The following is a 144,179-nucleotide window of genomic DNA, read 5'->3' as shown; positions in this document are numbered from 1 at the left end:
CCACTTAGCCAGTTGTGCGCTTGATGGGGCGGCAGGTGGCGTTGAGTGTACTAGACCGCAGTGATGATCCTAGAGATGTATGGTACTGATGTGTAGATTTATTGAGCAAGAGTTGCATACTCAGAATTTTACTCATTCATTCATTCATTCACTATCCACTCGGGCTAGTGGTGTGCAAGTAATTATTGTGTACCTTCGCAATTGCCAGGTTTTCGGTTAGAGCGCATGACTGACCTAAGATCAGGAGTTTACCACATTAAGTCTAGCTATCCAAATTTAGGTATGAGACTAGTTTAGATAGAAGTCTCTTGTGATGAACCCCACAGTTTATGATACTACGTACTATCATCCTGACTTCACACTCTAGCTTGGTCATTTCATTTGCACCACATATTATATTACATCCACGGCATATGGCATTTTGGGTTGCTATGCTTTTGCATTTATATGGCCTAGATGAGGTTGACAATATTCGTGGACTCATCAGGATTTACATATTGCATTGAATCCTCAGTATACGATGTTTGACTTAGTATGCCTCTGCATTGCATAGATGATCTACATTGCTTCCTTAGTATATGTTATTGGCCTATTATGTTTTTGCATCGTATAGCCTAGATAAGGCTGATGGTATTTATGGACTTACCAGCATGTTTTCGCATTGCTCTGATATTGCATACTTGACACTTACCTTACGCACACACTTACACCACCTTCTAACTTTTTATAAGCTTATGCACGATAGATGTGTGCAGGTGGCGTTAGGATGTAGCAGCGTTGAGCTTGGAGCGTGCAGCGATCTTCTGGAGCTTTGATTTTCAATATATGTATATTTTCCCTTTCAGCACTATATTCAACTGTTTATATTAGTGGATTTGTGATGATGATGTTGCTTTTGTGATTTGGGTAAACTTGTGGTTATGCTTCTTACGAGATAAATGTATATTAGAAAATCCTCCTTGCAGGATCCCATGATCGAGATCTGGCGTATGGGCGCTGGGAGCTGAGAATGGGGTACTACGAAGGCTGTCAGGACTGGATTTGGCAATCGAAAATTTTATGAGCCCGATTTTCGAGTTTGGAGTGTGACACAGGGCCACCTGCTATCATTTTTGGGCTAGCTTGGATGGTGGGGATAACACACATAACGACTAGATTTTCAGCCGTATGGACCCCCTTCTGTGGGCCCCACCATGGATGTATTGTATCTGCCCCGTCCATCCAGCTGGCACGATCCAACAGGGGCCAGATGGGCCAGGGCCCTGCTGGACGTCTGCTGTCCAGACCGTCCAGCAAGCCTGGACGTAGATAAAACACAAATATCAATTTGATCCAAAATAGGTGGGCCACGCTAACATGGACCCCACCTTGATGCATGATGCAACCTTGCCGTCCATCTGTGGGGGCCACCGTGATATATGTATTTTATCCCACCGTTCATCTGGACGGTGGGGACCACCAGCTATTTGGTTGTTGTATTGACGTTAGTAAGCTCTGTGGGTCTGATCATGAGGTATGTGTTATATCCAAACCGTACATTTGCATGGGACCCACGTGATGCAAGTTTTTTACCCACACATGTGGGTCCCACCTTGATGTGTTGTATATCCACACCATCCATGTGTATGGGACGATGGGCCCTGATGTATGTGGCCTGTCATGATGTCCATCCATTTGCTGGACATGGGACCCACCCTATACGTGCTGCATGTGTGAGGGTGGGGCGCACCTTGAGATATGTGTTGTATTTACACCGTCCATCCCTAGACTATGCAACGCACCTTGATATATGTGTTGTATATCCACACTATCCACATGTGGATGGTGGGCCCACCTATTGTATGAGCTGGGCCCACCTAAACTGTTCAGGCCCACCTTGATGTGTGTTGTAAGCACACTGTCCATCTATTTTTCCTAGACTATAGGGCTGGTCTGTGGAGCCCACCTTAATGTGTATGTTGTGCATGCTGCCCATCCATTTTTTATTGAATTATGAGCTACCCTATAAGGCCCATTATGATGTATGTATTACACACTATCCATCCCTTGTGCCTAGCTCATGGGCCCTCGTGTGAGGCCCAATATGATGTATATGAGGCCCATGTGGTGAGGCCCAATATGATGTATGTGAGGCCCTTGTATGAGGCCCATTGTAATGAGTATGAGGCCCTTATGATGAGGCCCAAAGTAATGTATATGAGGCCCAATGTGATATATGAGAGGCTCATGTGGTGAGACCATTACGATATGTGGGCCCACCATTACGTCTATGATGCCCATCCATTTCTTAGCTAGTATAAGGTCATGGGCCCCCATTATAAGATAGGCTCTAGGTGGGCCATACCTTGGGAGCAATGATGGTTAAATGTCCACATTATAGGCCTCCCGAAGGCCCGTTGCTAAGCCCATTACCTTAGGAGCAATGATGGTTAAAGGTCCACATTGTAACCTCCCTAGGCCCATCCTTAGGCCCATTCTCATCTTTCCCTAGTGGGCTAACCCAAACCTTTGGGCCCCATTGATATTAGCATAACCCATCTCATCTTATTGGGCTAAACGCAAATTATTGGGCCCCCATTGATGCTAGTAGAAGTACCCAAACCTGGAAGCCGACTCTTTGTTCTTAGGCCCATTCTAGATATGAGTAGGCCATCTAGGCCCACCCTTATTATGAGGAGGATGCATCATCACCTCTTTCCATAAATGGAAGAATATGCGGTATTAGATTTGGTATATCCACTGTTGAGGACCAATCTTCATGTTATAGATCAAATCCACTATCCTTCTATGAACCTCGCCTTATATATAAGTCAATTATTGATTATGACTAAGAGTATGCTTAGTATAATACCATGATTCATACCCATACACATCATATGTATGCTTGATGAGGAGTGATTGATTATAGCATACGCCATTGGACGAATTATTATGAGACTCCCTAATAGGAGTTGCCCACATGAGCGCGTGATACGCGCAGGATTGCTGTATGACTGATTAGTGTGACTCATGCATCTCGTATTTGCGTGACATGATTACTTTACACCCTAGCAATATCAGGGCCATAGCCTCCATAGGCATATCATGGATGGCAGGATTGGACATCGAAAATCTTTTTCTATACATGAGGGGCGATAGATGTCCATAGGTGAAATTCTCTAAACTCTTATGGTACTAGGAGGTTACTCTAACACCTAAACAAGTGGATGCATAAGCGCTAAGTACGGAATACCAGGAGGCCGCGCTTCCAACTGTGTCGTGGTCAGTTGAAAGGGGGTACGGCCTTACCCGCCCGAGAGGAGGGAGCAAAGCTAGGCTGAGTTTGACCAGCTCGAGGAATGGGTCCGCTATCGACTTGTTGGGTAGATATTGGCAGACTACTAGTGATGTGGGTAGTGAGGTCTCTTCTACTCATCTTGTTGAACGCGATGGGGCAACAATCTTGTTTGGAGTGTACTAGATCCCGGTGATATTCCAGAGATGAGTTGTATTGTTATGTGGATTCATATGAAGATTAGTGTGCTTGAGTTGCATCTCGCATATGACATTGGCCATGTAGGCCTTGCATCACATAGCCTTGGTATGGCCGATAGCATTCATGCCTTGCATCCCATAGCCTTAGTATGGCCGATAGCATTTATGCCTTACATCGCATAGCCTTGGTACGGTTAATAGTATTCATAGACTTACCAGCATATTTTCGCATTACTCTGATATTGCATACTTGGCACTTGCCTTATGCACACACTTACACCACCCTCTAAGATTTTCGTAAGCTTATACACGACCGTTGCATGCAAGTGATGTTAGATCACAGTAGCGCTAAGGCAAGAGTGCGTGACAGATCATCTTCGAGCTTTTGACTATCTTTGTATTTCCCTTTCCGCATTATATTCAAATGATTTATTATAATGGATATGTGGTGATGTTGTTTTGTGACTTGGTTATGCTTGTGGTTATGCTCCATTACAAAAAAAAAATCATATTAAAAATCCTTCTTTTTCGGTCTCAAGATCGGAATCTGGCATATGGGTGCCGAGAGTAGAGAATGGGCACTGTGGAGGCTGTCGGCGTTGGATTCAGCGATCGAGAATTCTGTAAGCCCAATTTCCAAGTTTGGGCATGACAAATATGATGTATGTAAGGCCCATGTGATGAGGCCCAATGTGATGTATGTGAGGCCCATGTGATGAGGCCCAATGTGATGTATATGAGGCCCTTAAGTGAAGCCCAATGTGATGTATGTAAGGCCCTTGTGTGAGGCCCACTATGATGGATATGAGGCCCTTGAGCGAGGTCCATTATGATGTTTATGAGGCCTATGTGATGAGGCCCAATTGCGATGTGTGATTCCACCATGATGTATGTGATGATGTTTATGATATCCATCCATTTTCATAATTAGTACAAAGACCATGGACCCCATGATAGGATAGGTTCTAAATGGGCCATGCCTCGGGAGCAATAATGGTTAAATGTCCAAATTGTAAGGGCAATGGTGGTTACATGTCCACATTGTAATCTCTCTAAGGCCCATTGTTAGGCCCATTCTCATCTCCTCTTCTTGGGCTTACCCTAAACTGCTGGGCCGCCATTATGGACTATGCTTCCACCATACCTTATAAAGCCCACCTTGTGCTTATTGGGCCCTTGGGAAACCCAGTTTGTGAAATGGCCAAGCTATATGTCCTAGAGGGGGGGTGAATAGGACTGCCAAATTAAAAATAAATACAGCGGAATATGAAACAATGAATAGATAACACTATACACCAATCACATAATAGGAATGGAAAGCAACTTAAAATAGAGAAATTTAAACAAAAATTGTTCTAAGGACAACCTTACACCAAAAACCAAAGTTTATGGTAGGACAACCTTATTTCTAGAACAAATAGAGAAACTGAAGCTCAACGTAATAAAGAGATAGCATAATATAATGCTGAAATGTAAATCTAAATTATTACAACATTCCCCACTGAGCTTGAAATGAAATGATTACAACATTCACATTCACACATACATTCCACAATTCTGAATGATAAAAGATAGGAAATATAAATCACACATCCACAACACAAAGAATTATAGTGGTTCGCTGTGTGTTCACCAAATGTTAAACAACAGCCACACACAATGCTACTCCAATCCTAATATCCTCACATACGGGATATTAGCGTTCACTATCAAATAGGTTTTCATAGGTTCACCCAAAACCTTCATAATTGTGTCTTTTTCAAAGGGCTTACACAATTCAAAAACCCTCACTTCTGAGTTTTCTAGCTCTCCTCAGATAACCAACAACTTTGAGATTTTTCTGGCTTAACCTCAAATAAAACCAAACAATGTAAATTACACAAATTGTAAAATACCTGATTTTCTCCTTCGTTGTAGTAGCCCAGAAGAACCAAGTCGGAGTAGAGATTTGAATGTCAAAGTTCAATGTCCAATACTCACTTTATAATGGTTCTAGGTTCTAATAGATTTTAAATTAAAACAAAAGGGCTAGCTCTAATTGATTTTGATTCTAGAAAAAGGAAAACAACAATTCCTCTTTTGAGATTAGATTGGAATACAAGAAATAAAATCAATTAAAAAAGCTAAAGAAAGAGAATATTAAATATGCACACTTAGCTTAAATGGAGCACCGACTTATCTCTCAGAAGACTGAATTAAATTAACTTGAGTTGCCTTTTTTTTTCAATGAAATAATTCTGAGATTCGTGTTCTATTTATAGGTGAGCAAATCATGTCTTCGACTGGTCTAAGGACCTCTACAACTGGTCGTAGAACCAACAGATATTTGAAAAATTCGGGCGTGATAAGATTTGGCAGTTTTACGACTGGTCGTAGGTAGTCTACGACTGGTCGTGGGTCTCCTACGATTGGTTGTAGGTTCACACGATTAGTCGAAACAAGTCGAATTTCAGCACTGTACATTAACTCGTAGCTCTACGACAGGTCGAAGATGTAGTCGACACTGTACCTACGACTGGTCGAACAGTCCCTAGAACTAGTCGAAGCCTAACACAAAATTTTCAATTTTTATAACAAACTTACGACTGATCCAGGAATTTCTTAAACAAATCGAAGCAGTGCTAGGACTAGTCAAACAAAGTCCAAGACTAGTCTTAGAACAGACCAAACTCACTTATAGAAAACATATGAATTATGTATCCAAAATGGCATACTCTAAAGGTCCACCTAAGGTCAGCCATACCTCAGGAGTGAAGTAAGGACATTGAACATAGGAAACAAGTGACCTTTGAAAGTAGTGAAGCTTGAAGTCTTGATGGAGCTCAAACTTGAAAGCTTCTTGAGATCTTGAGGTAGAACTTAAAAGCTTCTTGAGATTCTTGACTTGTGAACAGTGCTTGTCAACCTAAGTTGATCTTGCGTAGAGCATTTTTTCACAGATGCAAGCTTCATAACAGTGTCTTTGGCACCACAAATTTGACAACACAAAGGGCTATAAATTATGGCACTTATAATCTCCCCCTTTGTCAAATTAGTGACAAAACACACTTTCAAGATATGTTACATGACATAGAATATCTGATTAAAGAATCATGCACTAGTTATCATCAACCAGCATCCTACAAACTTGTAAATCAATATTCAGTCCACTCTACACATACTCCCCCTGAGTAACATACTCATGAAACACTGTACAATACAATGCTACTCCTTCCTCATGACAACATCCATATCCATATACATATCCATAACATATCCATACTCCCCCCTTTTGATACAATAGGACAAAGGAAGCACAGAACAGATGGCTGAGGAGAAATAATCAATGAGAAATATGAGAGGTAACTAGTCAAGATATGAGAACATAGCATAAGAAACACACATAATTCATAGACTGAGCTAAGTTAAAGAGAGTGACAAACTCAAAACAAGTTAGGAGTAATAAAGTTATTACAAACCAGTAAACTTAAAAATACTAATCTGACCCAAATGAAGGAGCAGGAATGGGAGGATCAAGTTGATGCATGCCTTTGTTCAATCGCCTAAGATATTTACGCATATATTTGAACTATAAATCATGGGCAACAGACATGTTTTCCATTTTAACATTTAGACCCTCAACTTTATCTTCCAATGCACTCAGACGTGCATCAAATGAAGAAGGTTCATAATCTGGATCATTTGTAGAATCATACTCAAGCTCTTCAAAAATATCATCCATGTTAATATCATCAGGAGGAAGATTACCAGCTTCTTCCTCATATACAGCTTCAGCACCGCCAACACCATCACCTTGGCCAGGAAGGTAATCCAGTTTCATCTTATTGATATTGAAATTGTTAAATATCAGATGATGGATAGGGGCCTCTCCAACCGGCATGTCGACTGGCATATGTGTAGCCAACACAGTCATCAAATATCCAAAAGGAATGTCACTATGACCAGGATAGAGAGAAAACTTAATGATGAAATGACAAATCAAGGATGGTAAATAAATGTTAACACCTCTAACAACAGAATGAAGAATATGAACTATGAAGGATGTCAATTCAGATCTGTTACCCGACTGAGGATACAAATTAGACACAAAAATTTTGTGAAGAATTCTGTATTTGGGTAACAAATACCTTGAGGGAAGCGCATTCCCTTTATGCGTCCATTGTACATCCAAATTACATAAGTCATTAGTCAGCATATGTTTTTCAGCGACAGAGGGTTTATCATATAAAGTATGGATAGGAATACCCTCATCATTCACTGGAATATCCATAAGGGCTGAAATTAAATGTCAATCAACTTCAAAAGGCCCTTCTCTTATGGAGATAGAAAAAGTTAAATTTTCTAGTGAGAAAGCACATATGCATGTAAACATGGATTGGACAATGGACCGGTATGCTGGTCCACCCCAAAGCAATAAGTTATTCCAACCTACAGATTGAAGCATAGGAAAAATATCAAAAGGAGCAACATGATTAATATCAACTAGATGCTCAACAATAACATTAGGTAATCGGATGTCCCGAACATAAGATGGATCGTCCTCATGAGCCCTAAGATGACGCTTAGTGATAGGGGCTGATCTGGAAGAAGAAGACAGACCACAGGACGTTGATTTTCTTCCTCTAGAAGCCATATGCAACAATGATTTCAAGAATATAAAGAGTTGTAATGGATTGAGAAATGGGTTTTCTCAAATTAGATTTTTCAAAAAAAAAATCCCCAAATCTCAACTAAATTCAAAATAGACAACTCCAAGAGAGAAATAAAAGCAATCTAGACACAAATCTACAAGAAAAATGTAAATGGAGCACTAACCTTGAAGATTTTGGAAGATGGGTTCGACTAGTCGTGTGTCGGCTCGTTGAAGAGAGAAGTTGAAATGAAGAAGAAAGTGATTTCCCCTAAATTTTAAGTGACTCCACGCGATTCATGACTGGTCGTGGATATACACGACCGGTCGTAGTTAGAAGTAATAAAGTTATTATAGACCAGTAAAAAATACTAATCTGATTTTTGCATATTTTTCAATATTTGAAAACTAAACTAGCAAATATATACAATATGATACAAACAGGCATAATTAATCATTTTAAAATGCACATGCTGAGATCAAATTTCATTTTGTTAAACCTACTTTTGTCGAGCGGTTTAGTGAAAATATCAACATGTTGATTCTCGATAGGGATAATTCCAAAGATATAACCTTTTCTTCAACTAATTTCTGAATATAATGAAATCTAATATCAATGTGCTTAGTACGAGAATGCTGAATTGGATTTTTCAAAATATTTATGACACTGGAATTATCACAATACAATAACATAGAATCCTATTTAATTCCATAATCACTTAGCATACGTTTCATCCAAACAAGCTGTGTACATGCATTACCAGCTGCGATATATTCAGCTTCAGCTGTTGAAAGTAATATAGAACTTTGTTTCTTGCTAAACCAAGAAACTAAATAGTTTCCGATATAAAAACAACCACCACTGGTTGATTTTTGATCATCAAGATTACCAGCCCAGTCAGCATCTGAGTACCCAGCTAATTGAACACTAGTCTCATAAGGATACCAGAGACCGAGATTAACAGTACTTGCGACATATCGTATAATCCGCTTGACAGCAGTCAAGTGCGACTCTTTAGGTTCAGACTGATATCTAGCGCAAATACCAACACTTAAAGCGATATCGGATCTACTAGCAGTTAAATACAATAGACTACCAATCATACTCCGATATAATTTCGGATTCACATTTTTACCTGCAAAATCTTTTGAGAGTTTCAAGGTTGTACTCATAGGAGTATCAAAGTTTTTACCATTCTCAAATTCAAATCTCTTAATTATGTTCATAGCATATTTAGATTGAGAAATGAACATTCCATCAGGTTTTTGTTTTACTTGCAACCAAGGAAATAATTCAATTCCCCAACTAAGCCCATTTCAAACTGAGATTTCATCAAATCTGCAAACTCAATAGTCATGTCAGTACAGGTAGATCCATAAATGATATCATCAACATATATTTGTACTAATAATATGTGATCGTTATGTTTTTAACAAACAGAGTTTTATCAACACATCCCATTTGAAAATTATGGCTTAATAGAAACTTTGTTAGTTTCTCATACCATGCCCTAGGAGCTTGTTTTAAACCATAAAGTGCCTTTTTAAGACGATACACATGATCAACATTTTTGGGGTCTTTAAAACCCATTGGTTGTTCAACATAAACTTCCTCATGCAGATCGCCATTCAAAAAAGCACTATTCACATCCATTTGGTAAATCTTAAACTTTCTAAAACACGCAATGGATATAAAGAGTGTGAATGATTCAAGACGTGCTACTGGTATAAAGGTTTCATCATAGTCAATACCTTCAATTTGAGTGTAACCTTGTATCACTAGCCTAGCCTTATTTCTAATTATATTGCCAAGTTCGTTAGACTTATTTTTTAAAATCCATTTGGTTCCAATGATGTGTTTATCTTTAGGTCTAGGTACGAGATACCAAACATCATTTCTCACAAATTGGTTAAGTTCTTCTTGCATCGCAACAATCCAGTTTTCATCAACAAGAGCTTCTTTTACGTTAGATGGTTCTATCTGGGATGTAAAACATACGTAATTGCATATATCCTCAAGTTGCCTACGGGTACGAACACCAGTGAGGGGGTATCCAAGGATCTGTGTGGTTGGATGATCTTTAACAGTCCTCAGTTCAGAATCAGTCTGATTAGATGAAGTATCGGATTTATCAATTACTAGTATTTCATCATTATCTAAACTTGGGACTGGTGTATTTAAGTGATCATCAATAACTACATTGATGGACTCTTGAATCACACCGGTCCTTTTGTTCAGAACCCTATAAGCTTGACTGTTTAAAGAGTATCCTAAAAAGATCCTTTCATCACTCTTCTTAACAAACTTTTTCAGATTTTCATGATCTCGTAAAATATAGCACTTACTACCAAAAACTTGAAAGTATTTGACAGTAGGCTTTTTATCGAACCACATTTCGTAAGCCGTTTTATTATTACCTTTACTAGTGTAAACCCGGTTAATAATATAGTAAGCTATATTGACTGCTTCAGCCCAAAGATTCTTAGAGAGCTTCATACTATTCAACATGATATTAGACATTTCTTGAAGCACTCTATTTTTCCTTTCAACTATACCATTTTATTGTTGAGTTTTGGGTGCTGAGAATTCATGTAATATTCCTTGGTCGCTAAAGAACTTCTTAAAACCACTATTCTCAAATTCAGATTCATGATCACTACGAATCTTAGTGACTTGAGAACCTTTTTCAGTTTGAATCCTTTTGAGAACTTTTTTTTACTTCTTCAAGGGTTTCTGATTTGTCCCTTAAGAAGACAACCCATGTATATCTGGTAAAGTCATCTACTATTACTAAAATATATCTTTTGCCACCTCGACTTTCCATCCTGGTAGGTCCTACTAGATCCATATGGAGAAGCTCGAGTGGTCTTGATGTGGTATTGGAATTCACCTTTTTGTGTGAGTTCCTTGTTTGTTTTCTAATCTGGCATTCATCACATATTTTATCTAATTTTTATAGTTTGGGTAGACCTCTTATAAGTTCCCATTTGCTCAATCTATATAGATTTCGGTAGTGTACATGTCCAAGACGTTTGTGCCATAAGTCAGTCTCGTCTGTATGGACCGTGTAACATGATTGATTAGATGAGCTGGATTCACTAACAATATAGCAGTTTTTAGACGTTCTACGTCCAGTTAGTATTACTGAACCCTTGTTGTTTAGAATCTCATAGCTTTAATTAGAAAACCGTACACTATGGTTATTGTCGCATATTTGAGATATGTTAAGCAAGTTATGTTTTAGACCTTCAACATATAAAACATTTTTAAACAAAGGAAGGTTATAAAGTTGAACAGTACCTTGGCCTATAATCTTGCAGTTGCTGCCATCACCAAATGTGACTGAACCATCAGTCATGTCTTTGAGATCGGTGAATAAACCCTTTTCACTAGTCATATGCCTTGAGCATCCACTATCTAGGTACCACTTTGAATGACTTGTTGCTTTGAAAGCGGTGTGAGCAACCAAGCAGGCAACTTTAGGAACCCATTTCAGAACTGTTTTGGGTTTAGGAGTATAGTTGGTCTTCTTCTGACTGATGTTGCAAGAATGACCTACTGAGTTAGATTTTAAGAGCTCCTTGAGTAAATCTACTCTCTTTTCAGCAAGAGGGTTTCGGTTCTGATTTTTAAAGTTGACATGGCTGCTTTTAGTTTTTTGAAAAGTTCTTATATTTTTAGAAAAACTTTGATAAGTACTTTTCCCTTTTGAGTTTGAGGACTCCCCTTTCACAAACTTGGGAGGAGTATACTTTTGATTAAGAGTTGTATTCTTATCATAGCCCAATCCGGATCGATCGCCACTTTTTCTTGATCCGGATAATAGTTTTTCTAACTTTGGATCTCCTTAGGCATACCTCTATGTATCCTTTAACCTCAGAAGAGAAGATACTTCATTTTTAAGTATCTCATTTTCAGATTTCAGATTTTCAATCAGCGAGGTTTTGAATTCTAAATCACATTTTGATTTTTCAAAACAATCTGAAATTTGGGATTTTTCTAAAACAAGTGATTCAAAACATTCTTTGAGTTTAAAAAACTTTTCTTTTTGAAGTTTAAGTTTGACAGCAATTTTACAACTTTCCTTGTATAGAGCATTGTAAGCATCTTGAAGATCATCTTCATTTTCATAATCACTATTCAGATTTTCTTCGCTAGTCGAATCATCATGATCTAAAAAAGTGAATTTGGCTAAAGTCATAAGGGCTTTAACTTCACTGCCCGACTCGGTTTCAGAATCTTCTGATTCAGAAGAAGCTTCAGAATCAGATGATTCATCCCAAGTAGCCAACATACCCTTTCTTTTTGTTTTGTCCTTTTTAGGACATTTGTTTGCTAAGTGCCCATACTCTTGGCAGTTGTAACATTGACTATCTTTCAAAGATTTCCAACTTTTAGATTTAGGTTTAGATCTTTTCTTATCATTTGATTTTTAAAAATCTACCCTTTTCTTGCTTTTAAAAATCTTGTAAAATTTCTTCGCTAAAAGAGCCATATCGTCTTCAGAATTTTCTAAATCTGAGTTTTCTTGAGAATAACTTTACAAGATTTGAGAGCAATAGATTTACTTTTAAGAGCTTTAAAGTTTAACTCATAGGTTTGTAAAGAACCAACTAGTTCTTCTACTCTCATATTATTCGTATCACGAAGTTCCTGGATTGCGGTTACCTTAGAGTTGAACCGTTCAGGAAGTGAGCGTAGTATCTTTGCACACACTTTACTTTCTGGGATTTTATCGCCAAGACCCCACATTGAGTTCAGAATGTCATTTAATCTAGTGTAAAAGTTCATAAACATTTCATTTTCCTCCATATGAATTTCTTCAAATTTAGTTGTGAGGAGTTGGACTTTAGATTTTTTGACAATTGTAGTACCCTCTTGTGTCATTTTTAATATATCCCAGGCTTGCTTTGCAGTATTACAGGATATGATTCTTTTGAACTCATTTGGTGATAGTGCACAAGTAATTGCATTTAGTGCTTTTGCATTGGCACTACTTTCATTTTTCTGAAGGGTGGTCCATGAGAAATATGGTGTTACTCTCATTGATTTTGAACCATCAATACCAGTCACTTCAATGGTAGGTGGGTTCTATTCAATCACTATGGCTTGCCACACACTCTCATCCATTGATTTGAGGAAGATCCTCATCCTGGCTTTCCAGTAGGCATAATTGGAGCCATCGAAGGGTGGAGGCCTAGTGACTGATAGGCTATCAAAATTTGACATCTTATATATATATCTTAGATTGTTAGCTCATGAATTAAATCCAAATAAAAAGCAATAAGAGTGAGCTATTAGGCTCTGATACCACTTGAAATGGCCAAGCTATATGTCTTAGAGGAGGGGTGAATAGGACTATGCCAACTTAAAAATAAATACAGCGGAATATGAAACAAGGAATAGATAACACTATACACTAATCACAGAATAGGAATGGAAAGCAACTTAAAATAGAGAAATTTAAACAAAATTTGTTCTAAGGACAGCCTTATACCAAAAACCAAAATTTATGGTAGGACAACCTTATTTCTAGAACAAATAGAGAAACTGAAGCTCAACGTAATAAAGAGATAGTAAAAATATAATGCTGAAATGTAAATCTAAATTATTACAACATTCCCCACTGAGCTTGAAATGAAATGATTACAACATTCACATTCACACATACATTCCACAATTCTAAATGATAAAAGATAAGAAATATAAATCACACATCCACAACACAAAGAATTATAGTGGTTCGCCTGTGTGTTCACCAACAGTTAAACAACAGCCACACAGAATGCTACTCCACTCCTAATATCCTCACACAGGGGATATTAGCATTCACTATCAAATACGTTTTCACAGGTTCACTAAAAACCTTCACAATTGTGTCTTTTTTAAAGGGCTTACACAATTCAAAAACCCTCACTTCTGAGTTTTCTAGCTCTCCTCAAATAACCAATAACTTTGAGATTTTTCTGGCTTAACCTCAAATAAAACCAAAAAATGTAAATTACACAAATTATAAAGTACTTGATTTTCTCCTTTGTTGTAGTAGCCCAGAAGAACCAAGTCGGAGTAGAGATTTGAATGTCAAAGTTCAATGTCCAATACTCACCTTATAATGGTTCTAGGTTCTAATAGATTTTAAATTAAAACAAAAGGGCTAGCTCTAATTGATTTTGATTCCAAAAAAAGGAAAACAACAATTTCTCTTTTCAGATTATATTAGACCAAATTAAATTAACTTGAATTGCCTTTTTTTTTTCAATGAAATAATTCTGAGATTCGTGCTCTATTTATAGGTGAGCAAATCATGTCTTCGACTGGTCTAAGGACCTCTACGACTGGTCGTAGAACCAACAGATATTTGAAAAATTCGGGCGCGATAAGATTTGGCAGTTTTACGACTGGTCGTAGGTGGTCTACGACTGGTCGTGGGTCTCCTATGATTGGTCGTAGGTTCACACGACTAATCGAAGCAAGTCAAATTTCAGCGCTGTACATTGAGTCGTAGCTCTACAATAAGTCAAAGATGCAGTTGACACTGTACCTATGACTGGTCGAATAGTCCCCAGGACTAGTCGAAGCCTAACAGAAAATTTTCAATTTTTGTAACAAACTTACGACTGATTCAGGAATTTCTTAGACAGGTCGAAGCAGTGCTAGGACTAGTCGAACAAAGTCCAAACTAGTCTTAGAACAGACCAAACTCACTTATAGAAAACATATGAATTATGTATCCAAATTAACCTGCTCTAAAGGTCAACCTAAGGTCAGTCATACCTCAGGAGTGAAGTAAGGACATTGAACATAGGAAACAAGTGACCTTTGAAAGTAGTGAAGCTTGAAGTCTTGATGGAGCTCAAACTTGAAAGCTTCTTGAGATCTTGAGGTAGAACTTGAAAGCTTCTTGAGATTATTGACTTGTGAGTAGTGCTTGTTAACCTAAGCTAATCTTGCGTAGAGCATTTTTTCACAGATGCAAGCTTCATAATAGTGTCTTTTGCACCACAAATTTGACAACACAAAGGGCTATAAATTATGGCACTTACAGTTTGCTACATGATGGAGCGAGTGAGGAAGCCCACTCCTCGATCTTAGGCCCATTCTTGATATGAGTAGGCCATCTAGGCCCACCCTTGATATGAGGAGAGTACATCATCACCGTAGATGGAAGGATCCATGACATTAGCTTTGGTATATCCACAGTTAAGGACTGATTGTGATATTTTGGTCTATATACACCGTCCTTCTATGGGCCCCGTCATGTATTGGGATGATTAATGTGCTTGTTTACTTAAGTTAGTAGGACACACTGAGTATGTGCTAGCATAGCATCATGATATATGCCCATATGCATCATTTGTATGCTTATTATGAGGAGTGATTGATCATAGCGTATGACATTGGGCAGACTAGTTATGGGACTCCCTGATAGACGGAGTTGCCCCACATGAGCGCATGGTACGCGCGGGATTGATGCATGACTGGATAGTATGACTCATGCATCTTGTATTTGTGTGACATGATTACTGTAGACCCTAGCAACATCAGGGCCATACCCTCCACAGGTATAGCGTGGAAGGAAGGATTGGATACCGGAAATACTTGTTCTATCATGGGGGAGCCATATATATCCTAAGGTGAAAGTCTCCAAACCCTTATGGTACCAGGAGGATGCTCCAATGTCTAGACTGAGTGGATGCATGAGCCAAATACTAGCTGTCCGCGTCTCTCACTGTGTCGTGGTTGGTTGGAAGGGGGTGTGGCCTTACCCGCCCAAGTAAGGGGGCAATGACTAGGCTAAATCTGACCCAGCTTGAGGAATGGGTCCGCTATCGACGAGTCGAACCCGATATTGGCAGGCAGATAGTGAGGTCTCTTCCACTTACCCATTTGTGCGCTTAGATGGGGCGACAAGCTGGTATTGAGTGTATTAGACCCTAGTGATTGTCCAAAGAGTAACTCTACTGATATGTGGATCCAGCTGAAGACTGGCGTGCTTGTGATTGCACATTGCATATGACATTGGGCATGTAGGCCTTGCATCACATAGCCTCGTTATGGCCGACAGCATTCATGCCTTGCATCGCATGGCCTTGTTATGGCCGATAACATTCATGCCTTGCATTGCATAGCTTTGGTATGACTGATGGCATTCATGGACTTATCAGCATGTTCCTGCATTACTCTGATATTGCATACTTGGTACATACTTAGTACACACTTACACCACCCTCTAAGCTTTTTATAAGCTTATGCACGATCGTTGCCTGCAAGTGATGCTAGGACGCCACAATAGCACTGAGTCAGTAGTGTGCCGCTGAGTTTTTGGAGCCTTTGATATCGTCATTGTATTTCCCTTATGCATTGTACTCAAAGTTTTTTATTATAGTAGATATGTGGTGATGTTGTGGTTATTGTTTGTGGGTTATGCTTGTGGTTATGCTTCTTATGAAACAAATTTATGTTAAAAATCCTCCTTGTAGGATCTGAGGATCGAAACCTTGTATATGGGTGCCAGGAACCGAGAATGGGGTACTACGGTGGCTGTCAGCGCTGGATTCGGCGATTGAGAATTTTGTGTGCCCGGTTTCCGAGTTTGGGGCATGACAAATGTAACGCCCTGAAATTCGGGGGTCGAGCACAACTCAGCTCCCGAGTTTCAAAACATCACTTATGCAACATATGCAATGATGGATATATGTTGTCTGTGTTAGTGCATAACACATGAAGTAGATTAAGCCAAATCTGCAAACATAATCCAGGGATAAGTGAAAGACGCAAGCGGAAGACTAAAGAAATATATGTGTACTTGCATAAGTCCCTGAGATATGTATGCTCTGCCAGGTTATAATTATAAGTATGTGTGTCTCAAAATATAAGTATCAAAATTACATAAACCATTTCAATATAAACCCTGAATCCCCGTAGATCAGGACACGGCTCACATGAACCTGTTTGAGAACTGCATAGAGGAGAACACCTCCTCGTCATCCTCGAACTCCTGCTCTGCCTTGGGGGTCGCATCATCATCTACATCTAAGATAGAGTCTGGTTGGTGTTGAAACACCGTCCCAGAACGTGGGAGTGAGTGATCAACTCAGTAGAACTATACAGTAAAAGTTAACATATTTCAATTCAATCAAGCAGTAATGATAAAGCAATATAATCAAACATATCCTAATTACTCTTGTTAATGCAATGATGTATGTAGAAATGATGCATGCCCTCGCCTGTACTCCCTCAGCGTCTTCATCTTATGGTACGCATGACAATCTCCCGCAGTGCTCCACAGCGCCAAGGCACATACAATGCGGTGTATGAATATGATTACCGAGTTGTTATTAGTCTTTTTCATACAGCAGGATTGGGAAGCTAAGGTACCTTCCCTATATTAATTCCCAAACAGTAATCCATTCTAGGGTCATCAGTCCTAGACAATCTCATACGATCATATGGTTCTAGGTCGCTGCAAAGGGCTCGTCACCAATCAATGTATGCCTATCATACCTTAGTTACTACCCTAAGGCTCGTCGCCTCAACGCAGTATCAAGGTATGCTCGAGGTCACTACAAAGGGCTCGTCACCTATCAATGGAGGCCGACAGCACGAATATAGTGTCTCATGCCACCATAATCGGCTCACGAGTCTGAATTGCTCACTGGTCACTACGGGGAGGCTCGTCACTCCAGCGTAGGCCGATAGCTCGACCACGGTGTCCCATACCACCATGCCCGGCTCATGAGTCTTATCAGATCGAGGTACCATAGTTAACGGGATTTGCATTGATAAGTTTGGTACCCTAGATTCAAACAATAACGTCCATACATGGTGCACATCCACCGGGACAATCGGGTTACTTGACGAGCTCGACTAGCACGAGCACACGTTGAGTTGAACGACATGAAGTACGCAAACACTCTGTGTGGCCAAACCACTGCCGACAACCCTAATATGACTCGGGTTCGTTAAACACGTCCTACGTGGCGAAAACAAGCTCGGCCATGAACTCAAGGTTTGTTACCGATTCCTTCGACTATTTCATAGTCCCAAATACATTCAAGTATAACAGATATTCATACCAGCAATTCAGAATAGTAATGGATCAACAATTCCAATCATACAAGCATGTGAGCATTTTTTGAATATCCACTTAACATGGATTCATGAGTAAGTAACATCTAAGTTACACAGACAAAGAATGTAGATTACATGGAGGAAATCATACACATCATTAAAATAGTTGAGAATCTCTTTTCAACGCCCATAAAAGTACAATATATGACACACATATTCATTCAGACATTTCTACAAATACTTAGGCTACATATTCCAACATACATGACGTATGTTGGTGATAGCTCACCTAAAGACAATTCCTCTTACCAAGGAGTTGTTACACATACAACTAGCATAAACATGCAACAATTAATCATGGCAACCACATGCTCATATTGCATACGTATACGATACTTTCTATATATATACATGGAATACACAAATCTCAATATAGTTCATATATATCAAAAACATAATATGAACATCGCATTTAGCATGTGAAATTACACCCACAACAATAATAAACCATTAACCGACATTGAAAGCCTTGAAAACCATAACCTATACGAATATAGTCCGTACCTTAAACTAGAAAGTGCGCAACAGATCTGATTCAGACGATAAGTCTTCGTCAACGGCAACTAGATAACCTAAGACAGGATCGAAATGAGTTACATCAACACTTAGACCATTTTTGAGCTCTAAAATAGGTAAGGGTTTGATTGACTTACCCAAGAACGAACTGAGAATCGCCGGAATAACGATTCAGATGCGAAGGTTTAGGTACGCAGAGTAATAGGGAAGAATCTCAAGATGATTCACCAACTTCTCTCTCACTTTCTCTCTCTTTTCCTCTCTCTCTCTTAGCTAGGGTTTAGCAAATTCGTATGGAGTTAAGAGTGAGGGTTTTAAGGTCTTTATATAGGCCTAAACTTGATGAAAATAGCCCCAGGGCCAAGGTATACTTAGGTTATAACCAAATTGGGTCTATTTCGATCCAAAAGAGCATTTCTGGAGGTCCTTTTTCTGAGTGTGGTCGGACTTAAAGCTCACTAATCTTGGATCTTAAGCAAGTTAAATTTTCAGTCCGATCAGGTTTTCAGATCGTCCATGGCGGACCAATTTCAATTCAACGGTCACCGAAACTCGATCCGGTCCACCGACACTTTGACATGTATGGGCCATCTTTCCTGATCCGAGGGTGAATTTGGGTCAAATTCTGACGGTCAGAATGCTTAAATCGGCCCGCAAACGACACGACTCAGATTTCTTAAATTCATATTTAATTTCTCACATTTCTCTCACTCTCTACTCCGGACTCAAGCAAATCCTCTCAGGACATCATCTGGACTTGATCTTTGAGGTGATTGTCAAGCCCAACAAGGTGATCATAATGGTCTAAGATCATCGTTTAGGACTTTCAACGCGCGGTCCAGGTTTAATACAAAGTTTCCAAGTACTCTCGAGAGCAACTGGATTTAGCGTTGAATCCAAGATTTCAAGGTAACGTAGTGCTAATGATTCTACAGGTTTTGGGTCCTGCAGATCAAATTTAAAGTGATCGGTGCTAATTTCACAGGCAATCGAGTTTAACGCTAGTTATCTAAAGAATTTGAGGTAGTACTTGGGTCTTTGCACGAAATTTTCTGGGTCATTACAACAAATCTCCCATCATACAGACTTTAAGATAGAAGTTGTCATGCCCCAAACTCAGAAACCAGCCTCCGTAAAACCCCATTCTCGGCTCCCGGCACCCATACACCAGATTCCGATCCTAGGATGCTACAAGGAGGATTTATAATCATCAGTCTGATTCATAATGAACATAACTATAAGCATAACCCACGAACAATAACCACAAGAACACCATCACAAAATCCACTATGGTCAAAGACTTTTGAGTACAATGCGTCTGAAGGGAAATACAAGATAATGCAAATAACAAAAACTCCAAAAGCTCGACTGTACGCTCCTACTGCTACTATGCTACGGCTACGTCCTGGCGTCACCTGCATGCATCAATTGTGCATAAGCTTATAGAAAGCTTAGAGGATGGTGTAAGTGTGTGCATAGTATAAGCGTGCTCAGAATGCAAGGTCAGAGTAATGTGGAATCATGACGAAAAGTACTTAGATGCAATCAGCCGTACCAAGGCTATGCGATGCAAGATATGAATGCTATCGGTCATGTCAAGACCATACGATGCAAGATGCAGCTCAAGCATGCTAATTCTCATCGTATATCAGTACAATTCTCATTCATGATAATCACCGGGGCTTAGTACACTACAAGTGGCACTGCCGCTCTCCTAGCCACACAGTCCAAGTGAGCGTAAGAAACCTCATTATCCGCCTGACCAATGGTCTGCCAATACCTATCCGGCATGTCGATAGCAAACCCATTCATGAGCTGGTCAAACTCATCCTAGTATTGCCCCTACCCTCGGGCGAGTAAGGCCACACCCCTTTCCAACCGACCACGACACAGTGAGAGATGCGGCCTCCTGGTATCCGGCCCTCGTGCGCTCATATATCCACTCGGTCTCGACGTTGGAGTCATCCTCTGGTACCATCGGGTTTAGGAATTTTCACCCAGAGACATCTATGGCGCCCCAATGCTTAGTAACAATATTTTCGGTATCCAATCCAGCCACCCACGATGTGCCTATAGAGACTACGACCCTGGTGTCACTAGGGCATATAATGATCACAATCACACAAATGCAAGTGCATGAATCATACTATCAGACATGTAAAAATCCTGCACGTATCGAGCGCTCATGTGGGGCAACTCCGCCTGTCAGGGAGCCCATAAACATCTGCCCGAAGGCATATGCTATGATCAGTCACTTCTCATATCAGGCATATATGTGATGCGTATGATCATGAATCATGGATCTATACTATACATGTTATGTGGTGATCGGCTCTGATCAAAACGAAGATGGGCCTAGATAGCCTATATGCTACAGGTATGGGCCTGCCAATGGGCCTTAGGGAGAGTGACAATGCAGGCATTTAACCGACATCATCCTTACAATGTGGGCATCTAACCATCATTGCTCCCAAAGCATAGCTGGCTATAATGGTCATCACATATACCGTGGTGGAATCACACTATAATGGGCCTCATGTACGTCCTAATGGGCTTCGACCCATGGGCCTCTAATACATCAAATGGCCTCATAACATGGGCCTTGTATATATATATATATATATCAAGGTGGGCCTCAATAATGCCACACAAATAGGCCTCAGGTATATCGAATGGGTCACACCCAAATTATAAGTGGTGATAACGATTTCCACCATTAAAATTCCCAAGGCCCGCCATAACCTTTATTTCCCATCCAATCTAATCATAAGGTCCTAAGGGATTTCAATGGTAGCCGTTTAATTCCCACAGTACAGTGTGGTCCACATGATAAATAGATTTGTCTTGTTTTTGTTTTTTCAATGGTAGCCATTTAATCCCCACAGTACAGTGTGGTCCACATGATAATTAGATTTGTCTTATTTTTACCTTAAGCCTTAAATTTATCTTTTAAAAAAATGAATGGACAGTTTGGATACGACACATGCATCATGGTGGGTCCGATAGGGATGGATAACATAGATAATACACATACCTCATGTTGGGGACCACGTTGATGGGAAGTGTGGTGCACACACCTAAGTGGTCCCGCGTGGGGCCTACCATAATATTTATTTTCCACCCAATCCTGTTGATAAGGCCATGCAGACCTGGGCCCACCAAAATGTTTATTTTTTTCCACCCAACTTGTGGGTAAGGTCACACGGACCTGGGCCCACCGAAATGTTTATTTGCATCCAATCTGTCCATAAATTCACGAGGACATGGGGCCCACTATACTGTTTATTTGCATCCAACCTGTTGATAGGGACACGTGGACCAGGGGGCCCACTGTAATATTTATTTGCCATCCAAACAGATGGGCCCATGGTGATGTTTATTGCCATCTAAACTTTTCATAAGGTCACGGTCAGGGGCCCACCGTGATATGGTTCACAAATCTAGTCCACCCATTATGTGTGTCCTACTTGACTGAGGGTTCAGACCAACTTTCAGCCGCATCCAAATTTCAGGTAGGCCTCACCAAGTGTTTTTATATGTTTAGGCATGTCTTTACATGATTTTAAATGGTGTGGCCCACCTGAGTTCCATATACAGCTGATTTTTGGGGCAACCTACTGGTCCGAGGGGACCCATCAAATGCATGGACTTGATGTTCGAAACGCATCACGATGGGGCCCACAGCTGGGGCCGTGAGGCCTAGCCCGTCCGCCCATCCGCCAGCGCCTGGGCAGTGCCTGGGCATGCTCTGATAGCAGCTGCTGCTGCTGTCTGTTGTTTTTTTTATGTTTTTATATTTTTTTGCGGTTTTTAGTAAATGGGGCCCGCATCAGCAAGATCCACTCTAGCCATTGGTCCCTGTGGCTCGATACAAACCTATCGAGTCTAATATTGGATGGTTTTTTATGTACAGGAGCGTCAGGGAGTGTATCAATGGTAGGAACACTGTTTCTTATACCATGGCCTGCCAGGAAACCAGATTAAGTTCATTTTTCGGCTCAACGCCTAAAATGATCTGAGGAAGAGGATGGACGGCTTGGATTAAGTACCTGCATCAAGGTGGGGCCTACATGTGTAGCCCACCTCAAAAGCAAATATTTTATTTTATTTTTTTGTTAGTACACACTCCATATAGCCATGTCAAGCGTCGAGCGTCCAGAGACGCTGGACAAACGGATGACGGTGGGCCTCACATGCATGGATGGTTTGATGAAACACAGGCATCATGCGGTGGGGCCCACATGGTGCACACACCAGCTAGCCGCCCTTGCTAGGGATCGACACCAAGACCTCAAGTGCTGAAACGAGGTATCTCCACTCAGTCTGCCAGTTAAGCTATGAATTTGGGTGTGTGTACTACACGGTGGAGTCCCACCGTCCACGATGGACGGTGCAGATAGAACATGAATTAGTGGGGTCCACTGCATCAAAATGGATAGAGAGAGAGAGATACGGTGATAGAGAGGAGGGACCTCGCCACTATAGGCCCTCCATTGATACAACACATACATCAAGTGGGTCCCACAACAAGTGGCCCTTAAAATTGAAAACAACGGTAGATCACCCACCTCTAGGCCTCCTCTTTGCTCCCTTAGCCTTCTATGCTCCTTGCCTTCATTTTTGATGGTGGTTGATGGGATTTTGATGGTGTGGATGAAAGATGAGAGGGTGGGCCACACTTGTGGTTTTTGGGAAAACTTGGGAATGCTTGGACGTGTGAAATTCTGTTGCTTGGGAGAGTTTCTAAGAAATAAGAGAAATGAAGAATTAATGGATGAAGGGATGGGTGGAGTGGTGGTTGTAAGGAGAGGTATGGGTTGGGTTGAAATTTTAGTAAAGGAGGAATGGTGAGGGGAGAGAGAGGGTTGACTTATGAAAAAGGAGGGATGGGTGTTGTACTTGGGGTATGGTTGTACTTGACATTGATTGATTGATTGATTGATGGGACATATCGTAGAGATTCCCTCGATATTCGTAACACGCGACGTTTCTTCGAAGCAAACGCTGGCCTACATCTCTTAGCCTGGGTATCCATTTGGTGCGCGAGTCATGGCGTTAGAACCGCGGCGACGACATGGTCGCTAAGATACAAGTTTCGGATCAAGCCGTCTTCGGTATGCAGGAATCGGCTTAGGATTACGCGCAATCATTGGATACGGTGCGAAGGTTCCCGATATTGACCGAAAGGACCGCGGAATCCAACGGAACGGTACGGACTAGGACATGGGTCTTACAGAAGCCATTTCAAAATGATGGACATAGGGTTAAGCTACCACGTCCATTGGTTAGATCTAGGGATTTTAGATAGAAATTATGAAAAAATAAGGTAAAATTAGAAAATCAAAAAAGAAAAATACTACATTAATGTCAGGAGTCAACCTAGGTACCTCTACTGACTAGTCCAAGTGCTTGATTTTTGTTAATGATGATAAAATCAATTTATTAATTTGGTTAGTTTGGTTCTCATATAGGTATAAAAAAAATGGATCGTTACAGTCTTAACTGTCCATGTCATGGACTAAAATACGCATAATGAGTTAGCTCATCCTATTCAACTTACGGACATTGCCATGGATTGGTTTTATTTAAAAAAAATACCTAGTAGGTGATGAAAACACCTCTCATGGCTTTGATACTAATATTAGATTTGACGATTGGCAAATCATCGTTCCACCCACAACGGAAGGGGGTGGTAGTTCTACCAGATCTTACTGGATGCGTCTCATGTCGTTGGAAAAATAGATTTAATTACTTCATAGGTGATGGATGAGTTTACTAGAAACTCTCCCCTTTGGCTAGAATTCCATACAACAAATCATGTGGATTATGATATTGTAACACCCCGTACTTTTGCGTACTCGGGTGTTACCATTATAAACTATAATTGCATATCTATATGAGGGTACACAAAACCTGAGTTATTAACCATTATTTAATAAGTCATAATACTCACAACCCATCCCTAAAACTCGATAGTTAGAATATCAAATTCACAAATTCAATTGTTAATTTAAAATAAATCGATAACCATAAGTTGAGACCCTTGTATTGTGACCCACATAAACAATTAGAGAAAGGTACAAGAAATTGCAAATACTATTACCACTAATAATAATAATAATAATAATAATAATAATGGTAATAAAATTATTAAAAATATCGTAATAATGGTAATTAATATTATAAATATGTATTGAGTCATCTAATCCCTAATCCAGCAGTTGATTACTAGTTAAGTGTTCCCTTAGACCCTCTTTAACAATTGATATATGAATTGGGTATGATCTGACCATCAGATCAGCGAGAATCCATGATTAAAGTTCAAGATTTTAAAGTATGGCCCACCTGAGTTTAGGATCTGCCTCATTCCTTGGGTCGTGCTCAAATATGGGTTGATGAAACAAATGGTCAGAGTGGATTTGTCAAAACCATTTTAGTGGGCCCCACATTCATCACGTGTGCACAACATGCACGTGCACCCGTAGTGCACCTAACCCCTGATGCAGTTGGACGAGCGCTGACGAGCGCTCGTCCGGAAAAGGATCTTTTCTCCTTCCTTTTTGCCAGGCAGAATCTGAAATATCACGTCCGTTCTCACCATTTATGGCCCACCATCTAAGGACGAATCGACGATTTGATCTGTCCATCTTGTAGAGAAATAGAAACCTACTAGAACCATCCTCAGACCGCTTGTTGGATCACACACGTGCACCCACAAACATAGGTGTAAGAGAGTTGTGCACAATCACATTTCCAAAAACGAAAAGAAAGCTACTCCTTCTCCTTTCCATGATGGCAATCCACACGAAACCATCTCCTAGGATCTTAGCCGTTCATTGAAAACCCATCCCAACCCTCCGAAATAGGGTGTTCCCTAGCTGTAGCTTGAGAACCTTACTTCTGCCACTGCCATAACCTGAAACCCAGGCCCATTACATAAATGACGAAAACCCTCCATCTGGTGGGTCCCACAATGATCATGGGATCCATCCATACCGTCCATTCGCCACTAATCGTCGGATCAGTCGTCCGATGATGACCCGCCATTAATGGCCGGGTCATCTTCTCCATTGGCTGATATACCCACTAGCTTTCAATAGGCCTTATTCATCGATCTGAACCGTCCATTAGGTGGACCAGGATCTTATAAGGTCAATCCCAATGTCTGATGAAGGCCATGCAGACAAGGGGCATTAACCCATTCATATGATTGGGTCACTCGGATTAGAGACAATCGAGTAACTAACCGAGATTAGTGGGGCTAGGAGCATTAGGAAATTGATGAAAAGAACTCTCTTTAAGCTCTCATTCAGTTAGGGCAGCCCACCCAAATAGAAAGAAAAGAAAAGTGAGAGAGGAGGCGTCGGTTTCTCTTTCCATGCCGCACTAGCTCGACTTGGGTCGAGTCTCGCGTGGAGCCCGAGCGCTGCTAGAAGCAGCAAGGGAAGATGAGGAGAAATCAGAGAAGAAGAGAGGAAGAAAAGAAAGTGAGGAGAAGGAGAGAAACGAGGGAAGAAGGACAAGAAAGGAAAAGAGAGAGAGAAAGAGAGAGAGAGAGAGAGAGAGAGAGAGAGAGAGACATAGAGAGTGTTGTTGTTGCTACTGCTGCTGTCGTTAACTCACCAGTCCAAGCTCGGGCTGAGCCAACATGATTAGGTCGGGTCTACTCCTGGCCTAATCTAGCAGCTGTTGGTCGGTACAAGACAAGGAAGAAGAAGAAGAAGAGAGAAAGAAGAAAATGAGAAAGGATAGAGGGCGGCTGGCTATTGCACCACCCAACTCGATCGAGTCGTGCTTGAGTCAGACTCGATCCAGGCACTGTTGGACCTCCTAGTAAGAAGAAAAGAAAGGGAGGAAGAAAGGAAAAAAGGAAAAAAGGGAAGAAAAGAGGGAGAGAAGGCAGCTTGGGGCTGCTATCTAGTTGGAATCGAGTCGACTCAGTTGGAACCCAGTCTGATTTGGCTGAGCTAAGCGTGGATCTGATCTAGGTTAGTTGGGATTCTAGCAAGGAAGAGAGAGAGAGAGAGAGAGAGAGAGAGAGAGAGAGAGAGAGAGAGAGTTGGGAGTCGAGTTAACTCGCTGCCAGGTTGTAGCTGCCGAGTTGAGTCTGAGTTGACTCGCTCCAGACCATTACTGGACATTCCAGGTTTCTAGCTAAGAGGAAGGGAATAAAGAAAGAAGAAAGGAAGAAGGGAGCTTGGGTTGGAGTTGTTATCAAGTCAACCCATTAAGCGACTTAGCTTTTATCATTTTGGTGGGTCATAGTTGCATCCACACCTTGCCGGTTGACCCAGATCCGAGTCACCAAGATAAACTTCAAGTCAAGGTAAATCAAAACCCGTTTCAGTTGTTTGCTTCTAAGTTGACTCAACAAATCTTCATTAAGTTTATTGACCGTTGAAGCCAAGCATATAGCATTTTCATTGATATTTTGATTTGGTCATGGTCGCATGTTTATCGATTAGGTTTAATTAGATCGGGCTACATTCGTGCTACCTAGCGGGCCACACACAAGTAGGTTGTTTGACCAAGGTGAGGACTCACCTTTTGAGCTTCCCACTTAAATTCATTAATCCAATCATAGATTATGCTTTAATCCCTTCCTTTTAGTTACTTGATTGAGTTACTTAGCTTATTATGTGAACATGTGAATATGTTAATATGTTGCACACTTGATTCCCATGTTAGATAATGAACATATCTCTTTAATTTTAGGTAAGCATAAATGATTGATGATAATATGCTATCTTTAGTTGTACACATGTTAATTAATTGTATGATTGTCATTCGCGATCATTTGATAGATTGAATGGAACTTGTCGAGGACTTACTATCTCGCGGTCTATATTTACCTTACACGGCTTGGACATCATATTTGCCCTCGTGGCTTGGATGCATTATTATTGCCCTTGTATGGCTTGTTGGTTATATTCGCATATCCTGTTGTTCCTAGCCATCTTGCAGTGTTCGGTCATATTGTGATTTTCGGGTGGAGCGGATGTTCACTTAGCGATTTCCTAGACATCTTACGGTGTTCACGTACGATATGATTTTCGGGTGGTCTAGAATTTGTATATTGCTTGTCTCTTCATCTTGTGGTATTCAGTCATACCATGATTTTTGGGTGGAGCAGGTGTTCGCTTAGCGATTTCCTAGCCATCTTGCGGTGTTCATGTATGATATGATTTTCGGGTGAAGTCGACATTTATATGTTGTTCTCTCTTCATCTTGCGATATTCAGTCGTATTATGATTTTTAGATGGAGGAGGTGTTTGCTTAGCGATTTCCTAGCCATCTTACGGTGTTCATATACGATATGATTTTCGGGTGAAGTAGAGGTTTAAAGCTTGATTTTCTTGCCATTTTATGGAATTTGAATGACTGATTAATTGAAAATATGGACACTCCCCTTGTGTTACGATTTTATTACATTTTCTTAGTGTTGGAATTATGTTGATTTATTTCTGAATATATGATTATGATTTTGAATTGTGTTGTTCAATATGTCTCTTCTTATATATTGTGATTTATGTTGTATTATGAATGATGAGTGTGTAATCTTAGAGGGTGCCCCTCACTACGATAGCCATTAACACTATCAAACCATATCAGTTGATGCATGTGTAGGGCGAGCTGATGCTGTTCACTAGTTTCAGGCCTGTATCCTAGACCGTATCGTTCTGTATGATCTTACGATCCTCCCGGTCGAATTCCGGTGACCTGCGATGTGTAAATAGCATTTGCGCGTGACCTTGAGTGGCATCCTATAATTCTGAGTCCGCTTGACCTAAGATCTATGTCATTGCGACCGCATCGTTATTGCGATTCCAACACCGTGTCTCGTCTGCCGATCCAACGGGTAGATCAAAAGATGTACCATTTTCAATATTTGAGCCCTTGATTGATGTGGGGTCCACTTTGAGGGGGTGCACATGTTTCCCTAGGTGGACCCACCCTACGAGCACCATTTCCCATGAGAGCTTTAGTCAACTCTCTCTTAAAAGTCATTATAAGGTTCTCTTCCCTATGCTCTTACAACCCATTATTACCCTCTTACAACCCATCCTTTCACTCTCTCTCATCTCTCTACTCTCTTCTTCTTCATTTTTCTCTCCTAGCAAGTAAGGAGCTAAAACGTCCATGGCAGCCCTCCCATTTCCAACCACCTTCTACTTAGATCTATCTCAATCTAGCCCTCTAAACCCCATCTCAACCGTTAAATCATCCTCCTTGGAGCTGTAAGACCTATTGGAGGAAGGTGGAGTTCAAGATCTAGAGGTGGGTGCCTCTCTCTCTCTCTCTTTCATTTTTGTGTGATGTGTGGCCCACTCGGATGGACCCCACCTTGATGTATGCATTATCTAATCGTCCAAGTCATGTGGACCCTACCCTTTGGTGATGGGAAAACACAAATATTAAATTGATCCAAGTCAAGTGGGCCACGTCCACGTGGGACCCACCAGCCGTGGTCCCCACACATGGGACCCATCTTGATGAAATGTATATTCCAGCATCCTTGGACGCTGGACATGGCCTGGAGTGTGAACAGGTAGTTGGTTGTACTCACTGCAACACAAAAAAAATTATCATTCCTTCAACCTTTTTGGGTGAGCCACTCATGAAGGCCCCACCATGATGTATGAATTCAATCCATGCCATCCATCCTATTTATTGGATCATTTTAGGTGTTGAGCCAAAAAAATGAAGCCAATCCAATTTTTGGGCGGGCCATAGCATATAAAATAGTAGTTTTTACCATTAAAACCTACCCTGATGTTTCGATACGCTGAAACATGCCGCATATTGGGCTCATTTGGACTGTCTTGAGCCATGGAATACAATGGGTAGGGTGAATTCTACTGATGAGGGCCTCACCTAAGAAGTTCTTCAGAAAAACATATTTTCAAAAAATAAAAATAAAAACAAACCAAAGCAGCTGACGTTGCTGCTGCACGTACAGAGGATGACATAATAGCATCCTCTACGCTGGACATAAAAGAGGGTTGGGGCGTGGGTCCCTGTCGTGGGCCCCATCAGGTTGTGTGATGTACATCCACACCGTGCATTGGGTGGGCCCCCTTCTGGCTGTGAGCCACCCCTAAAATCAGCCTTGTACATAGTTCAGGTGGCCCACTCCATAGGGGACAATGGGGTTGAGCGTCTGCCATTGAAATCCTTTTCTGGTTGCAATAGTTTTGGCTCATTATGAAATTTGTTTTCCTCTTCATTCAGGGTCTGTGGGACCCCATCCACGTCGTCCATCCACATGGGCCATGCCATGATGCATGTGACGTCTCCACCGTCCCTGGACGGTGGGACCCACCCCACGTGTGAGGCCACCTTGGTGCGTGCGTCCATCCAGGCCGTCCAGGGCCTGGATGTTATGCACATATTAAATGTAATATTAATATATTATATTATATTAATATAATATATGATATATATATATATATATTATAATATAGTATAATATCTCACATGTGTTGAGTGTGGGCCCTACGTGGGACCCACCTCTGCCCCTTTTTAATTCTGAAAAAGCTGTACTGAAAGCAGCTATATAAAATATATTAAATATATTATATTATACACTTTATATATGTATAAGGATGTGCCCTACGTGGGACCCACCTCTGCTTCTTTTCAGCCGTAGTAGCTGCATGTACACGGCAGCTATACTGCTGTTGTGCACGGCAGCAAGTGGACCCCACCTCCAGCTGCTGCGGTACACGACGGCAAGTTCCGTGGGTCCCACTTATTCCATGTGTTGTATCCAAACTGTCCAACCATTTGAGATATCATTTTACGGCATGAGCAAAGGAATGGGTTAGATCTAAAGTTCAAGCGGACCCCCACCACCAAAATTTAATGGGGACAGTGACATCCGCCGTTCAAACTTCTAAGGGCCATGGTAGTTCCAATTAAGCTGATATTGTTCTCACTTCATTTATCTCTATGTTAACTTATGAATAGGTCAGATCTCAAATATACATAAGGGTGGGCCCGACTTGATATACATGAGGCCCATTGGCGCGACCCGACTTGATATACATGAGGCCCATTGGCACGGCCCGATTTGATATACATGAGGCCCATTGGCATGGCCCAACTTGATATACATAAGGCCCATTGGCGCGGCCTGATTTGATATAGATGAGGCCCATTGGTGTGGCCTGATTTGATATACATGAAGCCCATTGGTGCGACCCATCATGATGTATTTTGGCCCATGGGCGGGGCCCGCCCGTTTGTATTGTTAAGGCCATGTAATGAGACCCACTCGATATATGAGGCCTAGTATTGAGGCCCGTGCAATGAGGCTCATATGATATATTTGAGGCCCAGGTGCATGGCCCACCTGTTGTGTATTCGAGGCCTGATGTGACGTAAATGAGACCCATCATGATTATATGTGAGGCCATGGGCCCACCATATGTTTGGCCCTATGTAGGTCACTCCTTAGGATCAATGTTGGTTAGATGTCCACATTGATGGCAATGACGCTTAGACGTTCTCATTATGACCTTCCCTTAGGCCTTGTTAGGCCACTCTCTTCATGGGTTAACCCAAATAAGTGGGCCCCATTCACCATAGATGGATGACTCCGTGCTACTGGATTTGATATAACCACGACCAATGGCCGATCCTCATATTATGGTTGATCAGCTATTCATCTATGGACCCCACCTTGTTTATGTGCTGGTTGTCAGTGTCAATTATCGATGATGATTATCAGTGCCGATCATTGATGCAGATTATCGGTGCCGATTGACAATGCAGATCATTGGTGCCGATTATCAGGGTCGAGGCCGATTCTAATTCCCAATTACTGATTTAGATTATCGGGGTCGAGGCTGATTCCAATTGCGATTATCAAGGGTCGAGGCCAATTATGATTGCCAATTACCGATTTCGATTATCGAGGTCGAGGCTGATTCCAATTACGATTACCGATTTCGATTATCGGGGTCAAGGCTAATTCCGATTGCGATTACCGATTCTGATTATCGAGGGTCGAGGCCGATTTTGATTGCCGATTACCGATTTCGATTATCAGGGTCCAGGTCGATTCCGATTGCCGATTTTCGATTACGATTATTAAGGCCGATTCTGATTATCGAGGCCAACTCCAATTGTCGAGGCCCATTGTGATGTATATGTGGCCTGTATTTAAGGCCCATTCTGATGAACATTCGGCCTCGGCTTGTGCATTTGAGGCCTATGTAATATATGTAAGGCCTATGTGATGAGGGCCATTGTGGTGCATTTGAGGGCCAGGCGATGGAGCCCATTGTGATGTGTATTAGGCCCAGGTATGTGGCCTGTTGTGATATATTTGTGGCCCATTTGATAATGCCCATTGTGATATATTTAAGGTCCATATGGCAAGACCCGATGTGGTGTATATGTGGCCCTTGAGTGAGGCCTAATGCGATGAAGGTGCGGACCGATGTAATGTGTGATTTCACTATAATGTATGTAATGATATTTATGTGGGCCACTGCTTGGGAGCGATGTTGGTTAAATGACCACATTGATGGACAATGATGGTTAGATGTCCACATTGTGACCCTCCCTTGGGCCCATTGTGAGGCCCATTCTTGTTATGAGTAGGTTGTCTAGGCCTATCCTTGATATGAGGAAAGTACACCATTATCATATAGCATGCTTAGTATAGCTTCATGACCCATGCCATGCGCATCACACCATTATCATATAGCATGCTTAGTATAGCTTCATGATCCATGCCATGCACATCACACCCTCATCATATAACATGCTTAGTATAGCTTCACGACCCATGCCCATGCGCATCATATGTATGCTTGATATGAAGAATGATTGATCATAGCACATGCCATTGGGTAGATTATTATGGAACTCCCTGATAGGAGGAGTTGCCCACATGAGCGCGTGGTACGCGCAAGTTTGATACATGACTGGATGGTATGACTCATACATCTCGCATTTTGTGATAGGATCACTGTATCCCCTAGTGACATTAGGGCCATAGCCTCCACAGGCATAACATGGATAGCCAGATGGGATACCGAAAATCTGTTCTACATGGGGTGCTATAGATATCCTTGGGTGAAAGTCTCAGAACCCTCTTAGTTCCAGAGGTTGCTCCAACGTCTAGACCGAGTGGATGCATGAGCGCATGAGGGCCGTTTACTGTTAGGCCGCGTCTCCCACTGTGTCGTGGTCGGTTGGAAGGGGGTACTACCTTACCTGCCCGAGAGGAGGGGGCAATGCTAGGCTGAATCTGACCAGCTCGAGGAATGGGTTCACTATCAATGAGCCAGGCCCAATATTGGCAGGAAGATAGTGAGGTCTCTTCCACTCACCTTATTGCGCACGATGGGGCGGCAATCTGGTTTGAAGTGTAATAGACCTCAGTGATTTTTCAGAAAGTAACCGTACTGATATGTGGACTTATTGAGTAGGAATTGCATATTCATTCATTCACCATCTACTCGGGTTGGTGGTGCGTAATTATTTGTTACATGTACCTTCGCATGGTCAGGATTTCGGTTGAGCACGCAACTAACCTGAGATCGAGAGTTTACCACCTTGAGTCTGACTATCCAAATTTTGGTATGGGACTAGTTTGGATAGAAGTCCCTTATGATGGACCCCGTAACCTGCGATACTACGTACTATCATCCCGACTTCACACTCCAGCATGGTCATTTCATTCTCACTGCATATTACATTACATCCGTAGTACTTAGCATTTTATGTTACTATGTTTCTGCACTTATATGGCCTAGACCGACTTAGTACGATTTACGTATTGCATTGTACTCTCGTACTGTTCTGTTGGCTTCCGCGGCCCTTCTGGTCAAATTCCGGCAACCTTCGCACCCTATTCGGTGTTTGCGCATGATCCTAAGCCAGGTCCCGCGCACTGACGTCGGCTTGATCCGAAAGTTGTATCATAGCGACCGCGTCGTCGCCGCGGTTCCAACGCCGTGACTTGCGCACCGAACCGATACCCAGGCAAGAAGATGCCGATCTGCGTTTATTCCGAAGAAACACCGCGCGTTGCGGATTTCGAGGGAATCTCTACACAATTGGTCCCATAAATGCAACCTTACATTAAGTACATCAACCCATCCCCTCATTTTTCAAAAAAAATCTACCCTCTTTCCACTCATCACTCCTCTTTTTCCCATTTTCAACATCCACCATACCCCTTTTTCAACTTTTCAACCCAAACCATCACCCATCACACCTCACCCATCCATATCTCCTCTCTTTCTCTCTCATTTCTCAAATCTCCAAGCAACTCAACCCCAAGCCTCATACGTCCAAGCTCCCATCTCCCTCTCAAGTGTGGTCCACCTTCCATCATCCATCTACACCCTCCCATCTCTCATCCCCACCATCAAGAGTCCATCAACCTCCATCAAAGTTGAAGCTAAGGAGCATTGGAGTCTAAAAGACTAAGAAGAAGGAAGACAAGGTGGGTGATTTGTCATTATTTTAAATTTTAGGGCCCACTTGTTAGTGGGACCCATTTGGATGTATGTGATTTAATCTAGAGGGCCCATAGTGGCGGGGTTCCTCTATCTCACCGTATGTCTCTCTCTATCTCTCTCTTTCTCTCTTTCTTTATAATGGTGTGGATCCCACCAGTATGTGTTACATCTACTCCGTCCATCTACATCAGACGGTGTGGTCCACTCTATTACAGGTGATGATCCACACCATCCACTGTTTGGATGGGATCCACACCATCCACTATTTGGATGGGCCTAATACATCTTTTTTTTATATATAAGTTATATTTTATATAATATATATATAATATATATAATATAATATGTATTATATATATATAATATAAGATATATTATAAGTATATGCATATATAGTGGTGGGCCATGTCTACGTGGGACCCACCACAATGATGAGAGTTGTAAATCGTCCAGCGTCCCTGGACGCTGGACGTTGCAAACAGTACCTTATAAAAAAAAGAGAAGGGGAGTGGTGGGCCACTCATGCAGGCCCCACCTTGATGTATATGTAAAATCCAAGCCGTCCATGTTGTTCCCCATCTCATTTTAGGCGTCGAGCCGAAAAATGAAGTTGATCCCCTTCCTTGGCGGGCCATACCATAGGAAACAGTGTTCCTACCTTCGGTTTACTCCCTGACGCCCCTGTATATCAAAAATAGTCCAATATTGGACTCTATGGGCTTGTATCAAGCCACAGGGACCCATGGCTGGAGTGGATCTTGTGGGTGCGGGCCCCGACTATGAAAATCCGTAGAAAAACTGCTTTTCAAAAAAAAAAAAAAAAAGAAAAAAAGAAAGAAGAAGCAGCGCATGCTGCTGCTTGTCAGAGCGCCAGAGCGCTGCCTGCGCTCGACGACGGACGGACGGACTGGCTGGGGCTCACGGCCCCAGCTGTGGGCCCCACCTTGATGCATTTCTCCCATCCAAACCGTGCATTTGATGGGTCCCCACAGTTCAGCCGTCCACCCCAAAATTCAGCTGTATATGGAACTCCGGTGGGCCACATCATTTAAAATCATGTGAAGACATGCCAAAACATATAAAATCATTTGGCGGGGCCTACCTGAGTTTTGAATGTTGCTGAAACTTGGTCTGGACCGTCAGTTAGATGGGACCCACATAATGGATGGACTGGATTTGTGAACCACATTTCGGTGGGTCCCACATCCACCCAGTCTGGTGACCTTAATAACAGTTGGACGTCAACGAGCGACGGTGGGCTCCCCCGCCCACGCAGATTAGATGGCAAATAAACATGCGGTGGGCCCTATAAAAGTTTCCACTCTGGTCCTCACGACCCGTGAATAGTTTGGATGGTAAGCAAATAAACATTTCGGTGGGCCATTTTGATAAATATATATATATATATATATATGTATATAAAATTAATAAATAAATAAATATTACAAAGTGGGCCCTATCACATGACCTTATGAATAGATTGGACGATAAATAAATATTACGATGGGCTCTACCTGGTCCACATGACCCTATGAATAGTTGGTTGGAGAATAAACATTATAATGGGCCTTAAGTTGGGTGGAAAATAAACATCATATTGGGCCTTAGGCTGGGTGGAAAATGAGCATTTTGGTGGGCCCCACTTATGTAAGTATTGTAAACCACACCCTCTATTAGTATGGGCTCCATCATAATGTATGTGTTTCATCCCACTGTCCAACTATTTTTGGAGATAATTTAAGGCCCATTATGGAGGCCCATCTTCATGCATTAGTGGTCCTTGTTGAGGCCCACCTTGATTTGTATTAGGTCCATATTATGAGGCCCATTGAGGCCCACCTTGATATAGATATGGGGCTCATGTTATGTAGCCCATTTGATGTATTTGGGTCCTTGGGTCAAAGCCCAATTAGATGTACAAAAGGCCCATTACAATATGTGATTCATGGAAGGCCATTCCTTGGGAGCGATGTTGGTTTGACGTCCACATTGATAATGTTGGTTAAATGTCCGCATTATAGCTCTCCCTAAGGCCCACTGATAGGCCCATAATTATGGTAAGTAGGCCGTCTAGGGCCATCTCCATTATACCTAAAGCCCTTCTCTTTATACATGTTTAGTATAGATCCATGATTCATGATCATTCGCACCATATGTATGCCTGATATGAGGAGCGACCAATCATAGCATATGCCTTCGGGCCGACTGTTTATGGGCTCCCTGATAGGCGGAGTTACCCCATATAAGTGCATGGTACACGCGAGACTGTTGCATGACTGAGAGTGTGATTCATGCACTTGCATTTGTGTGATTATAGTCACTGTATGCCCTAGCGACATCAGGGCCATAACCTTCACAGACACATCGGATGGCAGGATTGGATACCGAAAATACTTGGTTCTAGCATACGGGCGTCATAGATGTCCCTGGGTGAAAATCCCTAAACCCGATGGTACTAGAGGATGACTCCAACGTCGAGACCGAGTGGATATACGAGCGCATGAGGGCCGAATACTAGGAGGCCGCGTCTTCCACTGTGTCGTGGTCGGTTGGAAAGGGGTGTGGCCTTACTCGCCCGAGGGTAGGGGGCAATACTAGGCTGAGTTTGACCAGCTCGCGAATGGGTCCGCTATCGACGTGCCGGATAGGTATTGGCAGACTATTGGCCAAGCGGATAGTGAGGTTTCTTACGCTTACTTGGACTGTGCGGCTAGGAGAGCGACAGTGCCATTTGGAGTGTATTGAACCCCGGTGATTATCCAGAATGAGAACTGTACTGATACATGATGAGGATTGGCATGCTTGAGTTGCATCTCACATCGCATGGCTGTGTTATGGCCGATAGCATTCATATCTTGCACCGCATAGCCTTGGTATGGCTGATTGCATTCATGTGCTCATCACCATGATTCCGCATCACTCTGACCTTGCATTTTGAGCACGTTTATATTGCGCACATACTTACACCACCCTCTAAGCTTTCTATAAGCTTATGCACGATTGATGCGTGCAGGTGACGCCAGGACGCAGTCGCAGCCTTAGTCTCGCCGTAGTTGGAGCGTGCAGCCGAGCTTCTGGAGTCTTATTTCTTTCGTTGCATTGTATTTTTCCTTCCTGTCGCATTGTACTAAAAAGCTTTTGATCATAGTGGATTTTGTGGTGGTGTTCTTGTGGTTATTGTTTGTGGGTTATGCTTTTTGTTATGCTCATTATGAATCAACTGATGATTTGAAACCCTCCTTGTAGTATTCCAGGATCGGAACCTGGTGAATGGGTATCGGGATCCGAGAACGGGGTTCTACGGAGGCTGTCGGCGCCGGATTCGGCGATCGGAAATTTTATGGCCTAGACCGACTTAGTACGATTTACGTATTGCATTGTACTCTCGGCATCTGATATTTGACTCTTGTTGACTCCTCATTTGTATAGCTGATATATATTGCGTACTCTGATATTGTATGACTCGCGGACTTACCAGTATAATTCCACTTACTCTGATATCGTATCTTGTTAGTATTTTCGGTTATTCCATTGTATGATTTATGGCATTGTATTGCATACTTGGCACTTACCTTGTGCACACACTTTCACCACCCTCTAAGCTTTCCATAAGCTTATGCACGATAAATGTGTGCAAGTGGCGTCAGGTTATAGCAGTGTTGAGATTAGAGCGTACAGCAGACTTTTGGAGTTTTGATTTTTTGACACATGTATTTCTCTTTTAGCATTGTATTCAAATGTTCATATTAGTGGATGTATGATGATGATGTTGCCTTTATGATTTGTGTATGCTTGTGGTTATGCTTCTTATGAGACAAATGTACGTTAGAAAATTCTCCTTGTAGGATCCCAGGATCGGAACCTGGCATTTGGACGCTGGGAGCCGAGAATGGGGTACTACGGAGGCTGTCGGCACCAAGTTCGGCGATCGAGATTCCTGTGAATCCGATCTTCGAGTTTGGGGCATGACAACTGGGTTGCTAGAGCAAATCGAGTAGCTGAGGAGCTAAATGGGGTCCCTGCAGCCTATATTGAGCTCCACCATTAGATGATAGATATCTGTTTTTTATTAATGAACTTTACTATTTGAGGATTGTATAAGTCCTGTATGGGTGCTACATTTGGATTTTTATTATGGTTAGAATGCTTAGATACAATGCATGGTTTACTCTAGCTTCATTTTTGCTAACTCTGATTAATGATAAGCGGTTCAAATTTTCACTTAAATTTATAAGCTAACACTCGGGTGTTTGGAGAACGAGTCATATACTTGGATTCCAAAAATCGAGGCGTTACAGATATCCATACTGAACTCTCTCAGCCTTCTCGTTTTTATAGAGATGAATAATGGCAGTTGTAATAACTCCATTAAAGTGGGCTAGCTATTACCACCCATTGAATGCCCCTTCCATCACATGCTAGGAGCCGACCTTAAAGGATCTAGGGGCTGATACATGTGCGCACCTTGATCATACTCGTTGATAGCCCTATACATTAAGTTGGATAGTCAAAAATCATAGTTTAAAAGCTTAAAAAGTTGACCGGACTCGTGTTTAGAGGACCAGGTCACCTTAAGGACTAGATAAAATTTTTATTGGACGTGATATTTTAATATTTAATGAAAGGGCTTGTTTCATTGAAAAAGTTTTGAAGAAATGTTTAGAAAATACTATTTCTAGAAAACAACGAGAAACGAAAAGGTCTTTTTCTTTATTGTTTTTTGACCAAATATTCTTCTAAAAATTTTATTCATCTTAAAATATGTTGTCTAAAGAAAAAAAAAGATTTTCATTTTAATTTTTGTTAAAATTTTACTTGAAGATGGCAAGTGATAGTTGAGGGCGTTGAAGATTAATTGTGGCACATGTTGTACATGTGGCATGTTAACATGTTTTCACATGTTTGAAACATGTGGAGTGCTTAAAGATTTATGGTGGCTCATGTAGCATAATAGCACATGTGATACACTTGCACACGTGGTGCTTAAAAATGAAGGTAACAAATGTTGCATATGTGGCACAGTGGGAAGTGTGGCACATTGACATGCATGTAAATGGTTGGTTATATATTGAGAATATCTGGCACATTAGCATGCCCATGGTGCTTTAAGATGGATTATTGCACATGTGGCACATTAGCACATAAGGGACACTTGAATAGAAGTTTGCATGTGTAAGGTACTTAAAAGCGGTCGGTGTCACACCTTGTATATGTCACAAACGGACTCATTTGGTACATGTGAAGTACTTAAAGATTGACAATGGTCATTTGGTACACGTGAGAAACTTAAAGATGGACTGTTGCAAATGATATTTAGAAGATGGGTGATAGACACATGTAATTGTCATATAGGGCACCTTATAAAAAGATGGGTCATTTTATTTCATTTTCCACAATTTCTTGAAAATTATATTTCTTAAATTTGTGTTAGGATTAAAAAGGGAGAATTTTCATGAAAATAGAGAAAAATGAAAATTTCCTAAATTATATTTCAATGAGCCCTAGCAAGCCCTAAAGTATTTAGTCGGTACAAAAATTTTCAAATTGTTGAGAAGAAAAAAGGAATATAGATTCGGGAAAAAAAAAAAAGATTTGGCCTCGTGTATGGGGTCCACCTTGATGATGTACCATACATCCAGGACGTTCATCCATTTTTCAGCGTATTTTGGACGTTCATCCATTCTTTAGCCTACTTTAGGGCATGCTTCAAAAAATTTTTAAAAAAAATAAAAAAATCCAAATCTCAGGTCAGGCCACAGTACAGGAAACGTAGGTGATTTTGGATGACTTACCATTAAAAACTTTCTAAAGCCCACTGTAATGCTTATGTAATGTTTATTTGGCATCCAACCTGTTGATAAGGCCAAAAAGATCTGGATGAAAGGAAATTACAAATATCAGCTTCATCCAAAACTTTTGTGGCCCACAAAAAGTTTTTAATAGTCATTCACTACTGTTATCAGTGGTATAGTCTAACTGAGATATGGATCTACTCTTAGTTTTGGGGTCATGTCTTAAAAGAAATTGGAAAAACAGGGAGATGGAGAGAATATACAATAAATTCATCAAGGTGGCCACCATACTGTCAGGGTAACTGGTAACAGCTATTCGGCTATGGGTTTTGGCTGTCTCAGAAGAAGTGGTTTGTTTGAATCCCGTTGTATACATACCATATTTTATAAGAAAAGTCAACGAATCTGATAAAAAGAGCCCTTCCACAAAATGGAAAATAAAACGGGTGAAGACAAAACCCGTGGGAAGTGCGTGCAATGGACCTACCCTGATGTGTGTAACGTACACTCTGTCAATGAGTTGGCCAACTCATGTTAAAGCTAAAACTCAGGTGGGCCACACCACGAGAGCAATGTAATCACTTCTAAATCCACTAGATTCTCGAGTTTTGGATGAGGCTGATTTATGAAATATCTCTTCTTAATGCTTCCAGGGACCGTCCGATCATGAACGAATTGGATGGCATGTAAAAAATACGCGGTCCCAGAAAGCGCATGGCAGTCATTTTCATCCCCACTGTTGAAGGTGATTCAGTTTGCGGGCTCTCCAACGTTGAGGCCCATGTCAGCATACACTTGACCACATGTACGGTGGTTGATGCAACCGAGTACCAACTTTGAAATTGTAACCAGGATTCTGTATATAATAACCTATCTGAAAAAGAAACGTTACTATGTTAAAGGACTCCACGTGGAGTCGAGAGAATGGGCTCGGGTCACTATCCTTAAAATCTCTTATTTGTTTTCACAAAGTCAATAAAAACAAACAAATAAATAAAAATAGTGAGTAATGCCAAATGGAGGACATTGGATCATCAGAAATCAACTCAGTAGGGAGTAAAAGAAACGACGCGGGTTGAATACTTACACTGCCAGTAGGGACGTGGCATCTTTACGGTGTTCTATGTGCCCGACATGATGCATTGGTTTTATTGATGTCTTCTGATATGGAAAATTGGGTCAGCCAATATAACGAGTGTGAGTCGGAGGGGCAATTCTGATCAAACAGCCAGCTCGGTTTAACACCACTTTTGACCAAGTAATCAGCTCAAACTCGGCTTCATGAGTACCATTAAAGATAGGTCTGGGAGCCTAAAGTCGCCTAAGCTTCGCCCACCCTTCTCAAAGCTACCAGGTCGATGAAACCTCAGATCAGCATAATATCATCTTCAAAGGTTCCGACCTTATTCCAACTTACCTCACCCAAGATCCCGACCAAAGATCTCGAGGGACCACTGCAACATAGATCTCTTTGAGATATCAGCCGAAGATTTCAGAGAATATTTACGACATACCTGAGATTCGAATCCTTCTAGAGTATATCCCTACTAAATAGGGAGATCTCCTCTACATCACCGCCTCTCCTCAACTATAAATAGGAGCTTCTCTAATTGTGAAAGGTGCAAACAATTTCTAGCTTGAAATTCCCTACTCGACCAGACACAGATTCCTTACCTTACTTAGGCATTGGAGGGTCCCCTGCACTAGCTAGGGTCTCCTTTGTCAGCCCCCTGTGCAGGTACACAAAGGTCTAGGGAAGGCTAGCCAAATTTCTGCATCAACAGTTTGTCATTATTTGTGGGAATGACTTTAAAGTCGTTCTCTTTGTCTACAACAACTCAACGATGGCAAATGGGAAAAAGAAAGCTCCGGCCTTCACTGTTGCACCCAACCTCACACCACCAAAACAGTCTGTCGACCATCGGGATTCCTCTTCCCAACTTTAGGTTGATTTTGCGCCTGCGAGGCCGACGCAACGATTTCGGAATCGGGGAGGACGACTTATATCCCTCGAGCAGCAAGTTGAGACGTTGAATAACAACATCAACTCGATAAAATAGATGTTGGAGCAATTACAACCATGTCTCGCCCAGGGGGCTGGACAAGTAGTAGGAATGGCGGTTCCAGAGGTCCCTGAGCCATCCGAAGTGTCTGCCGGTTCCCGAAGAAGCAGGCAAGTCGAAACATCGAGGCCATCAGCTTCTTATGTCTCTGGTACTGCCGCACTGGCTGCCTCTGACTTGTGTCACAAGTTGGAGAGAAAGAGACGCAACAAAGCCCCTGAGGTGGTGAACGAGGCAATAAGTGTGAGCGGCGACCCTTGGGAAGCCGTACTCAATGACATACAAGGTCAGATCGGTGATATAAGGCAGGCTTACCAAACAAATGCTCCGGCCTCAGTGGAGGTAATACTGGAAGAAATCTAGACACCATTTACTACCGACATCATGCATGCCCAACTTCCACCAAGATTCTGGATGCCTCAAATCGCCCCGTACTCTGGAACCACTGACCCAATCGAGCACCTGGAATCCTTTAGGGCTTGGATGGAACTTCATGGCGCATCAACCGTAGTCCTGTGCCGCACATTTTCCTTAACCCTAACGGGTGCGGCTTAGAAGTGGTTTCAGCAACTGAAGTCGTAATTGATAAGCTCTTTCACCCAGCTCAGCAAAGCATTCATTCCCAACTTCATTGGAGGAAAAGAGAACCTCAAGCCGGCTTCCCATCTCCTCAATATTATCCAAAGAGAAGGCGAGCTGTTAAAATATTACATCAAGCGTTTCAACCTGGAAATGTGCAAGTACGAGCACATTTGGAAGAAATTGCTCTGATTGCCATGATGGGAGGCCTAAGGGAAGGAAAGTTCCTCTTCTCACTCGACAAAAACCCCCCCAACAATGATGTCTGACCTCCTCAATAGGTCCTAGAAATACTCTAATGCCGAAGAGCTTTTAGCTTATCGAAAGCTGCTCAACATAAGGGGAGATCCACCGAGATCTGCCAGAGAGAGGTGACCTAAAGAGGAGTCGACCTCAGCAAACAACAACAAAAGAAGGAAAGATGATGAGCCATCCAGGGGCTAGCGCCCGAGCAAACAACCGGAGAGTGGGTTCAGTTCGTACACCCCCCTCAATACAACACCTGAGCAGGTCCTCATGGAAGCTCGAGACAAACAGATTCTCAAATGGACAAACAAGATGATATTCGATGCCGACAAGCGAGACAATCGGAAGTACTGTCACTTCCACCGCGATCTAAAAGAAGAGATCGAATCCCTTATCCGCAATGGGTACTTGCGAGAATATATCAATGGAAGGGAAGAGCAAGCAGACCCTAAGAATAACCAATCATCAATAACGAAGCCAACGGGGAAATTCCTACTATCTTCGGCGGGCCCGCCGGAGTAGGGGACTCGAACGAAGCTCGGAGAGCCCACACTAGGAGTATTAGGCACTTCAACTCAGAGCACCAAATCCATGTCATTAGCGGGCCTCCGAAGGAATAGAAAGTAGCACCTTGCGATTTAACCTTCATTGAAGAGGATGCCCGAGGTGTTCACCACCCTTATGATGACGCATTGGTGGTAATTATGACCATAGCCAACTGCAAAGTGTTTCAAATTTTGGAGGATACCGGTAGCTTGGAAAACATCCTCTTTACTAAAGCGTTCAACAAAATGGGGGTCAGAAGGTCTCGACTCAAACAAGTTAAAGCCCCCTTACTCAGATTCGCTGGAGATAAAGTCACATCAGAAGGATCTATTCAGCTCAGCAGGAGAAGGATATAACCAGATGACAAATATGATCGACTTCCTAATGGTCGACTGCCCTTCTGTTTAAAACGTTGTCCTCGGATGACCTTCCCTCAATACCCTTCGAGCAGTAGTGTCGATGTATCATCTCGCAATAAAATTCCCGATTGAGCACGATACCGGACTAGTTAAGAGAGACCAATAAGAAGCTTGACAATGTTATTCCATGGCATTAAAAACACAACATCAATCAATGGCCATCACCTCCCCCAATCCTCAGGAAGACTCGGGCGCCCAATAGAGGACCTCATGACAATCCCAGTTAATGAATTCGACCCGACCCGACCCGTACAGTACAGGTCGGGTCATTGTTAGCTCAGCTCTACGGGAAAAGCTCATGAACCTCCTCCGGCGACACTCTGACATGTTCACTTGGTCCCATCAGGACATGCCCGGCATTGAACCAACGATCATGGTCCACAAACTAAATGTATATCTTGACCACCAACTACTAAGGCATAAGCAGCGAACGTTCGAAGCAGAATGATACACTGTCATCGGAGAGGAGGTCAATAAACTCCTCGAAGCAAGCTTCATCAAAGAAATTTATTATCCAAACCGGATTGCTAGCATCGTCTTAGTGAATAATTCTAATGGGAAGTGGCAGGTTTGTGTTGACTACACCGACTTGAACAAAGCCTGCTCCAAGGACAACTTTCTCCTTCTACGGATCAATCAATTGGTTGATAGCATAGCCAGACATGAGCTTCTGAGTTTTATGGACGCTTACTCGGGCTATAACTAGATCGTTATGCACCCTCACAACAAGCAGAAGACAACCTATGTCTTCGACAAAGGGCTTTATTATTATAAGGTCATGCCCTTCGGGCTGAAGAACGCCGGAGCCACATACCAGTGACTCGTCAACAAAATGTTTTCCCAATAGATCAGACATTCCATGGAAGTCTATGTCAATGATATGCTCATCAAAAGTGTCAAGTTGGCAAACCATTTTACTGACCTCGAAGAGATGTTCACAATACTTTGAAATACCGGATGAAGTTGAATCCTAGTAAATGCGCCTTTGGGGTAGCTCGAAAAATTTCCTCGGATTCCTGGTCAGTCAAATAGGGATAGAAGAAAACCTTGATAAGATCCAAGCTCTACTTGACATGACCTTGCCTATAACGATGAATGAAATTCAATGCCTCAATGGAAGGATCGCCACACTCAACCGTTTTGTCTCGAGGGCCACCAATAAATGTCTTCCCTTTTTCAAACAATTGAAAGGGAAACAAAGGATAGAGTGGATGGAATAGTGTGAGCTCGCCTTCCAAAAAGTCAAGAAGTATATGAGCTCCCCACTTCTGCTCTTAAAACCAGAGCAAGGAGAGCCGCTTCTGCTATACTTGGCAGCCTCTACAGCTGTAGTCAGCTCGACCCTCATTCGAGAGTAAGAAGGAAAGAAACTACCAATATATTACGTCAGCAAAGCCTTGGTCCCAGTAGAGACCGAGTACCCAGACATCAAAAAACTCACCTTGGCCTTAATCGTCTCATCCCCCCGTCTGTGACCATACTTCCAAGCCCATACCATTGTAGGTCTGACCAATCAACCACTTCGTTAGGTTCTCCAAAAACCTGAAGTCTTAGGGAGGCTCACAAAATGGTCAGTCGAGCTCAGTGAATTTGACATCCAGTATTGGCCCCAAACTCAATCAAAGGACAAGCGATCGCCGACTTCGTTATACCACTTGAAAAGGCCTAGCTATATGTCCTAGAGGGGGTGAATACGACAATGCCAAATAAAACTTATAATAGCGGAATTAAAAAGAATATGATAGCCAAAATAAATCACAATGCAAGAAAGTAAAATAACCTTAAAATTCAGATCTTGAGAGGTTGATACAAATGTTGTTCTAAGGACAACCTTACACTAAAAACCAGAGTTTATGGTAGGACAACCTTATTTCTAGAAAGATCTTTGTATCAAATCTCAAACCGAAGAGGAATACAGAAATAAATACAAAATGAATTAAAATAAATTGTAATCATAAATGTATTGTTCTAGGGATAGCCATACACCATAAAAATGGTAGGGCAACTTTGCTGGAACAACTTTTAAAGGAAATTGAATATCAAGCTGATAAAGGAATAGCAGAAAATAAATTCTAAACTATTACAAAATTCTCACAATGCTTGAATTAAATGATTACAACATTCACCACCATACATACATCCCACAAAAGAATAATTAAAGATCAGAAGTATAAATCATTTAACCACAACACAAGGGATTATAGTGGTTCGCCTGTGTGTTCACCAATTGTTAAACAACAGCCACACAGAATGCTACTCCACTCCTAATATCCTCACACAGGGGATATTAGCGTTCACTAACAAAATAGGTTTTCCCAGGTTCACCCAAAACCTTTACAATTGTGTCTTTGTCTGTGGGCTTACACAATTAAAAAAACCCCACTTCTGAGTTTTCCTGGCTCTCCTTAGATAACCAATATAACAAGATTTTTCTGGCAAATCTTGAAAGAAACCAAAACATAAAGGAATTTACAATTAAATGTAAAGTACCCGATTATCTCCTTCGTTGTAGCAGCCCGGTAGAACCAAATCAGAGTAGATGATTGAATGTCCAAGTTCAATGTCCAGTACTCAATTACAATGGTTCTAATGCTAATAGATTTTAAATTAAACCAAATAGGGCTTGCCTTAATTGATTTTGATTCCAAAGAAAGGAAATAACAATTCCTCTTATCAAATTAGATTGGAATAGCGAAACAAAATCAATTAAATAAAGCTAAGGAAAGAGAATATTAAATAAGCACACTTAGCTTAGATGGAGCATGAATTATCTCTCGGAAGTTCGACGAAGATTGGCTTGAATGGATTAATTAATTCGATGATTTCTTAAATTCGTGCACTATTTATAGGTGAGCGGATCGCGTTTCGACTGGTCTAGGAGCTCTTCGACTAGTCGAAGCAATAATAGATATTTAAAAAATCAGCGCGATAAGCTTTGGCCGTTCTACGATCGTCAAAAGTCTCCTTCGATCGTCGTAGGTCACCTTCGATCGTCGAAGGTTTCCTTTATCGGTCGAAGAACTCAAAAACATCGCTGGATTTTGAGTTGAAGATTTTCGGTCGAAGATGCGATCGACATCGCTTGTTCCTTCGATCGGTCGAACAGATTCTGGACTAGTCGAAGCCTATGATTTTATCCGAAATTTGTAACAAACTCATGGTGATCGAGGAATTTCTTAGATCGGTCGAAGCAACTCTAGGACTAGTCGAAGAAGGCCTAGGACTAGTCGAAGAACAGACCAAACTTATGTAAAATAAACATTCGATTTATGTATCCAAAGTGACCTACTTCTAAGGTCAACCTAAGGTCAGTCAAACCTCAACCATGAAGTAAGGACATTAAAACATTAGGAACTAGTGACCTTGAAGTATGAGCCTTGAAGTCTTGATGTAGTTCAATCTTGAAATCTTGATGTAGCTCAATCTTGAAAGTGTCTTGAGTTCTTTACAAACTGCCTTGTACTCTTCTTGAAGTCTTGCAGCTTGAGTCTTGTCTTGTGAGCAGTTCTTGCATTCAAGATTGATCCTTGTACTTGTGAGCTTTGCTTGTTGTGAGCTTAGCTTGTTCATGAATGTTGATCCTTGAGAGAGCTTCACTTATGCAAGTTATATATAACATAATAGTGATTTTGGCACCACTTTGACAACAGACAGGGATATAAACTATAGCACTTACAATCTCCCCTTTGTCAAATTAGTGACAAAACACATAACCAAGATAAACATAAAGTAAAACAACTGGTTAAAGAGTTATGAACCAGGTCATATAAACTGGCTTACCTGCAAATCAATATTCAATATTCAACATTCAACATTCAACCAGTTTCATTCAACTAGTTCAAACATACTCCCCCTGAGTAACATAACCAATGCTACTCCTCTCACAATCACATCGTTAAGAACAAACCATTCTCCCCCTTTTTGTCACAATATGACAAAGGAAACAATAATAAAGGAGAACTAAATAAAGGGATATATGAGAGTAAACATGAGGAGTTATGAGAGTATAGCAAAACAGAGATAGAGATACTCAGCATAGCTTCACATAGAATAAATATCCACCATAAAACATATATAATATCCAACTCAAAATCAGTCAACCAAGTGCTAAGTTATAAAGTTATTACAGACCAGAAGTCTCATATAAACTAGTCAGAACCAGAACCAGATGACGGAGCAGGAATAGAGGGATCAAGTTGGTGCATGCCTTTGTTCAATCGCCTAAGATATTTGCACATGTACTTAAATTGTAAATCATGAGCAACGACATGTTTTCCATCTTTACATTTATATTCTCAACTTTATCCTCTAATACACTCAACGAGCATCAACATCGGATGGTTCAAAATCTGGATCATTTGTTGAGTCGAATCCAGTTCCTCAAAAATGTCATCCATATTAATGTCATCACCGCTTCTTCATGACCACCACCACCACCACTACCTTGTTCGGGAAGTAGATCCACTTCATCTTATTGATATTAGTATTGTTGAAGATCGATGATGGATTGGTGCCTCATCAACCGGCATATCGACTAACATATGTGTAGCTAATACAATCATTTAATAGGCAAAAGGAATGTCACTATGACCAGGATGGAGTCTAAATCAAGAATGAAATGACAGATTAAGGATGGTAAACAAATCGAGTACCATTGGAAATAGCATGGATAACACGAACCATAAATGAAGTCAAGTCGGTTTATTACCCGAACGAGGATATAAATTAGACACAAAGATTTTGTGGAGAATTCGTACTTGGGTAACAAATACCTTGCGGGAAGCGCATTCCCTTTTGTGTCCATTGAACATCCATGTTGCACAAGTCTCTAGTGAGTATGTGTTTTTCAGACATTGAGGGTTTATCAGTTAAGTTATGGATAGGAATACCTTCATCATTCACAGGAATGTCCATAAGGGCTGAAATTAAATGACGATCAACGTCAAAAGGCCCTTCTCTAGTAGAAATTTTAAAAGTTAAATCATCCTGTGAGAAAGCACTAATACATGTAAACATGGATTGGGCAATGGACCGGTATGCAGGCCCACCTAAGTTAACCCAACCTATAGCTTCAAGCATAGGAAGGTGCAATATGATTAACATCAACAGGATGTTCAACAATAACATTACGTAATCTAATGTCCCTAACATATGATAGATCATCATTGGGAACAAGAAGATGACGTTTAGAGATAGCGGTCGATCTGGAGGAAGAAGAAGGACCATGAGAAGTAGTTTTTCTACCTCTAGAAGCCATTTGCAATAAGGATTTCAAGCAAGCAAGAAGTTACAAAGGATTGAGAAGTGGGTTTACACAAAACAGATTTTTCAAAATCTAAACCCCAAATCTCAATGAAATCCAAAATAGAAAGCTTCAAGCTAGAAAAGGAAACAATCTAGACACAAATCTGCAAGAAAAAGTGATTTGGAACACTAACCTTGAAGAACATGAAAGATGGGTTCGACAAGTCAAGCACGGCTCCTTAGAGAAGAAAAACAAAATGAGGAAGAAAGCAAAAATTTCTAAATTTTAAGTGATTCCCGAGTTCTATGATTGGTCGTGGGTATCTACGACCGGTCGTAGGTCGACAGGTCGAGTATACTCACGACAGGTCGAAGAATGCCCAAAAATTCATATTTCTTGCAAATTATACAAAAATTGGAATTCAATCTAGCAAATATATACACTATAATACAAGTAAGCATAAATAATCATTTTAAAATGCACATGCCAAGATCAAATTTCATCTTTTTGAACCTGCTTTTATCGAGAGGTTTTGTGAAAATGTCAGCTCGTTGATCTTCGGTAGGAATATATTCTAGAGATATAACTTTTTCTTCTACTAATTCCCTTATATAATGAAATCTAATGTCAATGTGCTTAGTACGAGAATGCTGAATAGGATTTTTTGAAATATTTATCGCATTGGAATTATCACAATGTAATAACATAGAATCCTATTTAATTCCATAATCACTTAGCATTCGTTGCATCCAAACAAGCTGTGTACATGCATTACCAGCTGCGATATACTCAGCTTCAGCTGTTGAAAGTGATATAGAATTTTATTTCTTACTAAACCAGGAAACTAGACAATTTCCAATGTAAAAACAACCACCACTGGTTGATTTTCTATCATCTAGATTACCAGCCCAGTACCCAGAATTGGACACTGGTCTCATGAGGATACCAGAGACCGAGATTTACAGTACTTGCGACATATCTAATAATTCGCTTAACAGCAATCAAGTGAGATTCTTTTGGATCAGATTGATATCTTGTGCAAATACCAACACTTAGAGAAATATCAGGTCTACTAGCAGTTAAATATAACAAACTACCAATCATACTCCGATAAAGTTTTGAGTCAATATTTTTACCATTAGAGTCTTTTAATAGTTTCGGGGTGGTACTCATAGGAGTATCGAAATTCTTACCATTCTCAAATCCAAATCTCTTGATTAGATTCAAAGCATACTTAGATTGAGAAATGAATATTCCTTCAGGTTGTTGCTTTACTTGCAATCCAAGGAAATAAGTTAATTCCCCAACCATGCTCATTTCGAACTGTGATTTCATCAAATCTGCAAACTCAGTAGTCAAGTCAGTACAAGTTGATCCATAAATGATATCATCAACATAAATCTGCACCATTAAGATATGATCATTATGTTTTTTAACAAACAGAGTTTTATCAACAGATCCCATTTAAAAATTATGACTTAAAAGAAATTTCGTTAGTTTCTCATACCATGCCCTAGGTGCTTGTTTTAATCCATAAAGTGCCTTTTTAAGCCGATATACATAATCAGTATTTTTGGAATCTTCAAAACCCATTGGCTGTTCAACATAGACTTCTTCATGTAAATCACCATTTAGAAAAGCACTTTTCACATCCATCTGATAGATCTTTATCTTTTTAAAACATGCAATGGATATAAATAGTCTGATAGATTCAAGACGTGCTACTGGTGCAAAAGTTTCATCGAAATCAATCCCTTCAATTTGAGTATAACCTTGTACCACTAGTCTAGCCTTGTTTCTAATTATATTTCCACACTCGTCAGACTTATTTTTGAAAATCCATTTTGTTCCAATGATGTGTTTATCTTTAGGTCTTGGTACGAGATACCAAACATCATTTCTTACGAATTGGTTGAGTTCTTCTTGCATCGCAACAATCCAGTTCTCATCAGCAAGAGCTTCTTTTACGTTAGATGGTTCTATTTGGGATGTAAAACATACATAATTACATATATCCTCTAGTTGTCTACGGTGCGAACACCGGTGAGAGGGTTTTCAAGAATTTGTGTGGTTGGATGATCTTTAATAGTCCTCAACTCAGAATCAGTTTGATTCGATGAAGTATTCAGGTTTATCAATGATTAGTACTTCATCATTATCTAAATTATAAATTGGTGTGTTTATGTGATCATCAATGACAACATTAATGGATTCTTGAATCACACCAGTCCTTTTGTTCAGAACCCTATAAGCTCGACTGTTTAAGGAATATCCTAGAAAAATACCTTCATCACTCATCGTATCGAATTTTTCTAAATTTTTACGATCACGTAAAATATAGCACTTGCTGCCAAAAACTAGAAAGTATTTAACAGTAGGCTTTTTATTGAACCACAATTCGTAAGCCGTTTTATTATTATCTTTACTAGTGTAGACTCGGTTAATAATATAGCAAGTTGTGTTATGGCTTTGACCCAAAGATTTTTAGAGAGCTTCCTGCTATTCAACATGACATTAGCCATTTCTTGAAGCACCCTATTATTTCTTTCAACAATTCCATTTTGTTGTAGAGTTTTGGGAGCAGAGAATTCATGTAATATTCCTTGGTCGGTAGAACTTCTCAAAATTGCTATTCTCAAATTCAGATCCATGATCACTACGAATTTTATTGATTTGAGAAGATTTTTCAGTTTGAATCCTTTTGAAAACTTTTCTTACTTCTTCAAGGGTTTTAGATTTATCCCTTAAGAAGACTACCCAAGTGAATCTGGTAAAATCATCAACTATTACCAGGATATACTTTTTCCCACCACGACTTTCTATTCTGGTAGGTCCTATCAGATCTATGTGGAGAAGTTCAAGTGGTCTTGATGTGGTATTTGAATTCACCTTTTTGTGTGAGTTCTTTGTTTATTTGCCTATCTGGCACTCACCACATATTTTATCTAATTTCTGAAGTTTGGGTAAACCTCTTATAAGTTCTCGTTTGCTCAATCTATATAAATTTCGATAATGTACATGTCCAAGACGTTTGTGCCATAAATCGGTCTCGTCTGTATAGACCATATAACATGTTTGATTAGATGAGCTGGATTCACTAATAATATAGCAATTTTCAGACGTTCTACGTCCAGTTAATATTACAGAACTCTTATTGTTTAGTATCTCATGGCTTTGATTAGAAAACCGAACATTATGGTTATTATCACATATTTGAGATATACTAAGCAAGTTATGTTTTAAGCCTTCAACATATAAAACATTTTTAAACACAGAAGATTAAAAAGTTGAACCGTACCTTGGCCTATAATCTTGCGATTGCTACCATCACCAAATGTGACTGAACCATCAGTCATATCTTTCAGATTCCGTGAATAAAGCTTTGTCACCTGTCATATGCCTAGAGCATCCACTATCTAGGTACCACTTTGAATGACTTGTTGCTTTGAAAGCGGTGTGAGCAACCAAGCAGGTGACTTTAGGAACTCATTTCATACCTGTTTTGGGTTTAGGAACATAGTTGGTCTTCTTTTGTGTATATTTGTAGGAATAACCTATAGAGTTAGATTTTAAGAGCTCCTTGAGTAAATCAACTATCTTTTCAGCTAGTGGATTTCGTTTCGATTAAAGTTGACATGGCTACTTCTAGGTTTTTGAAAAGTTTTTGAATTTCTAGAAAAATCTTGATAAGTACTTTTCCCTTTTGAGTTTGAGGACTCTCCTTTAACAAACATAGGAGGAGTATACTTTTGTTTAGGAGGTAGATTTTTATCATAGCCCAACCCGGATCGATCGCCACATTTTCTAGATCCGGATAATAGTTTTTCTAACTTTGGATCACCTTGGGCATATTTCCATGTGTCCTTTAGACTCAGAAGAGAAGATACTTCAGTTTTAAGTTTCTCAATTTCAGATTTTAAATCAATAATTAGGGAGTTTTTGAATTCCAAATCGCATTTTGATTTTTCAAAACAATCTGAAATTTGTGATTTTTCTAAGACAAGTGATTCAAAACATTTTTTGAGTTTAGAAAACTTTTCTTTTTGAAGTTTAAGTTTGACAGCAATTTTACAACTTTCCTTATATAGGGCATTGTAAGCGTCTTGAAGATCATCTTCATTTTCACATTCACTACTCAGATTTTCTTCACTTGTTGAGTCATTATCTGAAAATGTGAATTTGGCTAGAGTTATAAGAGCTTTAACCTCATTGCCCGACTCAGTTTCAGAATCTTCTGATTCAGAAGAACCTTCAGAATCAGATGATTCATCCTATGTAGCCAACATACCCTTCTTCTTGGGTTTGTCCCTTTTAGGACATCTATTTGCTAAGTGCCCATATTCTTGATAGTAACATTGACTATCTTTCAAAGATTTTCGAGATTTGGGTCTAAACTTCTTTTTATCATTTGATTTTTGAAAATCAACCATTTTCTTGCTTTTGAAAATCTTGTAAAATTTCTTAGCTAAAAAGCCATATCATCTTCTCAGAATTTTCTTCTGAATTACATTTAGAAGATTTTAGTGTGATAGATTTACCTTTAGGAGCTTTAAAGTTTAACTCGTAGGTTTGTAGAGAACCAACTAGTTCTTCTACCCTCATATTATCCGTATCACGAAGTTCCTGGATCGCAGTTATTTTAGAATTGAACCGTTCAGGAAGTGAGCGTAATATTTTTGCACATACTTTACTTTCTGAGATTTTATCGCCAAGACCCCACATTGAGTTTACAATGTCATTCAATCTAGTGTAAAAGTCCATAAACATTTCATTTTCCTCCATATGAATTTCTTTAAATCTGGTTGTGAGGAGTTGGACTTTAGATTTTTTGACAATTGTAGTACCCTCGTGTGTCATTTCTAATGTGTCATTTCTAATATATCCCAAGCTTGCTTTGCAGTATCATAAGAAATGATTCTTTTGAACTCATCCGGTGATAGTGCGCAAGTAATTGCATTTAGTGCTTTAGCATTTGCACTACTCTCACTTTTCTGAAGAGTGGTCCATTGGTAATATGGTGTGACTTTCATAGATTTTGAACCATCAACCCCAGTAACTTCCATGATAGGAGGATTCCATTCAGTCACTGTGGCTTGCCACACATTTTCATCCATTGATTTGAGGAAGATCCTCATTCTGGCTTTCCAATAGGCATAGTTGGAGCCATCAAAGGGTTGAGGCCTTGTGACCTGAAAGGCTATCAAAATTTGACATCTTAAATAGCTTAAATTGTTAGCTCAGGAATTCAATCGAAGAATAAAAAAGAGTTATTAGGCTCTGATACCACTTGAAAAGGCCAAGCTATATGTCCTAGAGGGGGGGTGAATAGGACAATGCCAAATAAAACTTATAACAACGGAATGAAAAAGAATATGATAGCCAAAATAAATCACAATGCAAGAAAGTAAAATAACCTCAAAATTTAGATCTTGAGAGGTTGATACAAATGTTATTCTAAGGACAACCTTACACCAAAAACCAGAGTTTATGGTAGGACAACCTTATTTCTAGAAAGATCTTTGTATCAAATCTCAAACCGAAGAGGAATACGGAAATAAATACAAACTGAATTGAAATAAATTGTAATCACAAATGTATTGTTCTAGGGATAGCCATACACCATAAAAATGGTAGGGCAACCTTGCTGGAACAACTTTTAAAGGAAATTGAATATCAAGCTGATAAAGGAATAGCAGAAAATAAATTCTAAACTATTACAAAATTCTCACAATGCTTGAATTAAATGATTACAACATTCACCACCATACATATATCCCACAAAAGAATAATTAAAGATCAGAAGTATAAATCATTCAACCACAACACAAGGGATTATAGTGGTTCACCTGTGTGTTCACCAACTGTTAAACAACAGCCACACAGAATGCTACTCCACTCCTAATATCCTCACACAGGGGATATTAGCGTTCACTAACAAAATAGGTTTTCCCAGGTTCACCCAAAACCTTTACAATTGTGTCTTTGTCTGTGGGCTTACACAATTAAAAAACCTCACTTCTGAGTTTTCCTGGCTCTCCTCAGATAACCAATACAACAAGATTTTTCTGGCAAATCTTGAAAGAAACCAAAACAGAAAGGAATTTACAATTAAATGTAAAATACCTGATTATCTCCTTCATTGTAGCAGCCCGGTAGAACCAAATCAGAGTAGATGATTGAATGTCCAAGTTCAATGTCCAGTACTCAATTACAATGGTTCTAATTCTAATAGATTTTAAATTAAACCAAATAGGGCTTGCCTTAATTGATTTTGATTCCAAAGAAAGGGAATAACAATTCCTCTTATCAAATTAAATTGGAATAATGAAACAAAATCAATTAAATAAAGCTAAGGAAAGAGAATATTAAATAAGCACACTTAGCTTAGATGGAGCACGAATTATCTCTCGAAGTTCGACGAAGATTGGCTTGAATGGATTAATTAATTCGATGATTTCTTGAGATTCGTGCACTATTTATAGGTGAGCGGATCGTGTCTCGACTGGTCTAGGGAGCTCTTTGACTAGTTGAAGCAATAATGATATTTGAAAAATCGCGCGATAAGCTTTGACCGTTCTACGATTGGTCGAAGGCTCCTTCGACTCGTCGTAGGTCACCTTCGACCGTCAAAGGTTTCCTTTGATCGTCAAGAACTCAAAAACATCGCTGGATTTTGAGTCGAACAGGCTTTGATTGGTCGAAGATGCAATCGACACTGTTCCTTCGATTAGTCGAATAGGATTCTGGACTAGTCGAAGCCTAACGGATTTTATCCAAAATTTGTAACAAACTCACGACTGATCGAGGAATTTCTTAGACCGGTCGAAGCAACTCTAGGACTAGTCGAAGAAGGCCTAGGACTAGTCGTAGAACAGACCAATCACATGTAAAATAAACATTCGATTTATGTATCCAAAGTGACCTACTTCTAAGGTCAACCTATGGTCAGTCAAACCTCAATCATGAAGTATGGACATTGAAACATTAGGAACAAGTGACCTTGAAGTATGAGCCTTGAAGTCTTGATGTAGATTAATCTTGAAATCTTGATGTAGCTCAATCTTGAAATCTTGATGTAGCTCAATCTTGAAAGGGTCTTGAGTTCTTTGTCAACTGCCTTGTACTCTTCTTGAAGTCTTGCAGCTTGAGTCTTGTCTTGTGAGCAGTTCTTGCATTCAAGATTGATCCTTGTACTTGTGAGCTTTGCTTGTTGTGAGCTTTGCTTGTTGTGAGCTTAGCTTGTTCATGTGATCCTTGAGAGAGCTTCACTTATGCAAGTTATATATAACAGTGATTTTGGCACCACAAATTTGACAACAGACAGGAATATAAACTATAGCACTTTCCAAACTCACACAAGAGGCTGACCTGGGGGCTAGTCCCAACACCCTATTTGACCAACCCGAAGGTCAGATAGTCATACCAGACTTGCCAAGATGGACGATGCACGTCGATGGCTCATCCAACTAGGGGCTCAAAACCTGAAAGTACACAACGATTCTCAGCTCGTGGTAAACCAAATCGCTAATGAATACTAGGCCAAAGAAGAAAGAATGATGGCAGACATGTTGGCGAGAACTCATCAGCAAATTCTCGAGATGTGACATCAGCCTAATCCCTACATCAAAAAACTCCAAAGCATTCATGTTGGCAAAACTGGCTACGACGACCAAAGATGATATCTCAAAATCAACCCCAATCGAGTTTTTAGCTAAGCCAAGCATCAGTGAACCTAATCCAAGCACAGTCCTTCCAATAGGTCCAAAGCTGAGTTAGATGGACCCAATAATCAACTACTTCAAGAAGGCAAGCTACCCGAAGACCGACTGCAGGCATGCAGACTTCGTTCTAGATCAGCTCGTTATGGCATGATTAGAGACATCTTGTATAAAATGGGATTCCCTCTCCCATACCTCAGGCGCCTTCGACTTGACGAAGCTAAGTACATGCTGTGAGAAATTCATCAAGGCATTTGTGGCAATCACTCCAGCAGTTGTGCTCTCCTCACAAAGTCATCCGGTAGGAATATTTTTTACCAACCATCCAAGTAGATGCCAAGCAATACACTCGAAAATGTGACAAATGTCAACGGTTCGCTTTGGGGTACAACCACCTGAGTAGCTAACCCCCATGACCGGACCGTGGCCCTTCGCCCAGTGGGGGAATGACATCATCGGTCCTCTACCAACTGGCAAAGGACAGACCAAGTTCACAGTGGTCGCAGTCGACTACTTCACTAAACGGGCTGAGTTCGAGCCTTTAGCCAAGATCACCAAGAAAAAAATTACCGACTTCGTTTGGAAGAGTATTATATGTCGGTATGGAATCCCTACACCATCATCTCGGACAATGGAAAGCAGTTCAACAACTACCGACTCCGAGGCATGTGCGAGAACCTCAAAATTCGGAACGCTTATTTATCACCTTGACATCCTCAGGCTAACAGGTAAGTCAAAGAGGTTAACAAAATCATCAAGAACCACCTCTGAACCAAGCTCGAGAAAGCTAAAGGACCCTGGGCAGAAGAGCTTCCCCACGTTCTCTAGGCATATCAAACCACTGCCCAAATGGCCATAGGAGAAACTCTTTTCTCCCTGGCCTTCGGCGTGGAAGCCATTGTCCCAATCGAAATCGAACTCCCAACTACTCAGACCTGCTCTTACGACGAACATTAAAACACTGAGCAGATGACACTATGCCTCGACCTGATTGAGGAAAGAAGGGAACAAGCCCAACTCAGGGTTGTAGCTTGACAACAGCAGGTCGCTCGCTTCTACAACTCTAAGGTGAAAACAAGTAGGTTCTAAGCTCGAGACCTAGTCCTACGTAGGACATTCCAAAACACCAAGGAGCTAGGCTCAAGGACCTTGGGACCAAATTGGGAAGGACCGTACAAGGTGACAAGCATGAGTCGACCCAGAGCATATCGACTTAAAAGTATGGAGAGATGACCCCTGCCACACCCATGGAATGTCGAGCACCTAAAGATCTATTATGCGTAACCAACTAGGCTTAAACGTGAATTCTACTTTCCTACTATGTTTAATCTAAAATGTCAGAATCTACATGTTTTATTAAGGAAATAGAAAGAAAGTCTCGAGCCAAGGGAATATTACACTTCACTTTTCCATCTACAAATGATTGACCTACGAAAATCAACTGAGGGCTCCCCTTAGTACAAGCGAAGAGATGCCCCCATCGATGGTCAGACTCTTAAAGAAGAGGTCAGGCCAATAAGTAAATCCCTCGCACAGCTCACCCAAGACTTCCTTTAATGCGAGAGAAGGAACAACCCTTAATCGACCATCCAACCCCTAGAGAAGAGGTCGGACCACTAAGTGCTATTACTACTTGGGCTAGCCATGACAAGGCCTGGAAATATCGATATACCCATCGATGACAAATTAAACTCAAATCCATGCAAAGATTGTTATGACGAAAGAACCTTTTCATTAAATTGATAGGAAAAATACAAAGGTCCTCCCATAAAAGGAGTACATTGCAAAAGTAGAACTATCTAAAAAACAAAAAGATAAAGAGAATCACGATGATGGAGAAGGCTGCTAGGAAGGCGTGTCCTCGGGAAGTACCTCAAAATCTTCAGAAGGGTCGACCTTGAAAGCAAAGAGGTCAAGGTTGGGATACACCCCCTTTATGTTCTCCAGGCATTTTTCGTACCCGAGGCCATAAAGGTCATTCCTATCCTCTTCATGATCCTTGGAGGCCTTATACTCCTCCACGGCAGCCGCTCGAGCCATAGGGATGGCCACCTGGGCTTCTTTCATCTTCACGTTATATTCTCGCCTCGGCTCGCCCAAGTCAAGCTTCCACTTTGTGCCTCTCTTCAAAGTATCAGCCAGAAGCTTTTTCGACGCCTCCAGCTCAGTCGTCGATTCCTACACCTGAGCCTTTAGAGTAGCACTCTGAGTGGGAAGCCACTCAATTTCCACGCGAAGTTGCTTGGCCTCAATCCCCTTTTGCAAAAGCGTCATTTCCGCCTCCTTGCACTCTGCATGGATGCGCAACACTTCTTGGTGGGCGTTAAGCAGGGGAGGAGCGAACTGCAATAAAAAAATAAAGTTAGATGGAGCTAAAGAAATGTGAAAGGATGGAAAGTCTATCATCTCAGGTACAATGACATACCCTAAAGAAAAACTTCGCTAGATGACCCACAAGGCTATCTGGTAATAGGTCCATTATCTTAGTGAAGTCGTCATTTGGAATATGTCATTCAATCCATGACAAAAGGCCCTCCATCGCAGCATGGTCTGACTTGAGGGATCTATAGCCCTCGTCACCTCGGCCACCAGTAAAGCACTCCACTTGATGCGAAGGGACCTCGGCTTGAATTTCCATGACCCCTGGGGCTCGGCAGCAATAGTCTCAGCGAAAGAAGCCAACCTCGCAACCACTTCAACCGCCTCGTAGTCAACAAAAGTGGTGGTCGACACATCGTACACGACTTCTCGGCCCACAGAAGATGAAGGCCAAACCACCCCCTTCTCTTCGCAGTTGGCTTCTTCTTCTTCTGAGCAACCTCGGCAAGAGGAGGTGCCTTGCGCATTGAGCCCCTCGGTTACAACATCTCTGCGTGGCAAAAAGTATGAGCAAATGTCATGAAATGCATGAAATCTCTGAATAAACTATTAAAGAGTTGTACCTGTTAAGACTAGATCAAGACCTGACTTAAGAAGCAACTCAGACGTGATGAGCTGCCTCCAAGATCTCAAGTCGGCGTCCATTGATCTAGCCCCAGCAAACCGAGTAAGAGCCTCCTTGCCCACCCTAACCGGATACTTGGGCACAACTTCCAAAGAACAAGAGAACACTTATCATACCAAAAAATGAAATAAGCCAAGGAAGATTCAAGTTCAGATATGTTGACCTGGTTTGGAGAAAGAGGTCGGAACCCATGAATGCAACCCAGAGATTCCTGGTGCCTCCCATTCCCTCGATGCCCAAAACCACTTGTTCTTCCAGTTTTTGTTCGAACTCAGAATGTCCATGATTAAGGCCTTGCCAGTCCCCCGCCAAGAGGAAAAGTAATACCAACCCTCATGTAAAGGGTTGGATTTCACCTGGTAAAGATGGAGAAACTCATATACGATTAGCTCGGGTTGGTCAAGCTCAAACTAGAGAATGAATGACCCCATCAATGCTCTCTAAGCATTAGGATCAGTTGCCCAAGGGCTAACCCCAAGTGCACAAGTACTCACCTCACTATCACTTGCTTCAGAACTCATACAAGTGGATGATACTCCCAGTTTTACCAGTGAGGACCTCTCTTATGAAGACATCATTTCTTCATTCAGTAAAGCCCTTGCAGGATATATAACTATGGTCGAGTCTCCCTCTCTTTCAGGCAACCTACAGGATATCAAGTCCAAGCTTCAGAGTCTCCTGCAGATGGGGTTATCGAGATCCCTCGATGTCGAGTCGGTCGAAAAACTTGATCAACTGGTCGAGTCATAACGCATTTGTTCATGGTCAGATCCCTATTTAGTAGGTAAAGTACCAAATCTTCAAGAGCTTCTAAGACTGATCAAGAAACATTACCATGTTCGCACCATCATTGACCAACTCGAGGAGGAAGATTCCAAGGCTGACTCTTAGAGGACATCTATAATTAATATCACCCAGGACCTCGAAGTCGGGACTGTTGAATTGAGGGCTTTTAGCATCAAGATGGAGAACTTGGAGGTCGGTATAACAATTGTAAAGGTGGAGCTAGTCACTCTGAAGCGGGAGTTTGCAGAGAAGCATGATGAGCATATTCAACATAAGGGGAGGGTCGATCAATTGTCGGCTGTTGTATGCTCCCAAACAACTGTCATCGGTTGACTATCTTGATTGACAGCTAAATGGAAGGCTACCTTACCAGGCGCAAAAAGCCAATTGGAAGCAATATAGGGGTCGATGCAGCACTTTGCATCTTTCGAACTGTAATTTGTAATGGACTTTATCATTAATACAAACAGCCGTTGAGCCATTTTTGTACTTTATTATCTCTTTGTAACTTCTTTTCAATTTTTCTATTTGCAACTAACAACTGACTCATCCGTATAAAATTGGTGCGACGTGGGTTAGCTCCGAATTTATAGCCTTAACCACTTCATGCTCCAAGTTTCTCAGAACATGTAGGGATTGTTTCATGTTGAGTGTGAAATATTGCATATTTCCCCTATTTATGCCTTGGTTTTATAAACATGATAGTGCTTAAATGATCTAATTATGCATGCTTTCATGTGCGAGGTGATTACGAGAGCTTAGGGTGAAATTAATGCTAAAAGAAAGATTTATGCTCAAAAGATTACTAAATGAAGACTTGAAGATTTGGAAGTCATTAATGAAGACTTCACATGCCAAATATCTAAGGAAACCAATTGAGGAATGAAGAGAATAAAAATTTTGAAGTGAAAAAAAGGAATCCTGAAAATTTTCTAGAAAAAACATATTTTGAAATTTCGTGTCTAAAACAAAAAAGTCTTAACATAGACTTTCGTTCCCACCAAAGTTCAATTTTAGTGGGACTAAAATCGCACAAAATTGTCTAGTGACAAAGTGGGATTTTCAGCCTTAATTCGGTCTGACCGAACCCAACTTTGGTGGGACTGAATCGTAACTTTTTGCATAAGGCAGTTTCAAATCGGTCTAAGCAAAGGTTATATGTTTTTTGTAGGAGTTTCTAAGCATGAATTAGGGTTGAAAGAGTGGAGAAAAGTGTTGGAGAACTTCAAGGAGTCCTTTCTTCCCCAATCATCTTCTTCTAGTTAGTTTCTATGTTTTCTTTATGAGCTTTGGTTTCAAGTATGTCTTTCGTTGGCTAATCTTTTAGTTAGAGCTAAGAGGTGAAGTTTGTAGTTTGTTTAGATAATTATCTTACTTTGATTCACATTTATATTAAACTTCTATTGATTTATAGTTTGAATGAAGAAATATTTTCAATTTTTTATGGTTTATTGTGACTTCAATTACAGTAGATGCTTGAAAAGCTTTTGATATCTTCTTATCTTGTTTTGTAATTGTGAGATCTGTAAAATTCATGATCCATCATTGTCTCCTAGGTATGGCAGATGGTTGAATTCCCTACGATCATCATAATGGTGCGTCATGTGGGAACTAATTCAATAAAAAATTCAGATTTGGTTTAACTGCTCTATCATCCAACTGGATAGGATCGGACTCCGATTCCAGTTGAGATCAAGTGTCATTATGTCCATGATCAAATGAGAGATAAGAAGGTCGATCTAAGCACATTGAGATCAAGTATCATTACGTCTGTGATCAAGTGAGAGATAAGAAGGTCGCCCTTAGCTACATTCCTACTAAGGAGATGATGGCTGATCCCATGATGAAACCTATAGCTAGAGATCTATGTCAGGTTCACGTCAGGCAGATGGGATTGAGGAAAACTTGAGTGACGTACTTGTTTTGTAGCATCTTTGATCTTTCATTAATGAATAACCCATTCCATTTATTCAGTATTGAAAACTAATATAAACTAGATAAGTAGATCATCAGCATTTACCTTGAGATTATGTAGGATTTCTATTTTTGTCAGCAGGCTAGTCACCCACTCGCACAGGTTGACCAACCTTGAATATACAAGAGAGACACATTTGGAGCCATGTTCATACACTGAGGCATGAACTTCTCTTTATTGTAAATAATAAAGGATGAGGATATTGAAATTGTGGTAATAACCGCTTTAGAAGAAGTGGGAATATGCCAAGATGTCCTAAAGGGGGGTGAATAGGACTTTTTAAACTTTTCTGATGATTTAAAACCTATCAACCCTATCCTAAATTAATATGCAAATATCAAGATTTCTCTAATGTAACTTTAATGGCTTCCAAGCCAAATAGAGGATATAATCATAAGAATATTCAAAACATAAACAAGATGAGGAACATAGTTCATGGCGGATATGACTATGTGTGAGATGTGATTCTAATTTGTTCTAGGTAATCATGTAAGCATGCATTATGAGAACATTTAGAGAAATCACACAAGTATAAAAATTAAATAGCAATTCTAAACACAGTCATTTTTATAGTGGTTCGACTACGTGTCTACTCCACTTTCGGCAGACGCACTCAACCCTTGAGTGTATCGGATCTCACTAATGGAGGTTTTAAATTAGGTTCACCTCTAACCTTCACAACCTACACAAGGTCGACTCTAGGACCTACATAAGAAACCTAGACGTGTCTCCACGAGACACAAGTTTATGCCCCACACAGGAGCAAGGGTCAACACATAACACCTGGGTTTTAGGCCACACAAGCCAAGGATCCATACAAGGAACCTAAATTTTATGCCTTATACACGAGCAAAGGTCAACACACATCACCTAGGGTTTTAGGCCACACAGGCCAAGGACATACACTAAGGACCTAAGTTTATGCTCACCAAGAGTAAGGGTCAACACACAGCACCTACACGAATTTTCCCATTGGAGGCCTCCTATGAGGACTTGAAAGAGGTGAGAATCACCTGTGACCTAATCCTACACAAAGGAATGATCAGCAGGGTCTCTGGACTCTAATGACTTAAAGATAAGTAGAAGAGCCCCATTTAGCACATTGATGAAGATCTCCTCCTTTGCTGATGAAGAATATTCAGCTCCCTTGATCCGCAATACTTATGATGCTCCAATGTAAGGCAATGGGTTGGGTCAAGGTTATGTTGGTAATTACTTTATTAAATGATTAATCATTGGAGTGACAGAGTAATATCATGATCTATGCATTCAAGGAATCTTAGCTCAATGATTTGCCATTAAGGTGGTAGCTGAAGGATCCTTGAATACGAAAGTTCATTCACCAATCCACTCTATAGAATATCAATAATAAGGGTGGATTGAAGAATAAACTCCCATGAGAGAAAAAGGTCTTAGGGTAGGTGATCTAGATTAAACACTCAAAATCTCTATCTATTTTCTCTACCAACAACCTAAGGCAAGCTCTCATTAAATAGGAAAAAAGTTCCAACGGAAATAAAACAGCCATATTTTTTTGACAAAGTTCGATATCATCGAGCAGGCTTCGATATCATCGAGTGTATATTCTCGATAATGTCGAATGGCCGCTCGATGACTCAAACTCAAATTGTCAAATACTTTTGAACCTTTTTTCCAACTGATCAAGGATATCGAACATGCTTCGATGTCATCGGATTTCAAACTCCGATTTCATCGACCCATGGTTGGATTCCTCGACATTTGAAAACCTGAGAGCAAACTTGTCGTAGGAACTGAATAGGAATCGATATGATCGAGTATCCCTCGATATCATCTGGTTTTGAATATCGATGATATCGATACCAGTTTTGATTCATCGATCTTTTTAAGGAATTTTCCTATAAACTTACTAAACAGTTTTGTGTCCCAATTCGATGACATCGACCTAGTCTCGATATGATCGGTCTTTGAATATCGATATCATCAAGTGATTCTCGATACCTCGAATATTTAAAAGAGTTTTCCTGAAAGCTTGTTGAACAGTTTTGTGTCCCAATCTACCGATATCATCGAGATTTGAATTTTGAAGATATCGAGGCTCTCTTCGAGATATCGAAAATCATATGATTTTTCTTAACTGCTTATTGGACTCAAAATGACCAGTTGTCAATTTTATCGAGCTGTTTCAATGAACTCGAGATTCGAAAGTCGATGATATCGAGCCTGTCATCGATTCATCGATAATTTAGTCTAAGATTCATTTTGGTTGCTAGACATCTTAAGTCCTTATCTCGATAACATCGAGTGAGTTTCGAGGACATAATAACAGAATCCGATTTCATCGAAGCACAATCGATAAATCGACAAAGGCTGAAAAGTTAGAGATTTTCCTGATTTTGCAAAACAGTATTCACACCTTAAACCCTATGTTGTTTTAACTTTTTTTTTAAAGGTTTTATATACACGGTGTTTTGGGACATGGGATGTGAGGCTAAGTTTACCTTTGTAGAGATCTGAAGTCACATCCAGTTGAGGTGGATGCTTGAACAATCTTCCTATGGGGCTCACTTGTCTTACTGACCCAACACTCACACTAATTGACAAACCAGGGCACTTTTCATCTCCCCCTTTGTCAATTATGTGACAAAACACCTGAAATCCTAAAACAACATCTAGACCAACACCCTAAATTGTGTGTACAAGAACTTTACACAATTTTACAAGTATGCTATTTGAGTTCACACATAAGATTGTAACATTCAGTAGTAGCTACTCCCCCTATCTTCTTACAGCTGCTCCCCCTAACACCTGCACCACCATACATACATAGATACACACAATTTTCTCCATGGTGGGATTTGTTCTCCCCCTTTTTGGTAGTCATTGACAAAGGGAATCATAAATGAAAATAACATGAATGACTAAAGTTGGCAGTTAAGAAACTGGGAGAAATAGGGTAACAGGAGAGCAGTGATTTCAAAAACAGATAGTTGTATAGCTTGAAGTATTAAAAATCACAACTTAGTGCACAAATTAGCTCACAATAGTAGTTAGAATAATATATACCAGTTGCATTCATCATTCCATAGATATACAATATAAATTTAAGTAAGATAATTCAGAATATCCTGAGCAGATAAAGACAACAGAGAAAAGGTAGCAAAGATAAATAAATTATCGCACAGCCATCAGAATATCCAAAATAGAAACTGCCCAAGTTTGGCAGTATTAAACATTCATTCCAAACCAATCCAACCAAATATCTCACCCAACTATGGGCATACCAAAATAAAGTATTTTCGACTTCTAGAGGATGAACAACCCCAAAGTGTTTTAATTCATTATAAGAAAATCATGTGGTCTCCAAAAAGAAATCAGCCGTAATGTCCAGATGTAGCCTCACTTATACCAATCCTTCTTTTAACACTTAAGGTGCTCGAGTTTCGCCATCGGTTAGCAAGTCAACTACTTACTGGGTGGTGTGCTGGAGAGCTTTAATTTTTTCCTCAATTGTTTTTAGACGTCTTTCGCAGTTGTAAAGATGCTCGTCAATACCAACCAGACCATTCAGTAGATGACGTTCAAGTTGGTGGTCCTGGCGATTTGTGATTGACTCAGGACTGTGCAATGGCATACAATTTGATCCCCATGGTGTGGGTGGATATGAGATATGATCATTTTTTATGCCAAGCGTCTGTGCAGGAGGACTACTCGGTTGAAGGGATGAAGTTAGGCATAGCTTCTATGCCTGGTGGACTGCATCTTGATTGAACCATACTTCGGGATGAACAACATCGGACCTGGCTGGGAGGCCCACATAGTGAGCAAGCTTGCATATGAGTGACGGAAATGGCATCATATCGTGGTGGCCTCCTCTGATTATACGAGTGAGCTGTCCTAGGATAAGAGATGGAAGGCATACTGGGACCTCTTGATAAACATCATATAGGACATTGAGCACGAAGGGAGTAAGATAACTTTCCTTTGCATCACATGGACACACATTAGTCTCAAAGATGCTGTGAAGAATTTTCAAGGAGGGTCCAAGGTGGTTGACATGAAGATTGTTTTCATCATTCCTAGGAACTGTGTTACCATGACACAGTGCTTGTGTTATCTCGCCCCATACACCTAACCTATTTAGATTTCGTTCCATCACTGGGATTTGGGTTACTTCTCGGTTTAGGAGATGGCCAAGTATGATTGGAGTAATGAGTTTTGTGTGATGCAAGAGCTCTAATTGAATACATGGGGGATTATCACGAACAATATGGCAGCTATTTAAAAACTGATGAATCAGTTCAAATTGATAGGGTCCACCAAGATTGAGTATATTTTGCCATCTTATAACTTCTAAGAGGAGATCCACTCTAAATGGTTCAATAGCGCCGTTAAGAATAATCCGTTCAGCTATTGTAACTTGTTCCCAAGACAACTGATTGGGACGAGACTAATTTGTTTCTAGTTTTCTATTCTTTGATTTGGATGTTTTGGAATGAGTAAGATCCTTACCTTTGCCCTTTACCATGGTTCTTTTTGGAGGACAGCCCAGGAAGACAAATATAGATAAGGAGAAATAACTAGAGAAGAGAAGGAACAAGTTGATAGACAAGTCTGATGCTCGTTTTGCTTTTATAATAGAGTGTCAATGATATCAATATACCATCGATGTCATCGAAAGTAGGCTCATAAAGTTATCAAAGACTATGTCGATACTATTGAAAAGAACCAGCAGTTAATACCCAGTAGATATCAAGACAGTAGAATTTATAACTGTTAGAGAGGACCGATGGTTAAGACCTTGTATTCCCGAGAGCCACCGATGAGATCGAGACCAGTTCAATTTCATCAAGTATGAATGAAAATTGAAAAATATTTCTCTTAAAGTGCAGAATATGGTTAAGACATAAAGATATACTAATATAGTACATGTTTAACCATACAAAAATAAGAAGGCCATAGTTCTTAGATATGCCAATTCAGCTCATGTTTGACTTTGACTTGTCATCAAATTACACATACTCCAATTAATTTCTGAAGGTTGCTAAACTGGTTTGCATCTAGCGGTTTAGTTAGTATGTCAGCAAGTTGATTTTCTGTAGACACATAGTCCAACATTATAATCTTTTCCTCAACAGGCTCTCGAATAAAATGATGTTTAATGTCAATATGCTTGGTTTGAGAGTGTTGAACGGGATTTTTTGAAATATTGATAGCATTAGTGTTGTCACAGAAGAGAGTCATGATTGACTGCTCAATCCCATAATCCAGGAGCATCTGTTTGAAATGGCCAAGCTATAAGTCTTAAAGGGGGGGTGAATAGGACTATGCCAAATTTAAATAAATACAGCGGAAATAAAGAAAGAGAGATAGCCAAATAAATAAATCAATACACAATGCTAAATGCAATCTCAAAATATTATTTGTTCTAAGGACAACCGTGCACCATAAAAATGGCAGGGCAACCTTACTAGAACAAATAGAGAAACTGAAGCTTAAACTAATAAAGAGATAGCAAGAGATAAATTGTAGAAATATAAATCTAAACTATTACAACATTCACCACTGAGCTTGAAATAAATTGATTACAACATTGACATCCACATATACATCCCACAAATGAATAATTAAAGATATGAAATATAAACCACACAACCACAAAACACAAGGGATTATAGTGGTTCCCCTATGTGTACACCAACTATTAATAAACAGCCACATAGCTACTCCACTCTTAATATCCTCACACAGGGGATATCAGCCTTCACTATCAAAGATAGGTTTTCCAGGTTCACCCAAAACCTTCACAATTGTGTCTTTCTCTGTAGGCTTACATAATTAAAAAAAAAAACCCCTCTTCTGAGTTTTCCTAACTCTCCTCAGATAACCAATACAATGAGATTTTTCTGACAAATCCCAGAAGAAAACCAAATGAAAGTAAATTATATAAATGTAAAATACATGAATTTCTCCTTTGTTGTAGCAGCTCAGAAGAACCAAGTTGGAGTAGAGATGTGAATGTCAAAGTTCAATGTCCAATACTCACTTTATAGTGGTTCTAGGTTCTAATAGATTTTAAATTAAACCAAATGGGGCTAGCTCTAATTGATTTTGATTCTAGAAAAAGAAAAAATGAAACTTCCTCTTTTTCAGATCAGATTGGAATATAAGAAATAAAATTAATTTTAAAAGCTAAAGAAAGAGAATATTAAACACACACACTTAGCTTAAATGGAGCACAGACTTATCTCTCAGAAGGTTGAATTAAATTAGCTTGAATTTCATATTTTATTCTGAGATTCGTTCTCTATTTATAGGTGAGAAAATCATGCCTTCGACTGGTCTAAAGATCTCTACGACTGGTCGTAGAACCAACAGATATTTGAAAATTCAGGCGCGATAAGATCTGGTAGTTTCACGACTAGTTGCAGGTGGTCTACGACTGGTCATAGGTTGCTCACAACTAGTCGAAGCTAGCCGAATTTCAATGTTGTATTTTGAGTCGTAGGTCTATGACTGGTCAAAGCAACAGTTGACACTGTTCATACGACTAGTCAAACAGTCCCTAAGACTAGTTGAAGCCTAACAGAAAATATCCGAATTTTGCAACTAACTTATGACTGATCTAGAAAACTGACTAAACTCACTTATATAAAATATATGAATTATGTATCCAAAATGACCTACTCCAAAAGGTCAACCTAAGGTCAGTCATACCTTAATAGTGGAGTAAGGACATTGAAACTTAGAGACGAGTGACCTTTGAAAGTAATGAAGCTTGAAGTCTTGATGTAGCTCAAACTTGAAAGCTTCTTGAGTCTTAAGGTTGAACTTGAAAGCTTCTTGAGATCTTGCATTATCCTTGTCTTGAATTAAGTCAAACAATCTCACTTTCTCGAGTCTTGACTTGTGAACCGTGCTTGTCAATCATAGCTGATCTTGAGTAGAGCTTTGTTCTTCACATATGCAAGCTTCATAACAGTGTCTTTGGCACCACAAATTTGACAACAAAAAGGGCTATAAATTATAACACTTATAATCTCCCCCTTTGTCAAATTAGTGACAAAACACGCTTCCAAGATATGTTACATAACGCATAATACCTGATTAAAGAATCATGCACCAGTTGTTATTAACCAGCATACTAACATGATCCTACAAAACTGTAAATCAATATTCAACATAATATATAGTCCACTTCTGTACATACTCCCTCTGAGTAACATACATAAAAAATGTAATGGTATTCCCTCCTCATAACATAATCATTAGACACATTCATATCCTTTCTCCCCCTTTTTGTCACAATAGGACAAAGGAAGCACAGAACAAATGGCTGAGGAGAAATAAGTAAAGAGATATATGAGAGGTAACAAGACAAGATATGAGTAACCAGCATAAACAGCCCACATAATTCATAAACTGAGCTAAGTCAAAGATAGCTACAATCTCAAAACCAGTTAAACTAGCACAAGAGTAATAAAGTTAAAACAAACTAGTAAACTGAAAAGAACTAATCTGAACCAGATGAAGGAGGAGAGATGGAAGGATCAAGTTTATGCATGCTCTTATTCAAGCGCCTAAAATATTTGCGTATATACTTGAATTATAAATTATGGGCAACAGACATGTTTTCCATCTTAACATTCATATTCTCAACCTTATCTTCCAATGCACGCAGACGTGTATCAAACTCAAAAGGCTCATAATCTGGATCATTTACAGAATCAGATTCAAGTTCGTCAAAAATATCATCCATGTTGATATCATCAGGAGGAAGATCACTAGCTTGTTCCTCATGTTCAGCTTCAGCATTGCCAACACCAGCACCTTGACCAGGAAGGAAATCAAGCTTTATCTTATTGATATTAGAATTGTTAAATATCAGATGATGGATAGGGGCCTCTCTAACCGGCATATCGACTAACATATGCGTAGCCAACACAGTCATCAAATAACCAAAAGGAATGTCACTGTGACCTGAATGGAGTCGAAACAGAATAATGGAGTGACAAATCAAGGATGGTAGACAAACGTGAGCACCGCTAGTAAAAGCATGAAGAACAAGAACCATGAAGGAAGTCAATTCATATTTATTACCCGATCGAGGATACAAGTTAGACACAAAGATTTTGTGAAGAACTCTGAATATGGGTAACAGATACTTTGAGGGAAGCGCATTCCCTTTATGTATCCATTGAACATCCAAATTGCATAAATCTCTAGTAAGCATACGTTTTTCAGTTACTGAGGGTTTTTCAGATAAGTTATGGATAGGAATGCCCTCATCATTCACTGGAATTTCCATAAGAGCTGAAATCAAATGACGATTAACGTCAAATGGTCCTTCTCTTGTGGCTATATTAAAAGATAAATTTTCCAATGAAAAATCACTTATGCATGTGAACATGGACTGGGCAATAGATCGGTATGCTGGCCCACCCTAATGCAATAAGTTATCCTAACCTACAGCTTGGAGCATAGGAAGGATATCAAAAAGAGCAACATGTTAGTATCAACAGGATGTTCAACAATAACGTTACGCAATCTGATGTCCCGAACATAAGATGGATCGTCCTTGGGAGCCTGAAGAAGACACTTAGTGATAGGGGCTGATCTGGAGGAAGAAGATGGATCACGGGATGTTGTCTTTCTCCCTCTGGATGCCATTTGCAACAAGGATTTCAAGAAAATAAAGAGTTGCAAAGGATTGAGAAGATGATTTTTTCAAATCAGATTTTACAAAAGAAATACCTCAAATCTCAATGAAATTTGAAAGAGATAACTTCAAGAGTAAAATAGAAGTAATCTAGACACAAATCTTTAAAAAATGCAAATGAAGTACTAACCTTGAAGATTTTGAAGGAGGGGTTCGACTAGTCGGGCGTCGGCTCATTGGAGAGTGAAGAGGAAATGAAGAAGATGAAACATTTTTCTCAATTTTAAGTTATTCACGCGATTCACGACTGGTCGTGGATGTACACGACTGGTCGTGTATACTCACGACTGGTCGAGTACCAGCCAAAAATCTGATTTCCAGTATTATATACTAAAATTGAAATCTAATCAAGCAATTATATACAATATTATACAAATATGCATAAATACTCATTTTAAAATGCACATGCCAAGATCAAATTTCATTTTATTAAACCTGCTTTTGTCAAACGGTTTAGTGAAAATGTCAGCACGTTGATTCTTGGTAGGGATATATTCTAAAGACATAACCTTTTCTTTTACTAATTCTCGAATATAATGAAATCTAATGTCAATATGCTTAGTACGAGAATGCTGAATTGGATTTTTTAAAATATTTATGGCATTGGAATTATCACAATATAATAACATAGAATCCTGTTTAATTCCATAATCACTTAGCATATGTTTCATCCAAACTATTTGTGTACACGCATTACCAGTTGCGATATATTCAGCTTTAGCTGCTGAAAGTGATATAGAACTTTGTTTCTTGCTAAACCAAGAAACTAAACAGTTTCCAATATAAAAGCAACCACCACTGGTTGATTTTCTATCATCAAGATTACCAGCCCAGTCAGCATCCGAGTACCCAGCTAATTGAACACTAGTCTCATGTGGATACCAGAGACCGAGATTAACAGTACTTGCGACATATCGCATAATTCGCTTGACAGCAATCAAGTGCGACTCTTTAGGATCAGACTGATATCTAGCGTAAATACCAACACTTAGAGCTTTATTGGGTCTACTAGCAGTTAAATACAGTAAACTACTAATCATACTCCGATATAATTTTGGATCCACATTTTCACCAGTAGAATCTTTTGAGAGTTTCAAAGTTGTACTCATAGGAGTATCAAAATTCTTACCATTCTCAAATCTAAATCTCTTAATCAAATTCATAGCATATTTAGATTGAGAAATGAACATTCCATCCGGTTTTTGCTTTACTTGCAACTTAAGGAAATAATTCAATTCTCCAACCATGCTCATTTCAAACTGAGATTTCATCAAATCTGCAAACTCAATAGTCATGTCAGTATAGGTAGATCTATAAATGATATCATCAACATAAATCTGTACTATTAAAATATGATCATTATGTTTTTTAATAAACAGTCTTATCAACACATCCCATTTGAAAATTATGGCTTAATAGAAACTTTGTTAGTTTCTCGTACCATGCCCTAGGAGCTTGTTTTAAACCGTAAAGTGCTTTTTTAAGGCGATACACATGATCAACATTTTTTAGGTCTTCAAAATCCATCGGTTGTTCAACATAGACTTCCTCATGCAGATCACCATTTAAAAATGCACTTTTCACATCCATTTGGTAAATCTTAAACTTTCTAAAACACGCAATGGATATAAAGAGTCTAATTGATTCAAGACGTGCTACTGGTGCGAAGGTTTCATCATAATCAATACCTTCAATTTGAGTGTAACCTTGTACCACTAGCCTAGCCTTGTTTCTAATTATATTGCCAAGCTCGTCAGACTTATTTTTGAAAATCCATTTGGTTCCAATGATGTGTTTATCTTTAGGTCTAGGTACGAGATACCAAACATCATTTCTCACAAATTGGTTAAGTTCTTCTTGCATCGCAACAATCTAGTTTTCATCAGCAAGAGCTTCTTTTACGTTAGATGGTTCTATCTAGGATGTAAAACATACGTAATTACATATATCCTTAAGTTGTCTACGGGTACGAACACCAGTGAGAGGGTTTCCAAGAATCTGTGTGGTTGGATGATCTTTAACAATCCTCAGTTCAGAATCAGTCTGATTAGATGAAGTATCAGATTTATCAATTACTAGAACTTCATCATTATCTGAACTTGAGACTGGTGTGTTTAAGTGATCATCAATGACTACATTGATAGACTCTTGAATCACACCGGTCCTTTTGTTCAGAACCCTATAAGCTCGACTGTTTAAAGAGTATCCTAAAAAGATCCCTTCATCACTCTTCGTATCAAACTTTTCCAGATTTTCACGATCTCGTAAAATATAGCACTTGCTGCCAAAAACTCGAAAGTATTTGACAGTAGGCTTTTTATCGAACCACATTTCATAAGCCGTTTTATTATTACCTTTACTAGTGTAAACCCGGGTAATGATATAGCAAGTTGTATTGACTGCTTCAGCCCAAAGATTCTGAGAGGGCTTCATACTATTCAACATGACATTAGCCATTTCTTGAAGTACTCTATTTTTTCTTTCAGCTATACCATTTTTTGTAGAGTTTTGGGCGCTGAGAATTCATGTAATATTCGCTGGTCACTACAGAACTTCTCAAAACTGCTATTCTCAAATTCAGATCCATGATCACTATGAATCTTACTGACTTGAGAACCTTTTTCAGTTTGAATCCTTTTGAGAACCTTTTTCACTTCTTCAAGGGTTTCTGATTTGTCCCTTAAGAAGACAACCCATGTATATCTAGTAAAGTCATCTACTATTACCAAGATATATCTTTTGCCACCTCGACTTTCCGTCCTGGTAGGTCCTACAAGATCCATATGGAGAAGCTCGAGTGGTCTTAATGTGGTATTGGAATTCACCTTTTTGTGTGAGTTCCTCATTTATTTTCCAATCTGGCATTCACCACATATTTTATCTAATTTTTGTAGTTTGGGTAGACCTCTTATAAGTTCCCGTTTGCTCAATCTATATAGATTTTGGTAGTGTACATGTCCAAGACGTTTGTGCCACAAATCAGTCTCGTCTGTATGGACCATGTAACACGATTGATTAGATGAGCTGGATTCACTAATAATATAGCAGTTTTCAGACGTTCTACGTCCAGTTAGTATTACTGAACCCTTGTTGTTTAGAATCTCACAGCTTTGATTAGAAAATCGTACACTATGGTTATTATCACAAATTTGAGATATGCTTAGAAGATTATGTTTCAGTCCTTCAACATACAAAATATTTTTAAACAAAGGAAGGTTATAGAGTTGAACAGTACTTTGACCCATAATCTTGTAGTTGCTGCCATCACCAAATGTGACTGAACTATCAGTCATGTCTTTGAGAATGGTGAATAAACCTTTATCACCAGTCATATGCCTTGAGCATCCACTGTCTAGGTACCACTTTAAATGGCTTGTAGCTTTGAAAGCGGTGTGAGCAACCAAACAAGTGACCTTTAGGAACCCATTTTAGAACTATTTTGGATTTAGGTGGATAGTTGGTCTTCTTTCATTTGTAAGAATTATAAGTATGACCTATTGAGTTGGACTTTAGAAGCTCCTTAAGTAAATCAACTATCTTTTCAGCCAAAAGATTTTGATTTTGCTTTTTATAGTTGATATAATTACTTTTAGGTTTTTGAAAAGATTTAGAGATTTTAGAAAACATTTGATCTTTCCCTTTTGACTTTAAGGTCTCTCCCTGTACAAACTTGGGAGGAGTATTCTTTAGTTTAGGAAAAACATTCTTATCATAACCCAGACCAGATCGATCGCCACATTTTCTCAATCCTGATAAGAGTTTTTCTAATTTAGGATCACCTTGGGCATATTTCCAGGTTTCCATTAAACTCAAGAGAGAGGAGACTTCATGTTTTAGTTGTTCGTTTGCAGATTTAAGATTTTCAATCTGGGAGGTTTTAAAATCCAAATTGCATTTTGTCTTTTCAAAACAATCTGAAATGTGGGACTTTTCTAAAACAAGAGATTCATAAATTTCTTTGAGTTTAGAAAATTTCTCTTTTTGAAGTTTCAATTTCATAGCAATTTTACAACTTTCCTTGTATAGGGCATTGTATGCATCTTGAAGATCATCTTCATTTCACATTCACTATTCAGATTTTCTTCACTAGTCGAGTCATCATTATCTAAAAAAGTGAATTTGGCTAGAGTCATAAGGCCTTAACATCACAACCTAACTCAGTTTCAGAATCTTCTTATTCAGAGGAGGCTTCAGAATCAGAGGACTCGTCCCAAGTAGCCATCATACTTTTCTTTTTTGACTTGCCCTTATTAGGACATTTGTTAGCCAAATGCCTATACTGATGGCAGTTGTAACATTGACTATCTTTTAATGATTTTCTTTATTTAAGTTTAGGTTTCTTTTTATCAAATGCTTTTTGAAGATCAATCCTCTTTTTACTTTTAAAAATTTTATAAAACCTTTTTGCCAAAAGAGCCATATCATCTTCAGAGTTTTCTAAATCAGAGTTTAAATCATTTTCTTAAAAACCATTTTTAGAAGTTTCTAAGGCAATAGATTTACCTTTTGGAGCTTTAAAGGTTAACTCCTAAGTCTGTAATGAGCCAACTAATTCCTCAACCTTCATATTGTCTGTATCACGAAGTTCTTGAATTGCGGTTACTTTAGAATTGAACCGTTCAGGAAGTCAACGTAGTATTTTAGCACATATCTTGCTTTCAGGAATTTTATCGCCCAGACCCCACATAGATTTTACAATGTCATTTAATCTAGTATAGAAGTCCATGAACATTTCCTTTTCTTCCATACGTATTTCCTCAAATTTAGTTGTGAGGATTTGTATCTTAGATTTCTTGACAATTAAAGTACCCTTATGTGTCATTTTCAATATATCCCAAGCTTGTTTTGTAGAATCACAGGATATAATTCTTTTGAATTCATCCGGTGATAGTGCACAAGTAATTGCATTTAGTGCTTTAGCATTTGCACTACTCTCATTTTTCTAAAGTGTGGTCCAAGAGAAATATGGTGTAACTTTCATAGATTTTGAATCATCAATCCCGGTTACTTCAGTGGTAGAGGGATCCATTCATTCACTGTGGATAGCCACACACTTTCATCCATGTATTTAAGGAAGATCCTCATCCTGACTTTCCAATAGGCATAATTGGTGCCATCCATCGAAAGGTGGAGGCCTAGTGACTGAAAGGCTATCAAAATTTGACATCTTATATAAAGCTTAGATCGTTAGCTCAGGAATTAAATCCAAATAAGAAAGAGAGATATTAGGCTTTGATACCACTTGAAATGGCCAAGATATAAGTCCTATAGGGTGGTGAATAAGACTATGCCAAATTTAAAATAAATACAGCGGAAATAAAGAAAGAAAGATAGCCAAATAAATAAATCAATACACAATGTTGAATGCAATCTTAAAAAATTGATTGTTCTAAGGACAACCATGCACCATAAAAATGGCAGGGCAACCTTACTAAAACAAATAGAGAAATTGAAGCTCAAACTAATAAAGAGATAACAAGAGATAAATTCTAGAAATATAAATCTAAACTATTACAACATTCACCACTGAGCTTGAAATAAACTGATTACAACATTCACATCCACATATACATCCCATAAATGAATAATTAAAGATATGAAATATAAACCACATAGCCACAAAACACAAGGGATTATAGTGGTTCGCTTGTGTGTATATCAACTGTTAATAAACAGTCACATAGCTACTCCACTCCTAATATCCTCACACAGGGGATATTAGCGTTCACTATCAAAGATAGGTTTTCCAGGTTCACCCAAAACCTTCACAATTATGTCTTTCTCTGTGGGCTTACACAATTAAAAAAAACCCACTTCTGAGTTTTCCTGGCTCTCCTCAGATAACCAATACAATGAGATTTTTCTGGCAAATCCCAAAAGAAAACCAAATGAAAGTAAATTACATAAACGTAAAATACCTGAATTTCTCCTTTATTGTAGCAGCCTAGAAGAACCAAGTCGGAGTAGAGATTTGAATGTCAAATTTCAATGTCAAATACTCACTTTATAATGGTTCTAGGTTATAATAGATTTTAAATTAAACCAAATGAGGCTAGCTCTAATTGATTTTGATTCCAGAAAAAGAAAAAATGAAACTTCCTCTTTTTCAGCGATTGGAATACAAGAAACAAAATCAATTTTAAAAGCTAAAGAAAGAGACTATTAAAAACGAACACGTAGCTTAAATGGAGCACAGACTTATCTCTCGGAAGGCCAACTTAAATTAGCTTGAATTTTATATTTTATTCTGAGATTCGTGCTCTATTTATAGGTGAGCAAATCACGTCTTCGACTAGTCTAAAGATCTCTACGACTGGTCATAGAACCAACATATATTTGAAAATTCAGGCGCGATAAGATCTGGCGGTTTCATGAGTGGTCGTAGGTGGTCTACGACTGGTCGTAGGTCTCCTTCGACTGGTCGTAGGTTGCTCATGACTAGTCGAAGCTATCCGAATTTTAATACTGTACTTTAAGTCGTAGGACTACAACTGATCGAAGAAATAGTCGACACTGTTCATACAACTAGTCGAACAGTCCCTAAGACTAGTCGAAGCCTAACAAAAAATTTCTGAATTTTGTAACAAACTTACGATTGATCCAGAAAATTCTTAAACAAGTCGAAGCAGTACTAGGACTAGTCGAACAAAGTCCAGGACTAGTCTTAGAACAGACTAAACTCACTTATATAAAACATATGAATTATGTATCCAAATGACCTACTCTAAAGGTCAACCTATGGTCAGTCATACCTCAATAGTGAAGTAAGGACATTGAAACTTAGAGACGAGTGACCTTTGAAAGTAATGAAGCTTCAAGTCTTGATGTAGCTCGAACTTGAAAACTTCTTGAGATCTTGAGGTTGAACTTGAAAGCTTCTTAAGATCTTACATTATCCTTGTCTTGAATTAAGTCGAACAATCTCACTTTCTCGAGTCTTGACTCGTGAACAGTGCTTGTCAATCATAGCTGATCTTGAGTAGAGCTTTGTTCTTCACATATGCAAGCTTCATAACAGTGTCTTTGGCACCACAAATTTGACAACAAAAAGGGGCTATAAACTATAGCACTTACACTGTTTCATCCAAAGGAGTTGAGCACAACAACTGCCTACAGCAATGTATTCGGCTTCGGCAGTGGACAGGGATATCAAATTCTGTTTCTTGCTCTGCCAAGACACTAAACAATTTCCAATATAAAAACATCCGCTACTAGTTGACTTGCGATCATCTAAATTTCCAGCCCAATCGGTGTTTGAGTATCTAACAATGATGGTAGATGTTTTGAATGGATACCATAGACTGAAGACAGTTGTTCCAGCCACATACTTGATGATTCTTTTAACTGCTATTAGGTGAGATTCCTTGGGATCAGCCTGATACTGCGCACATGTTCCTATGCTAAATGATATGTTTGGACGACTTGCAGTTAGATATAATAGACTTCCTATCATGCTTTAATATAGGTGTTGATCCACACTTTTCCCATTTATATCTTTGGAGAGTTTGAGTGTCGTGCTCATGGGAGTATGATAGGTACGACCAGATTTAAGTCTGAATCTTTTAACTAGATCTTTTGCGTATTTACGCTGACATATAAAGATCCCATTGTGCAATTGCTTCACTTGTAAGCCTAAGAAGAAGTTTAACTCACCAACCATGCTCATTTCAAATTCAAACTTCATGAGATCAGCGAAGTTATGAGTAGTATCTTCACATGTGGAACTAAAGACTATATCATCCACATAGATCTGGGCAATGAGTAATGAATTCACTAACTTTTGAGTGAATAGTGTTTTATCTACACTACACCTGCAGAATTTTTGGTCCAGAAGAAATTGCGTCAGACGTTCATACCAAGCACGTGGTGCTTGTTTGAGACCATAAAGTGCTTTGCTCAATCGATAAATATGTTGAGGATACTTGGGGCCTGAAAATCCCTTAGGTTGTTCCACATAGACTTCTTCATCAAGTACTCCATTGAGAAATGTGCTTTTGACATCCATTTGAAATAATTTAAATTTCAATGCACATGCAATTGACATGAGAATCCAGATTGACTCAAAGCGAGCTAAAGGAGCAAATGTTTCATCAAAGTCAACACCTTCTATCTGTGAGTATCCTTGAGCTACCAATCTTACTTTGTTCCTAATTACATTTCTAGATTCATCGAATTTATTCTTGAAGATCCATTTGGTTCCAATGATATTTATATCAGATGGCCTAGGAACTAGTTGCCATACCTCATTTCTTTGAAATTGCCAAAGTTCTTCTTGCATAGCATTTATCCAATATTCATCTTGAAGAGCTTCCACAATATTTTTGGGCTCAATCTTTAAGGTAAAGTAGAAATGATTATAGATACTTCTATTTGAGGTCGAGTTCTTACACCATCATTAGGATATCTAATGATTTGATTTAGGGGGTGATCTTTACTGATGGGTATGTTAGACGACGGTTGAGGTTCATTAGATGTGGTGGTTTTGTTATCTGATTTACCTAGAATGCATGAATCCACATCATCTTCCAATTCATTCAAAGAACGTTCTTCTTCATGAGGTTGGTCATCAACCACCACATTAACTGATTCTTGAATGGTGAGGGTTTTTAGATTGTATATTCTATAGGCACGACTATTCAAGGTGTATCCTAAAAAGATGCCCTCATCACTTTTAGATTCAAACTTACCTAAGTGTTCTCTATCCTTCAGGATATAACATTTACTGCCAAAGACACGGAAGTGTTTCACACTAGGTTGTTTTCCATACCATATATGGTGTTTTGTTTAAGCCAGCTCTTAATTATACTCTATTTATTAAATAGTAGGTGGTATTGACTACTTCAACCCAGAAGCTTTTGGCCATATCCTTTCCATTCAGCATAACCGAGCCCATTTCCTGCAGAACTCGATTCTTTCTTTCAACAACTCCATTTTGTTGTGGAGTTTTCGAGGCTGAGAATTCATGGTGAATTCCTTTCTCATCACAATATCTTTGAAATCGCTCATTTTCAAATTCTCCACCATGATCACTTCTGATACGATTTATGCAGTATCCTTTCTCATTTTGGAGTCGCTTTGTCATGACTACAAATTCATCAAAAGCATTAGATTTTTCTCAAAGAAAAGTGACCCAGGTAAATCTGGAATAATCATCCACTATCACTAAGAAGTATCTTTTTCTGCCATGACTTTCAACTTTGGTAGGACCCACTAGGTCCATATGTAGCAGGTCCAAAGGTTTTGATGTTGTTATGGTGGTTGTCTTCTTGTGTCCAACTTTTATCTATTTACCTTTTAGGCAATCACCACATACAATCTTTTCTTCCTTTTTAATCTTAGGAAGACCCCTTACTAGGCTCTTTGAACTTAACTTGGCTAAGTTTCGATAGCGCACGTGACCTAGCCTTTGGTGTCATAGTTTGGACTTGTTTTTCACAGCCATATTACATTTTGTGGACAATACATTCTCATTTCTACTTTCAATTACGTAGCAGTTGTCACTTGTGCATAAGCCTTTCATTATAGATTTTCCTATTTGATCTAAGATTCTACACACATTTTTTGAAAAAGTGATCAAGTGTTCTTTGTCGCAAATTTGTGAGATACTAAGGAGATTATGCTTTAAACCTTCTACGCAAAGAACATTTTTAATCTTGGGAAGTCCTGGTCCAACTATTGTTCCTTGCCTAATTATTTTTGCAGAGCTCCCATCTCCAAAAGTAACTGACCCACCATCAAAGTCAGAATATTCACAAAAATGAGTTTGGTCACCGGTCATGTGTCTGGAGCACCCACTATCAGGATACCATTTTGAACTAAGACCAACTTTTAGTGCAGTATGGATTACTAGGCAATTGTTCAAACCATTCGTACCCTCTAGACCTACACCATTTGCAATGATTCCAACTTCAGAAAAGATCACTCTTTAGGCGGTGAAGTCCTTAACAGAGACCCACTCTGATACCAATTGAAATTGCGGTAATAACCACTTTAGTAGAAGTGGGAATATGCCAAGATGTCCTAGAAGGGGGTGAATAGGACTTTTTAAACTTTTCTGATGATTTAAAACCTATCAACCCTATTCTAAATTAATATATAAATATCAAGATTTCTTCAATGTAACTCTAATGGCTTCCAAGCCAAATAGAGGATCCAATCATAAGAATATTCAAAACATAAACAAGATGAGGAACATAGTTCATGATGGATGTGACTGTATGTGAGATGTGATTCTAATTTGTTCTAGGTAATCATGTAAGTATGCATTATGAGAACATTCAGAGAAATCACATAAGTATGGAAAGTAAATAGCAATCCCACACACAGTCATTTTTATAATGGTTCAACAACGTGTCTACTCCACTTCCGACAGATGCACTCAACCCTTGAGTGTACCGGATCTCACTAACGGAGGTTTTAAATCAGGTTCACCTCTAACCTTCACAACCTACACAAGTTCGACTCTAGGACTTACATAAGGAACCTAGACGTGTCTCCACGAGACACAAGTTTATGCCCCACACAGGAGCAAGGGTCAACACACAACACCCGGGTTTTAGGCCACACAGGCTAAGGATCCATACAAGGAACCTAAATTTTATGCCCTATACAAGAGCAAAGGTCAATGCACATCACCTAGGGCTTTAGGCTACACAGGCCAAGGACCTACACTAAGGACCTAAGTTTATGCTCACCAAGAGCAAGGGTCAACACATAGCACCCACACATATTCTCCCGTCAGAGGCCTCCTATGAGGACTTAAATGGGGTGAGAATCACCTGTGACCCAATCCAACATGAAGGAATGATCAGTATGGTCTCTAGACTCTAATGACTTACTGATAAGTAGATGAGCCCCATTTAGCACAATTGATGAAGATCTCCTCCTTTATTGACGAAGAATCTTCAGCTCCCTTGATCTGCAACACTTATGATGCTCCAATGTAAGGCGACGGGTTAGGTCAAGGTTATGTTGGTAATTACTTTATTAAATGATTAATCATTGGAGTGACAGAGTAATACCATGATCCATGCATTCAAGGAATCTTAGCTCAATGATTTGTCATTAAGGTGGTAGTTGAAGGATCCTTGAATATGGAAGTTCATTCACCAATCCACTCTATTGAATATCAATGATGAGGGTGGATTAAGGAATGAACACCCATAAGAGAAAAGGGCTTAGGGTAGGCGATCTGGATTAAACACTCAAAAGCTCTATCTATTTTCTCTACCAACAACCCAAGGCAAGCTCTCATTAAATAGGCAAAAAGTTTCAACAGAAATAAAACAGTCATATTTTTTTGACAGAGTTCGATATCATAGAGTAGGCTTCGATATTATCAAGTGTATACTCTCGATAATGTTGAATGGCCACTCAGTGACTCAAACTCAATCTGTCAAATGCTTTTGAACCTTTTTTTCAACTGATCGAGGATGTCAAACATGCTTCAATGTCATCAGATTTCGAACTTCGATTTCATCGTCCCATAGTTCAATTCCTCGACATTTGAAAACTTGAGAGTATACTTGCCGTAAGAACTGAATAGGCATTGATATGATCAAGTATCCCTCGATATCATCTGATTTTGAATATTAATGATATCGATACCAGTTTTGATTCATCGATCTTTTCAAGGAATTTTCCTATAAACTTACTAAACAGTTTTTTGTCCCAATTCGATGACATCGACCTAGTCTCGATATGATTGATCTTTCAATATCAATATCATCGAGTGATTCTGGATACCTCGAACATCTAAAAGAATTTTCCTAAAAGCTTGCTGGACAGTTTTGTGTCCTAATCCAACATCATCAAAGGTCCATCGATATCATCAAGATTTGAATTTTGAAGATATCAAGGATCTCTTCGAGATATTGAAAATCACATGATTTTCCTTAACTGCTTACTGGACACAAACTGACCAGTTGTCAATTTTGTCGAGCCGTTTCGATGAACTCGAGATTTGAAAGTCAATGATATCGAGCCTATCATCGATTCCTCGATAATTCAGTCCAAGATTCATTTTGGCTGCTGGACATCTAAAGTCCTTATTTTGATAACATCGAGTGAGTTTTGAGGACATCCATAACAGAATCCGATTTCATCGAAGCACGATCGATAAATCGACAAAGGCTGAAAACTTAGAGATTTTCCTCATTTTGCAAAACAGTTTTCACACCTTAAACGCTATGTTGTTTTAACTTTTTTTAAAAGGTTTTATTACCTGGTGTTTTGGGACATGGGATGTGAGGCTAAGTTTACATTTGTAGAGATCTGAAGTCACATCCAGTTAAGGCAGACGCTTGATCAATCTTCCTATGGGGCTCACTTATCTTGCTGACTCAACATTCACTCTAATTGACAAACTAGGGCACTTTCAGATATGAGTGAGTCGTATCCGCCTACAATCTTTTAAGATTGAAGATGAGACTGATAAAGTCGAATAACATAATTGCACAATTCATTTTTCATGCGATCAATGTTATGACCTGAATTTATAGGCAGGTTACGAGTTTATAAGATGAGTCGTACCTCATGTAGAATGACCTGTATATTGTAGACCCGGCATTTACTTAGTATTGTCTACTTTACGACGTAGATTGTAGCCATGTGCTGGGACCTTTTACCTATAGATTGCCTTAATTTAATCTAATTATTGCAACATGCGAGTAGCCTGTCCTATAGGTGACTCTTTGTGTCCTTAGCTACCCTCCTCTTGTGCATATGAGGATGGGATTTAGTGTCACTACTTTAGTATATTATGACGAAAGGTCCTTGATTAGCCAGACTCAGTTATGCTAAGAAAGTGGCTTGATTAATTCCAAACTACACATCTGCGTGGGGCAGATCCCGTGACAGCTACACCAACTTTCTAAAACTATAAATATGCACTTAAAGACTTATCTGTCGGCAGTATCAAGTTATTTTTTAATAGATTTTTGTAAATAATATTTTTTCTTAAAAGCATATATATAAGTATTGCTTTAAAATTGATTTTAGTCGAAGTTTGTGAAAAATTGATTTTTTAGAATAACTTGATAAGTTGGATAAGTGTGTATGTTCGATGAGTACTCCAGATCAGGAGTTAACTCCATCCATTGTTGTCATGTGAACTATGACAGGTATTGCAAAGCTTGGGTTATTGAATACTAGTTAGGTAGTCACTTAGTACTTAAGCACCTATGAGAAGATTACGATGATCCAACTGGTCTCACGCCTCTGATTCTTTTAATCGCGATCTTTGGTCTTTCATTGTTATTAGGCAAGTTAGATGGATAAATTTTTATGCCTATCCCACAATGTAATTGAGTGGGAGATGTTGGACATAGGCCAGTGGGGCACACTGGTGAGCAATCACTAGTGGGTGGGTCCCATAAGTTTAGGCTTCTTCCGGCCTCTTCCTTTCTATTAAGATTTCAAATTCAAAATTGAATTTGATTTTAGATGGGAGATAAGGAGAAGACCGGATAATCTGGTCCCATCCCATCTCCTTTCTTTCCTATAAAAAGGGATGAGCTTTTCTCTCGTAAAAAGCATCAATCTTAAGAAATACCGAGAGTATACAGAGAGATATAGTGTGCACGGTAATCTGTCCATTTTGGCTTGTCCTTGGGATGATCTAATCCATAGATCGTGATCCGGGGCCATCTATACCGTAGGATCAGAGGTATGAATAGATCCATTTGCTCCATTAGTAGATAAGCGGGCTGTTAGAGCAGAAGATATATGTGATGATGATGTTGCCTTTGTGAATTGGGTAATCTTGTGGTTATGCTTATTATGAGTTAAATGTATAAAAAAAATCCTCCTTGTAGGATCCCAGGATCGGAATCTGGCATATGGACACTAGGAGCCGAGAATGGGGTACTATGGAGGCCGTCGGCACCGAATTCAGCGATCGGGATTCCTGTGAATCTGATTTTCGGGTTTGGGGCATGACAATTAATCTTCTACTTTGTGAGGGTTCCATATCGTGTAGACTATCAGATCTTGAGGGCTCACACTTCCACGCTTCCCAACAGTGGTAAGTGAGGTAACATCTTAATAACTACAAGTGGATCCTTAGCGCTCTAGTTTCCATTTTATTATTAATAATTCTTTCACAATTAATCTCTCTTATTTTAAATTCTAGTTTAAATCTTATTCTAGTTTTAGTTCTAATTATTTTCAACTACGTACAAGTTAAGTCCATGTGGATTTGACCTCGATCTCACTGAGTTATTACTACATCGTAACCCTACACTTGGGGTTGTTAACAAGTTTTTGACATCATTGCGAGGGACTTCGAATATGTTTTTCTAAGATTGATTAGTATTAGAATCGAGTTAGGATTAAGGTTAATTTTTCCTATTAGGATTTTCTGAATTTGTTTTTAGAAACTAATATCATTTTTTTTGTGGAAATCTACATAGCAACTCCAATCCGATAACTTCTTTCTAGCTTTCTTTCTTTCCGGATTTCTTATTTCTTAGTTTTCTTTTTCTTAGGTTTTAGTTGTTTAAAACTTGAGGGTTGTGAGCATTTCATGCCCAAGTGGGTTCGTGACAACACTCGATGTCTCTTAAGTGAAGCAGGATTTGTTGAAGGATTTGCATATCCATCATTGGATTAGCTAAAGGGTTACCTATCCATCACTGTGACAACACTCGACGACTCTTAAATGGAAAAGAAGCATGATGCATGATCATTGGTGGGGTATATTCTTCCACATCACCTGCCATCCTATTCGGTTGAGTGGGCCTTACTTGAAACTAGATGACAAGGTAAAGACCATGTTATAATGGAATGTTATTGGTGGCAACATCCCAAACATAATTTCATCACCCAAACATTTCCCCCTAGTGTTTCAGATTTCATCTTCTCTGTTTGACTAACACATTCATCATCCACAAGTTTAGTCAATGGGGCTATAGGCAAGGTGATCTTTAGTGCATTAGCGGTCAATGATAATTCATTGGCCAACCACTCATCTATTGGGAAGCATTCTTCATTAGGGCAATCTGACAAGTTGCCGCAACTATCTTCTTCTTTAGGATTTATCAACCGATTATTTTCATCACGAGCATTTGAATCCTTCCTTTACACTGTAGTAGACAACACTACTTCAACCATGTTCACTACCACTTGTTTTTAAGGAATCCTTAAGAAAGGCTTAGGTGCGGTCGTCTCTAGTCGAGGACATATCATCTTTTCTTACAATCCTCTTCTTGCAACAGCTCACTGTCTCTGTCATCGATGCTTCTGGGTTCGTGTCAATGCTTTCGGCACTGTAGGAAACTTTGGTGTGTGACCCATTTTCAAAATCCCTCACTTGTGGTAAGGGATTTAACCATTTTCAGCGCAGGTGGCCCCTAACATGAGCATCAGTTCGAGACCATCTGCGGAGACTGACGACAGTCAAGGCCATTACCTGGCTGAATGGTCATGTAACGATGTTTCCATCCTTGTTTGGAGGGGTCTTCCCATCGAGAGACGATTCCTCGAGTGCATCGATCACAAAGTTAGGGGTCCCGATGAGTTCCTTTGACAATATATGACCAATCATTGCTAGGATGAGTGGACCCTCAGTGCCCTTATATGGGGTCGATATGGTGCCTTTTGCTACTTGCCTTGGCCGAGATCGACCCTCAGTCATGCTGATTTCTTAGGTTGGCGGTGACCATATTTACTTTAATATTGGATAGGAACAGATCAATGTTGATCAGCATCTCCTCCTCGGCTTTTTCTAGAAATTTCAACAGTAATTGATTGATGTGGTCCTGGATGACATTCCTGAACATGACAGACTTGTTAGTCGAATGTGATCGAGTTCTGTGCCATTTGCAGTAGCCGGTCTTATGTAATTCCTTAGCCAAAGGTATCTTATGATTCATAGGAATCTTAATGAATTTTTCAACTCACAAAATGTTAAACACCTCTTTAGCCCTGGTAATATCAAAGGTGTAGACCTTTTGAGCCTTTAGTGTGGTCAAAGCGGTCAAATCCGACAATGCAAAACATATTAATGGTTTCTTAGCCACAACTTCGACAATTGCAATCTTATAATTGGGGTCATAATACGTCCCTAATGACGAGTTCTTCTGTCTAGCTCCTTCTTACAGGAGTTCTTCGTGATGAGAGACCTTTTTAGTCAAGTCATACAGTCAATAAATTCTATACCTATGAATTTCTTATGAAGCTTATATTCAAGCCCGTCTTATGCTAGTTGCACAAACTCAGCCTCTGTCATGATTACTTTACAACGACTCTTAGCCCTCTTGAATTGCGTAATATAATTCTTGCACTATTCCCCAGGCAACTGTCAAAATCATGCTAGATCGGCCATGGTAATCTCACTTTCTTAGAAAAGAAACTAAGTATGTAACTTCTCTTCCATCTCCTGCTAATTATGTATCGAATATGGCAGTAAATTTGAGTACCAAGTGAAGCCCGTAGCAGTTGGTGAATGATTGAACAATAGTAACTTATAATAGTCATTGTTGGCCAATTCTCCACACTACATTGTGAAGTGGCCAACATGCTCAATGGTCGACTGACCCAGCTCGCCTGAGAATAAAACAAAATCTGGTCGATAGTTTCTCAGTAATGGATGTTGCCGATCTATCCACTCGGGGGTACAACTTGTGATTAACTAGGATATTTTTACAGTCGAGCACTTGGCCAGCAACCTCTTAAACCATTTGCACAATCTGATCACGATCAATACGCTGAGGTTTTAAAGCTGGCGGGTGATCCGGACTAAATCAATTTACATTATCCTTAATCTAGGGAACTGTTGGGGTTAAATCCTCCTAGTGGCCCTTGATTCATGTTTTTAGGTATAAAATTCCTAACTTCTTGCTCCAGTTGCCTAACTTCCATAAGAGGTGGTGTATTTCTCACTTCGGGGATAAGGACCAAGGGTGGATTACGCTACAGAGGAGACATTGGTGGCAATGGAGTTGCATTGCCGATCGAGCTTCCCTCAGTATTGTACTGCATTGTTGATGGTTTCGTTTAGTTATCATGGCTATCAATCGTTGCATGGCTTCAGTCTGGTTGGTCATGTTTCAATTAGTGCTCTCGGCTTGAATACGAAATTGTTCCCTTTAAGCTATTCCATATTCTTGCATGAGTTAAATGCTCATCTGAACATCTTGGAGCACAACAACTACCTCATCTGGAAGAACAATTCGAGATGTGGATGGTCTGCCCGAATCTCCAGCAGTTGTTGAGCTATTGTTTAAATTCATCACCTCAAGAGCTGTGGGAATTGACACGTCCTCAACTAGAGTTGGTACGGTTGGCGCAGAGGGCTTAACCCCAGTAATACGGGTGCTCCTTCTATTCATCATTGGAAATACCACACCGGTAAGTTAGATATAATGTCCCACTGTGTAACGACCTGAAAATCGAGGGTCGAGCAGAAGCTCAACTCCCAAGTTCCAACGCATCACTTATATAACATGGATAATGACCATTAAATGTTGTCCATATTAGTGCATTAAACATGAGTGGGATTACACTAAATCAGCATATCATACTCCAGAGACAATTAGATTATGCAAGTGAAAGACTGTGATAAATATATAAAGCATATAAGTGATTGTAAGTTACCAGAGTATGAACATGTGTAAGTGCTATGGTTTTATGCTCCTTTGGTTGTCAAATTTTATGGTGTCAAAACATCAATCTATGTCTTGTGTAGCTCATTGGTATATATGATCAAGACATTACATCACCTCTCTAAACACGTTGCTTCAAGTTAAGAACGAAGATTTACTTCAAACCATTTCAAGAAATGCAAGTACAAGCTACAACGAAAGAAGTGATCTTGTTCAAATATTCAAGTTAGTGTACAACTCGAAATGAAGTGCAATTCAAGCTCTAAAAGATCTCAAGTTCAATGCTACATCAAGTATAGGATCACAAGTTTTACAATCTTCAAAGGTCAATTATCATATGAAGTCTCGATGTTCATATCTCACTTTCTAAGTATGATTAACCTTAGATTGACCGTAGGGTAGGTCATTTTGTATACATAATTCATATTAAATCTTTTTATATGAATTTGGTCTATTATAAGACTAGTCCTGGACACTGTTTGACTAGTCCTAGAACTGACTCAACCAGTCCAAGAAATTTCAGGACCTGTCCTAAGTTGTTACAATTTTTAAAAATTTTTTGGTTGAGCTACAACCAGTCTTGAAGTCTTCTCGACTGGTCGTCTGAACAGTGCTCGACTTGTTCACGACCTGTCGTGCACCTTCGACTAAAACTCATAGGAACAGTGTCGACTCCAACCTGGACCAGTCGTGGGAGGCACACGACTGGTCATGGACTACCTTCAACCAGTCGTGGAACGGTCTAATCTGATCGCGCTTAAAATTTCAAAAATCCGTTTCTTCTACGACCAGTCGTGCTGTCCTGTAAACCAGTCATAAACAAGTTTTTACAACTATAAATAGATGATGAATTTCAGAATTTAATAATCCAATTCAAGTAAAATCAAGGCATCACTCTAAGATAAGTTTGTGTTCATTTTAAGCTAATTTGTGCATATTTAATATTCTCTTTTGTTAGCTTTATTAATTTGATTTTATTTCTATATTCCAATCTGAATTGAAAAGAGGAATTGTGATATTCCTTATTCTTGGAATCAAAATCAAATATATCTAGCCCTACTGGTTTAATTTAAAATTAATCTAGAACTTAGAACCATTTCTTAAGTGAGTATTGGACATTGAACTTCTATTCAAACTTTTATTCCAACTTGGTTCTTGCGGGCTACAACAAAAGGAGAAATCCAGGTATTTTACTTTATTGTAAATTTCATTCTTTTGGTTTTATTTGAGATAAGCCAAAAAAATCTCAATCTGTTTGTTATCTGAGGAGAGCCAGAAACCTCAGAAGTGGGGTTTTTTAAATTGTGTAAACCCATTTGAAAGACACAATTGTGAAGGTTTTAGGTGAATTTGAGAAACCTATTTTCATAATGAATGCTAATATCCACTGAGTGAGAATATTAGGAGTGGAGTAGCAAGCTATGTGGCTGTTGCTTAATAGTTGGTGAACACACAGGCGAACCACTATAACTCTTTGTGTTTTGTGGATGTGTGATTTATTTTCTATCTTTTATCATTCAAAGTTTGTGGGATGTATGTGTGGATGTGAATGTTGTAATATTTACATTTCAAGCATTGTGGGGAATATTGTAATAGTTTAATATTTCTATTCCTTGTTATTTATTTATTCCTCTTCAGTTTGAGTTTTTATACAAAGAACTTTCTAGAAATAAGGTTGTCCTGCCATAAACCCTTGGTTTTTATGGTGTTAGGTTTTCCTTAAAGTAACATTTGTATCAACCTCTCAATACTTGATTATTGAGGCTACTTTTCATTTCTGCATTGTGAATTGATTTCCTTTATTTAGCTATCATATTCTTTTATTTCGCTATTAAAGCTTAAATTTGGCATAGTCCTATTCACCCCCCCTCTAGGACATATAGCTTGGCCTTTTCAAGTAGTATCAAAGCCTAATAGCTCATTTTAATTATTGTTATTTGGATTTATTTCCCGAGTTAATCGATATAAGCTATTTATAAGGTGTCAAATTTTGATAGCCTTTCAATCACTAGGCCTCCACCATTTGATGGCACCAATTATGCCTATTGGAAAGCCAGGATGAGGATTTTCCTTAAATCAATGGATGAAAGCGTGTGGCAATCTACAGTGACTGAATGGACCCCTCCTACCACTAAAGTAACTGGTATCGATGGATCAAAATCAATGAAAGTCTAACCTTATTTTACTTGGACCACACTTTAGAAAAGTGAGAGTAGTGCTAATGCAAAAGCACTAAATGCATCACTTGCGCACTATTACCAGATGAATTCAAAAGAATTATATCCTGTGATGCTGTAAATCAAGCTTGGGATATATTAGAAATGACACACGAGGGTAAATCAATTGTCAAGAAATCTAAAGTCCAAATCCTCACAACCAAATTTGAGGAAATACATATGGAAGAAAATGAAATTTTTATGGACTTTTATACTAGATTAAATGACATCATGAACTCTATGTGGGGTCTTGGTGACAAAATCCCTGAAAGTAAAGTTTGTGCAAAGATACTGCGCTCACTCACTGAACGGTTCAATTCTAAGGTAACTGTGATCCAGGAACTTCATGATATGGATAATATGAGGGTAGAAGAATTAGTTGGGTCTTTACAAACCTATGAGTTAAATTTTAAAGCTCCTAAAGATAGATCTATTGCCCTTAAGTCTTCTAAAAATGTTTCTCAAGAAAATAATAGCAATTCTGATTTAGAAAATTCTGAAGATGATATGACCCTTTTAGCGAAAAAGTTTTACAAAATTTTTAAAAGTAAAAAGAGGGTTGACTTTTAAAAATCAAATGATAAGAAGAGATCTAAATCTAAATCTAAAACTTGAAAATCTTTGAAAGATAGTCAATATTACAACTGCCAAGAATATGGGCATTTAGAAAACAAGTGTAGTAAAAAGGACAAATCCAAAAAGAAGAGTATGTTGGCTACTTGGGATGAATCTTCTGGCTCTGAAGCCTCTTCTGAATCAGAAGACTCTGAAACTGAGTCAGGCAATGAAGTTAAAACCCTTATGACTCTAACCAAGTTCACTTTTTCAGATCACGATGATTTAACTAGTGAAGAAAATCTGAATAGTGATCATGAAAATGAAGAAGATCTTCAAGATGCTTACAATACCCTATATAAGGAAAGTTGTCAAATTGTCGTAAAACTAAAACTTTATAAAGAAAAGTTTTCAAAGCTTAAAGAAAATTTTGAGTCTCTTATTTTAAAAATTCCCATATTTTAGATTGTTTTGAAAAATGTAAATGCGATTTAGAGTTCAAAACCTCCCAGATTGAAAATCTAAAATCTGAAAATGAAAAACTTAAACTTGAAGTCTCTTCACTTTTGAGTTTAAAGGATACATGGAGATATGCCCAAGGTGATCCAAAGTTAGAAAAACTTTTATCTGGATCAAGAAAATGTGGCGATCGATCCGGTTTGGGCTACGATAAAAATATTCCTCCTAAACAAAAGAATACTCCTCCCAAGTTTGTGAAAGGAGAGAGTTCAAACTCAAAAGAGACAAATACTAATCAATTTTTTTCTAAAAATAGTAAACCTTCTCAAAAACCCAAGAGTAACTATATTAACTATAAAAATCAGAACCAAAACGCTTTAGCTGAAAAATAGTTGATCTACTTAAGGAGCTTTTAAAATCTAACCCAGTTGGTCACTCTTATAACAACTACAAACAAAAGAAGACCAACTATACTCCTAAACCCAAAACGGTTATGAAATGGGTTTCTAAGGTTACCTGCTTGGTTGCCCACACTAGTTTCAAAGCTACAAGCCATTCAAAGTGGTACCTAGACAGTGGATACTCAAGGCATATGACTAGTGATAAAGGTCTATTCACCGATCTCAAAGACATGGCTGATGGGTCAGTCACATTCGGTGATGGTAGCAATTGCAAGATTATTAGCCAAGGTACGGTTCAACTCTATAACCTCCCTTTGTTTAAAAATGTCTTATATGTTGAAGGGTAAAAACATAATTTGTTAAGCATATCTCAAATATGTGATAACAATCATAGTGTAAAATTTTCTAACCAAGGTTGTGAAATTCTAAATAATAAGGGTTCAGTAATATTAACTGGTTGCAGAACTTCTGAAAACTGTTATATTGTTAGTGAATCTAGCTCATCTAGTCAATCGTGTTACATGGTCTACACCGATGAGACAATTTGTGTCATAAATATGAGACTGATTTGTGGCATAAACGTCTTGGACATGTACACTACCGTTATTTGTATAGACTGAGCAAAAGAGAACTAATAAGAGGTCTATCTAAATTACAAAAAATAGACAAAATATGTGGCGAATGCTAGATTGACAAGCAATCAAGGAGCTCTCACAAGAAGGTGAACTCCAATGCCACATCAAGACCACTCGAGCTTTTCCATATGGATCTTATAGGACCTACCAGGATGGAGAGTCGAGGTGGCAAAAAATACATTTTAGTAATTGTGGATGATTTTACCAGATTCACTTAGGTAGCTTTCTTAAGGGATAAATTATAAACCCTTGATGAAGTAAAAAGAGTTCTCAAATGGATTCAAACGGGAAAAGGTTCTTAAATCTGTAAGATTCGTAGTGATCATGAATCTGAATTTGAGAATAGTATTTTTGAGAAATTCTGTAGTGATTAGGGAATATCTCATGAATTTTCTGTGCCTAAAACACCACAACAAAATGGAATTGTAAAAAGGAAAAATAGAGTGCTTCAAGAAATGGCTAATGTAATGTTGAATAGTATGAAGCTATCTAAAAATCTTTGTGCTGAAGCCGTAAATATTGCTTGTTATATAATTAACTGGGTTTATACAAGTAAATCTAATAATAAAACGGCTTATGAAATGTGGTTCGATAAGAAGCCTACTATCAAATACTTTCGACTTTTTGGCAGCAAGTGCTATATTCTACGTGACTGTGAAAATCTGAAAAAGTTTTACACTAAAAGTGATGAAGGGATCTTTTTAGGATATTCTTTAAATAGTCGCGCATATCGAGTACTGAATAAAAGGACCGGTGTTATTCAAGAATCTATTAATGCGGTCATAGACAATCACTTGAATACACCTGCCCCAAGTTCAGATAATGATAAAGTTCTTTTAATTGACAAACCAGATACTTCATTAAGTCGAAACAATTCAGAACTGAGGACTGTTAAAGATCATCCAACCACCGAAATTCTTGGAAACCCTCTCACTGGTGTTCGCACTCATAAACAACTTGAAAACATATGTAATTACGTATGTTTTACATCCCAAATTGAACCGGCAAACATAAAAGAAGCTCTTACTGACGAAAACTGGATTGTTGCGATGCAAGAAGAGCTTAACCAATTTGTGAGAAATGATGTTTGGTATCTTGTTCCTAGACTTAAAGATAAACATATTATCGGAACTAAGTGGATTTTTAAAAATAAGTTTGATAAACTTGGTAATATAATTCGAAACAAGGCTAGACTGGTTGTACAAGAGTACACTCAAATTGAGGGTATTGATTATGATAAAACTTTTGCCCCAGTAGCTTGTCTTGAGTCAATCAGACTATTTATATCCATTGCTTGTTTTAGAAAAATTAAAATTTATCAAATGGATGTGAAGAGTGCCTTCTTAAATGGTGATCTAGCTGAAGAAGTGTATGTTGAACAACCAATGAGTTTTGAATACTCTAAGAACATTGATCATGTCTATCAGCTTAAAAAGGCTCTCTACGGCTTAAAACAAGCTCCCAGAGCATGGTACGAGAAATTGACTAAGTTTTTACTAAGTCATGATTTTCAAATGGGAAGTGTAGATAAGACTCTTTTTGTTAAGAAACTTAATGATCACATCTTAATAGTGCAGATATATGTTGATGATATTATTTATGGATCTACCTATTCTAACATGACTGTTGAGTTTGCAGCCTTAATGAAATCTAAGTTTGAAATGAGCATGGTTGGGGAATTGAATTATTTCCTAGGGTTGCAAGTGAAACAACAATCTGATGGCATTTTTATTTCTCAAACCAAATATGCTCTGAACTTAATCAAAAAGTTTGGATTTGAGAATGGTAAGAATTTTGATACTCGTATGAGTACAACTCTAAGACTCTCAAAGGACTCTACAAGTAATAATGCGGATCCTAAATTATATCGTATTATGATTGGCAGTTTACTTTATTTAACTGCTAGTAGACTTGATATTGCTTTAAGTGTTGGTATTTGCGCTAAATATCAGTCTGATCCTAAAGAGTCACATTTAACAGCTGTTAAGAGGATTATGCGATATGTCGCAAGTACTGCTAAATTGGGTCTTTAGTATCCATATGATACTAGTGTTCAACTGGCTGGGTACTCAGATGCTGATTGGGTTGGTAATATTGATGACAGGAAATCAACCAGTAGTGGTTGTTTCTATATTGAAAATTTTTTGATTTCTTGGTTTAGCAAGAAGTAAAGTTCTATATCGCTCTCAACTGCTGAGGCTGAATACATCGTAGCAGGAAATGAATGTACTCAGCTTGTATAGATGAAACGTATGTTAAATGATTATGGAATTGCACAGGAATCAATGATATTATATTGTGATAATTCCAGTGTTATAAATATTTCAAAAAATCCAATCCAGCATTCACATACCAAGCACATTGACATTAGGTATCATTACATTCATGAATTAGTGGAAGAAAAGCTGATATCTTTGGAATACATTCCTACTGAGACTCAACTTGCTAACATTTTCACTAAACCACTCGATAAAAGCAGGTTTAATAAATTGAAATTTGATCTTGGTATGTGCATTTTAAATTGATTATTCATGCAAAGTTGTATCATAATGTATATATATTTGATAAATTATTGGTTTAAATTTCAAATTTGCATGAAAAAATGCATGTTTATGTTGGTACATTACCAGTCGAGGATGTGTTCGACCAGTCGTGGTACGACCGGTCGAGGACGGCCCAAGACCGGTCGTGTAGCGTGCTGGTCTCTTTAATTTGGAGAAAACCATCATCTTCCGCATTTCTTCTTTTCTCTCCAACAAGTCGTGGCACGACTAGTCGAACCCTACTATTTGATTCGTCAAGGTTAGTACATTTTTTGTCTTACTTGAAGATTCATGGTGTATTTTCTTCAATTTCTTCATTGGAGTGCTTGATTTCAAGCTTTGTTGAGTTATTTGGGGTTTTCTTCTCAAATTTTTATTTTTGAGAAAACCCATTTATCATCTTTTACAACTCCTTAGTACATTGATTTTCTTGTTGCCAATGGATGCTAGAGGGAAAAAGAAAACTTCCCGTGGTCCATCTTCTTCTAGATCTACTCCAATAGCACAGCACCACCTTCGGTCACCCGAAGATGATCCCTCATATGTGCGGGATTTACGTTTGTGCAATGTTATTGTTAAGCGATCTGTCAGTCTTGAACACATTGCTCCTTTTGGTATTCTCCCACTTCTTCAAGATATAGGATGGGCTAACATCTTACATTGGGGTGGGCCTGCATACTAGTCTATTGCTCAGTCCATGTTTGCATGTATCTCTGATTTTTTGACTGAGAATTTAACGTTTAAAATTGATGCTAGAGAAGGTCCATTTGAAATTGACCACCATCTAATTTTAGGGCTAATGGACATACCTGTTAATGACGAGGGTATTCTTATTCATACTCTAGTTGAGAAATCCTCAAAATCAGAAAAATGCATTCTCACTAGAGATCTATGTAATATGAATGTGCAATGAACTCATAAAGGGAATGCACTCCCCTCAAAGTACTTGTTACCCAAATACAGGGTTCTCCATAGAATCTTTATTTCAAATCTGTATACGCGTTCTAGTAATAAAACAGAGCTGACGTCCTTTATGGTTCGAGCTTTGCACTCTGTCATCTCTAGTACTAAAGTTTGTCTTCTTTCTTTTATATGTCATTCCATCATTCAGTTTCGTCTCCATCCAGATCATAGTGATATTCCGTTTGCCTATTTTATGATTGTTTTAGCTACTCACATGCTAGTTACTATGCTTGTTGGAGAGGCTCATATCCATCATCTTATTTTTAACAATTTGAATGTTAACAAGATGAAATTGGAATTGGCTCCTGGCCAAGTGGATGTGGGTGGTGGTGGAGCTGAAGTAGGGAATGAAGAAGAAGCTAGTGATCTTCCTCCTGATGATATAAATATGGATAATATTTTTGATGAAATTGAATCTGATTCTACTAATGATCCTGACTATGAGCCATCTGATTTTGATGCTCGTCTTCATGCTCTAGACGAGAAGGTAGAGAATATGAATGTGGCCCATGATTTATAGTTTAAATATATGCGCAAGTATCTTAGGCACTTAAACAAGGGCCTTCATCAACTTGATCTTACCATTCCTGTGCATTCTTTAGGATCTGATTAAGTATTTTACTCTTTGGTCTGTATTAACTTTAAGTCTACTTGTGTTGGTTTGTGAACTTTATTTGGTTTACTGACTTTTACTTAAACTAGTTAATGGTATGTGGACTTTAATTTGCTTATATCTTGTCTAGTTAATCCTTTATTACTCCTGTTTCTAATCCTTTTCCATTTTTCTTCTTCTTCCTTTGTCATATTGTGCCAAAAAAGGGGAGAAAATTTAGATTGATTGCTTATGGCATGGATATATTTAGATTGATTGCTTATGGCATGGATATGGATTGTGGGTAGCATATAAATTTTTTTTTTTTAGATATATGTGTGCTACTCAAGGGGAGTATGTGAGGAGATGTTTTGCCTATGTTGTGCCTAGTTTTTAATGTTATGTGCTAGTTGATGATAACTGGTGCATGATTCTTTGACCAGATTGTAACTGGTTTTCTCTTATAACTAGTGCATACATGATTCTTTGAATGTGTATTGGTCCTATTATTGTTGAGTATGTTTTATCACAAATTTGACAAAGAGGGAGATTGTAAGTGCTATGGTTTTATGCTCCTTTGGTTGTCAAATTTTGTGGTGCCAAAAAATCAATCTATTTCTTGTATAGCTCATTGATATATATGATCAAGACATTGCATCATCTCTCTGAATATGTTGCTTCAAGTCAAGAACGAATATTTACTTCAAACCATTTCAAGAAATGCAAGTACAAGCTACAACAAAAGAAGTGATCTTGTTCAGAGACTTAAGTTAGCATACAACTCGAAATGAAGTGTAATTCAAGCTCTAGAAGATCTTAAGTTCAATGCTATATTAAGTATGGAGATCCTAAGTTTTATAATCTTCAAAGGTCAACTATCATATAAAGTCTCGATGTTCATATCTCACTTTGTAGGTATGATCGACCTTAGATTGACTGTAGGGTAGGTCATTTTGAATACATAATTCATATTGAATCTTTTTATATGAATTTGGTCTATTCTAAGACTAGTCCTGGACCCCGTTCAACTAGTCCTAGAATTGGCTCGACCTATCCAAGAAATTCTAGGACCAGTCTGAAGTTGTTGCAATTTTTTAAAATTTTTTGGTTGAATTACGACCAGTCCTGGAGTCTTCTCGACCGGTCGTGTGAACAGTGTTTGACTTGTTCACGACCTATCGTGCACCTTCGACTCAAACTCCAATAACTAAACTTAGTGCCTCACGACCAGTCGTGGGTTAGTCACGACTAGTCGTAGAGGGCTCACGACCGGTCATGGACGACCTTCGACCAGTCGTATAACGGTTTTATCCGATCGCGCTTAAAATTTCAAAATTTCGTTTCTTCTACGACCAGTCGTACTGTCCTCAGGACCAGTCGTAGACGAGTTTTTACAACTATAAATAGATGATGAATTTCAGAGTTTGATAATCCAATTCAAGTAAAATTAACGCATCAATCTAAGACAAGTTTGTGTTCATTTTAAGCTAATTTGTGCATATTTAATATTCTCTTTTGTTAGCTTTATTGATTTGATTTTGTTTCAATATTCCAATCTGAATTGAAAAGAGGAATTGTGATATTTCTTCTTCTTGGAATCAAAATCAAATATAGCTAGCCCAACTGGTTTAATTTAAAATTAATCTAGAACCTAGAACCACTTCTTAAGTGAGTATTGGACATTGAACTTCTATTCGAACTTCTACTTTGACTTGGTTCTTCCGGGCTACAGCAAAAGGAGAAATCCAGATATTTTACTTTATTGTAAATTTCATTCTTTTGGTTTTATTTGAGATTAAGCCAGAAAAATCTCAATCTGTTGGTTATCTGAGGAGAGCTAGAAAAATCAGAAGTGGGGTTTTTTGAATTGTGTAAGCCCATTTGAAAGATACAATTGTGAAGGTTTTAGGTGAACCTGAGAAACCTATTTTCATAGCGAATGCTAATATCCACTGAGTGAGGATATTAGGAGTGGAGTAGCAAGCTGTGTGACTGTTGTTTAACAGTTGGTGAACACACAGGCGAACCACTATAACTCTTTGTGTTTTGTGGATATGTGATTTATTTTCCATCTTTTATCATTCAAAGTTTGTGGGATGTATGTGTGGAAGTGAATGTTGTAATATTTACATTTTAAGCATTGTGGGGAACGTTGTAATAGTTTAATATTTCTATTCTTTGCTATTTTTTTTTCCTCTTCAGTTTGAATTTTTGATACAAAGAACTTTCTAGAAATAAGGTTGTCCTACCATAAACCCTTAGTTTTCATGGTGTAATGTTGTCCTTAGAACAACATTTGTATCAACCTCTCAATACTTGATTATTGAGGCTCCTTTTCATTTCTGCATTGTGAATTAATTTCCTTTATTTAGCTATCATATTCTTTTATTCCTCTGTTAAATCTTAAATTTGGCATAGTACTATACACACACCCCCCTATAGGACATATAGCTTGGCCTTTTCAACATGTCACCAAGTTAAATAATTACATATATAGTTCCAAAATTTATAAAATGATACAATGTAATGGCATCTAGTCTGTATCTCTGTATCCTCGTCGACACAACTCCAGGTTTACATAGACCTGCCTGAGAGTTGCATATAGGAGAACTCCTCGTCGTCATAAAAGTCAGGCTCCGCCTTGTAAGCATTGTCATCACTTAAAGCTACAAAAGAGTCTGGTTGGTGTTTTAAAACACAGTCCCAGAGTGGGAGTGAGTGATCAACTCAGTGAAGCTATAAGGCAAGGGTTAACATGTTATCAATTCAATCAAGCAGTAATGATAAAACAGTATAACAATCATGTCCTAAACACTCTTGTTAATGAAGGAATGATATGCTGTAATGATGCATGCCCTCGCCCGCACTCCCTCAGCGACAAGCACCACTCTGGACACATGCACTTCCTCGCCAAAGTACATGCAATGTGGTGCATGATCGTGTTAGCCAATACTTAATTAGGTTTATTCATACAGCCGGTTTAGGAAGCTAAAATACCTCCCTTTATATTATTTACCCAAACAATGATCCATCTAGGGTCGTCAATCCTAGTTAATCACATACGATAGGCAAGTTATAGGGCAACGTCATCCCTGATTTAAAACAGTGGACTGGCAAGTTCAGGTCGCTACGGGAGGCTCGTCACCTCGTCATAGGCCCAATTTATACTCGAGGTCACTACGAGAAAGGCTTGTCACTTTAGCGTAGGCCGACAGCTCGAATACAGCGTCTCATACCACCATATTTAGTTCACAAGTTCGGGTTGCTCAATGGACACTACAGCGAGGCTCGTCACCCCAGTGTAGGCCGACAGCTCGACCACGGTGTCCCATACCACCATGCCTAGCTCATGAATCTTAGTGGATCGTGGTACCAAGGTTAAACGGGTTTTTCAGTAGTAAGTGGTACGTTAGATTCAAGCAGTTGCGTCCATACATGGTGAACATATATTAGGTTAATCCGGTTACTTAACAAGTTCGACTGGTACAAATGCACGTTAAATTAGTCGACATGGAGTGCATACGCACTCCTCGTGGCCTAACCACTATCGATAATTACCGTACGACTCGGATTCATCGAACGCATCCGTTATGGCAAAAGTAGGTTGGCCACTGATCGTAAACCGTTACCGATTGCCTGGACTACGTCGTAGTCCTAATCACACTCCAATGCAATAGCATTCGCATATAGTAGTCATAACAGTATTGAACAAACAATTCAATCCTTGCAATTATTTGAGCATTTTATAAAATACATAGTGAACATAACATCATACATATGCATTTCATATCATAAATCACATAGCCAAATTTAAATTACACGAAAGAATCTATTCATATAGCTAAGGTAATTGAGAATCTCATCTCAACACCTTTAATAAATACATTTCATCAAACAATTATTCATTCAAACATTTTATCAAACACTTAGACTACACATATCAACATATACGTAATAAATTAGTTATAACATATATTATGGCAATTCCTTTCGCAAAGGAGTTGCACACATACAACAATCATGTATTCTCAATCCATAACCATAGCAAGCATAAATCATAATTCCATATTCATTCAAACATTTCAACAAACACATGGAATGCATTATATTCAACATAGTTCATATATATGTGTAATACTCGGAAAACAAAGCATCCAAGTACATGTGACAGCAATCAAGTCAGTCATAAATCATTAACTGACATTGAAAGCCTTGAAAACCATAACCTAAATGTTTATAGTCCACACCTTTCATCGGTACGCCGATTACGAACTCGGTTTGTACACTACGCCTTTGTTTATGGCACAACGATTACCTATAGCATGAAATAGGTTAGCTATTTCACCGATCTACCTATTTGGATGCCTAAAACAGATTAGGGTTAGGATTCCTTACCCAAAAATGGAGTCGAAATCGTTAATATAGCGACACGGAAGAGGGGATTCAACACATGGAGTGGTGGGAATGAATCCCAGCAAAAAACCACAACTCTCTCTCACTTCTCCTCTCCTTCTCCTTCTCTTTTCTATCTTCTCACTCGTAGGGTTTAGGAAATTCGTATGGAATGAGAGAGGGGTGGGTTTAGGGCTGTATATAAGCCCAGAAGTGAAGTTAATGGCCCTAGGGCCATGGTATACTTTGGTTATAGCCAAAAAGCGATAGTTTTAGGCCAACGGAGCTCATCTGAAGGTCCCTTTCCTGCATACAGTCCGGAGAAAGTTTCCTGACAATGGATCTATGCCAGGTTAAAGTTTCAGTCCTATCGAAATTATAGATCGACCGCGGAGGACCAGTCTTAGTTCAACGGCTATCGTCACTCGATCAGGGCCACAAGTACACTGTTATGTATAGGAAAATTTTCCTGATCCAAGGGTATAGTTGGGTCAGAATCTAACGGTCTGAAACCTTAAATTTGGCCTGCAAGCAAATGGCCAAATTCACTTAAGTTTGAGTTCATTTTCTAAAGATATTCGTGTTTCTCATCCACTTCCCTCCGGGCTTAAGTTGTACGTTTCCGAATACTATTTGGACTTAATTCTCAAGATGGTTGTCAAGCCTAGTAAGGCGGTCATAACCGTATAGCTTCGCGTTAATCGGACTTTCGACGCGCAGTACAGGTCCAATACGGAGTTTCAAGATGCTCCCGAGAGCAACTGGGTTTTGAAATTGGTCCTAGGTTTTTAAATAACATAGAGCTAGCGATTCTGCTGGTTTTAGGTCTTGCAGTTCGTATAGAAAGTGATTTGAACTAACTCGCCGATTAATTCAGTTTAGTACTTAATTAATTTTCGTCTAATTTCTAATGGATTTGATCCTTAGCGATTTCTGCCTGAGGTGGTACTCGAGTCATTGTACGGATTTTTTCGAGACGTTACACACTGGGCGTGCCAGAAAATTATTTGCTATTGTTTTCTGAATTGGGTATGGGAGCATGCCAAAATTGAATTTGTGACTTCAATTCAAACCGAACAACAATGACCCCAACCGCCAAGATAAGCAGACACATAATGTATGATCGAGATTTGAAGAGATCGATCACCTATTCAGCCACTCGCTTAGTGTAAAAAATCGAACCAGGCGATATTCAGAGGGTGGGGTTCATCCTTCAATGATGGGTTACTTCTTTGCCTTCTATACGAAAAGACTTTTCAATACAAACAAAATGGAGCAGGAAAGAGATTCTTACAGTCCATCATGAAGAACAGATGCAAAACGTTCTTTCGATGGATGAATTGAGTCCAACGTGCTAGTATAAACTCAAATTACAGCTAAAGATTATCAGATACTCAGATACTGCCATAGATTACATTACAGAATGTAAATCAGCAGGCTTGGAAGTAAAGATTACACTATGAAATGTAACTTGCTCAACAAGGTAAGTAAAAGATTACACTGAAATATAAATCGACGCAATAATTGAAGGATAATTGAAAGATAGATTTGGTTTGTTTAGGTTGGTATGAGACAATTTTCCTTCTTGATTTACTTTGTTATTTATATATTTGATCCAACTATCTGGATCATTTTCATGTTTCGACGGTTACTATAATCGTTCTCCATCACTATCTTCCGGATACTTCCTACATTCTAGCTTCCTTTGCTCATGTATTGTCACATGTCATATAATCGTTTGAGCACAATAGTTTTTTCATTGACCGCTTTAGCAGCACACTACATCACCTAATGTATTCTAGCTACACTTATTGAAAAATCTCCTTTACATATATGCGCATCTCCGAATGCGCCTTAGGTATCTGTACAAATCAGATGTAACTCTCTTTGATTGATCATACCATGGCACGGCGATAATGGAGATGAACAATTGGTACATCTCATATGTGAACCATCCGGTAGGTCCAGCAATTCTTCTACTACTGGACAAAAGTCACGGCAACCGGAGATCCCTCTCCCTCTACACATACAAGTGGACCTATCTTTCATGACTGCTCTTATACCTTATGTTTTTACATGCTGTTGATTACATGGTTTGGATCATGATCTTTTCCACGCAACCTATGAAGAGTGAACTGGAGCTAATGAACGGGCCAGATACACCAAGGACTCCAAATGCAACCATTTGCATGAGAATGTTTTCATGCACTTAGCCCACTTAGATCAATATTAAGTAAATAAAGCACGCTTATTGGGTGATCCACATGTTACATGTGCACCTTCCACAGGAACCTCCAGCCTTCCATTTTTCTCATAAGCTGGTTGCCCACAGAGCATCAATGTTAATATACATGTCCTAATGGATCAGGACCATTTAATGATATTAAAGAGAAAAATCATTTACGCTAGCCAACCCGTTCATGCGCCTGCACACACCAGCAGTCACACGAAGCCATGCACCTGTGACGCCGATTAGGTGGTGTGGTGATGTGTTGGGCACTGTAGAGGTACTGTGATGTATATGCTTTATATGCACACCGTCCATTAGTTTTCTCAGCTCATTTTAGCGTGTAAACCCAAAAAGAAGCAGATCCGAAGCTCAAGTGGACATTGATCGTCCACAATTGAAAACTTTTTGGGGCTACAAAAGTTTTATATCAAGCTAATATTTATGTTTTTCCTTCCTCTAGGTCCGCGTGAGCTTAGCGACAGGTCGGATGATAAATCAACATTATGGTGTCCCTCAAAAAGTTTTCAACTGAGGGCGTTCAATCACCACCGTTTCCTTTCCTGTGGTGTGGTCCACGCCAGCTTTGGATATGCTTCATTTGTAGATTCATGCACTGAAATGAGCCCGGAAAAAAAAAAATCTATGAACAGGGTGGATATAAAACACATATATCAGAGTGGCCCCACAGCCCCCAGCACACCACTACACCACAGCAGGGAGCGGTGTTGGGTGCGCGTTCGTGTACCCGAAATTAGATCGGTTGGACCTACCCTTCTGGCGTCAACATCCGCTCGTTGAATTTTTACCTTCGTCTGTTTCTGATTTCGACGGTCCATTTGACGTAGACAAATCGGGCAGTTATGATAGTCCTCCCCCCACCCCACCCACCGCCCTCAAACACACACACACACATATAAACAGTTACCATGGAGTTATATTACGTCCACCACATGTCCCACAAATAGGACAGGACGTAGTTACATTCATTCCAGGTGTGCAATAATCCGTGCGGATGCATCAACCACTGTGCTCTGGTAGCACGTCAAATAGCTCAAAATAAAAAAAAACAAGATGCACATCAGCGTCAGCTTTAGGGGATTGCGGGGAACTTCGGAGAAATCGCAGCGTTGATCCTTCATCGACAGAGACAAAACCATATCATGATCACAAACTTATCATCAATTCTTAACTATCCAAAGTGATTAGGCTTTTCTTCCGTCCTTAAACCCAAGCCAAGACAGACCAATACAAAGATTGGACAGAAAAATGACGCGGATTGCACACAGACCCTGCCAGTAACGAATGGTCGGTGATATGTGGGACCTACCATGACATGTGTGTTTTATCCACACCATCCATCCATTTTTCAATGTCATTTTAGTGCGTAAGTAATACTGAATCAGATCTAACACCACAGGAAACGGTGGGGATTGGACGCCCAACAATAAAAACTTCGTGGGTGCCACAAAATTTTTGGATCAAGCAGACATTTGTGTTTTCCCTTAATCGAGGTCTTTGTGACCTTATCATCATGTTGGATGGCGATTAAACATTACAGTGGACCCTGTGGTGTGGTAAACCTGAGATTTGGATCTACCTCCGTTTTGGGCTCATGCCCGAAAGTGAAACATGGATGGACGGCGTGGATAAAAACATTCATCGTGATGGCGCACACAGAGCACTGGTAGGGTAAGCAGGGTATACATGCAATCTGCGTCCGATGGGTTGCTACTCTACGAAAGTGAAGCGGATTGGCTGGTGTACTCTGGTGTGTGACGTCAGCAAGTTCTGTCGGTCCCATCATGAGGTATTTTTCATATCCAAACTGTCCATCCATTTTACAAGCTTGTAGTAAGGATTGTGACGAAAAATATGACATATCTAACGATCAAATGGACCACTCTGCAAAAAAAAAAAAAAAACAGTGGGGGATTAAATGTCTACCATTGAAACCCTTTTGGGGTTCACAGAAGTTTTGCATATGAAATTTGTTTTTCCTCTTCATTCAAGTCTCTGTGACCTTATGATCAGATTCGATGGAAAGTAAACATTATGGTGGGCACTACTAATTTTTTAACATGAAAATCATTATTTGCGATGCTATTTTTGGTGTGGTCCATTTAATCTTTGGATATGATTCATTTTTTGAATAATGCTCTAAAATGATCTCAAAAAATGTATGAACGGCGTGGATATAATAAATACATCATTGTAGGGCCCATGTAACTTTGATCTCCTTTGAATCGTTCGTACAAATCGGAGATCGAGGAGCGTCAACGCTCGTCTTCGCACGACACGTACCTACAACAGCTATACAGCTGGTGTGTGGTACACCAGCCAATCCGCTTCCAAGCCACTCATTCAGCCCTGGAGTTATCTTGTGTAACGTCTCAAAAAAATCCGTACAGGGACCCAAGTACCACCTCAGACAGAAATCACCTAGGACCGAGACCTTTAGAAATTAGGTCAATGTTAGCAAGTGCTAAACTAGAGTACTTATGAAATTAGTACAAACGCCCCGAAATTCGAGAGTCGAGCATAACTCACTCCCGAGTTTCAAAACATCACTTATGCAACATATTTAATGATGGATGTATGTTGTCGTATGAGTGCATAAAACATGGAATAGATTAAGTCAAACCGCAAACATAATTCGGGGATAAGTGAAAGACGCAAGCGAAAGACTTAAAGAAACATATGTGTACGTGTGCAAGTCCCTGAAATACGTATAATGTCAGGTCATAATTACAAGTTTTGTTTTCAAAATATATGTATCAAAATGACATCATCTTTTACAAATACAAAGAAAACCTAGAATCCCCGCATATCGGGACATGGCTCACATGAACCCGCCGAAAACTGGATAAAAGAAAATGCGTCCTCATCATACTCATACTCTGCTTTGCCTCGGGGTCGCGTCATCATCTGCATCTAAGATAGAGTCCGGTTGGTGTTGAAACACCGTCCCAGAATGTGGGAGTGAGTGATCAACTCAGTGGAACTATACAGTAAAAGTTAACATGTTATCAAATCAATTAAGCAGTAATGATAAGGCAAAACAATCAAACACGTCCTAATTATTCTTGTTAATGCAAGGATGTATGTAGAAATGATGCATGCCCTCGCCTGCACTCCCTCAGCGTCTTCATCTTACGGTACACATGATAATCTCCCGCAGTGCTAACAACTCCAACACACATGCAATGTGGTGCATGAACATGATTACCAAGTTATTAGTAGTCCTTTTCATACAGCAGGATTGGGAAGCTAAGGTACCTTCCTCATATCACTTTCCAAACAGTGATCCATTATAGGGTCGTCAGTCCTAGACAATCTAATACGATCATATGGCTTTAGGTCGCTGCAAAGGGCTCGTCACCAATCAATGCATGCCTATCATACCTTAGTTACTACCCTAAGGCTCGTCGCCTCAATGCAGTAGCAAGGTATGCTCGAGGTCACTATAAAGGGCTCGTCACCAATCAATATAGGCCGACAGCACGAATATAGTGTCCCATACCACCATAATCGGCTCACGAGTCTGGTGTGCTCACTGGTCACTACGGGGAGGCTCGTCACCCCAGCGTAGGCCGACAGCTCGACCACGGTATCCCATACCACCATGCCCGGCTCTTAAGTCTTAGCGGATCAAGGTACAATGGTTAACGGAATTGCATTGGTAAGTTTGGTACCCTAGATTCAAGCAATAGCGTCCATACATGTTGTACATCCACCGGGACAATCGGGTTACTTGACGAACTCGACTAATACGAATGCACGTTGAGTTGAACAACACAGAGTGCGCAAACACTCCGTGTGGCCAAACCACTGCCAACAACCCTAATACGACTCAGGTTCGTCAAACATGTCCTACATGGCGAAAACGACCTCGGCCACGAACTTAAGAATTGTTACCGATTCCCTGGACTATTCCATAGTCCCAAACATCTTCAATTATAACAGATATTCATACTAACAATTTAGAACAGTAATGGAATAACCATGGTAATCATACAGTATGTGAGCAATTGAAGAATATCAACTTAACATGAATTACACATAAGTAGTACTTGAAGTTAAACAACAAAGAATGTAAATTGCACGTAGGAAGTCATACACACCAATAGGATAGTTGAGAATCTCTTCTCACCGCCCATAATAGGTTAATATATTACACACTTAACCATTCAGACATTTCTACAAACACTTAGACTACATAGTCCAACATACATGACGTATGTTGGTGATAACACACATTTGGACAATTCCTTTCGCCAAGGAGTTGACACACATACAACTAGCACAAGTACACGACAATTAATCATGGCAAACACATGTTCATATTTTATACGTATACGATACTTCCTACATATACATAGAATACACAAATCTCAATATAACTCATATATATCAGGAACGCAAAATAAACATCACAATTGGCATGTGAAATTGCATCCACAACAATAATAAACCATTACCCAACATTGAAAGCCTTGAAAACCATAACCTATACGAATATAGTCCGCACCTTAAACCAGAAAAACACAATAGATCTGATTCAGACGATAAGTCTTCGTCAACGGCGACTAGATAACCTAAGGCATGAATAGAAATGAGCTACATCAACACTTAGACAAGTCTAAGCTCTAAAACAGACTAGGGTTTGATTAACTTACCCAAGAAGGAACTTAGAATCGCTGGAATAACGATTCAAAAGTGATGGTTTAGGTATGCAGAATAACAGAAAAGAAACTCAAGATGATTCACCAACTTCTCTCTCACTTTCTCTCTCCTTTCCTCTCTCTTTCTTAGCTAGGGTTAAAAAATTCGTATGGAATAGAGAGTGAGGGTTTTAAGGTCTATATATAGGCCTAACATTGATGAAAATAGCCTCAGGGCCAAGGTATACTTAAGTTATAACCAAAACAGGTCCATACCGATCCAACGGAACACTTCCGGTGGTCCTTTCTCCACGTGCGGTCGGACTTAAGCTCACTGACCATAGATCAAGATCAGGCTGAGTTTTCATACCGATTGGATTTACAGATCAACCGTGGCGGACCACTCTCAATTCAACGGTCCCCGAAACGATCAGGTCCACCGCACTATGACATGCCAGGACCATCTTCCCTCTGATCCGAGGGTGAAATTGGGTCAAAATCCAACGGTCAGAAAGTTTAGAATCGGCGCGCAAGCGACACGACTCAGATTTCATAAATTATATTTAATTTCTCAGCTTTCTCACACTCTTTACTCCGGACTCAAGCAAATCGACCCAGGACATCATCTGGACTTGATTTTTAAGGTGACGGTCAAGCCCAATTAGATGACCAAAATTGTCTAAGATCGACGCTATCGAACTTTCGACGCGCGGTCCAGGTCCGATATAAAGTTTCCCAGTTCTCCCGAGAGCAACTGGCTTTAGCGTTGAATCCTAGATTTCGGGGTAACATAACGTTAACGATTCTACAGGTTTTGGGTCCTGCAGATCAAATTTAAAGTGATTGATACTAATTTCACAAGCAATTGAGTTTAACGCTAATTAACCCACACATAACTTCTAAGGAATTCGAGGTGGTACTCGAGTCTTTGCACGAAATTTTTCGGGTCATTACAATCTACCACCCTTAAAGAAAAATTTCATCCTCGAAATTTGTACCTTCTCATACTCCTCAAGGATCTGAGGGTAGCTCTTTCTGACCTCAGCTTCAGTCTCCCAAGTAGCCTCTTCTTCACTATGATGTGTCCATAGTACTTTCACAAGAGGGATGACCTTGCTACGCAATACCTGCTCCTTCCTGTCTAGGATACGTGTCGGTCGCAGTACATATGTGGCATCCTCGCTCAATTCAACTGCTCCCAACTAATAATATGCGAAGGATCGAGAACGTACTTCTTCGACATAGAAACATGAAATACGTTATGCACGCCCGTAAGAGGTGTGGGCAAATCGATCCAGTATTTGAAATGAACCAATAAATCTCGGCGTGAGCTTTCCTTCTTACCGAACCGTAGAACTCCTTCATAGGGAAAACCTTAAGAAATACATGGTCTCCAACCTCAAACTCAAGCGGTCGCCGCCTCATATCAGCGTAACTCTTTTGCTTGCTCTGGGCTGTCGAAGTCGACGTCGAATAATGTCAACTTTCTCTCAAGTCCCTGTACCAACTCTAGGCCAATCAAACTACGCTCGCCAACCTCTGCCCACAGCAATGCGGTGCTCTACACGGGCGACCATACAATGCCTCGTAGGGAGCCATGCGAATACTCCTGGAAACTGTTGTTATATGCGAACTCGCATAAGGGAGACAATCATCCCAACTATCCTTGAAATCCAAAACACAAGCTCGCAACATATCTTCCGGAATCTGATTCACTAGTTCCGTCCGTCTGCGGATGAAATGCGATGTTGAACTTCAATTTCACACCCATCACTTCCTGGATACTAGTCCGGAAGATAGATGTGAATCGCATGTCCAAACACAATCTCCAAGGGAACTCCGTGCGGACGTACAATCTCCTTGATGTACACTCTAGCCAACTCGTCTGCAAAGTTTGTGACTATGATCGGTAAGAAATGAGCCGACTTCGTCAATCGGTCGACGATCACCCAAATAGAGTCATGTCCCTTCCTCGTTCTCGCAACCCCGAAATAAAATTCATAGAGATGAAGTCCCACTTCCATTCTGCTATGGGCATGGGCTGAAGCAGTCCAGGAGGTCGGGCAATGCTCTGCCTTGACCTGCTGGCACGTGAGACAACGAAATACGAACTCAGCAATGTGAACCTTCATATTGTCCCACCAATAGGATCTCCTCATATCTTGATACATCTCCGTGCTACCTGGATGCATTGCAAGCTTAGAATTATGAGCTGACTCGAGAACCTCCCATCTCAAGTCGGGAATGTCTGGGACACATAGCCGGCCACGATATCGTAGGCACCCATCTGAACCAACACTCCACTCAGAGTCCTCATCTGTACCAACCCGCTCTCTCATCTTTGCTAATAGCTCATCATCTGCCTGAGCTACAATGATCCTCTCGTCAATGAGGGGTTGTACTCGAATGTGTGCAATAACCTCATACGGCTCTTCCACTGTAAGTTTCTGCTCAAAGTCTCGCACAAACTCTATCATGTCCCATTCTGCTATCATTAGCGGAGCCACAAACTCTTAGTCTTCTTGCGACTCAATGTGTCTGCCACAAGGTTTGCCTTGCCCGAATGGTAAGAAACATCGAACTTAAAGTCTTTCAATGTTTCCATCCATCGGCGTTGCCTCATATTCAAGTCACGCTGCGTGAAAATATACTTAAGGCTCTTGTGGTCGCAAAAGAGCTCGAACTCCTCTCCGTAGAGGTAATGTCTCCAGATCTTTAATGCAAATATGACCGTTGCTAACTCGAGGTCGTGCGTAGGGTAATTCTCCTCATGTTTCCTCAACTGTCTCGAGGCATATGCAATCACCCTGTCCTTCTGTATAAGGACACAACCTAGACCAATGCGAGAGGCGTCAGTATATATCGTATACTTAACCCCTTGCTTTGGCAATACTAGCACAGGGACAGACGCCAACTTGTCCTTCAACTCTTGAAAAGTTATTTTCGCCTTTTCATTCCAAAAAAATTCAAATCTTTCCGTGTCAATCGAGACAACGATCTGGCTATCTTCGAGAAGTCTCGTATGAAGCGTCGATAATAGCTGCAAGACCCAGAAAACTCCTCCATAACCGATTTCGGTTGCTTTCAACCCTGTACCGCCGCCACCTTGTCGAGATCCATCGATATCCCTTCCTTGGACACTACATGTCCTAAGAACTTGACTTCCTCTTTCCAGAAATCACATTTCTTGAACTGCGCAAAAAGCTGATTCTTTCTGAGAGTATCCAAGACCGCTCTCAAGTGTTTCTCATGCTCTTCCTGACTCGCAGAGTATATCAAAATGTCATCGATAAAAATAATGACAAATCAGAACAAAAATGGCCGAAACACCCTGTTCATCAGATCCATAAACACGCCGGTGCGTTCGTAAGACCGAACAACATCACAAGGAACTCATAATGGTCGAAACTAGTCCTGAATGCGGTCTTCTGCATGTCTTCATTCTTGACGCGTAACTGATGATACCCTGACTGCAGATTAACCTTTGAGAAGTACCGTGCCCACTTCAACTGATTAAATAAATCATCGATCTTGGGCAAGGGATACTTGTTCTTCACAGTCACCTGATTTAACCTGCGATAATCTATACATAATCGCAAGGAACCGTCATTCTTCTTAATAAACAGGACAGGTGCTCCCCAAGGAGACACACTAGGTCGAATAAAACCCAGATTCAACAAGCCATCTATCTGCTTCCTCAATTCCTCCATTTCACTCGAAGGCATATGATAGGTAGGCAAAGAAATGGGTGTCGCACCAGGCATGAGATCGATAGTAAAATCAATCTCGCGCTGAGGGAGTAATCCAGGAATCGACTCAAACACATCTTCAAAATCTCGAACTGCCGGCATGCTTTCAAGTGCCGAACTAGCAATACTCTCCAACATATAAGTATAATAACCAAAACGGAAAGGGTAACTGACCTGAACAGGGAAAGTAAATGTCTTGCCCTCAGGTCCATGGATTGTCACCAGCCTAGCTTCACAATCAATCTCTGCTCGCATCTTCGTGAGCCAATCCATACCCAAAATGACGTCGTAATGGTATAAAGGTGCGACAAAAAGGTCAACCAGAATCGATTTGCTCCTAGATCAATCAAACAACCCATACACATCTTGGTAATATCGGAGGAGGTCCTGTAGCGGTAGTGAGCATCACTCCCTTCATAGTAACAAAGCCCAAACTGGCGCTTAACAGCCGCATACGATATAATAGAGGTAGTGGACCTTGTATCCACCAACAAAGAAATGGGAATACCTTAAATGTGAGTGTAACCTCAAAGGATCTCAGTGTCAAGTCAGCCCCGCTTCAGCTATAAGCGCATGAACTCGAGCCTCTTGTGGGCGATTCGACGGTGGAACCATGGGCCACCGAGGTGGCCTGAAGCTAGGTACAGAAGGTCCGAAGGATGGGTGAGTTAGCGTGAACGAAAGGGTGGAGGAGATATAACTTGAGGCATCGGACGGATCCTCTGCGGTGGAGTAAATCCATTGTCCCGCATTCGTGTAAAGCAATTACGATCCGAATGCCCAATCTTCCCACACTACGAACAGCGTAAGTCAGCATCGGCTGAGCGGGCGGTGCCGCACGCCTCGGAGGAGAATCCCTGTGGCCTCTTGCCGAGAAATGGTGCTCTCGGAAAGTCAGAGTCGCTATCTGGGAACCATAGGTGCTCGCATACGGGATAACCTGTCCCCATCCTGCTCAACACGCAGGACATGCTCACCAACTCAGGATAAGAAGATATGCTAGCACAACACATCTTCGATCGGATCTCGGGTCTCAACCCCTCATAAAAATGCCGCATCCGCATCGGCTGATCACCCAGGAGCAATGGAGCATATTGACCCAGCTCAATAAACCGGTTCTCATACTCAATCACCGACATCCCTCCCAGACGGAGGCGAACGAACTCACTCTCCTTCTCGTGTCGACGTAACCGAAAAATACTTCTCATGGAAGCATGCCTCAAATGCCTTGCCACGTCCACTTAAAACCTTTCGCAATTGTGTGGAGAACACTGTCCCACCATAAACCGGCCTCCTTCTCAAACATGAAGGAGGCAAGCTCGACTGCTCAGCCTGGCTTACGCATCTTAGAGATGCGGTCAATCCAAGACTCGGCCTCGGGTCTATGAGAACCGGCAAATGTGGGAGGTCGTAAGCTGAATCGCTCAAATGTGCCGCCGCACTAGTGTTCTCAGATGGGTGCATAGGTGAAGCAGGTGGAGTCGCCCCCATCGACTGAGCAAAGATGCCAGCCATGGAAGATAAAAACTGCTGCTGCTGCTGCTGCATCAACAACATCATCTGCTCAAACCTATCAGGAGGTGGAGCGGACGAAGATGCATAAGGCGTCGACGCAGATGCACGGTTCGGCTCAGGAACCGAAGGCGTGACTGGTGTGGCCATGGGTGGTATCATAGGAGTCGGCCCAGCAGTGGGGCCAGTAGCTGGCTGAGAGTCCAGCCCAGCACTAAAATGAGACGGGCCCGACTATGGATCCGTCTGACTATCGCCTAGGGGAGAAACCCTAGCAAGCGACTTGCCCAAAGAGAAACAGGCCAAAGTCTTCGAACCCTTAGGAGGCATACCCTACATTCAATAGAGGATGCAACCTGTGAGATTCAACATCCACATAATCCACCCACACAACATTTACATCACAACACAAGGAAAAACAACATGCATTTCATTTAACAAAATTGTCACAATACAAAAAAAAGTGCAACATTACATGGATCGCGACAGAGAAAGCATGTGAGCCAAGACATCTAAAGCTCTAAACAATAAACAACTTCCAAACTACTACGCCTATAACGGCTACACACAAAAACAAACAACAAACAGAGCAAAGGAGGACTACAACTGCAACTACTCGTCAGAATCAGGAGATGGAGGCGGGGCACCCTAATACTGCAGACAACACAGGATAGACTTCAGAGTTCGAGACATCTTCTTGAACTTATGCTTCACGAGGCCACGAAGATCCATAATATCCTGGCATAGGACAACCTGACCCTCCTCAAGCCGAGCTATACGAGCATCCTTGGTGGCTTGATCTGCGCTTTGCTCTAGTGCCACAGGAGGAGAACTCTCACTCGTGTCCTGGGCCTCCACTTCTTCCTCGTCCTGCTCTTCTTCTTCTTTTATCTTAGTTCCACCTTCGCCATAACTCTCTTCCTCATCGCTCTCAGTCTCATCCTCACTTTCTTCAAGTGAGGCTTATCGTTGACGAGGCCCAATGTCCATCTGATTAAGGGTCGTCACATTAATTTAGCGAACAGGTACCGGCTTTTTCACCCCAAGCCAGTAGCCAAACTCATGTGCAAGCTTGCAGATGAGTCGGCCAAATGAGAGTGATTCGGTCCTCCTATTCGAACGAGCGATAAGGACAATCTGACGCAAGATGTACGTTGGCACACATAGCTTCTCTCCTTGCCCCACCTGATACAGGAAATCTACCATCAGGCGCGTACACTCGCTGCGGTTGCTCCACCTTGGATAAACATTGAATGTGCACATGTGGTGAAGCAAGCAGAAGTCGTCCGTCATGTTGGTAGCTAAAAGGCTTCTGTTTGGCTACCATTCGACCAGACGACTACACAAGAACTGCGTGTGGTGATCCCTTTCACATGCACTACTCAGATTCTTCTCACTTTCATGAACCTCGCCAAGCGGCACGTTCAAAAGTCAGGATATCAAAGCGATGTTGATTGTGGCCTCCCGATCTCTTCCCAAGGGATCTTGAACTGCAAAGGGTCCAGTGAAGGTTCCCGAATGTGGGCATAGAAAGCTCGGACAGTACCCACATTGGCGCGGTATTCACCCTCGAACAGGGGGCACCAACCGGCCCCTTCCAGGCGCTCCAATAAGAGAAATTCGCTAAACAGCCGCGGATTTACATGAGCTTCAAAAAGGACCCTACAGCCTTCAAACACTCCATGAGATAGCTCCACCAACAGAGTTCTTCCAATGGGAGCTTGAGGATCAAGGTCCCGCTTCATCTGAAACTCTCGGGTGACGGTCGTGCTCGCGGTGGCACCTCAAGGCCTCCGTACACGGGTTGGGCGGCTAGGCCCGGCTTCATCAACGGGCGGTCTCTTCTTCCCCATAAAAGAGAGAAAGGTGGAGATGGGAAATATGGCCGTAACAAACTCAAATAGGGCTATGGAAAAGGAGAGAAAAGAGGGAAATGGGAAAAATAATGAGGCCTCCACGAATTTGAGACCCAAAGGAAGGATTTGGGTGCTCAAATGGAAAGGAAAGTGAGAGAAAACAACAATGGAGATGGGTTTTGACATGGGTAGGATGGGTGTGCACGAAAATGGAAGAAGAAAGGGTTTGGGGAGGGCTTTTTGTGGGGTTTTGAAAAAAATTTCAAGAAAAGGGAAGCTTGGAGCATGAGTTTGTAAAGGAAAAAGGGTTTAGAAAGCTTTAAAATCGTGCAACCCTGGATAAGTGGGCCACACTAGACCCCACATGCGTCGGCCTGAGCCGGCCTGCCCGGTCTGGCCCGCTGGGCGACGAGGGCTCGCCGAACCAGCGAGGTCATCGCCGGTCTCTGGACATTCTGGCGATAACTCACGGTTTGGGCGAGGTCCTCCTGGCCCCTATGCTTTAAAATGATGTGGGTTCCCCCCTGGGTCCCCCTGGAATTGCCCCGATTGGGCCCTTAGTCCGATTCGATGTATATCGGGCCACTAGGAATAGAATCTAATACAAATTCGAGTTTACAGACATTTTAATGGCTGGGATGGGATGATACACCATCTAAACTAGTCAATGGACGGTCTAGAAGAGATTTTGGGTTGTTGTGTGTGATTAGGAGTGCGCACAGACTCGATCTCGGCGATCATTTTCAGTAAACTTTCGCCGATAGGAGCAATGGGAAAACATACACAAATTCTAAAATAAGCTCGCACCCTCTACACTAAGGTGGTGATAGCATGTGTTGTGTGACTATAACCCAGGTTCGGTTTAATCCAAATCATGCTCTGATACCAACTTGTAACGCCCTGAAATTCGGGGGTCGAGCATAACTCAGCTCCCGAGTTTCAAAACATCACTTATGAAACATATTTAATGATAGATGCATATTGTTTGTATGAGTGCATAAAACATGGAATAGATTAAGCCAAACTGCAAACATAATTCAGGGATAAGTGAAAGATGTTAGTGGAAGACTTAAAGAAACATATGTGTACATGTGCAAGTCCCTGAAATACGTATACTTTGCCAAGTCATAATTACAAGTGTTGTTTTCAAAATATATGTATTAAAATGACATTATCTATTACAATTACAAAGAAAACCCAGAATCCCCGCATATCAGGACATGGCTCACATGAACCCGCCTGAGAACTGCATAAAGGAAAACGCGTCCTCATCATCCTCATACTCCTGCTCTGCCTTAGGGGTCGCGTCATCATCTGCATCTAAGATAGAGTCTGGTTGGTGTTGAAACACCGTCCCAGAATGTGGGAGTGAGTGATCAACTCAGTGGAACTATACAGTAAAAGTTAACATGTTATTAAAACAATCAAGCAATAATGATAAGGCAATACAATCAAACACGTCCTAATTACTCTTGTTAATGCAAGGATATATGTAGGAATGATGCATACTCTCGCCTGCACTCCCTGTCTTCATCTTACGTGACGCATGACAACCTCCCGCAGTGCCAACAACTCTAACGTACATGCAATGCGGTGCATGAACATGATTACCAAGTTGTTATTAGTCCTTTTCATACGCAGATTGAGAAGCTAAGATACCTTCCTCATATCAATTTCCAAACAGTGATCCATTCTAAGGTCGTCACCCTAGACAATCTCATACGATCATATGGTTTTAGGTCGCCGCAAAGGGCTCGTCACCAATCAATACATGCCTATCATACCTTAGTTATTACTCTAAGGCTCGTCGCCTCAATGCAGTAGCAAGGTATGATCGAGGTCACTATAAAGGACTCATCACCAATCAATGTAGGCCGACAAAGACGAATATAGTGTCCCATACCACCATAATCGGCTCACAAGTCCGGTGTGCTCACCGGTCACTACGGGAGGCTCGTCACCCCAGCGTAGGTCAACAAATCGACCACGGTGTCCCATACCACCATGCCCGGCTCATGAGTCTTAGCGGATCAAGGTACAATGGTTAACGGGATTGCATTGGTAAGTTTGGTACCCTAGATTCAAGCAATAGCATTCATACATGGTGTACATCCACCGACAATCGGGTTAATTGACGAACTCGACTAGCACGAGCTCACGTTTGAGTTGAACGACATAGAGTGCGTAAACACCCCGTGTGGCCAAACCACCGCCGACAATCCTAATACGACTCGGGTTCGTCAAACACGTCCTATGTGGCGAAAATGACCTCGGCCATGAACACAAGGTTTATTACCGATTTCTGGACTATTTCATAGTCCCAAACATCTTCAATTATAACAGATATTCATACTAACAATTTAGAACAGTAATGGAACAACTATGCTAATCATACAGTATGTGAGCATTTGAAGAATATCAACTTAACATGAATTACATATAAGTAGTGCTTGAAGTTAAACAACAAAGAATGTAAATTGCATGTAAGAAATCATACACACCAATAGGATAGTTGAGAATCTCTTCTCAACGTCCGTAAACAGGATAATATATTACACACTTAACCATTCAGACATTTCTACAAACACTTAGACTACATAGTCCAACATACATGACGTATGTTGGTGATAACACACATTTGGACAATTTCTTTCGCCAAGGAGTTGACACACATACAACTAGCACAAGTACACGACAAATAATCATGGCAAACACATGTTCATATTTTATACGTATACGATACTTCCTACATATACATAGAATACATAAATCTCAATAATATGGATGGGGTGATGTAAGGAAGGGTATGGGTTGGGTTGAAAATTTGTAAAAGGGGGTATGGTTGTGGTTGAAATTGTGTAAAGGGGAATGGTGAGGTGGAGAGAGAGAGTGGACTTTTGAAAAAAGTAGGGATGGGTTGTTGTACTTGGGGCATGGTGTGTGCTTGACATTGATTGATGGGACATATCGTAGAGATTCCCTCTATAATAGCAACGTGCGGCGTTTCTTCGGAATAAACGCTGACCCACATCTCCTGGCCTGGGCATCGGTTCGGTGTGCGAGTCGCGGTGTTGGAACCATGGCGACAGCACTGTCGCTATGATACAAGTTCTGATTCGAGCCGACTTCGGTATACGAGACCCGACTTAGGATCGTGCGTAAACGCCAGGAGGTTGGTGATGCTCGGCCTTGACCTGCTGGCACGTGAGACAACGCGATACATAATCTGCTATGTGGGCCTTCATGTTGTCCCACCAGTATGAACACTTCATGTCTCTATACATCTGCGTACTGCCCGGATGCATCGCCATCCTTGAATTGTGAGCGGCATCCAGGACTTCCTTTCTCAAGTCATGGAGATTTGAAACACACAGACGGCCACGATATCTCAAACCTCCATCTAAGCCAACCCTCCATTCGGAGTCTTCACTGTCACTTGCTCGTTTTCTCATCTTCACCAACAGTTCATATTCTTTCTGAGCCACTATGATTCAGTCATCAATAAGTGGTTGTACGTGGATGTGTACGATGCTCTCGAATGGCTTCTCTACTGTAAGCCTCTATTCGAAGTCTTACATAAACTTTACCACATTCCATTCTTCTATCATCAGCGAAGCTGCAAATTCTATTGTTTTCTTACGGCTCAACGCATCAGCCACAAGGTTAGCCTTACCAAGATGGTAGGAAACCTCAAACTTGAAGTCTTTCAAGGTTTCCATCTATCGTCGCTGCCTTATATTCAGGTCCCTCTGCGTGAATATGTACTTGAGCCTCTTGTGGTTGTAAAAGAGCTCGAACTCCTCTCCGTAGAGGTAATGTCTCCAGAGCTTTAATGCAAAAATGACTGCTGCCAATTCCAGGTCATGCGTGGGGTAGTTTTCCTCATGTTTCCTCAACTGTCGCGAGGTATAAGCGATCACCCTATCCTTCTGCATAAGCACACATCCCAAACCAACATGAGAGGCGTCGGTGTAGATAGTGTAGTTGACCCCCTGCTCTAGCAATACTAGCACGGGTGCAGATGTCAGCTTGTCCTTTAATTCCTGAAAGGTTGCTTCTGCTTTCTCGTTCAAAACGAACTTAAGAACTTTTCGAGTGAGTTGTGATAATGGTTTGGCTATCTTGGAAAAGTCTTTAATGAAGCGGCAATAGTAGCCAGCAAGTCTGAGAAAATTCCTCACTTTTGTAACCAAACCGGGCTACTCCCAGTCCTGAACCACGGCCACCTTAGCAAGGTCTATGGCAATACCTTCCTTGGATATTATGTGTCCCAAAAATTGACCTCTTCCTTTCAAAAGTCACATTTTCGGTACAAAGCAAACAACTGATTCTTCCTGAGAGTATCAAAGACTACTCACAGGTGCTCTTCGTGATCCTTTCGGCTCTTGAAGTATATCAAAATATCATCTATAAATATGATGATGAATTGGTACAGATACGGCCGAAAGACCTGGTTCATGAGGTCCATGAACACAGCCGGTGCAATCATAAGTCCGAACAACATCACGAGAAAGTCATAGTGCCCAAAACTAGTTCTGAATGCTGTTTTCTGCACGTCCTCATCCCTGACACACAACTAATGATATCCAAACTGTAAGTTAATCTTTAAGAAATATTGTGCCCCTTTCAACTAGTCGAATAGATCATTTATCCTTGGCAAGGGATACCTATTCTTCACTGTCACTTGGTTCAGTTTGCGATAATCAATACACAATCGTAGCGACCCATATTTCTTCTTTACAAAAAATACTGGTGCTCCCCAAGGGGATACACTAGGCCGTAGAAAACCTGCATCCAACAGATCATCGATCTGTCTCCTCAACTCCTCCATTTCACATAGAGGCATGCGATATGTCGGTAGAAAAATGGGTGTCGCACCAGGCATAAGGTTGATAGTAAAGTCGATCTCGAATTGAGGAGGCAATCCAGGTATCATCTTGAATACGTCTGTGAAATCTTAGACTACAGGGGTGTCCCCAAGTTTCAGACCATCAACATTCTCTAAGGAAGCATAACAACTTATACGGTAGGGCCAACTGACATGCACTGGGAAAGTAAAGGTCATGCCCTCAGGTGCATGTGTTGTCACCAATCTGGTATCGCAATTGATCTCTTCCTTCATTTCGGTGAGCCAGTCCATGTCAAGGATGACGTCATAATGATGCAGCGGAGTGACAATCAGGTCAATGCGCACTGTTCTGCTCCTTAAGTCTATTGGACAATCTTTACAAAACTTAGTAGCATTGGAGAAAGTCCCCGTTGCAGTGAGGACTCTCACCCCAATCATAGGGGTATTGTTCAACCCCAAACACCTAACTGTAGAGCATGATACTATCGAGATGGCGGACCGGTGTCTACCAATAGAAATACAGGTGTACCTTGAATGTGGACAGTGACTTTAAAGGCTAAAGGCACTGCAGTTGCCGTCTTAAAAGCACCAGTTGTTAGTGCATGTACACGTGTCTGTTGAGGATGATTCAGTTACACTGTCATAGGTCATTGAGGTGGCCTATTTCGAGGTACAGGTGGTCGGTAAAATGGCTGTGCTGGCGGTACCGATCATAGAGGTGGAGCTGATATAGCTTGCAGTTACTGAAGACTAATCTTTCAAGGTGGCGTAAAATCAGTCCCTCATTGGTGCACCACATGTCTAATTTCCTAGGCTGTGTCGATGGAGCCATAAGCCTAGGATGCGAATCTGCATGTGGCCTCTTGCTAAGGAACAGTCGATTCGGCAAATTAGGTTGAGGCATCGGGCCAACTAGTAAATGTGTACGAGACAATCTGTTTCCATCCGACTCAGCTCGCAGGGACATGTTCACTAGCTCATCATAGTTGGGGATGCCAGCGCATCACATCTTCGTGCGGATATCGGGCCGCAGACCATATGAAATGCCACATCTTCATCAGCTCATTTGCTAGGATCAAAGGAGCGTATATGGCTAGCTCCGTAAATTTGTTCTCATATTCTAACACGGTCATTCCTCCTTGTCGGAGGTGAAGAAACTCACCCTTATTTTCATTACGATAAGTGAGGGGGAAGTACTTCCCATGGAAGCGAGTCTCAAATGCCTCCCATGTCCACACGTGTCCTGTAGGAACTGTTCATAGGATGTTGTCCCACCATAGACTAGCCTCTTTTTTAAACATATATGTGACCAGCTCAACCTGCTCTGCCTCAGTGCAGTGTAGCGGCTTCAGCGTCTTAGAGATGCGATCTATCTAGTATACGGCTTCCTCGGGCCTGTGAGTGCCTGCAAAGGTGGGAGGTCAGAAGTGTTGGAAGCATTTAAATAGACCGCTGGTATTCATATTTCCAGCAGGTTGCACAGGTGGTGTAGGCGGGAGCATATTCATGTTCTTAGTAATGGCCCCCGCAATAGTGGCCAAAAACTGTTGTTGCTGCTGCATCAAAAATATCATCTGTTCTAATCTATCAGGAGTAGGAGCCGACTGAGGCACGTGTGGCATCGATGAGGATGCACGATTCTGTTATGGAACCGGTGGTACAAAAGGTGATGGCCCATTTGTGGGGCCAGTGGTCGGCTGAGAATCCGGCATAGTCTCAAATTTTGGGCTTAAATTGGGATCCGTCTGGCTATCATTCAGGGGAGGTGCCCCATCAATCAATCTGCCAAGTGCAAGACATGTCATATTCCGAGTGATTTTCGGAGGCATTCCCTATATACAACATAGGGTGCAACATGTGTAAGATTTTGATTATCAACACTCAATTTTCCAAGCATTCTACACATTCCAAATCAAAAGAAGCTTCATGCATTTCATTTAACCAAAATTGTCACAATACATGAGATGTAGTCTTACATGGATCATGACAAAAGATGCATACGAGCTAATCTAACAAAAGCATTAAACACTAAACATACTAACAACCAACTAAGCCTACCAAGGCTATTACAAAGGAAAATAAGAAACAAGGAAAACCCAAAGACGACTGCAACATATGGCTAGTCACCCGACTCTGGTGATGGTGGAGGAGCACACTTATCCTGCATACAGTACAGGAGGGTCTTCAGAGTACGAGACATCCTCTTAAATTTCTGTTTCATATTGGCCTGATTCTCTTCAAGCTTTTGCTTTAATTTGGCCTGGGTCTCCTTGACCTCTTGTCTTAGGGCGGCCTGGTTCTCTTCAATCTGAGCCATGCGGGCTTCTAAGGTAGCCCGATCATGGTAGCAGTCATGTGTAGCAGTAGGAGGCTCCCTACCTGTATCTTGGGCCTCCTCTTCTTCCTCTTCCTACTCTTCCTCATCACTTCCCTCTTCCTCACTGCTTTCCCCCACGCTTCCTTCTCACTTCCTTCCTCTATTCATCTTCCTCCTCTTCTTCACTACTTTCTTCCTCTTCCTCTATCTCATCCCCATACTCATCAAGCCTTGCTTGTCGCTGCCTGGGGCCTATGCCCATATTGTTGAGCGTAGTGTCACTGATGATATGAATTGGGGCAACATCACCCATATGGAGTCTGAAACTAAAGTGGCAGGCAATTTTACAAATAAGTCAGCCGAAGGGAAGTGAGGCATCTTCCCGTATAGATCGTGCAGTACCCATAATCTAAGACAGTACAAATGTAGGTAGACATAGCTTGTCTCCTTGACCAACTCTGTATAAGAAATCCACCATAAGTCGAGTACATTCCGTGCGGTTACTCTACCTGGGGTATACATTATATGTGAATATGTGGTGGAGCAAGCGAAAATCGTTGGTCATTTTGGATGATGTAAGGCTATTTCCTCGCCTCCACCGCTCAAGCTGGCTGTAGAGGAAATGGGTGCGGCGATTCCTTTCTCGCTCACTAGCGAGGTTTGCCTCGCTAGCATGTATAAGTCCACGCTCCATACCCATGATACAAGCTATCATGTCAACATTGACTATGGCTTCCTCTCTTCCCAAAGGGATAGTAAACTACAGCGGCTCCAGTAGTGGGTCCTATATATGAGCATAGAAGGCACGCACTGTTCCTTCACTCGCATGGGTATTTCCCTTAAATATGGGACCCCACCCATTTTTCAGGAGCATGTCCATCACTGGGTAGAACCTGAAAAGCCTTTCATCCACATGAGCCTCGAATACAAGTCTTCGGTTATGGAACCTACCTAATTCGACGCCCGCAGTAGTGATCTCTCAATAGGGATCCATGGGTCAAGATCTTATTTTGATCTTCTTTCTCCCTCGATGCTCGTGCTTGCTTCGACGCCCATCTTCTTCCTCGAACGGGTTGGGCGGCTAGGCCCGACTTCATCCACGAACGGCCTCTTCTTTTCCATAAGGGAAAGGAGTGTGGAGAAGGAGAAAATAGTAGCAACTAGCTCAAAGAGAGCCATAGGGTTGGAAAATCTTGAAAGGTGAGATAGGATTGTGGATTTAAAAGGCTATGAGGCACAAAAGAGAGCTTTTGTGCTCAAATAGGTAGGAAATGGGAAGATGGAGGGTTGTAAGAAAGGGTTTTGAGGAAAATGGTAGAAGATAGGTGTGTAATGTAGAAGAAGAAGGAACTTTGTGTATCGAAGGGAGATTTGAGGGAGGAAATGTGAATTTGGAGGGCTTGGAAGCTTGGAATGGGGGTGGAACGGACAAAGGGAGGCAAAGGGGATCAAAATAGGGTGGTCCCACACAAGTACAAGGCTCCACACACGTGGGTTAGGGCTGCATGCCACCGGATCTGCGGCCCCACCGCGGCCCGCTGGAGGTGGGCTCAGCCGCAGCTGTCGAGGCGGTGCCGCCGCGATGCCCTGGACAGGTGGCAGTGCCGCCACCTGAGGGTGGTGGCCTCCCCCTCCCAGGGTGCCGGAATGGTGCGGGGGACCCCCTTGGTCCCACCGAATTTTACGGTATGGGCCCTTATGTCCGTGAAATGAGTTTCTTCGGTCCATTTCGTACATATTCATGCCTTTTGGTGTGTTTTAAGTTTGGGATTTGTTGGTTAATGGTTTAAACCCATTGTTTGATAGCTTAAGAAGGAATCAAGATCATTTCACAGGATCTCAGACACGTACGGATTACATTTCGACTGTCAATCTTGCTCGTCAGTGAAACTTGGAATCCTACGATCATTTCTACATTTTTCACCCCCACCTAAGTCAAAGTGTATTGTGTAACCATAACCCAGGTCCAGTTTAATTCAAATCATGCTCTGATACCAACTTGTAACGCCCCAAAAATCGGGGTTAAGCAAAGCTCAACTCTCGAGTTCCAACGCATCACTTATGCAACATAGATAATGATGTTTAAATGTTGTCCATATTAGTGCTTTAAACATGAGTGGGATTACACTAAAATAGCATATCATACTCCAAAGTTAATGTAATTAAGCAAGTGGAAGACTGAGATAGGTATATAAAGTATGTGTACAGGTTTCATAACCTCCAGAGTATGATCATGTAGCCGGGCTAAATATATAGGTATTTTGTTTCAAAATACTCAAAATATCAAAATGTAAATGTTCAACTAATCCAATATCCTTATAATCTCGGCAACGCAGTTTAGGGTCTACATAGAACCGCTTGAGAGCTGTACGTAGGAGAAACTCCTCGTCAATTTAATCTAGCTCCGTCGCGAAAGCCTCATCGTAACCTACATCTAAATCAGAGTCTGGTTGGTGTTTTAAAACACCATCCCACAGTGGGAGTGAGTGATCAACTCGGTGGTACCATTAAGCAAAGGTTAACATGTTATCAATTTAGTCAAGTAGTAATGATAAAGCAGTATAACAAACATAATCTAATTATTCTTGTTAATGCAGGGATGGTATACTGTAATGATGCATGCCCTCGCCTACACTCCCTCAGCGACTTCAGCTAACGATCGTGCATGGCAAACTCCCTAAAAGTGTGCTTCTTCGCCAAAGCACATGCAATACGGTGCATGTTGTGTTAGCCAAGTAATTTATTACGCTTATTCATACAACAGATTCGGGAAGCTAAGGTACCTCACTTTTTATCATTTACCCAAGCAAGGATCCATCTAAGGTTGTCAATCTTAGTTAATCACATACGATAGGCAAGTTGTACGGCATCACCCTTGATAAAAATATGGATAGGCAAGTTCAAGAGTTTACACTCGAGGTCGCTACAGGGAGGCTCGTCACCTCAACGTAGGCCTAATTTATACTCAAGGTCACTAAGGGAGGCTCGTCACCTGAACGAAGGCCGACAGCTCGAATACGGTGTCCCATACACCACCATATTCGGCTCACGAGTTTGAGTTGCTCACTGGTCACTACGGGGAGGCTCATCACCCCAGCGTAGGCCGACAGCTTGACCACAGTGTCCCATACACCACCATGCCTAGCTCATGAGTCTTAGTAGATCTTAATACCATGGTTAAATGGGCTTTACAATGGCAAGTGGTCGATTAAATTCAAGCAGTAGTGTCCATACATGGTAAACACACAATAGGCCAATCAGGTTATTTGACAAGTGCGATTAGTACGAGCGCACATTGAATTGATCGAGATAGAGCGTGTAAGCACCTGTGTGGCCTAACCACTATCGACAATCACCATACGGCTCAAATTTATCGAACGTATCTAACGTGATGAAACTAGTTCAGCCACTCAACCGAGAATCGTTACCGATTGCTTGGACTGCATAGTAGTCCCAATCATAATCAAATGCAAAAGGTAATCGCATACGTTAATCATAACAGCATTTAACAAACAATTCAAGCATGATTTCCATTTGAACATTTTATCAAACACGTTGGACAAGTTATTATACATATGCATTTTATCCACAAATCACATAACAACAATTTTCCTTATATGAAGGAAACTACAAATATGGATAAGGTAGTTGAGACTCCCATCTCAACACCCTTATTGGAAGTGATTTATCAAACAATTTCTCATTCACACAATTTATCAAACACTTAGACTACATAATACTATATACATAAACTAAATTAGTTATAGCATATATTATGGCAGGTCCTTTCACAAAGGAGCTGTCATATATGCAACAAACATTATTCTAGATTAATAGTCATAACAAGCATAAATTATAATTTCACCTTTATTCAAACATTTCAACAAACACATGAAATGCATTTTATATTCACATAGTTCACACACATGTATAGTTTATTGAATACATCGTAACTAAGATCATATGGCAGCAATCAAGTCAGACAAAAATCATTGCTGACATTGAAAGCCTTGAAAACCATAACCTAAATTTTTACAGTCCGCACCTTCCATTGGATTCCTCGTTTCGAACTCAGTTTAAATCCTACATTCCCGTATACAGAACAACGGTACCTACACATCGAAATAGGTTAGCTATTTCATCGATTCCTCTATTAGGATTCCTAAAATGAGATTAGGATTAGGATTTCAAACCCAAATCGTAGTCAAAGATGAACGTGTAGTGAGGTGGGGTGGTAAATCGAGGCATGGAGTCGTGGGAAAGAATCCCAGCAACAATCTCCCTATCTCACTCTCTTCTCCTCACTCTTTTCTCCTCTTTTCTCTCTTCTCTCTCCTAGGGTTAGAGAAATTCGTATGGAATGAGAGGGGCAGTTTAAAGTCTTTAAATAGGCCCAAAAGTGATGTCAATGGCCCCAGGGCCATGGTATACTTAAGTTATAGCCAAAGGGTGCCTGTTTTTGACAAACATGGCCCTTAAGGAGGTCCATTTCTCACCTAAGTCATGGAGCAAGTTCTCTAACAATGGATCTATGCCAGGAGTGTGTTTATGGTGTGATCTGACAAACTAATTGGCCGTGAAGGACCTGTGTCAGATCAACGGTCTTCATTACTCGATCAGCGCCACAAGTATACCGATAAGAGCAGGGAAATTTTCCTGATCCCTGAGTGTAGTTCGGTCAGAATCTGACGGTCCGAAGTCTTCAATTTCACTCGTAAGTGAATGGCCCAAATCACTTAAGTTTCATGTCAATTTCTAAAGATATTCTCATTTCTCACACACTTCGCTTAAGGCTCAAGTTGTGCATTTTTAGATATTATTTGGGCTCGATTCCCGTGATGGTTGTCAAGCTAGTAAGGCAGTCATAACCTTATAGTTTTACAGTAATCAGACTCTCGACGCGTGATCCAGGTTCGATACGGAGTTTCGATGTGCTCCCGAGTACAACTGGATTTTGAGATTTCTCCTAAGTTTTTAAGTAATGTTGAGTTAGTGATTTTAATGGTTTTGGGTCTTGCAGTTCATATAATTAATGGTTCAAGCTAATCCACTGATTAATTTATTTTAGTACTTAATTAATTTTCATCTAATTTTCACAGTATACGGTCTTTAAGGATTTCTGCCTGAGGTGGTACTCGAGTCTTTGTATGGATTTTTCTGAGATGTTACAGCTACTGGGACATTTCAACAGCGAAGGTCTCTATTTTCACATTTTCATATGTTGTAGCCCACTTGAGTTTCGGATTAGAATGATTTATGGGGTGACTTAACATGGGCTGGATCAGATGATGGATGGATTAGATATCACACACACACACACACTCACACCTAACATTATATTGAAATAAAATAACAATTGGGATAATAGTATCCTGATTTTGAAAATTTTAAAAAGTACTTGTTTATGACAATATTCTAAAATTAGGTGACACAACTCAAAACTCAGTGCAGTCTACTGGATAAGGTTTTGAAATGAGAAATTTACTACTGTATGACCCATTTAGGCCCCATTTACTTGTTGAAGCCCACTTCTTTTTACTTCACCAGAATAAGCCCCATATGTACGGATGCCTTCCCAAAGGTCGAAAATGCCTCTCCTATAGCCGACACACCCTATTCACGCTGTCAGCCGCGTCTCCACCAAAAACACGTGGTTTTTTCTTCTTTCCTTTCCCTGATCCTTCATCCTAGCAGTAGATTATCATTTTCTGATTACTTCTCCCCCTCTATGACTGACCACCCTAGTAGTAAAACCCTCCTTTTACCGCTTTCTTCTTTCCCTTTTATCTGGTCGAGAATACACACCCCACACATGTCCTTCTCAACTTTTTTGAGCCCAAGATAGGACGAAAAATGGTCCCCTCATCGGAGAAGCTTCGAATGGCAGGTATATTCAAATCCCTGCTTTCTTATTGTGGACCCCACTGTATATTATACTATATATGTGCACAGTCTACAATCCATTTTCATTTTTGAAAAATATTGAGCTTTCTTTTTGTGGACCCGACTGTATATTATACTATATATATGCACGGTCCACAATCCATTTTCATTTTTTAAAAATATTAAGCTTTCTTTTAGCGGACCCCACCATATATTATACTATATATGGGCACGGTCCCCAATCCATTTTCATTTTTTAAAAATACTGAATAGTATGACATGTCTTGATAAATGAGCAAAATCATGACTCAATGGCCTACATTGAGGGTTTTTTAAACAAAGAATGAAATGAGATGTGAAACTAAAATCCCCTTCACTTCAAGGTCAATTCCATGCATTTCACGGTCAATTCCCTTCACCTCACTGTCATTTTCATTCATTTCACAGTCAATCTCGGCGATTCCCTTTCACTTCACGGTCATTTCCAGGCATTTCACGGTCAATTCCCTTCCTTCACGGTCATTAACATTCATTTCACGGTCAATCCCCTTCACTTCACGGTCAATTCCATGCATTTCACGATAAATTCGCTTCACTTCATGGTCATTTCCATGCATTTCACGGTCATTTCCCTTCACTTCACGGTCATTTCCAATCATTTCACGGTCATTGCTGGTCATTCCCCTTCACTTCACTTTTAATTCCATGCATTTCACGGTCAATTCGCTTCACTTCACAGTCATTTCCATGCATTTCATGGTCAATTCTTTTCACTTCACGGTCATTTCCATACATTTCACGGTCAATTCCCTTCACTTCACAGTCATTTCCAATCATTTCACGGTCATTGCCGGCCATTTCCCTTCATTTCACGGTCATTTCCATGCATTTCACGGTCGATTCCATGCATTTCACGGTCAATTCGCTTCACGGTCATTTTCATGCATTTCACAATCAATTCCCTTCACTTCACAGTCATTTCCAATCATTTCACGGTCATTTCCAGCCATTCCCCTTCACTTCACGGTCAATTCCATGCATTTCACGGTCAATTCGCTTCACTTCACGGTCATTTCCATGCATTTCACGGTCAATTCCCTTCACTTCACGGTCATTTCCAATCATTTCACAGTCATTGCCGGCCATTCCCCTTCACTTCACGGTCAATTCCATGCATTTCACGATCAATTCCGGCGATTCCCCTTCACTTCACGGTCAATTCCATGCATTTCATGGACAATCCCCTTCACGTCACGTTCAATTCCACTCATTTCACGGACAATTTCCTTCACTTCACGGTCATTTCCATGCATTTCACGGTCAATCCCCTTCACTTAACGGTCATTTACCGTCCTTAGACAAATCCACTCACGGTCAATTTCACGACGTTCTCAGCCAAAATGCAACATATAACTCTGAAAATTGACTCATATTGTAACGCCCCGAAATTCGGGGTCGAGCATAACTCGGCTCCGTGTTCCAAAACATCACTTATGCAACATATTTAATGATGGATGTATATTGTCTATATTAGTGCATAAAACATGGAATAGATTAAGCTAAATAGCAAATATAATTCAGGGATAAGTGAAGAAAGCAAGCGAAGACTTATAGAAATATATGTGTACAAGTACAAATCCTCAAGTACATATACATCCATAGTTCCACACACATTCCACTACAACAGATATTCATATCTACAATTTAGAATAGTAATGGAACAACAACTCAAATCATGTAGTACGCAAGCATTTGAAGAATATCAACTTAACATGAATGTAAGCATAAGTAATACATGAATTTAAACAACAAGGAATGTAACTTACACGAAGGAAATCATACACACTAGTGGGAGAGTTGAGAATCACTTCTCAATGCCCATACTAGGTTAATATATCACACTTTAGTTCATTCAGGCATTTCTATAAACACTTAGAATACATAATACAACATACATGACGTATGTTGAAATACACGCATTTGGACAATTCCTTTTGCCAAGGAGTTGTCGCACATACATCTAGCATAAGCACATGACAAATAATCATGGCAATCACATGTTCATATTTTATACGCATACGGTACTTTATACATACACATGGAAATACACAAATGTCAATATAACACATGCATATCAGGAACGCAGAATAAACATAACATTTGGTATGTGAAATCTCATCCATAACAAGAATAAATCATTCACTGGCATTGAAAGCCTTGAAAACCATAACCTATACACTTAAAGTCCGCACCTTAAGCCAAAAAAGAACACCAAACTGATTTCAGACGAGTTGTCTTCATCAACGGCGATAGAATACCCTAAAGCAAGAATAGAAATGAGATACAACAACACCAAGACTATTCTAAGCTCTAACACAGATTAGGGTTAGGTTAACTTACCCAAAGATGAATTCAGAATCGCCGGAATAACGATTCTAAAGCGAAGGTTTAAAGGATGAAGAAGAACAAGAAAGAATCTAGGATGATTCACCAACTTCTCTCTCACTTTCTCTCTCTTTTCCACTCTCTTTCTTAGGTAGGGTTAGAAAATTCGTATAGAAAAAAGAGCTAGGGTTTTAAGGACTATAAATAGGCCTAACATTGATGAAAATAACCCCAGGGTTAAGGTATACTTAGGGTATAACCAAAATCGGCCTCTCACGATCCAATGAAGCACTTCGGTGGGCTTATAACCATGAAAGGTCGGACTTAAGCTCACTGACCATGGATCTAGGTCAAGTTGAGTTTTCGTATCGACCGGATCTTCAGATCAGCTGTGGCGGACCACACTCAATTCAACGGTCACAGAATCTTGATCAGGTCCACAAGCACAAGGACATGCCTGGGCCACATTCCCTGATCAGAGGGTGAAATTGGGTCAAAATCCAATGGTCAGATTGCTTAAAATCGTCGCGGAAGCGACACGACTTAGATTTCATAAAGGCTTAATAAATTTCCAACCGTTCTCACACTCTTCACTCCGAACTCAAACAAATCGACCCAGAACATCACATGGACTTGATTTTTGAGGTGATGGTCAAGCCCAACATGGTGACCGCAACAGCCTAAGATCATCGCTATCGGACTTCGACGCACGGTCCAAGTCCGATCCAAAACTTTCAAAAATTCCCAAGAACAAACTGGACTTAGCGATGGATCCCAAATTTCGAGTAACATAGCGCTAACTAATTTACAGGTTTTGAGTCATGCAGATACAATTTAAAGTGATTGATGTAAATTTCACAAGCAATCGAGTATAGTGCTAATTACCCTAAAAACAACTACTAAGGAAAGATTAGCACAAAATTTTCGGGGTCATTATAATCTACCCCCTTAAATAAAATTTCGTCCCGAAATTCATACCTTCTCATATTCCTCAAGGATCCGAGGGTAGCTCTTCCCGACCTCGGCTTGATTCCCAAGTAGCCTCTTCCTCACTATGATACGTCCAGAGCACCTTCACAAGAGGGATAACCTTGTTACACAATACATGCTCCTTCCTGCCGAGAATACGCGTCGGTCGCGTACATAAGTGGCATCCTCACTCAACCGCACTTGCTCCCAACCGATAATATGCGAAGGATCGAACGTACTTTTTCAACATCGATGCATGAAATACGTTGTGCACGCCCGCAAGAGGTGTGGGCAAAGCAAGGCGGTATGCTACCACTCTCACTCGATCCGAACTTGAAATGGACCAATAAATCTCGGCGTCGCTTCCCCTTCTTACCGAACCGCAGAACTCCCTTTATGGGAGAGACCTTTAGAAAAATATGGTCTCCAACCACAAACTCAAGCGGTCGACGCCTCATATCAGCATAACTCTTCTACTCTGGGCTGTCATAAGTCGACGTCGAATGATGTCAACTTTCTCTGAAGTCACCCGCACCAATTCTGGGCCAAGCAAACTATGCTCGCCAATTTCTACCCAGCAATGTGTCTGCACGGACAACCATACAACGCCTCATAGGGAGCCATGTCGATACTACTGAAACTGTTATTATACGCAAACTCTGCATACTGAAGACAATCATCCCAACTGTCCTTGAAATCGAAAATACAAGCTCGCAACATGTCTTCCAGGACCTGATTCACGGGTTCCGTCTGCCCATCTGTTTGTGGATGAAATGCGGTGCTGAACTTCAGTTTCACACCCATCGCTTCTTGAATACGAGTCCAGAAGATAGATATGAAACGCGTGTCTCTATCAAACACAATCTCCAGGGGAACTCCATGCAGATGTACTATCTCCTTGATATACAACCTAACCAACTCGTCTGCAGAGTTTGTGACTCTGATCGGTAATAAATGAGCCGACTTCGTCAATCGGTCCACGATCACCCAAATAGAGTCATATCCCTTCCTCATTCTCGGCAACCCAGAGATAAAGTCCATAGAGATGAAGTCCCACTTCCATTCTGCTATGGGCATGGGCTGTAGCAACCCAGGAGGTCGGCGATGCTCTGCCTTGACCTGCTGGCACGTGAGACAACGAGAAACAAACTCAGCAATATGGACCTTCATATTGTCCCACCAATAAGATCTCTTCATATCCTGATACATCTTCGTGCTACCTAGATGCATCGCAAGCTTAGAACTATGGGCTAACTCGAGAACCTCCCGTCTCAAGTCAGGGATGTCAGGAACACATAACCGGCCATGAAATCGTAGGCCCCCATCGAACTAATACTCCGGTCGGAGTTCTCATCTGTACTAAACCCGCTTCCTCATCTTTACCAAAAGCTCATCATCTGCTTGAGCCGCAACGATCCTCTCGTCGATAAAGGGTGTACACGAATGTGTGCGATAACCTCATACGGCTCAACCACCGTAAGCTTCTCGCTCAAAATCTCGCACGAACTCCAACATATCCCACTCTACTATCATCGCGGAGCCGCAAACTCAATAGCCTTCTTGCGACTCAACGCATCCGCCACAAGGTTCGCCTTGCCCAGATGGTAAGAAACATCGAACTTGAAGTCCTTCAATGTTTCCATCCATCGGCGCTGCCTCATATTCAAATCACGCTACGTGACAATATACTTAAGGCTCTTGGGGTCGCAAAAGAGCTCGAACTCCTCACCATAGAGGTAATGTCTCTAAAGCTTTAATGCGAAAATGACAACTGCTAACTCCATGTCGTGCGTAGGGTAATTCTCTTCGTGTTTCCTCAATCGACGCCAAGCATAAGCAATCACCCCGTCCTTCTGCATAAGGACATAACCCAGACCAATGTGAGAGACGTCGGTATATATAATATACTTAACTCCTTGCTCGTAATACTAGCACAGGGGCGGACGTCAACTTGTCCTTCGACTCTGAAAAGCTAACTCCGCCTTCTCATTCCAAGCAAACTTCAAATCCTTCCGTGTCACCGCGACAACGGTTTAGCAATCTTCGAGAAGTCCCGAATGAAGCGTCGATAATAGCCTGCAAGACCCGGAAAACTCCTTACCTCAGTAATCGAAGCTGCTTCCAGTCCTGCACTGCACCTACCTTGGCAAGATCGACACTATCCCTTTCTTGGACACCACATGTCCCAGAACTTGACTTCCTCTTTCCGGAAATCACATCTTGAACTGCGCGAAAAGCTAATTCTTCCTAAGAGTATCCAAAACCGCTCTTAAGTGCTCCTCGTGCTCTTCCCGGCTCGCAGAATATATCAAGATGTCATCGATAAAAATAATGACGAATCGAACAGAATGACCGAAACACCATTTTCATCGGATCCATGAACATAGCCGGTGCGTTCGGACCGAATGACATCACAAGGAACTCATAGTGACCGAAGCTAGTCCTAAAAGTGGTCTTCTTGCATGTCCTCATCCTTGACGCGCAATTGATGATACCAGACTGCAGATCAACCTTTAAAAAGTATCGTGCCCCCTTCAATTAATCAAACAGATCATCAATCCTGGGCAAAGGGTACTTATTCTTCACAAGCAGATTCAGCTGCGATAATCAATACACAATCGCAAGGAACCATCCTTCTTCTTCACAAACAAAACAGTTGCTCCCCAAGGAGACACATTAGGTCGAATAAAACCCAAATTCAGCAAACCATCTATCTGCTTCCTCAACTCCTCCATTTCACTCGGAGGCATACGATAAGTGGGCAAAGAAATGGGTGCCGCACCAGGCATAAGATCGATAGCAAAATCAATCTCACGCCGAGGAGGTAATCCAAGAATCGACTCAAACACATCTTCAAACTCCTGAACTACCGGCGTGCTAACTAACGGCGATTCACCATACTCTCTAACAGAGAAGAATAATAATCAATACGAAGAGGGTAATTGACCTGAACTGGGAAAGAAGCTGTCTCACCCTCAGGTCCATGGATGGTCACTAATCTTGCTTCACAATCAATCTCACTCGCATCCTCGTGAGCCAATCCATACCCATAATAATATTGTAATGATAAAGAGGTGAGACAAAGAAATCAATACGGATCGATCAACTTCCTAGATCGACCAAACAATCCATACAACGCTTGCCCAAAGTAGAGGAAATCCCCATAGCGGTAGTAAGCGTCACTCCTTGCATAGGAACAGATCTCAAACTCAAACGCCTAACTGCCGCATAAGATATAAGAGAAATAGTGGACCACTGTATCCACCAACATAGAAAGGGGAATACCTTCAATGTGCTGTCACCTCGAAGGATCTAGGCACCAAGTCAGTAGGCGCTTCAGCTCAAAGCGCATGAACACGAGCCTGCTGGTGACGATTCGGCAAAGGAACCATGGGCGCCGAGGTGGCACTGAAGCTAGGCACTGCAGTCGAAGGATGGATGAGCCGGCAGCGATCGAAGAGGTGAAGGAGAAATAACCTGAGGCATCGGACGACTAATCCTCTACGGTGGAGTAAAACCACCGCCCGCATACGAGAGAAGCAAAAACGGTCCAAATGCCCCATCTTTCCACAATACGAACAGTAAGATCACTCGCATCTGGCCGAGCGGGCGGCCGAATGCCTAGGAGGAGAATCGTTACGGCCTCTTGCGAGAAAAGGTGCAGGCCTGAAAGTCCGGTCGCGACCTAGAAACCATCGATGCTCGCATACGGGACCTGTCCCCGTTCTGCTCTGCTCGCAAGGACATGCTCACCAACTCCGCATATAGAAGAAATGCTAGCATATCAAATCTTCGATCGGATCTCGAGTCTCAATCCCTCGGAAAAGTGTCGCATCCTCATCGGTGATCACCCAAAATCAAAGGCACATACCGACCCAGCTCGGTGAACCGGTTCTCATACTCGTCACCGACAGCCCCTTCCTGGCGGAGGCGAAGGAACTCACTCTCCTTCTCATGTTGTTACGTAACCGGAAAATACTTCTCGTGGAAGCGTGCCTCAAACGCCTGCGACGACCACTCATATCCTTCCTCGACAGTGCGAAGAACACTGTCCCACCACAGACTGGCCTCCTTCTCAAACATGAAGGAGGCAAGCTCAACCTGCTCAACCTCTGAACAATGCAGCGGTCTCAGCATCTTAGAGATGCGGTCGATCCAATACTTGGCCTCCTCGGGTCTATGAGAACCAGCAAATGTAGGAGGTCGCAAGCGCTGAAATTGCTCAAAAGTGCCGCTCACACTGGCACTCCCAGATGGAGGCATAGGTGAAGCAGGTGGAGTCGCCCCACTGACTGAGCAAAGATGCCAGCCATGGAAGAGAGGAATTCCTGCTGCTACTGCTGGTGTTGCTACTGCTGAATCTGCTGCTGCTGCATCAACAACATCATCTCTTCAAACATATCAGACGGTGGAGCAGATGAAGATGCACGACTCGGCTCAGGAACCGAAGGTGTGACTGGAGGAGCCATAGGTGTCGGCCCAACACCGGCATGAGACGGACCCGTCTGAGGATCTGCCTGGCTATCGCTCAAGGGAGGAACCCCAGCAAGCGACTCAACCAAAGAGAGACGGGCCGACTTCGAACCCTTAGGAGGCATCCCTACATTCAACAAAGGATGCAACCTGTAAGATTCTACGTCCACATAATCCATCCACACAACATTCACAGCATAACTCCAAAGACAAACAATATGCATTCCATTAAACAAAATCGTCACAATACAAGTAGTGCAGCATTACATGAATCATGACTAGGAAAGCATGTGAACTACAACATCTAACACTTCAAGCAACAACAAACAACTACAAACAACTCCAACTACAAAGCCAACAACGGCTACACACAGAAAGAAACAACAAACAATGCAAAGGACAACCACAACGACAACTACTCGTCGGAATCAGGAGATGGAGGCGGGGCACCCTTATCCTGCAAGCAACACAGGATAGACTTCAGAGTTCGAGTCACCTTCTTAAACTTATGCTTCACAAGGCCTCGAAGATCCATAATATCCTGGCGTAGAACAGCCTGCCCTTCTTCAAGCTGAGCAATACGGGCATCCCTAGCAGTCTGATCTGCGCTCTGCTCTGGTGCCACAGGAGGAGAGCTATCACTCGTATCCTGTGCCTCAACCTCTTCCTCGTCCTGCTCTGTTTCTTCCTCAATCCCAGCACCACCTTCAGCATAACTCTCTTCATCATCGCTCTCTGACTCATCCTCACTCTTTGAGGCCTGTCGACGAGGACCAATCTCCATCTGCTTAAGGGTAGTCAGGTTAAGATGACAAACAGGAACCGGCTTCTCTGCTCCAAGCCTATAGCCAAACTCATGTGCACGCTTACAAATGAGGTGGCCAAAAGGAAGCGATTCGGTCCTCCTAGTCGAACGAGTGATGAGAATAATCTGGTGCAAGATGTACGTCGGCACACATAACTTCGCTCCTTGCCCCACCTAATATAGGAAATCTACCATCAGGTGCGTACACTCGCTGCAGCTGCTCCACCTTAAATATACATTGAACGTACACATGTGGTGAAGCAAACGGAAGTCATCCGTCATGTTGGTAGCCAAAAGACTCCTATTAGGCTGTCATTCGACCAGACGACCACACAGGAATTGGGTGCGACGATCTCTCTCGCGCATACTGTTTAAATTCTTCTCACTGGCATGCACCTCACCAAGTGACACATTCAGGAGTCGGGATATCAAAGCGACATTGATCGTAGCTTCCCGATCACTACCACAAGGAATCTTGAACTGCAGAGGCTCCAGCGAAGGATCACGAATATTGGCATAAAAAGCTCAAACAGTACTTGCATTCGCGCGATACTCACCCTCAAACAAGGGACACCAACTAGCCCCTTTCAGGCGCTCCAACAATAGAAACTCGCCATACAGCCGCGGATCAATATGAGCCTCAAAAAGGACTCTACGGCCTTCATAGACTCCATGCAATGGCTCCGCCAACAAAGTTCTACCAATGGGAGCTTAAGGATCGAGGTCTCACTTGGTCTGGAATTCATGAGTGGCGGACGTGCTCGCGGCGGTACCTCTCGGCCTCCGTGCACGGGTTGGACGGCTAGGCCCAACTTCATCCACGGGCGCTCTCTTCTTCCCCATTAAAGAAAGAAGGGAGGAAATCGAAAAGATGGCCGTGATAAACTCAAAGAGGGCCATGAGAAATGAGAGAAAGAGAGAAATATGAAGAAATGGAAACATTCACACACTTGAGAGCCCAAAGATAGATTTGAGAGCCCAAATGAGAAGGAAAGAAAGGATAAACAACAATGGGGGTGAGGGTTTTGAGATGGGGTGATGGGGTTTGCACGAAAATGGAAGAAGAAGAAGATTTGGAAGGGATTTGGAGAAGCTTTGAGAGGGATTTCAATAAAAGGAGAGCTTGGGAGGGAGGTTTGTGAAGGAAGTAGGGCTTAGAAAAGGTTTTAATCAATGAACCATGGAAGGGTGGGCCACACTAGGCCAAACAAACATCGGCCCGGGCCAGCCCGCCCGGCCTGGCCCACTGATCGACGAGGCCTCGCCGAGCTGGCGATGGCATCCCCAGTCTCTGGACCTTCCGGTGATGCCTCGCCGTTTGGGCGAGGTCCTCCTAGTCCCCCATGCTCCAAATGATGTGGGTCCCCCCTGGGCCCCACTGGAAATGCCCCGATCGGCCCCTTTGCTTGGTTTGACGCCTATCGGGCCATTCGGGCAGAAATCTGATACAAACAGAGATTTCTTAACAAATGAAGGGTTGAAATGGGATGATAGACCATCTAAACTCATTAATAGATGATCTAGGAAAGGTTTCGGGTCGCTGTGTGTGATCAGGAGAGAGCACAGACTCGATCTCGGCGATCGATTTCAGTAAACGTTCACTGATAGAAGCTACGGAGAACAAACACACAATCTACGATAGACGCGCACCCAAATACACTAAAGTGGCGACAGCGTGCGGTGCATGACCATAACCCAGGTCCGGTTTAATCTAGATCATGCTTTGATACCAACTTATAACGCCCTGAAATTCGGGGGTCGAGCATAACTCAGCTCCCGAGTTCCAAAACATCACTTATGCAACATATTTAATGATGGATGTATGTTGTCTATATTAGTGCATAAAACATGGAAAAGATTAAGCCAAAGTGCAGATATAATTCAGGGATAAGTAAAGAAAGCAAGCGGAAGACTTAAAGAAATATATGTGTACAAGTGCAAATCAAGTACATATACATACCAGGTCGTTCTGATAAGTGTTACTATCAAAATTACAAGTATTAGATTACATCATTTAATTTTCCAAAAGAAATCCCACATATTTGCATCCGAACGAGGCTCACTAGAACCCGTCTCGAAAATTGCATAAAAGAGAAAGCGACCTCATCATCATCCATCTCCGGCTCTGCCTCAGAGGTCGCATCACCATCTGCATCAGCAGCTAAGACAGAGTCCGGTGGGTGTTTAACACCACCCCGTAACGTGGGAGTGAGTGATCAACTCGGTGGAATAATAAGGCAAAGGTTAACATGTTATCAGTTCAATCAAGCGGTAATGATAAAGCCAGAATAATTAAACATGTCATAAGTACTCTTGTTAATGCAAGGATGTATGCGAGAATGATGCGTGCCCTCACGTGTACACCCTCACCGTCTTCATCTTACGTTATGATGACATCACCTCAAAGTGCGCCACATCTACAAAGCACATGCAAATGCGGCATGAATATGATTACCAAGTTGTTATTAGTCCTTTTCATACGGCAGGATTGGGAAGCTAAGATACCTTCCTCATATCACCATCCAAATAGTGATCCATTCTAGGGTCATCAGTCCTAGGCATCTCATACGATCATAAGGTTTGAGGTCGTAGCAAAGGGCTCGTCACCAATCAATGCACGCCTATCATACCTTCGTTACTACACCAAGGCTCGTCACCTCAATGCGGTATCCGGGCATGCTCGAGGTCACTATAAAGGGCTCGTCACCAATCAATGTAGGCCGACAAAGATGAATATAGTGTCCCATACCACCATAATCGGCTCACGAGTTAGGTTGCTCACTAGTCACTATGGGGAGGCTCGTCACCCAAGCGTAGGCCGACAGCTCGACCACGGAGTCCCATACCACCATGTCCGGCTCATGAGTCTTAGCGGATCAAGGTACCAAGGTTAATAGGATTTCACTGGTAAGTTCGGTACCCTAGATTCAAACAATGGCATCCATACATGGTGAACATACATCGGACAATCGGGTTACTTGACGAACTCGACTAGCACGAGCGCACGTTGGATTAAACGACATAGATTGCGCAAACACTCCGCATGGCCAAACCACTGCCAACAACTCTAATACGACTCGGGTTCGTCTAATCACGTCCTACGTGGCGAAAGCAATCTCAGCCACGAACTTAAGGCCGATTACCGATTTCCTGGACTATTCATAGTCCCAAACACATTCCACTACAACAGATATTCGTATTGAATGTAGAACAGTAATGGAACAACAACTCAAATCACGCGGTACTCGAGCATTTGAAGAATATCAACTTAACATAAATGTAAGCATAAGTAATGCTTGAATTTAAACAACAAGGAAATGTAATTTACATGAAGGCAATCATACACACTAGTGGGAGAGTTGAGAATCGCTTCTCAACGCCCATACTAGGTTAATATATCATACTTTAGATCATTCGACATTTCTACAAAAACTTATAATACATAATATAACTTACATGACGTATGTTGAAATACACGCATTTGGACAATTCCTTTTGCTAAGGAGTTGTCGCACATACATTAGCATAAGTACACGACAAATAATCATGGCAATCACATGTTCATATTTTATACGCGTACGGTACTTTATACATACACATGGAATACACAAATCTCAATATAACACATGTATATCAGGAACGCAGAATAAACATAACATTTGGCATGTGAAATCTCATCCATAACAAGAATAAATCATTCACTGGCATTGAAAGCCTTGAAAACCATAACCTATACACTTAAAGTCCGCACCTTAAGCCAGAAAAGAACACCGAACTGATTTCAGACGATATGTCTTCGTCAACGGCGACGGGACACCCTAAAGCAAGAATAGAAATGAGATACAACAACACCAAGACTATTCTAAGCTCTAACACAGATTAGGGTTAGGTTAACTTACCCAAAGATGAACTCAGAATCGCCGAAATAACAATTCTAAAGCGAAGGTTTAAAGGATGAAGAAGAACAAGAAAGAATCTAGGATGATTCACCAACTTCTCTCTCACTTTCTCTCTCTTTTCCACTCTCTTTCTAAGCTAGGGTTAGGAAATTCGTATGGAAAAGAGAGCTAGGGTTTTAAGGTCTATAAATAGGCCTAACATTGATGAAAATAACCCCAGGGCCAAGGTATACTTAGGGTATAACCAAAACCGGCCTCTCGCGATCCAACGAAGCACTTCCGGTGGGCCTATAACCACGAAAGGTCGGACTTAAGCTCACTGACCATGGATCTAGGTCAAGCTGAGTTTTCGTACCGACCGGATCTTCAGATCAGCCGTGGCGGACCACACTCAATTCAACGGTCACAGAATCTCGATCAGGTCCACAAGCACAAGGACATGCCTGGGCCACCTTCCCTGATCAGAGGGTGAAATTGGGTCAAAATCTAATGGTCAAATAGCTTAAAATCATCGTGCAAGCGACATGACTCAGATTTCATAAAAGCTTATTAAATTTCCAACCGTTCTCACACTCTTCACTCCGAACTCAATCAAATCGACCCAGAAGTTCACATGGTCTTGTTTTTCGAGGTGATGATCATGCCAAAGATGGTGACCGCAACAACTTAAGATCATTGCTATCGGACTTTTGATGAGCGGTCCAGGTCCGATCCAGATCTTCAAAAAATTTTCAATTCCACTCATTTCACGGACAATTTCCTTCACTTCACGGTCATTTCCATGCATTTCATAGTCAATCCCCTTCACTTAACGATCATTTACCGTCCTTAGACAAATCCACTCACGATCAATTTCACGACATTCTCGGCCAAAATGTAGCATATAACTCTGAAAATTTACCCATAACGTAGTGAAATTGGCCGTAGACTTGTTGAATGTGACCTATGAGTCGACCATTTAACATGGAATTCGTCAAAATGGCTGATGACTGCTTGATATTGACATTTTTTTTACTAATAACCTTGGTATAAATTTACCAACAACTACTTGAAATTGACTGATAAATGAGTGAAACAGGCCTAAAGCGAGTGAAACAGGCCCAAAACTTGTGAAAATTCACTAATAAGTCTAGTACTTTTATTTGGAATTCACCAAAAATTGACCACCGACTCGACAGACTTACACCATACTTTATGAATTTTCACCACAAAAAGTTAACGTTTACATTATATTTCATTAAATATTGAATGTTATCGTTGATATAATTTTCAATTCATCCTTGCAGATAATAAACCCTTGCATAAGGGATTTGGCAAGTCGGCCCCCACCATCTCATGTAGATGTTCTTTGATGTGGTGGTTTGATAGTGTGAAGAGTGGGTTGGAGAAGAATAACACTAGATTAAATATATTTAGGCAGACCTCATTCTCATTTTTTATTACACATTCCATCATTTAGGTTTATAGGAGCCATTTTTCACTTACTTATTGAGAGATATATAGGCAATCTTCTATTCAAGATACAGGGAAACTATATAAAATTTACCGAGATGGACTTCATCCTAATAACAGGGCTGAAGACTGGTGACCTCTCTATACCCAATATCCATCGTTCGAAGAAGTCAATAAGAGAAAAATACTTCAATGAATATCCTATCCTAAAGAAACATGTACAAGAGGTGTTCAATAGGATAGTTGATAGCAATAAGCATGAAGATGTCGTGAAGGTAGCCCTAATATTATGTGTAGAGTGGTTTGTTAGGGGTACCGACACGAATATTATATGTTGTACAGACTTTATCAACCTTATCGACTCGTTGGAAGACTTTAATATCTACCCTTGGGGTAGTTTGGCCTTCCAGACGATGACGGAAGGGATCGAGAGTGCCTTGATGGCATCCCAGGGGCCTCATTACAATGTCACCGGTTACATATTTCCCCTACAAGTAAGGATTCTTCCCTTGTCTATTTTAATTCATACTTTATAACAAACTATATTTATTTAAGATCATCTTGTCATTTTATTGTAACAAATATGGGCCGTTAAGAGAGTAACGGCTCTCCGACAATGTATAATTTCATACGTTCCCTTCCAAATTCCACGATTCATACATTATCAGGGATGGAAGGGTTGGAGGTATAAGAAGATTCATCAAATTAGAGAGAGTAAAGATGTAAGTCAATTTCTATGAAGCTAAGTGGTCACTCATTTAATTATATGTGTGTGTGTGTGTGTATGTGTGTGTGTGTTTCTGTAGCATAAAAATGAAGATGTTCTCTTACAGACTGAGATCATTCTTATCTTAGAGCCTACCACCGAAGAGCTAGAGACGGAGGCCGTTTTTGGTCTGTGATAGATTTAACGTAAGATGTCAGAAACGTCTTCTTTTATGTTGATATTTTATATTTAATTTGACATATTATATAATTAATATATACATTGCTTCATTTTGTAGGGCACTAAAGATGAAGATGATGAAGATATGGATGAGAGATCGCGACAGGGAGAGGGAAAGGAAGGGGGAGAGGGAGAAGAAGGGGGAGAGGAAGAGAGTACTGATGAGGGAGAGGGAGAGGGAGGGGGATTGCAATTGACTGGGGAGTCGAGGGAGGATAGGGAGGAGCTGGAGGTGCAGAGGCTTCAGTTGGAGAGAGACAGGGAAGAGTTGAAGCTTCTCGAGCGCACACTAAAAGAGAGAAGAATCGATTGAGAGGGAGAGAGAAGTAGTACTTAAGGAGGTTGAACTAATATTAAAACTGAAAGAAGCCTAGAGGTTAGAGAAGGAAGAGTTGAATGAGAGGGTGATTTTGAAGAAGGAGAGGGAAATGCTAATGAGGGAGAAGGAAGAACTGAAGAAGGAGAGGGAAGAGTTGGAGGAGTGTAAGGTAGAGTTGAAGAAGCAGATGGAGGCGTTTCGTATATAGAA

This window comes from Magnolia sinica, chromosome 16, assembly GCF_029962835.1.
Source record: "Magnolia sinica isolate HGM2019 chromosome 16, MsV1, whole genome shotgun sequence".
Taxonomy (NCBI): Eukaryota; Viridiplantae; Streptophyta; class Magnoliopsida; order Magnoliales; family Magnoliaceae; genus Magnolia; species Magnolia sinica.
This window is presented reverse-complemented; position numbering follows the sequence as displayed.